We start from the raw sequence: 105,477 nt of genomic DNA, 5'->3' as shown, positions 1-105,477 counted from the left end.
CATCAGTAAGTATTTTGGTTTTCCAATATATTAGCAACTGTCAGTGACATTTATATTAATCAGGCTGAACTTTAATCATACTTTAGATCAGCCTGTTTTACTTATTGTTTTATTTGTGCTTTGGTTTGGGGAAGTTGTTTCTTCACTGATCTTTTCCTGTCTTCTGTTATTAGACTTGAGATATGACTGCACTGTGCTGTTGCTGGTGACCACAGTTAATTCTACAAGACATGCTGTGTAAGTAAACAAACAACAACAGTTTGGTCTGCATTTGTTGAAAGATCACATCCCCCAAACTTAGTTTAGAGGGTCTACACTGTATGTAGTGAAGTCTGCAAGTTTTCTAACAGCAAAATCTGTTTTGTGCCCAAAATCATTTTGCACATCATTAGAATGAAAGTTATTGGCCATGTTTGCATAGCCCTTTTTAAAATGATGCTTTCATGAGACTGACAATTTGGGACATTGAATGTCACCTCTCCGGTGGGGAGGGAGCCTGAGATCGTCTAAATTGGAGTCTGTTCTATACCAAGTGCAGAAAAAAATGTTTTAAGAAAGCAATTAAGTTCATGTTCCAAAAAATATGATTGTTTGCTTGCAGGACAACAGGAGAGATGAGTCCTCCGTCACAGATGGTGTGGTCAGTGAAGATGGTCGCCTGCAGGTTCAAGCTCATTGCATCTCCAACCCACATCCACTGCTACTGTACTTAAGGGAAGTTAAAGACTTTCTTCTGCACTTACATTTGGATCACCTCGATCCATGACAGTCATTCAGGCAGTAATGCCTGGACTGGAAACAAGCCATCCTTAAAATAATACAACATTCCAGCTCCTGTGTTGGAATGAAAAACAAATGTGTTGTTAAATTAGAGACTGCACTTGTGACAGAACAATAAATATTTTATTTTGATTATATAAGTAATGTAAGTACAAATCAAACTTGTGGTAGACCTAAACTTATTTTCAGAATAATTACATCTGAGACTTTGTTTCATTGTAAGATTATAACAGTGATGGCAATATAATTGTTTGTTGTTCAGCAGAACAGTGTCCAGTATGTTGGCTGTTATACTTTGTTGTGTTTGAAAATAAAAGTTGGGCTGATTTTAACATCATTACAAAAAGTGTTGTTAATTATTTTTAATCATATTCAGGTTACCACAAATTGTTTTTTCATTTAGTTGAACTTGAAATGTTTGTCAGTAGGTAAACAATTAGTATTGTACAGTCAGAATTATCAAGTTATTCTTAATACTGCAGACTTGCAATGAATAAGTTGTCCTAACAGTCATCTTAAGTAAGCTTTACTTAGTTTTTTTGAGGCAATGAGTTTCCATAATTTTTTTGAGTTCTGGGAACTAACAAGGCTGTACAGTGTACTCAAAATGAGTAAGTTGCCCTAACTTGGTCATCTTACATAAACTTGATCCAATTTTTTTGAGTTCTGGGAACAAATGAGCTTGTACAGAGTACTCAAAGTAAATAAGTTGTCCTAACTTAGTCATTTTTAGCTAAGCTTTACTCAATTTTTTTGAGGCAACGAGTTTCCATAATTTTTTTGAGTTCTGGGAACTAATTAGATTTTACAGTGTAATGAGGGAAGTGGAAACACCTCGGGAAACACAGCTGACACAAATGAACATGACGCCACAGGGGAAGCAAAATTAAACGCGGTGAACATAAATAAAATCTATAAAACAGAAAACATGGAGAGACATGAACTGGGACACGCAAGCTTGACACAAGAGACAGAGAGAGGGAACGAGAGAGGCGCAGGGACAGAGGAGAGAGACACAAGGGGAACCTACATAGACGAGGAGATAATACGTGATAAACAGAAAACAAGGAGACATGGACGATAACACAAACTAGACTAAACTTCAACTAAGATGAACTAATAATAACCCCAGGACTCAACATTAACTCATAAGTAATCAAAAAATACAAAATAACTCAAAATGCTGGGTCACAGACCCAGCCCCCTGACAGTGACAGTATAGAAATAGAAAGCTTTCTGAAAGATCACAAGTTGTGCAAGAAGATCAGCATTTTCTTTAGGACAACTCGTCATCTAATAGGATTTTAAATCCTCTCCAACCGGTCACGGCAGATGGCTGCCCCTCCCCAATCCTGGCTCTTCTGGAGGTTTCTTCCTGTTGTAACAGGGTGTTCCCCTTCCTGCTGTTGCCAAGTGCTTGCTCATAGGGGATCACCTGATTGCTGGGGTTTTCTCCCCTTCGTTCTAGGGTCCTTACCAAAAAATATAAAGTTGCTTGAGCTAACTGTTACTGTGATTTGGCTTTATATTATAAGATAACTGAAATGTAATGGAATTAAACATCCTAACAACTTCTGAAATCATTTCCAGAAAAAAAACTTGATCATTGGACAAAGGTTATAGTTTTAAAAAAAGTCCAAATATGAATTCCACAAACAAAAACACAAACAAACAAATCCCTCCGCACGTATTTCAGCTGTTGTTTGTTTTTGCAACCTGGACACATTTGTTGTGGAAAGGAGGTCACTAAACAAATTGTTATCTATCACAGATAATCCTGATTACCTTCTGCACCACTTACTGGACAGATAGTGCAGGACTTTCTCCAACAGTTCGGCTCAGCTTCGCTGTCACACGCACAGTTTGAGGAAATCTTTCACAGCTTGTGCATTAGCTCTCTACATTGTGACACATAACAGAGAAATCTGTTCTTTCACATTAACTTTATAAATATATATTGTATGTTTAGGCTGGAGCCTATCCCACGTCTCATCATCCTATAACATGGCTAAGACATAGGGACATAACCTTACATACCTATGGCCAATTTATAATCACCAGTAGAGCTAAAATCCATGTTTTTAAGAGCCCAGAGTTTGGTGGGGGGATGGGGGTGTTTGGCATTGGCTGCTTTTTATAAGGATATAAGGATATTGTGTGCTCACAGTCAGCTTTCTTAGAGTTTGGGAAGTTCATTGATCCATTTCTTAACCTGTAAAAATGTCTCCCGTATTCGCCTCCAGCTTTGGCTCTCCGATCTAAGATAATTATTTTTATGCTTTTGTCATGTCTACATTTCTCTGTGAGTGTACTATGGATGCATGGTTGTAATTATGCATTGTGTGAGTGAGTGTAAGTGCATTTTTTAAAAATATAATATTAAAATGACGTCAGCTCCTCCTGTAGCTCCAAACAATGAAGTAACTCATTTGGATCAAATAAATAAAACAATTTAAAATAATCTTTATCCAATAAAAAATTTGCGTGGAGGTTTTAAAGTATTTACCTGGAAAAACTAGAGATCTGCCGCCACCCCCCCACCCCCACCCCGGCGCAAGAGAGAGGCAAAGCACATCCGTAGGCACTTTTCATTTAATTATAAAATGTGATCAGATCGATAATATTTTTTTTCAAAAGAAAGAAAAGACAGATTTGATATAAACATGTTCAAATGCCATGGTTACGTTTCTTCAAGGAGTTAAGAGTTATTACCAGCAGCAAACCAACTCTCCAGTAACCTGACATTTAACTGATGGGTGACATCAGAAAGGAATTAATAATATAATGAATTTAAAGTGTTATACATTTTAATGCATTTCCTGGGTGTCTTACAGCTTATCTGATATGTGAGATGGAAAAAGGAGATGCTTTAAATCCTGACACTCAAATTTGAGCTAGATTCAGAACAATTGCAGTTTAATGCTGCCTAAAATGTGCGTCCATCCCTGTCAAACGCTGCACTACAGTTTGCTGTATGTTGACAAAGTATCTTTTTGTGCATGTTCTCGAGGGCCGTGGTAATCCATCGACAGCAATTCACTGGACAAAAGTGATGGATGGACTATAACAGTGGCAGAAATAACATAATATATTATACCACTGAGAGAAACATTTTTTTATTCCCCCATTTATGATTCCCTTTTTAACATCAGTGACCCTGTGGTTAATGAGCTTGTACTCCCCTGCCTGAGCTCCATGGCTTCAATCCAGGCCTCCTGAACACTACGAATCACTCAACTAGAGGGTGAAAAAGAGCACCTACGCTGGGAGCTGGTGTGAGGTACTGACAAGCTTCTGGGACGTATGACTAGATAAAGTTATTCAGGGTATACATTCTGCATGAAACCAGCTGTATGAGCTGAATTACGCCACTGAATAAATCCACTTACAAAAGCATATCCTTTGGGTATGGAGGTTTTAAATGAATATTAAAGAGAGCAGAATGTGTGACAGAAAGATATGTTTGCTTCCACACTGCCAAAAGCCTACACGGACCAGAATGCAATGCAGGAAGGAGGTGTACAGCAATCCATTTAATAAACTAGAAAACCTCACTGAGTGAACCCATCACCACACTCACAGATTGGTACATCAAACTCAAACATGGGGGATGTGCATGAAAAAACAAAAAATAAATTTATGCTTTACACCTTGTCATTAAAATGTGCAGCCAGAAGTGACACACACCAAATGATTCGCTTGTGTGTGAAAAGGTGGATTTTTTCCTTCAAAAGCAAAATCACTTTATATTTTGACGTCTCCTGCTATAACTGAATCAAATACATCTGGCGTGAGTGGAGTGTAATTCTTCTCTTTTTCATTCAGAAAGTAGAGTGGGTCTGTTATTTCATTTGGGTTGAAGCCCTGCTCCACTACTTTCGTCTTTATTAGCTTGAACGTGCCTGTAATGTCCAGTGACCCCTGTAATAAATCACAGTACAACCAATTATTAGTGGATAAAATAAATCATGCGAGCAACAAAGAGGCTAAACCACAAATGCAAAAAAGTGTAAAATAACTGGAGTAAACATACTTGAATCCTCATAAAGCGTGGCCTGGCGTAGGACGGCAGGAAGTCCTCAACATGTTTAAAAACAGCCATGGAGTCAAACTTCAGTCCATCTCTCAAAGTAACAGCAGCCATCCCGGCTCTTCCCTCCTGACCTGAAGGCAAAAGTTAAACAGTCACAAAACAGGAGTTAACTGAAGTTCAGTACTGCTAATTAAAAGTGGAAGCTGGACAAGTGGAGGACAAAAGAAAAGGACAGGGCTAAGAAACCTACAGCAGATGAACAACATCTAAAAGTTATGTCCTTAAGAAATAGGAAAGTTGATCCATCTACTGTTCATAGAAGCCTCATCAGAAATCTCAATAGAAGTGGCTGTCAAGAAGCTATTCAAAGGATGTGAAACAGGGAGAAAAGGCTGAGGTATGCCACATTATACAAGAAGTAGACTAAAAATCTGTGGTGACAGGTGTTATGGAGTGATGAATCTACATATGAAATTTCTGGTTCATGCCATCATGAACATATACGGAGGAGGTGAGGAGAGAGGCACAGCATTAAGTGTTTACAGACATCCGTAAAACACAATGGAGGCTGGTTTGGGGCTGCATTTCAGCCATTGTTTGGAAATTAATGGAATTATGAATGCAGAATAGTATGGTCTGATTTTAATCCACAATGCAGTAGTATTTGGAAAGCATTTGATTGACAAGAGCTTCATTTTTCTGCCTCACAATGATCCCAAACACAATGCCAATGCAGTAAAAACAAAATTGGATAGAAAAACATACAATGGATCACTATCAGTCATGAATTTGCATCCTCAGATCATCTGTGGGATCATCTGGATAGAGCACAGAGCAACAAGCAGCAAACATCCCCCCCCCCCCCCCCCATATTTTGTAAAGCTATATATAAAGATTCAAAGTTTGGTGAGGTTTGTTAATGCCATCTTAGAGCTCCTTTTTATTTTTTTTTTAAAGAATTCATTTTTATGCATTGCAAAGAAAAAATGCTGGATATCATTGTTAAACAATTTGATCATTGATTCAGTAACCAAACTAAGTGCAGTGTACTTTGATTTGAACATGTGTTTCTTGGTTTTGGCACAAGCGCAGCAACAAAGCAACATGTACCTGGCACTTTAACTCCGTAAACATTGGCTTCTTTAATGCAGTCAGCCAGCGCAAGGATGTCGGCCACCTCAGCTGTGGCTACGTTCTCTCCTTTCCATCTGTTGACAGTTTTTGTATTTTTTAGTGCTCTGTGTGAGCTCACATTTTTAAGCTTATTTCAAAACATGCGCTCACCTGAATGTGTCTCCAACACGATCGTGGAAGTACATGAAATTATCCTCATCGATGCGCAGCAGGTCGCCGGTGTTGAAGTACAGATCACCTTTCTTGAAGACGTTATGCAGCTTCTTTTTCTCAGTTTGCTTCATGTCACTCACATAACCAATGAATGGAGCTTTGGCTGTTATTTTAGTCACAAGAAGGCCGGGTTCACCTGATCAAAGTACGGGAGAAGTCATATTTGGGGTGGTTATATTTAAAGTCATAATTTATGAGATTTCAATAAATACTTATTTTTAAAGATGAATGGGTGAGAACTTTAGAAATATAAAAAAAAGGACAGGAAAAAAAGAATCTTTGGTTTTGTAAGCATCCTGGAAGTAACACACCTCTCTCAACCTCCATGCAAAAACCAGAAGAATCCCTCAAAGGCTCTTCTTTGTCTATGTCATATTTGATCACAGCATATGGAAAAAACATCTGTAAGTTTAAAAAAAAAAAAAGTTAAAACACTGCTTCATGAGCGACAGGTTTTACTTCTTAATGTGAGCTGAAACATGGACTTTTACCTTGTGCAGGAAGATGTGTCGCCCAAGAGCTCCCATCTTGCTGCTATAATTTAACAGAGCAAAGTTTCCCTCAGTTGCTCCGTAAAATTCTCTGATTTGAATTTCCCCAAATCGTCTCACAAAGTCCCTCCAAACATCTGCTCTGATCCCGTTGCCTACTGCAAGTCTGACTTTGTGGTTTTTATCACTGAGTTTCTGTTTGAAGAGAAAAGAAGAGCATGCGTTTGTTAGGCTTTTTTTAAAACCTTTCTGTGTGAGACAGTAGTATTAATGTTGGTGCTGTGTTGGCACAAACCTGTGGAGTGTTGCAGAGATAACGCATAATTTCACCTATGTACTGTATGACAGTGACGTTATATTTTCTGCAGTCGTCCCAGAACTGGGAAGCAGAAAACTTACTCCTCAGAACAACAGGAATACCTGCACACAACAATAGATGACAACAGCACACTTTAAAGAGTAGCAGTGGAAGTAGTCAAAATTTGGGGGTTTTCAACAAATATGTAACATATAAATTAGGACCCCCCCCCCCCCCCCCCCGCCAACAACCAGCCCAGCTGTTTTACCTTACTTATTACCACCAGCCCAATTGCACCTCTAGAGTGGTACAGTTGCTGACCCCCACTAGTCAGGGACAGGGCTGTTTATTTGAATGATCTAGTGTCTGCTCTCTGGTTCAAAAATTAAAAATTCTAAAATTGAAGGAGGAAGCTGCTGGAGGCTCTGTGGGATATTGTTGCCACAGATACAAAGCCCAAGCTCACAGCCACCTCTCATAGGCTCACAGGTCCTCTGCCTACCACCAAGAGAATGGCACCCTCTGCTGCCAGCAGGAGCATAGCATCAGGGCCAAATTCCACGACAGTCGCCTTGGACCAAAGGTCTACATTTGGGCATCTGGAATTAAGTGATTTCCAGGAGCAAGAAGCCTCAGTCCTGGTTAGAGAGGAGAGGGGCTCCAAAGGCAGGGTGACAGTGGAGAGTCCCTCATCTTGTGCCTCCCAAGATGTGTCGTCTGAGTCCTATTCAGGCTGTTCATGACATTCCTGATGTTTAATTGACTGGTGTGTGTCATCTGATTTTTTGGACAGATAAAGGTGGGTATCATCTGCATAGCAAGGAAAATGTATGCTATGCTTTGAAGTAATACTGCTCAAGGTAAGCATGTATAATGTAAATAGAATTCATCCAAGCACAGAACCTTGTGGGACTCCATAATTAACCTTAGTATGTGAAAAGACAAATTATTCATGTAAATGGACAATTTGCTCATAAATATCATAAATATTTGTTAAAATCTTTGCAGATCTGCCTTTATTGTTAGGCACGAGGCAGTGTATTGAGAGATGAACATGTGTATTTGGGGTTTTGGTTTTTATATTACATTGGTTGACAATAAAAAAACTAAAGTCATACACCAATTATATATCTTTAAAAACACAGTAGTATATGTCCACAGAGTTCATACCCCTCTCAATGGCCCCAGTGAAGACAAGGAAGCCGGTGCTGTGGTAAAGAGGGAGGGTGTCATAAATCACATCTTTGGAGCTCACTCCTGATGAAGGCAGAAGTAAAGACATGACCCACACTCTGCTTTGAGTGATCAAAGCTGCTTTAGGGAGACCTGTTAAAGACAAGCCAGAGGCTCAGGTGGTGAATCTTCTGTTTCTTTCACTGATGCATCGTGAATCTCAGTAAGTAGTTTACCTGTTGTCCCTGAGGTGTATATGTAGGCTGCTGGACTCCGCATGGTTAAATGGGACCTTAGTTCCTTGGGTATAGGCTCAGAGGAAGCCCGATTCATTTTATCGATGAAGCTCTCCACACCTGTAATTTCACATCTGTCGGCTAAGATGAAAACAGTGATCTGCTGTTCGTGCAGATGGGGCAGCACCTCCTTCACTGCATCCAGCAACTCTAGAAAATTGTTTCATACAATTGATGAACTCAAGGCCTGTCAGATTATTTATTTATGTATTTATCTGGTTTATTGAGTGTTGAGTAAATGAGCTCTCTACTGTCTCCATCGCTTGGAAAAAGAGACAGAAATACAGGTACTACCTTCAGCTGCTACCAGAGTTGTGGCTCCGCTGCAGTTGAGGCAGTGTAGCAGAGACTTGGATCTGATGTTGGAGTTGAGCAAAGCTCCGGCGCATCCAATCTTCACCAAACCCAACCAGAGCCACAGGAACATCGGCTGGTTCCCCAGGAACAGCGCCACCGTGTCTCCTTCTTTCACGCATCCAGCCTGCAGAAACGCTCTCGCAACTTTGTTGCTCAGGACGTCTGCGTCCCGGTACGTGAATGTTTCATCTTTAAAATAAACGAAAGGCTTGTGCGGCTGCGTCTTCACCAGCTCTAAAAAGCGGTCCAGGATTGAGTAATTAGTCCGCACGCACTTTTCGATGAACCGCCTTACTTTCATTTTAGTGAGCACGAATTGGACATCCTGGAGGAAGGAAGAATGGCGGAGTAAAACGCCACATACAATCAAAGCCGCACACACTGTCCAGACCAACATGTTTGTCTCACAGCTGTCCTGCTGAAGACAAAGCAGAGGTATAAAAAGGCATGTGGAGCAGGAGGAGGAGCACTGACAAATTCCAAAGGTTGAAAAACATTTTGTACTGCTAGTGAACAACTAGATGAGCTGCATCAATGATTTACAGTATAACACACTGCTTTCACTTGTTTTATGCCTTTCACTGGCTTTATACCAAGTGACCACTTTAGATTGTGCTGGAGGACCACAATAAACCCAAACAGACGGTGAGAGGGTAGCACTTGATGACCTGAACATGAAGACAGGCTGGAGACTGTCGGATCTCAGCTAAGCTTTTGCTGGGCCGTGTTCGCTCACACAGAAGGGCAGGTGCTGTTCATAACCTTTAACTTGTAGTTTTGCCAAGAGCCACTGGTGAGTCTGTTGGGGCACAAGGCAAAAATTCAGAGGAACCCTTTAACTAGCACCAAATACTCTGACTATCAACAATAACTGTCTAGAAGGAAAGTGGAACCAGTGAAACCCTTTTCTGTGTCCACTGCATCAGCCAGCAATATAGGGGAATTAGGCAGTCTCAGCCCCAATGTTTCTGACCTCACTGTTTATAATGAGATTGCCAAGAAGACTCCTCATACTAAGACGTTTGTGCATACAAAGAGGAGTATGCACAGAGAGCCTACTCCTGGCTCTGAATGTGAGAAGGAACGGGAAATCTGGTCGAGGCCTTTGTTTTATGACTTGAGGCAGCGCCAGCAGGACAGCGGCTTTGACAGTCCCTTCTAACAACAAAACATTCTAAATGTTGTGATCCCCAGTTTATGTTTTTCCCAGTGGTCCTAAGTTTCAACTGTATAAATTCCAATTAACATGTATCTGTTGTTGAAATATTAGTAATAGTAACGACAAGTTGTGTGCCAGAAAAGCCAGACAGAAGCTGTTAATTATTGAGCTTCAAAGATGTCAGACAGAAGGATTTCGTAAGCTGCTGCTGGCTGGAGTTTACATATTTACAAAGTATGTATAGAGGAGGTTCATGATTAACTCTAGTGAATATGTATGTTTCTTACTGCTTTATTGCCTTGTGTAAACAAACGCAGGCTAAATTCCATATCAGGAGTAACACTTCAATAGCTAAATTCAGTGCAGTTTTGGACCTCTCAGTCAGTTTTGAGTAAATCTGCTTCTGTCTAAAAGCTTTTAAGTGGTCTATTACTTTAGCAATATAGTTTATTAGTGTGTGTGTGTGTGTGTGTGTGTGTGTGTGTGTGTGTGTGTGTGTGTGTGTGTGTGTGTGTGTGTGTGTGTGTGTGGTTAGATTTATAGATGTTCAAAGGAATTTTTAAACACTGACAAATCTTTAAACATGCATCAAAAGATTTGTTACTCTTTTTTTTTTTTTTTTTCTCGCCTGTCCCGTTTGGTTCTTTTGTCATCAGAATTATTGTCTAAAGGCAAAGAAAGATGCCCAACGGATTTACTTTACCAAATGGACCATCCCAGCCTTGCCGTATTGGTCTATTTGATTCACCTTTGCTTTTATTGTTTATTTTATTTTATTTTCACTTGCTACGGGACAGACTTGACAGGGGAAAAGGGAGAAAGAAAGAGGGAAAGAAAAACAGCGGGGAAGAAGAACGGTGATAAAGGGCAAAAAACAAAAACCAACAAAACAAACAGACAAAAAATACATATATCAATCACCTGGAACACCTGTTGAGAAAGAAAAACGAGAAAACAAGCAAAAAAAAGAGAGCAATATAATAAACAACATCATCGCGATGATCTATGTGAATATAACAGTCAATACTAAATATTGAATATTATTGTGCAGCACGTAAGATCGACAGCGCACAGTGTGCTTTGAGGTAGGAGCCAAAAAGGGTGTAGTTTGTGTGTGTGAGCACTCGTGTGTACACCTGTGAGCATGAGCGCGCTTGTATTTAAAAGGTTCCTTCATGTAATGATCTGTTAGGGGGTGTGGGGGGCCATAGCCCCGTCCTCCAGGGCATGAAGCAGGTATGGAGGAGATCCAGGCTCCAGACATGAACAAGTGTTTATTGTTCGATTGTGTAATTACGTGTTACGCACTGGCAATGCATGCCGGGAGGCGATAATACAGTGAGTAAAGAGTTGGTCTTACGGCACACAGTGGTCCTGCGTACTTATTCAGATTCAGAGTAAGAATCACACAGAAACTAGCAAGCTAACTCCCTGCTAACTTCTGACTCCGTTAAATTTCATAAATGTGGTTTTCGTGGATGCCTGGATGTTAAACTTAATTGTTACACCTGGTAGAGCAGCAACGCTGATCATTTTATTACAGATGAAAGGATTTAGACAGTTTTTAACTCCCAGTGATGCTGCAGTGTTCGTTTGACTTTGGGACCTGAAGAGGAGTTTGGGCCCAAGCACGGCCAATGACGTCCGACTTAAAGACTGGTTTCAGCCATCAATAAACGGCTCGCTCTTTGTTAAATCATAGATTTGATCCAAGTGTCTGCATTTGGGTCCACCTCCTCGCTCCACATGGTCTGCCAGCGAAGACCCATGACAAATGGAGACGTGGTAGATGGTGCAGTTTTCTTGAATAGCCAGAAACAAGCAAGGGGGTTCGTCATAATCTATAGCAGCATCAAATTTAAAATAAAGTGAGTTTGGACCAAAAGCATTTTAACTCCGTTTAAAAATTACGTGCTTTCAGATGTCTCATTTACTGTCACTGTCAGCTTTTATCTTCGATGTCACAATGTTGCATTCAGTCATCATGGTATGCTTTAAACTCTTTGCCTGTACACCCTTTGCCCCCTGTGATCACTGCTTCAGATAAGCTATACTGAAATAAAGGGTACAATCCTCTGACTGACAAAGAAGGATAACCCTGCTGCACTCTAGTGTCACAAAGTCTAAAGTTAATAAAACTTGCGTACTTCTAAAGTCAAATACGTACATCAGTGAAAGTTCATGCCCGCAACACTGACTTCAACTGACCTACAAAGTGCAAACACCACTGAGAAAGTAAGGCAGGTTTTATGATCGATCACATTAAAGAACAAGATGAACTTTTAAAAATTGTACTACACTTCATAATCCTCTCATTGAAATTTTTAGAATGTCTGAGAATTTCTAGATTAGAAAAAAAGAAGTGAATGTAGAGGAAGAGTCCAATTATTTTCTGTAGTGATATTTGGTGTAAAGCAAATGCAGTGCAGATACTTTCCATATTTTTAATAAATACACCAATATATAAAAGATTCAAAGTTTGGTGAGGTTTGTTAATATCATCTTGGAGCTAAAAGTTACCCATCCATTGAGAATGTGTTTTTACATTTTGCCAAGAAAATGCTGGATAACATTGTGAAACAATTTGATCATTGATTCAGTAACCAAACTAAGTGCAGTATACTTTGATTTGAACATATGTTTCTTGGTTTTGGCACAAGCGCAGCAACAAAGGAACATGTACCTGGCACTTTGACTCCATAAACATTGGCTTCTTTAACGCAGTTAGCCAGCACGAGGATGTCAGCCACTTCAGCTGTAGCTACGTTCTCTCCTTTCCATTTGTTGACATTTTTTGTTTTTGGTGCTCTGTGTGAGCTCACATTTTTAAGCTTCACTTCAAACGACGAACACACCTGAATGTGTCTCCAACACGATCGTGGAAGTACATGAAATTATTCTTATCGCAGCAGGTCGCCGGCGTTGAAGTACAGATCACCTTTCTTGAAGACGTTATGCAGCTTCTTTTTCTCAGTTTGATTCAAGTCTCTCACATAACCAATGAATGGAGCTTTGGCTGTTATTTCAGTCACCAGAAGTCCAGGTTCACCTGATCAAAGTACAGGAGAAGTCATCTGTGGCGGTCATTATATTTTAAAGGCAAGATGCATGATACATGCTGTAAAGACATTGCATTTCTGAGTCTTTTAAACGTTCATTTTGTGCATGGTGAGGTACACTGTGGCTGAGAAAATGAACTGTGTCGATTTGGATTAAGGCATATAAAATGTTTATAGCATTTGAAAAGATGCATGGGTGAGAAGAACTTGAGAAGAAAAGAGAAGAAAAAAAATCTTTTGCGTTATAACCTTCCTGGAAGTAACACACCTTTCTCAACTGCTATGCAGAAACCATATGAATCCCTCAAAGGCTCTCCTTTGTCTTTGATCACAGCATATGGAAAAAACATCTACAAATTCAAAAGAAAAAGCTAACACACTGCTTCATACTTCACAATGTGAGCTGAAACATGGATCTTTACTTGTCTCGCCCAAGATCTCCCATCTTGCTGCTATATTTCAGAGTGCTACACTGTAGGAAATGTACATAAAAATTACAGTTAATAACTGTAAAATGGCAACGGTAAATTACCATTAAATCAAAAAGAGTAATTGATTGTAATATGGACATTACATTTCTGTAAATTGAAAAACGGTGATTTGCTTTTATTTTTACACTGCTGATATGTTGAAAATATATTAATGTACTGTAATATGGCACATTGTCTTTGAAAACAACAGGAAAAATCTGTAACATTATTTACAATTAATCACCCTACAATTTACATAATAACTCTGTATGAATGACAATCTTTCCTGCTTTTTTCATTTGAATTTACAATTTACAACTGTATATTAATTACCTAAAACATACCGTACTTTTAACTTTAACAAAATGTCAAAACATTGTTAGAATTAATGTGAAAATTACAGTGAAATGTTTTTAATACCAACAACCTCAGGCTGTTTGATAAAACAGTATATGTTAACAGTACATACAAACAATTACTAATAATAAAAAAATATGTATATTTCTTAAAGTTCTAGAGTCTCACCAAGTATAACACAGCTATTTACAATGAAAAAAAAAATTTGTGGTATAGGGAGGTTTAAATCATGGATTTACCACTGTTCAGTCCGTGTTCAATCTGTTTGAGTGTGATACCACCTGCTGAAATTAAAATTAATTGATCAAAATGAAATACAAAAAAATAATGAAATAATGTTAATAAATTGGTGTAGTTTGCAAGGTCAAGAGCAGTCAACGAATGTATTATAAAAGCTGTAACAATCAGTTTCCTTAAAGTCCATGCACGTTTGGGAGACAATGCATCACGTGTCTAAACCGTCACCTATATATATATATATATATATATATATATATATATATATAGCTGACTGTGAGGTACTGCAACAGCAGAGGGCACCAATACTCCTTGGAAGCGTGTAGTCCGCCAAACCAACGAAGAAGAAGATAGCGCCACTTCTAACGGTCCAGACCTGGTCCAGACAGACTCCTGCTCAGCAAGGGAGCCCAGCAGCACCCTGCACCGAACCAACAACCTTCTCTTTCAATGTAAGTATATCATTAGACTTGAAACGTATATCAACTGTAACCATAGTTCGCTTAGTCAGTTTTCTTGTTGCATTGAAAGCGTTCCTCTGTTACAGGCTTCGCCTTCAGTCCTGTTTAGTGTTCTGGAAAGTTCATGCTAATGCAGCAGGTTGAAGATTTTAGCTAGCTTTACTGTGAAACAAACACCTGTTTAATTTACCAGGAGCAGCTAAAGACAATGTTCCTTTTTGATTTCTGTGCCAAGTCAGTGAAGTCACTGAGGGGTTATGTATTTCATTGGGACCTGCTTCTGCCATCCTGACCATTGTAGAGGAAATTTAAAAAAATATATGAGTTGGGTCAGTCATATACTCTGAATAAGCTCACTACACTTCTTAAAACTGAAACAACATTATCTGATGAGGGTATTTCCAGGGTATTTTTTTTATTTATTTATTTTTTTACCAAAATCCATTATGTTTCAAACTACTGCTATACCAAGATGCCTTTGAAGTTGTTAATCCTTTAGGTTATAGAAATAAATAGATACAATTTTAGTTAAAGGAACCTTGTTTTGCATGCTGGAGATAATTTGGGCTCACATTGCACTGGTGGCTTCTGCTTTAGTCGTACACAACATTTCTGTAGATACTGTTTAATGACGCAATCTGTTTTTCAGGGTGGTGATCCAAATCAGTGTGGAGCAGAATGCACCATAGAGATGTACAACTCTCCTGTTGAACACCTCAAGACTGAAGGTACACCACATATAGAAGGAGTAAAGTTTGAGTCAGTTTTCAACTGTTTAAAATATTTTCACATCTGTCAGCCAGGTTTGCCATTTTGATTAGGATACAAGATTTTTATGGCATTTTGTCATATGATGTTGTGGTGTTTCTTAAATTTTTTTGTGAAAAAAAGAATGGTTCACCTACTCCATTCTGAATTGGAGCATTAAACAGTTTAAATACTCTGATACTTCTTCAAAGCCGTGTGAGGTCAGTCTTCAACAAACTCTCAGGACAGTTAATACAAAACTGGAACTTTTTAAGGCTGTTGCCTCTCATAATTGATGACGTGGTGGAATGGAAGATGGAGCAGATGATTTTTACCCCACTGCATCCAGACTGCAAATGAATCGCGCATGTGCGAAGCCACTGCTGGCATGTGATGTGCAGCAGCAGAAGAAAATGACCTGTGAGGCTCAGTAACAGAGATTTTATTAGAAAACTACAGACATTTTGCGCTGAAAAATATAATTTTTTTCCCCAATGCATCATGATAACTTCATTTCAGTTTGTTTCTTTTCATCAACAAATAAAGGAGGTTACATATAAGCTACTTTTTTTATTGCTCAAAACTTGTCTGAACACAAACTGCACTTGTTGGTCCACTGTGATGTATGTGGCTGAAGAAAACAAATTGCTGTTATTTTTAGGTTGTACAGTCCTGATCAAAAGTTTTAGACCATTTGAAAAATGGCAAAAAAATCATATTTTGCATGGTTGGATCTTAACAAGGTTCCAAGTAGAGCTTCAACATGCAACAAGAAGAAATATGAGTAAGGCAAAACATTTTTTGAGCATGCAATTTATTAAAAACAACGCTTAAACTGAAACAGGCTATTTTACAGCTGATCAAAAGTTTAGGACCACACTTTCAAAAAGCATGGGTAAACCCCCAAAACAGAAAGTTCCAAACTTGAACTCAGTAATTAATTGGACTGCTGTTCTTGTTGATCACTTCGTGCAAGCGTTTCCATGAGGTGAGTGGGAACATTTCTCCAAGTGGTGAAGAGGGCCACACGAAGGGCGTCTACTGTCTGGAACTGTTGTCCATTCTCAGTTGGATTTAGATCAGGGAAAGACGCAGGATGGTCCAAAAGAGTGATGTTATTCTCCTGGAAGAAATCCTTTGTCCTGTGGGCATTGGGTACTGTAGCGTTGTCCTGTTGAAAAACCCAGTCGTTACCACACAGATGAGGGCCCTCAGTCATCAGGGATGCTCTCTGCAACATCTGGACATAGCCAGCAGCCTTTTGACACCCCTGCACCTCCTGAAGCTTCATTGTTCCACTGAAGGAAAAAGCATCTCCCCAATCATTGTGGCACCCCCTCATCTGTAGGGCGAAGAAAACATCTCAGGTGGGATCTGCTTGTCATGCCAGTAAGGTTGGAAACCGTCAGGACCATCAAGGTTGCATTTTTTTACAGGAGAAAAAAAAAATGTTATATTTTTTTCTCATCAGAGAATTGGTTTTTGAAGCCCTTCAGTCTCAGATGCCATTTGATGGTTATGGGGGTGCAGTCGGCACCACTAATGGCCTTAATTCGGGTTGAGGATTTTTTAGGTCTTCCACTTCACGTTTTTGTTGCATAACCCCCAGGATTATTTAAGAAATGACCATCTTAACTGATTAATTGTGTCAGCTCTATTAGATGTAAGATTGTATATTTGCTTTTGAAATGGTCAGTTTGCTTCATTGTGCTTTGTATTTGCTTTCAGACTGCAAGGAAAGAAGGCTAATCTACACCGAGCATCTGAAGAACAACATGCAAGTCCTCCAGCACATTGAATCCAAAACCTGTTCCAGTTCCTCAGACACCGTCAGAGACTGTTTTGAAAGCCCTCTACTATCAATCTGGATAAAAAGAAACTTTGTCAACCACTGCAAGTATCAAGTATTTTAAATTTTGTTTGACTGTTTATTATGTACTTATTTGTTTTTGGTTGTATTAAGTTTGATATTAATTAGATCAGTGCCTTTTTAGTCATTAATTTGATTATTAAATATTAACTGTTTAGGGCAGCTCGGTGGCACGGTGGTTAGCACTGTTGCTGCACAGCAAGAAGGTCCTGAGTTCAATTCCACCATCAGGGTCTTTCTGTGTGGAGTTTGCATGTTCTCCCTGTGTTTGCGTGGGTTCCCTCCGGGTACTCCAGCTTCCTCCCACCGTCCAAAGACATACAGTTTGTGGGGATAGGTTAATTGATTAATCCAAATTGCCCATAGGTGTAAATGTGAGTGCGAATGGTTGTCTGTCCTTGTGTTTTAGCCCTGTGTGTACCCTGCCTCTCGCCCTATGAAAGCTGGGATAGGCTCCAGCGCCGCGACCCTGAAAAGGATAAGCGGAAGCGAATGGATGGATGGATGTTAACTGTTTGATTTAATCATTGTCTCTACTGGTTTTTATTAATGTTTCTAGCAATTTATGACAAAAAGTCAGAGAATGTAAGTTTTATGCCAGTTAGCCCTATTATGTTTATTACCTCATTTGTTGGACCTTAATTTTTTTAGACGACCTTCTGGCTACAACAGCTGCCAATAATTTCGTGTAAATATGAACATTTGAATAAAAAGGCATGTTTTGTATTATACAGCTCTTCTGTGCTTTGTCAATAGGAGACGGTAATCAAGCTTATTAAAATGTATTTTAACTGGTTTACTTTATATTAGTTTTTTATTTCAATGTAATAATTGTACAAAAACCAAAGTGTGAAATTCAATAAGTATACCGTTATGTATTCTGCATTATCACTATATTTTCCACGGTGAAATTCTGGCAACCACAGCTGCCAGGATTTTACTGTAATATTCAACTTTTTAGGTATGAAACCGTATTATTTTATACAGTTTCACTATATTTAACAAAGTAAGACTGTAATCAGGTTAATGGAGTGTTTGTTGCTTTTACATCAGTTACCATGAACAGGTTTCTGATTCTTTATTGTGAATTTTACATTTATCAACAAAGTATACCGTTATATATTCTACATTATCACTGTATTTTCCACGGTGAAATTCTGGCAACCACAGCTGCCAGTAATTTACCGTAATATTCAACTTTTTAGGTATGATACCGTATTATTTTATACAGTTTCACTATATTTAACAAAGTAAGACTGTAATCAGGTTAACGGAATGTCTGTTGTTTTCACATGAATTTATGTTTAAATTCAGTCATTTACTGTAAAAATAATAATTATTATTTACTGTGAAATTTAAGGTTACCAAAATAGGATACCGTTTTGTGTTCTACATTTACAATTTATTTTTCACGGTGAAATTCTGGCAACCACAGCTGCCAGTAATTCACCGTAAATTCTACAATATTTTTTTACAGTGTATGCATCAACAGAGCAAATTTTCCCTCGGTTGATGCATAAAATTCTCTGATTTGAATTTCTCCAAATCGTCTCACAAAGTCCCTCCAAACATCTGCTCTGATCCCGTTGTCTACTGCAAGTCTGACTTTGTGGATTTTATTACTGAGTTTCTGTTTGAAGAGAAAAAGAAGAGATAACGGATAATTTCACCTATGTACTGCATGACTGTGACATATTTTCTGTAGTCATCCCAGAACTGGGAAGCAGGGAATTTACTGCTCAGCAGCACCTGGCTGCCAAGTCAAACGACTGTATAGGGTCCTATGGATGTGTTCTTTTTCACATGACCATATGTCCCATTTAAGATGATGTTGCCTCTCTTGACTGTTTTCAGTCTGCCTCAATATGGAAGATTCCTACAATTTATCTCAAAACACACTCAGCAGGAATAATGTTACTTTAAGATTAGGCTTAAAACTTTCCTTTTTGTTAAAGCATATAGTTAGGGCTGGATCAGGTGACCCTGAGTCCTCCATTAGTTATGGTGCAATAGATGTAGACTGCTGGGGGACTCCCATGATGCATTGAGTATTTCTTCTTTAATCACCTTTCTCACTCACTATGGGTTAATAGACCTCTCTGCACTGAATGATACTTGTTATTAATCTCTGTCTCTCTTCCACAGTATGTTTTTTATCCTGTCCTCCTTCTCTCACCCCAGCCTGTCACGGCATGGCTGCCCCTCCCTGAGCCTGGTTCTGCTGGAAGTTTCTTCCTGTTAAAAGGGAGTTTGTCCTTCCTAGTGTCGCCAAAGTCATATGATTGTTGGGTTTTTCTCTGTATGTATTATTGTAGGGTCTACCTTACAGCACCTTGAGGTAACTGTTGTTTTGATTTGGCGCTGCATAAATAAAATTGAATTGAATTGAAAATACTCTGACTTTGGCATAAACAACATGAAATCATGTATCAGCAGTTCAGGCTACTGACGGTGATTCAAAGGTATGGGGGATATTTACTTTGAGCCCTTTAGTACAAAAAGACATCACTAAAGCCCGGTTACTCACTACTTATATTAGATGATCAGTTCCTTTGCTTGCCCATATTATTATTATTATTATTATTATTGCAAATATATAGTGCACACAAAGTGCATACATAGTCTACAAACTACAGTGTCCAATGATAACAACAAATAAGGCAGTGAAAGAGACATACAATATCAGAATGTCTTTAAAAAATATGATAAAATGCATAACATATACATCTATCCATCCATTTTCTTTCACTTATCCAGGGCTGGATCGCGGGGGCAGCAGCCCAAGCAGAGAAGCCCAGACCTCCCTCTCCCTAGGCACCTCCTCCAGCTTCTCCAGGGGAACACCAAGGCGTTCCCAGGCCAGCCGAGAGATATAATCTCTCCAGCGTGTCCTGGGTCTGCCCCGGGGCCTCCTCCCGGTGGGACATGCCCGGAAAACCTCACCCAGGAGGCATCCTTGTCAGATGCCCGAACCACCTCAACTGACTCCTTTCGACGTGGAGGAGCAGCGGCTCTACTCTGAGCCCCTCCCGAATGGCCAAACTTATCACCCTATGTCTAAGGGAGAGGCCAGCCACCCTTCAGAGGAAGCCCGTTTCCACTGCTTGTATTCGTGATCTCGTTCTTTCAGTCACTACCCACAGCTCGTGACCATAGGTGAGGGTAGGGACATAGATCAACCGGTAAATTGAAAGCTTTGCTTTTACACGCAGCTCTCTGTTCACCACAGACCAGTACAGCGTCCGCATCACTGCAGTCGCTGCACCAATCCATGTGTCGATCTCCGGCTCCCTTCTCCCATCACTCGTGAACAAGACCCCGAGATACTTGAACTCCTCCACTTGGGGCAGGAACCTGTCCCTGACCCAGAGTGGGCACTCCACCCTTTTCCAGCTGAGGACCATGACCTCAGATTTGGAGGTGCTGATTCTCATTCATAAATATATATAAACTATATATTTATACCAATAAATATACATTTATTGATATATTCATATGCATATACACAACTCCACTATCCAGTAACTTGAATTTAACTTTGTGATTATTGTTGCTCCACTGTTATCCTGGGTAAAACTGGAATATTGAAACTAACAATCTTAAATCAGTTGGGCATAAAGAGGGCAAAGTAACAAATGTATGAAAAAGATGTTTGCTCCCACACTCCCTAAAACCTGCACAGACCAGAATGCATTGAAGGAAGAAGGTGCACAGCAATGCGTTTACTTAATTGAAACAATTCACTGAGTGAACTCACAGCTCAGTACATCCGTAGAAGGATAAATCATTAAGGATGTGTGCCTAGAATCACAGCTAAAATCAAATTATGAAGGCAAAGATATAATTTAAAACACCTTATAAATAAAATGTGCAGCCAGAAGTGCCACGCTGTCATCTCAATGATTTGCTTACACGTGAAAGAGGTGATTTTCTTTATATTTTGATATTTCCTGCTATAATTGAATCAAATACATCTGGCGTGAGTGGAGTATAATTCTTCTCTTTTTCATTCAGAAAGTAGAGTGGGTCTGTTATTTCATTTGGGTTGAAGCCCTGCTCCACTACTTTCGTCTTTATTAGCTTGAACGTGCCTGTAATGTCCAGTGACCTCTGTAATAAATCACAGTACAACCAATTATTAGTGGACAAAATAAATCATGCGAGCAACAAAGAGGCTAAACCTCAAATGCAAAAAAGTGTAAAATAACTGGAGTAAACATACTTGAATCCTCACAAAGCGTGGCCTGGCGTAGGACGGCAGGAAGTCCTCAACATGTTTAAAAACAGTTGTGGAGTCAAACTTCAGTCCATCTTTCAAAGTAACAGCAGCCATCCCGGCTCTTCCCTCCTGACCTGAAGACAAAAGTTAAACAATCACAAAACAGGAGTTAACAGAAGTTCAGTATTGCTAATTAAAAGTGTCAGTACTGAGCAAAAGTCTTGAGCCACCACTCATCTCTTCATATTTTGACTTTGTCAATTGTTCTTATGCAATAGTTTTCCAGGCTTCCTTAAGATCTGTCACACTCTTTCTTTAGACATTGGCTGCTTTCTCATTCATTTTTAGTCCAGTTCTTATCTCCGACCATTTTAAGAGGAATGTTTTTTTGTTTGTTAGCCATATGACTGTCATGGTCCTCCAGTCCTGTGCTGGCTCCCCATTTCTCTCTCCACTGCCTATCTTTTGTGTGTGTGTTGCGTGCGTTGTGTGTGTGCGCGCGCGCACGCTTGTGCATGAGAGAAAAAAAAAAAAAAAAAAAAAAACAAAAAAAAAAAAACACACAAACAACAACACACACCAAACAAAACCAAACCAAAACAAAAAAACAAACAAAAAAAAAAAAAAAAAAAAAACACTTTTTGATACAAGGACAGGTCATTCCTCTGCATGTCTTTTAGTCCAGCATGCCTGTGATGAAGAACTCACTTGTTGGTAATCCTGTAATCAGCTGGTCACTACTTAAGGAGAAGGAAGGCGTTCATTTGATGCCTGATTGTTAAACTGGATACAGTTTAACAGTCTCTTACCTGACAAATTGTAGGGCTGCCTTTGTAAAGCTTTAGCGTATTGTGTTCTCCTCTGTGCAGATTTTTGAACATTCACTGTAAATAAATGCACTAAGCCTCCCAAGTCCACATCTTGAATCCAGAAGTTTGCATTAGTGATGACATTAACACTGACCTATAAATCATTCAAACATTTAAAAAAAAAAAAAAAAAGGCAGAAGTTGTATTTAAGTAGCAGTTAAGTAAGCAGTTTGGTCCCATTTTATTAACCCTCATAATGTTGTCCCGATTTTCATACACCTGTGGTCCTCAGGGACAAAAGAATGACCCAAGGACAACACAATTAAAGCTTGCTTTACTTTTTCTTCAGCGGCTGCTCAAGTTGGTTACGGTCCATTCCATCACAGCCAACGGTGTTTCCTGGATTGTGTTATCTCCTGTCTGGTTCCTGTGGTGGGCTTAGGTGTCCATAACCCTGTGGAATAAACCTTTTTTGCACCTATTAACCTGGGCTTTACAGACAACTTCTACTCAGGCTCCAGCTCCAACAAGGACTGCTCTAATATATCCGCAGTCCTTAGCAAATAGAACGTACATTATAAACATTTTTTTTTTTCTTCCAATGGATTGGATCTCCTTTTTGTGACTGAGACATGGATGAGAGTTTGAGAGTCTAGTCTAGTTATTTCTGAACTGCTACCTGCTACGTCTTCCTGGGTTGCTTTGCCCACAACTTTTGTAACCTCTTCCAGGGTTGCGTAAGTAGTTCTTCATACCAGCCCCGTGCTCATTCTACCAGATCTAAATAAATAATTCATAGTGGAAGTTGACGCATCAGACACTGGAATGGGAGCTGTGATCTCTCAGTTAGAGGCGTAAGATGCATCCATGTGCTTAACAGTACACTATATTACTCTGTGTCGGGGGACCCGATCCTTGGGGTGGACCAATTTTTGGCACAGCATGTTTTGGGGTTTAAAAGCCACAGAGACGCGGTGTTTAGAAAAAAATGCGTCTCAACTGCTCAGATACTCCTGACACATACGGGATCACTGCAGGTTTTTGGTTAGGCAGCTGTTGTCCTTCTCTCCTGGATCGGCTGGAGCTTTCTTTTGGCGCCTTCCCAGTTTTGACAAAAGTCCAGCTGGGATAACCACATTTACTCAGGGCCTTCTTGATGTGATGTTCTTCTGCTTCCCTGGCCGCCGTGTCTGTGGGGATGGTGTTCGCTCTGTGTTGTAGCGTCCTGATGACACCCAGTTTATGCTCCAGTGGATGATGAGAATCAAACCTTAAATACTGATCCGCATGCGTAGGTTTACGGTACACAAGGAAGGGGTCCCACTCAGACCCATAGTCAGTAGCATAAACTCAGCCACTTATAACATTGCGAAACACCTTGCTACCATCCTTGCACCTCTCGTGGGGAACACCCCACACCACATCAAGAACTCCATCGACTTCACCGACAAAGTCCAGAAACTTACCCTGGACCCAGATGAAACCATGGTGTCCTTTGATGTAGTCTCTCTCTTCACTTGCATATCCACCACAGAGGCAATGGAGACTGTCAGAAAACGACTACAAGAAGACAGCTCCTTGGAAGAAAGGACCAACTTCACACCCGATCAGATCTGCACACTGTTAGACCTCTGCCTTACCACAACATACTTCAAATACAACAAAGGCTTCTTCAGACAAAAACATGGCTGTGCCATGGGCTCCCCCGTGTCACCTATTGTAGCCAACCTTTACATGGAGGAAGTGGAAAGGAAGGCTCTTGGCTCTTTCAAAGGAAGAGTACCCAGCCACTGGTACAGATATGTAGATGACATCTGGGTCAAAATCAAAACACAAGAAGTGGAATCCTTCACTGCGCACATTAACGCTGTGGATAAAAACATCAAGTTCACCAGGGAAGACACAAAGGACAACTGTTTGCCTTTCCTGGACTGCGCCGTGCACATTGAAGAGAATGGCAACCTCAACATCGAAGTTTACCGGAAGCCCACACACCTCCTCTTTGACTCCCATCACCCTCTGGAACACAAACTTGGAGTAATCAGGACCCTACACCACCGTGCAGAACATGTTCCCTCTAAGTCTGAGGGAAAAAAGAAGGAACACACACACACGTAAAGGAAGCACTCAAAACGTGCGGTTATCCTAACTGGGCGTTCATAAAGTCAGCAAAGAGGCACAGAAAAGAAGATCAGACACCAGCGAGGGAGGATAAGAAAGACAGACGCAACAACGTGGTTATCCCCTATGTAGCCGGTGTATCAGAGAAACTCAGGAGAGTTTTCTCCAAGCACGACATCCCAGTGTACTTCAGACCCAGCAACACACTCAGACAGAAACTGGTTCACCCGAAAGACAAAACTCCAAAACACAGACTTAACAACGTGGTGTATGCTGTACAGTGCAGCGAGGAATGCCCAGACCTCTACATTGGAGAGACCAAACAGCCACTTCACAAGCGCATGGCACAGCATAGAAGAGCCACCTCCACAGGTCAAGACTCAGCAGTCCATCTGCATCTTAAGGATAAAGGTCACTCTTTCGAGGATGCCAATGTTCACATTTTGGACAGAGAGGACAGATGGTTTGAAAGAGGAGTGAAAGAGGCCATCTATGTCCACTGTGAGCGACCATCTTTGAACAGAGGCGGTGGTTTACGACACCAACTGTCTGCCATCTATAATCCAGTTTTGAGTTCCCTCCCCAGACGCCTTAATGCCCACTCACATCCTGGGCCATCTGACCTCAGGAATTCACACGACAAGGTGGGGCCAGGTTTCACAATGAGCTCACCCGAAACCCTGGCTGATTAGGTCCCACACCCGCTTTCACACCTTGGCTCATGTGATTAGAGGATCACCAGGGGGTCCTTTGTCCCTCTTTGGGGGGGATACTCCCACTGGGTTTAAATCTGGGACTCTCGGCCATTTGACCTTAGAACTGAAGAAGCTTCTCGGATGAGAGGTGAAACGTCTTCAAGCAACTTAAAGAAGTCCAGACGCTTTTCTTTGCTAACTCCTTTGACTACGATGACCTGGATGACTGAGAACCTTCACAGACATACGGTACACATCAGCTTTTAGATGTCCCCCATTACTGAGGGAAATCTCACAGTCTAAGAAGGCTAACCTGCCACTTTTCATATCCTCCCTGGTGAATTTGATGTGTCGGTCCACCGAGTTAATGTGATTCGTGAATTGTGGTACGTCCTGAGATTTGATTTTCACCCAGGTGTCATCCACATATCTAAACCAATGGCTTGGTGGTGTTCCAGGGTAGGATGACAAAGCCCTCTTTTCCACTTCTTCCATGTACAAATTGGCCACGATGGGTGAAACTGGGGAGCTCATGGCACACCCATGTTTCTGCCTGTAGAACTGACCCTTGTATGTGAAGTAGGTGGAATGAAGACACAGTTCCAAAAGCAAACACACTTGGTCGATGCTGAGAGTGGTCCTGTTGCTGAGATTGGGGTCATCTTGTAATCTCTTACGAACTACCTCCAACGCTTCCGTGACTGGGATGCAAGTGAAGAGAGATGTAACGTCGTACGAGGCCATGGTTTCATCTGCCTCCATAATGACATCTCTCACCTTCTCAACAAAATCCAAAGTGTTCTGGATGTGGTGTTCAGACCTGCCTACCAATGGGTTGAGGATCGAAGCCAGAAACTTGGAGATGTTATAGGTGACCGAGTTGATCATACTGACAATCTGTCTTAAAGATGCACCCTGTTTATGTATCTGAGGTAAACCATACAGACTGGGTATAGCCTGTGGTATGAAGTCCAATCAATAGCGTTTTCTTTTTCTAACTGCTTCAGACAGTCTATTACCCTCTTCCTGTTACCACTTCCTGGGTCTCGTTTCAGGGGCTCATAAGTATTTTCATCACTGAGCAGTGACTAAATTTTCTCATGATAGTCTTTCTGGTTTAGCAATACTGTGCACCTACCCTTGTCTGCCGGAAGGATGATAATGTTTTCATTACTCAGTGATGTACTGTTTATAAGATTGGGGAAACCTGCAGTCGGCTGAGACTGAAGAAGTCACTTGGATAAGTGATGAAACGTTTCTCCCACTGAAAAAGCTACGTCCAGATGAACAGAATCAACTTTTGGAGATTTACTTACCTGGATGATTGAGCATGCATCAAGACATCTTGTCACTGAGTTACCGCTCTCATCAGGTAACATAGTTATTCGTACCATCATGGACCGTTTTTCCAAGGCTGTACCACTTTGTGGCCCTGCCTAAACTGCCCTCAGCTCTTGAAACAGCAGAGTTACTTGGCCAATATGTCTTCCAGCTTGACGGCTTCACATCTGACATTGTCTCCGACTGAGGACCACAATTCACCTCTTGCGTCTGGAAAGAATTTTGCACCACCCTTGAGGGCACAGGCCAGGTTGCTCTTCAATGCATATTTTCTTCCAACCAATCCACCTGGTGCTCCCAGTTGGCGTGAGTGAAGTAGTCCCATAATTCCATAAACTCTGCAGCCACTGGCCTTTTTTCTTTTAATTTCTAGCTCCGGTGAATTGACACATGGGAGTGTGTCAAAAAGGGGTGGGGGTATTTGAGGTTTAAGATGAAACAATGGTTTCTATGATTATTTATATGATTTTTTTTTTTTTTTAGGCTGAGTATCACACTGGGACAGCAGGCTAAATGAAACACATGCTTTTTGTTCACACGTTAGAACGTGTGCAAGGAGGGAAAATGTTAGGATTGATTTTTTGATTTCTTTTACTAAAATAAGCGGTTATAATCATTTTCATACACACATTGCAAATGTGCTCATGAGAGTTTGCACTCAGTCTTCTGAAGGTCATAAGCTTCGTTCGGCGTGACTGTCCAGACTGATATATTGTAGGAAATGACTTAGAGTGCAGAGGGGTAACTGCAAACACGCTACACATAGATAATAATTAGATGAATTCTCTAGGCAGAGAGGTGTTTTCCTTTTCTGTCTTTTACAGAGGAAGGAGCAGACACCAGACGAGATCACGGAGATATGAGGATTCTTCGCATCGAGACTGCCAAGACAGCAATTGGGGTCAAGGGTCATGCCGTTTGGGCTCCTGCTAGTCACCTCGAGAGGATCTCAGGACCACAGCAATAACCATGAAGGGGTTGGTGGAAATCCAGAAGCACCAGACCAAGGAGGGTCTGGCCAAGAAAGGAGGACATGGCTGTGACCCCAAAAGAAACATGGATCCCGGCCAAGGGGCAAAATAAATAAATCCCCTGATCTATGCAACGAACTGAAGGGTAGCCTAACCCCTGACGTTGAAGAAAGAAGAGCGCAGAGAATCGCCCATCCTGGAAGATTAGTTGTTTAACTGTAAAGAAGGTCAAAAACCCCTCAGACAGAGGTTCTAGTCTGAGCACAATGGTCGAAGCAGGAAACAGCCAGAATGGGAGATCTGAGAATTAGCTTTAGTAATAGTCTGTGATTTTTATGTTATGACAATTGCCCAAACACAACAGTCATCCCATATATGGTCCACCCGTTAAAGGGGGACAGAGGGCCAAAGAGGGAAAAGAAGCGGGACAACCAAGAGAACTGACACCTAGTGGGTAAAAAGTGTGTGTGTGTGTGTGTAACGTCTGGAGAGATGTGCTGCACTTTCATTCTTAAGAATACGACCTCAGATGGTTCTGTAACTAGAGCCCTGGGAAGATTCAGAACATCATTTAAGAAAGAATAAATGCATGAATATTTGGAATTGATAATCCGTTGGAGGAGTGGATGACATCTGTCCTTGTGCAATGGAAGGGGTGTATTATGTCCATTAGGGTTTCCTTATCCGTTTTTACAGCTAGTTGTGTAATTTGTGGTGGTGTGCTTTCTATCCGAGGATTTTTGGTAAGATTGGTTAACAGGGCTGTTGGGGATCTGAAGACAACATGATGATGCTTGATGACTTTTAGTAGTGTTGATCTGATCTGATCGAATGAGGGACTGTTGGGATTAAATAATTTGCAGTGCCTCAATAATGCTATGCTTTTTTATTAATATGTGTTATAAAGTTATATAGTGTAGTATTAAGTGGACACAGCCCTGAAAAATAAAGGCATTAGACCATGTATCCCTGGGGAGTAGAAAGCTGTAGACTCTCACTCGCCTGGGAAAATGCAGATAAGAGAGGACCATCTCTAGCAGAAAGTTACTGAGACACTGTCGTTTAGACTAGAATGAGAGAGCTTCTGTAATAAAACTGTCAGGGGCATGCCACTATTTTGAGATCCGCGGCAGTGTGTCATGCAGAACGCATCTCCCTTCTAGAAGTAATAAAGTGTTAAATGGTCTACTGAGCAGCGTTTTGTCTTCCATCGGATACCTCTGAGGAATCAAAAGAACTCGGTGAAGTGTTGATATTTACACTTTCTCCCTTCAAGGCATCACTTGAAGGGAAACTCTTTGACTGTATATCCTTTACCCCATGTGTTTACTGCTCTAAATAAGCTATATTGAAATAGAGGTACGATCTTCTGAAGAAAAAAAAAAAAAAAAAAAAAAAAAAAAAAAGATCTTTCTGCACTCTAGTATCAAAGTCTAAATGATCCTCACATTTAAAAAAAAAAAAAAAAAAAATCCACACAACAAGATGAATTTTTTACAGTTGTTATTTTAATACACTTAAGATTCCTCTACTATTCAAACTTTCAGACTGAGAATTTCTATCCTATTAAAGAAAGAAGTTAACGAAGCGCAAGAGCCAGATTTGTTTATGTAGTGATATCTGGTGTAAAGTAAACAAGGAAAGAGTGCTGATACTTTCCATTTGTGTGTGTGTGTGTGTGTGTGTAATGAGATATTATCTATCTATCTATATATATCTCTCTCTCTATCTCATACATATATATCTCTATCTATCTCAAAGTTTGTTAATACCATCTTAGAGCTAAAAGTTACCCATTTATTGAGAGTTTTTTTCGTCTTTTTTTTTTTTTTTTTTTTTTTTTTTTTTTAAATACTCTAATTAAAAAAAATGCTTGATTGTGGACCAATTTGATTACTGACTGAGTAAACAAACTAAGTGTGGTGTACTTTGTTCTGAACATTTTGTTCTTGATTTTGAAGCAGCAACATGTACCTGGCACTTTGACTCCGTAAATATTGGCTTCTTTAACACAGTCAGTCAGCACAAGGATGTCGGCTACCTCAGCTGTGGCTACGTTCTCTCCTTTCCATCTGTTGACAATTTTTGTATTTTTTAGTGCTCTGTGTGAGCTCACATTTTTAAGCATTATTTCAAAACATGCGCTCACCTGAATGTGTCTCCAACACGATCATGGAAGTACATGAAATTATCCTCATCGATGCGCAGCAGGTCGCCGGTGTTGAAGTACAGATCACCTTTCTTGAAGACATTATGCAGCTTCTTTTTCTCAGTTTGATTCAAGTCTCTCACATAACCAGTGAATGGAGCTTTGGCTGTTATTTTAGTCACAAGAAGTCCAGGTTCACCTGATCAAAGTACAGGAGAAGTCATATTTGGGGTTGTTATATTTTAAAGGCAAGATGCATGAGACATGCTGTAAAGACATTGCATTTCTGAGTCTTTTAAACGTTCATTTTGTGCATGGTGAGGTACACTGTGGCTGAGAAAATGAACTGTGTTGATTTAGGATTTAGGCATATAAAATGTTTATAGCATTTGAAAAGATGAATGGGTGAGAACTTGAGAAGAAAAGAGAAGAAAAAAAATCTTTTGTGTTATAACCATGCTGGAAGTAACACACCTCTCTCAACCTCCATGCAAAAACCAGAAGAATCCCTCAGAGGTTCTTCTTTGTCTATGTCATATTTGATCACAGCATATGGAAAAAACATCTGTAAGTTTAAAAAAAAAAAAAAAAAGTTAAAACACTGCTTCATGAGCGACAGGTTTTACTTCTTAATGTGAGCTGAAACATGGACTTTTACCTTGTGCAGGAAGATGTGTCGCCCAAGAGCTCCCATCTTGCTGCTATAATTTAACAGAGCAAAGTTTCCCTCAGTTGCTCCATAAAATTCTCTGATTTGAATTTCTCCAAATCGTCTCACAAAGTCCCTCCAAACATCTGCTCTGATCCCGTTGCCTACTGCAAGTCTGACTTTGTGGTTTTTATCACCGAGTTTCTGTTTGAAGAGAAAAGAAGAGCATGTGTTTGTTAGGCTTTTTTAAAACCTTTCTGTGTGAGACAGTAGTATTAATGTTGGTGCTGTGTTGGCACAAACCTGTGGAGTGTTGCAGAGATAACGCATAATTTCACCTATGTACTGTATGACAGTGACGTTATATTTTCTGCAGTCATCCCAGAACTGGGAAGCAGAAAACTTACTCCTCAGAACAACAGGAATACCTGCACACAACAATAGATGACAACAGCACACTTTAAAGAGTAGCAGTGGAAGTAGTCAAAATTTTTACTTTATTACCAAAGTCGACCTCACACTGGAGCGGTTCACAGCTGAGTGACAAACAGCAGGGTGGAGGGCCCCATCCGGGTCAGAGAATTGTTGCCCCAAGTCGAGAAGCATCTTGGGCTCTTGTTCGTGAGTGAGGAGAAAGGGGAGTGGGAGTCCTGTGGTGTGTGGCTCAGCAGCAGGGGAGGGTTGACACAGTGGGCTCAGGGAGCAGTGGAAGGCTGTTTGGAACAGCTGACAGACGTGTTGATTCTGTCTCTTTATTTTATGCAGAGGTCCAGGGTGTGCGGCAGAAGAGAAGTTGACAGCCAGGAGCTGTTGCCATATACCAGAGTTGGGCAGGCAACAGCACAAGCGTGTGTGAAATTATCAATTAAGAGTTATCCTTAATTTGAAACATTGCATCCTATGTGTATGTTGGGAAACCAGAACATGTTACAAGAAAACTGATGATTGAGGTCACAGCTGCAGTGATGCACATTGTCATCCAGCATGTCTCTAACTCTGGTTACCTGGTCGACCCGCAAGAGCTGTCATCTCTGGTTTTTGGACTTGTTTTGCTTGTTTATTTTGATCTCAATCAAATAGTGTGCGTTTTGGGTGTGGTGGAACAAATCTGCACCAACTGTGTGATGCATTCATGTCAATATCGACAAATATCTCTGAAGAATGTTTCTAGTAGCTTGTTGAATCTATGCCACAGAGAATATTGGCAGACTAAGGCATTTAACACCGTACCAGGAAGATCTGCTTTATATAGTAACAAGTGTACGTTTTGTTTTTTTAAACAGACCCAAAGAAATTCAATATTTAGTGATGTTTAAGTCAACTGTTCTCTTAGAAATCTGTTTTTAAAAAGTGGCTATTTTCTAAATGATTTAATGAGTTTTGGATAGATTGTTGGGCACAGGGCAGGGAGTGCACTAAGAGAACTTTGAATTGCATCTGGAGATTTTGATCTCAGCTTAAACACTAGTTTTCTTATCAACAAACCCAAAGGTTTACACAGTTAACAATAGTATATATCCAAAGAGTTCATACCCCTTTCAACAGCTCCAGTGAAGACAAGGAGGCCAGTACTGTGATAAAGCGGGAGGGTATCATAAATCACATCTTTGGAGTTCACTCCTGTTGTAGCCAGAAGTAAAGAAAGGTTCCACACTTTGCTGTAAGTGATCACAGCTGCCTTAGGGAGACCTGTTAAAGACATGCCAGATGCTCAGGGGGTGAATGTGCCATTTCTTTCATTGATGAATCGTGAATCTCAGCAAGTAGTTTACCTGTTGTCCCTGAGGTGTATATGTAGGCTGCTGGACTCCGCATGGTTAAATGGGACCTTAGCTCCTTGGGTATAGGCTCAGAGGAAGCCTGATTCATTTTATCGATGAAGCTCTCCACACCTGCAGTTTCACAGCTGTCAGCTAAGATGAAAACAGTGATCTGCTGTTCATGCAGATGGGGCAGCACCTCCTTCACTGCATCCAGCAACTCTAGAGAAAAACAAAACAAAACAAAACAAAACAACAACACCTTACAAAAGATGTTCCTGTATTTTAACAAAGCTCAGCTCTATCTTCCTCTGCAGCTTTATTGCTCATGAGTGATGATAAAAGATGTGCTTGAATCCTTTAGGTAAAGGGAGACAAAACAAATACTGGAGCACAAATAAAACCTGTGTATTTGAAATATTAGGTAAAAGGTCTTTGCAACAAGACCACTTTAAAAAAAAAAAGAAAAAAAAAAAAAAAAAAAAAGCTAAGCATACAATCTACGTGGATGTACATTTCCCCCCCACTTCTTCCACACAAATAAGATGCACGAGCACCTAATGAAGGTAGGTTAGGGCCGGGTTGTGTGTAGAGATTCGACTGGGCAATGCAGTGACAGTAAGGAAAAATGAACGAATGGGTTTTTGTCATGGCTTGTACAGCTGGTGGACAGCAGCCCCTCAATTGACCCACCGGGAATATGCCCGGTGTGCCAGATTACCAGTCCAGCCCTGGTCTCCCATATTGATGTGAAGGAATTTTGGCTGCCTCTGCTTTACAGGGTTTCTTCAGGTCATTGAGCTTTGCCTGCATTCATTGATGCACAGCTCTCTCAAAGGCCCATCATTGCTTTTCAGTTGGGTTGGGGTCTGGACTTTGACTGGGCCATTGCAACAGTGTGATTTTTCTTCCCCTTTTTCAGCCAGTCTGTAGTAGATGGTTAACCTTTTGGGCCAAGCTTTAGCTGTTTGACAGTTTTTGCCAATTTTACTTTTGTTTTTCTTTCAACTCCTGGTAGATTCTGTTATTGTGTTAACACATCTGAATGCTCCAGACCAGCAAACAGAGCTTCTGCTTTTACAGGTGCGCTCACACTTGTTGCTGATTAATTAATCAAGTGCATTTGATGCACCTGGCTGCCAGGTCAAAGGACTGTATAGAGAGTGGAAATTATTTTTCACATGACCATATGTCCCATTTAAGATATCCAATTTAATTTAAATCAAACAATCTCCCAATGAAACCCTAAAGCCACATATAATATATAAACTGTTCTATTAATACTGTTAATTTTTTGCGTCCTCTTCAGCCATTTAGTTACCGATTGATTTATGCTGGAGATTTTTTTTTCCTTTTATTCTTTGTTTCCCACTGTGACAGTTTAAGTCAGTAAATCTTTAGAGAGACATGTTCCTTTCTTGGAACTGCCTTGATGTTTGGTCACTAACAATATACGTGCCAAATCAAAGGGCCGTTTAAATAACTAAAAGTTAAGATGGACCACAAGTGCAACACATTATTTATTTTTGTCTGCTTTGTGAAGAAGATGATGAAGACAGCCATATGCAGTCATAAAAAGGTGTACTGCATGGTGGAAAAAGTGGTTTTCCTTCTGTTGAGTACACGTGTACTCACTTCCAAATATTAAATATTTAACTAAAGCAACAATAGGCAGTGAGGAAATGTTTAAGAAGCTTCTTATACGGTATGAAAAGTCATCCCTGTTACTGGAAAGTGACAACCATTCTTTGCATTTACTGTAAGATATTGACCCGGAAGTGAGGTAGAAGCACAATGTTAGATATGTGAATAAAGACTGATACTTTATTCTGGTGGAGTAAAAATGGAAATTCTTATATCAAAATCCATCAATAGATTACTCCATTGCAGGCAAACAGTGCATAGCCTACCTACATTGGTGTTTTTCCCATGACATGCCAAAGTACAGTTTGTTCTCAAATTATTTATGTATTTATTTGTTATTGAATGTTGAGTAAATGAGCTCTCTACTGTCTCCATCGCTTGGAAAAGCAGACAGAAACGCAGGTACTACCTTCAGCTGCTACCAGAGTTGTGGCTCCGCTGCAGTTGAGGCAGTGTAGCAGAGACTTGGATCTGATGTTGGAGTTGAGGAAAGCTCCGGGACATCCAATCTTCAGCAAACCCAACCAGAGCCACAGGATCATCGGCTGGTTCCCCAGGAACAGCGCCACCGTGGCTCCTTCTTTTACGCATCCAGCCTGCAGAAACGCTCTCGCGGCTCTGTTGCTCAGGACGTCTGCGTCCCGGTACGTGAACATTTCATCTTTAAAATAAATTAAAGTCTTTTGTGGCTGCGTCTTCACCAAGTCTAAAAAGCGGTCCAGGATTGAGTAATTAGTCTGCATGCACTTTAAGGCAAAGCGCCTTATTTTTATTTTAGTAAGCACGTACTGGACATCCTGGAAGAGATAAGGATGGCGGAGTAAAACGCCACATACAATCAAGGCTGCACACACTGTCCAGACCAACATGTTTGTCTCACAGCTGTCCTGCTGAAGACAGAGCGGAGGTATAAAAAGGTGCAAGGAGCAGGAGCGCAGACACAACTTATATGTAACTACTGAACAACCAGGTGATCTACATCAAAACAGATGAGCAAGAGGGGCAGCATCCCCTCCTGCTCAATGATTGTGTAAGCCTTATGTAAATGATTAGAAAGGACAGGAGCTGTTAACCCTCCTGTTATGTTGCAGGTCAAATTGGAGGATTAATTATTGAGCTTCAGGCACCTGCAGACGATAATGGTAATGGATAATGGCGGAGACCGTGACAGCAATGATCAAGACCAAGCTGGTTATGAAGTGTTAACAGTAGTAACTATTTGAGTGTACCGGTTGGTCACATCCGTTAGCTGATTAAACAAAACAAAGTGATGCTTGTGGAAGTTAAATTAAACAAACATCTCTTCCCCGGATAGACACAAAGTTAGTTATTTATAATCATCGTTTTTCAGGCCCCTTTGAAGGTCAGGCTTCTTCTTCTGTCATTGCAAACTCTGCACTGGTTGGACATCGTCAGCAGACTCGTCCACTTGAGCCATTTGATAATTCTACGTCAAATTTATACTCGCCAGACACTTTATTATATCTTGTGAGTACCAGGTTGGACCCTCTCTTGCCCCCTGAACTGCCCCAGTTCTTTGTCGCATAGATTCAGTAAGTTGCTAAAAAAAAAAAAAAGTCCTCAAATTTTGGCCCATATTGACATCCATGATGGGAATCTGTTCTTCCACCACATCGAGTATCATAGCAGAAATAGACCCATCAGACCTGCTATGTGTGAACTATAGCCTCACCTTTCTGTTCTTTGTTTACAGGAGTGCCACACAGTGTGATCTTCTGCTGCTTCAAGGTCCAGTGTCTTGTGTGGTCAGAGCTGCTCTTCTGCCTTCCTTGGTAACAAGTTGTTTTTGTTTTGTTTTTTTTACTTTCTGTTGCCTTCCTATTAGCTCAAAGCAGTTTGGTCATTCTCCTCTTGTATCAATAAAACATATTCATCCAGAGAACTGCTGATGACTGGATATGTTCTTTTTCAGAACTTTCTCTGCAAGACCTAAAGACAGTTGTGATGGAAATTCCCAGTAGATCTGCAGTTTCTGAAATACTCAGATCAGCACTGTCTGGTACCAACAACCACGCCACATTCAAAGACATTTAAATCATCTTTCTTCCCCATTCTGCTCAGTTTGAACTTCTTGATTGTATCTGCATGTTTAAGTGCATGTAGATGGGCACTGCTACCATATGACTGCTATTAATAGGTAGTGGAACATGTACATGTATCAAGTTGCATGATACTGGTGTGCGGAAACAGCTAAAAGTTCGTTTTTATCTGTAATCCCTGGGAACAAGCAGCTAGTTTTGGACATGAATGGATGAATGGAGTGAGCCGGTGTAGACAAATAGACAAAAGCAAAAATCAATGTAAATTTATAAGTACTGCACTCGCTGATACATCTGAAAAACAAAAAACAAAACATTGTCTAAACATGGACAATGTCTGCATTTAATATATTAATATATGTAAATAGATTCATGTTTATTAATTTTCACATATCTACCAAATAAATAAAGAGGAATAATAGATCAGCTGCTTGTTTGCTTGTAACGTTTAGCTTTCATAATAAATTAGCTTCCCAGTTTTCAGTTAAATAAGATTTATTAAAGGAAGATTTCAAGCAATATACACAAACACACTATAGAAACATTTATAATTATGCTCTGCATATCTTATAAATATAAACATTATATATAAACATTTTTTTTAAAAAAAGCAAAAAAAAACAACAACTAAAAAACACAAACTGACTGGTTTTAAAAAACCTAACCACAGACTGGGGAGATGTGACCCAGTAAGGATCCAGTATTTGACTGAGTAGACTGAGTATCTCTGATTCAGTGAACTCCTGTGTGCCAGTTACAGCCTATGACCTAAATAAATGTACAATGTGTACTAGATTATACTGTAGCACAATTCTTTTCAAATGCGTGTCAAAGGTTGTTTGTTCTTCAGCCTGTGTGCATACTCAGATTTATAAATGTGTAACAAATACTGTGTGCGCGCGATCTCTGGGTGCAGATTAATAAATGTGGATAAAAAAAAAAAAAACACATTTGCAGATCTGCAAATGTTGAAATATATTTTGCTGGAGTGCTAGAAATACAGAAAAGTTTTAAAGTTACAGCACAGACAGGCCTCTTGGGTGGCTCTCATATTTTGATGTGATTTTTGCTGTGGCAGATATTAAAACAGGTGTTGAGTTGTTTGCAACTCGTGAATTTTGACTTGAGGGCCTAGAGTAACACATTTATTTGTGCATATTTAAATACTTATTTAAATGTCCCTTTAAATATCTATATCTATAAGTGTCACTTACAAAAGGAGACTTGAAAACGTTTTAAACAGAAAAAAAAGGTCCATTGCTTCACTGGACTTTGCCATTTAAATCCTTATATGAGATGCAGCCTGCATTTGTTTACACAATGCAATAATTCAATACTAAACATACATATTCACTTTCTGCAGAGTTAATCATGAACCTCCTCCATACGTACTTTGTAAATATGAAACAGCAGGTTTCCTGCTGTAGTCAGCAGCAGGTTGCGAAATCCTTCTGTCTGATATCTCTGAAGGTCTCCTCCTGTCTGCTTTTCTGGCCCACAACTTGTCATTACTATTACTAATATTTCAACAAAAGATCACATGTTAAATGGTGAGTTTATACAGATGAGGATCAAGGCCAGATTGGAGAGGGTCATGAGTATTTTCCCCCCAGAATTTAAAAAAAAAAAAAAAAACAAGAAGAAAGAAACACACCCAAAAATAAAAATGTATGTATGTATTTTTTTTCAATGGCTAATGCCTGATCCTCTTCTGTAAGCTTCAAACATGTGAGCAGACCGATTTTGTTAAGACTTAAAGTCAAACTAACATTTCAGTTAATTTTCAGCCTTTTTGCTGAACTCAGCTAACCTGCTGCTGCTGTAGCTTCATACTTAAGTACAATCATCAGCCTTCACATCTTCCTCACCAAGCAAAGAAAAAAAGCTGCCAAACCCTGCCTAACAAATAACTCAACAAACACAAAGTTCAAGCACCTTCAGGACAAAATTTTATATAATGTAAACACTTGACACTGTAAGGCACCATTTGATGAGCTAACTGAAACTGTACCTCATGTCTGCCCTTCGCTTGTTATTTTTGTTGGTAGAAGGGACTGTCAAAGCCGCTGTCCTGTTGGCGCTGCTTTAACTCAGAAAACAGAGGCCTTGACCAGCCTTCCTGCAGCTTCTCACATTCAGAGCCAGGAGTAGGCTCTCTGTGCACACTCCTCTTTGCATGCACAAACGTCTCTGTGTCAGGAGTCTTCTTAGCAATCTCATTATAAACAGTAAGGTCAGAAGCATCAGGGCTGAGACTGCCGAATTCCCCTATGTTGCTGGCTGATGCAGCGGACACAGAAAAGGGTTTCACTGGTTCCACTTTCCTCCCTGAGTAGGACAGTCTGGGGACTTGGAAGTCTGTGTCAGAGTCACCACTAGTCATGCTCCAGTCATTCTGTTTCTCATCCCTGACAGGAGCCTCCTGGATGAGGACAGGTTTTCTCTGACGCTGTGAATCCAGATGGTTTTCGGCTTTCCTCGAGTCACCTCCCTGCATGTACATCTCCCTGCTTTTACACTTCACAGACACATTGACCAAATTCATGGGGGATGGAGAAACTGTCTGATGAGAGGATTTGTACGACGGCTGGGTGGTATAAACATTTTGGGGCTTCATCCCTTCATCCACAGAGGTCTCCTCCCTCCTTGATGCAGTAATGTCCAAGTGGCTCAAAAGTTTAGTTCTCACATCTGCGGTTGGCTTCTGTTCTGAATCAGCACAAGTCTTTTCCCTGTGGCATCTCTCCTCTGTCCTGAAGTCAGGAAGCTCAGTGAGGGTTGGCAGGTTCTTAGTGAAACCTGCGTTTCTACCTGGAGGGCAGCCAGTGGTGGATACAGCCATTGAATAACCTGTCAATGCAAAACACAGATGCAAACCACACTGGCATGGTGAAAAAAAAAATCCCAGTAAAACAGTTTAGCACATTAGCACTCACTCTGTAAACTCTGGTTCTTTGCTGATTTACTTTTGATTGGAGTCTCCAGCACTTTGGCCATGGCAGCCAGCTTGCTTGCAGCATTCATTATTTTCTTTTCAGCACTGCAGAAGACAGGAAAATCCATACAATTAACAAGAGGAGCCATGATGAACCAAGCAAACAAGTTTAGGATAAATATGGCCTCTTGCCCTGCGGTCTTTCCTCCATCTTCCAATAACTCCTGCAGACAGGTCAGATAATACCGCCTCATCTTTCTAGCAGTGTCCTGCCTCTCCCTCTGCACTTCCCTGCGGATCATCTCGGCTGCACGCTCTCGACTTTCCTGGAGGTAATGCAGCATGTCTCCTGAAAGGAAAAAAACAAAACAAAACCCAAAAACCACTGTTTTAATTAAAAACGCAACATCCAGATGAACAGAATCAACCTTTTGGGACACATGATTTAACATTTAAAAAAAAAAACAAAAAACAAAAAACCCCGACAAGATATGCATATTTAATCCCCCGGCACTAACGCCAACCTCTGATCTTTTCCACAGTCATCAGGTACTGCTGCTTCATCTCCTCCAGGCCTTGCTGAAGCTTTTGCTGCTGACCAGAACTTCTGCAAGCAAAACAGTCAACAATCCTGGTTAAATATATATTTTGTCTTTACTCTCTGTGTATTTTACTGTATACAATAAACATTTTGACACAGTGTAGCATTTTGCATAGTATTTTGGCTTTTTAGTATTGTATTTTTCTTTTCAAAATATCTATCTAATTCACCTTTTTATCCTGTCCCTTGTGCTGCTGTAACAAGTGAATTTCCCCAGTGGGGGATTAATGAAGTCATGTCTAATTATGCAGTTCAGAAATTATCAGAGTGTTAACATACAAAAGAGTCCTTGTTTCTTTTTTTTTCTTTTTTTTTAGTTTTCTTAATATAAATCAGTTAAAGCAGTCCCACAGTAAGAAGCCTTTAACAGTCCCATGAAGTAGCTTTGAAATCTCTTATTTTCTTTATGGTTTTTTAAAATCTAATTGTCTTGACAGATTATGATGTCAAGATAATTTAGATGCTCCAAGTTTAAAATAAATGTCCTGCTCAAGCGACTTGTCTCAAGAAATTAAACTTGTAAATTAAAAGATCAAACTGAAGAAACTTGTTGAGAGGTCTAACTGAATACGTAGGTCTGAAATGCATTAGATTTATGAAACAACTTGTTTTGACATAACTGAAGTGCAGCAAGGCAATAGCAATTTGCACTGTACCATTAAATTAAAAGCAAAAATAAAAAACACAAACCCTGATGATTCTGTTGCTCTCTTCACTTCCTCTAACTGTTGCAGATGTTCCTCCTTTGCCCTCTGTAAGACGCTTTCATGCTCATCTACAACAGATAGCACTGAACCCATCAGCACACATGCAGTTCCAGCTCATAAAAAAAAAAAATCTTATAAATGAATCTTAATAAGGTCTTTTAAATGCACTACCTTTGAGATGCTGTATGGCAGTTTTGTGCTCTCTAACGCTGTGCTGGAGTTGCCGACAGGTTTTCTCTAAATGTCTTTGGAGCTCCTGATTCTTCTTCTGCAGCTTACTTACACTTTCACTGCACTCCTTCCTGCAATGACACTGCTCCCTTTGCTGGGATAAGACCGCTAAAAAAGAAAAGAAAAAAAAAAAAAGAGAGAAAACCTTGCCATATAATATTGATAACAACCATTTCATGAAATGAACAGAGTATGTCATGTTAATATACAAGCAGAACATTTTCATGTCCTGCTAGAGAGGAGCTCATTGCATACTTTGCATTTTCTTGATTTCTCTTTCGTGCTGTTTTTGCGTTTCCTTCAAAGCACGGCTCAAATTCTCTTCACTCATCTGTGGGATCAAAAATAAAAGCTTCAGATGAAAAACTTTCTAAATAAAAGACAAATCTGTAAAAAAAAAATATTACGTGCTGTCCAATTTATTCATAGCAGTACTTGTAATAAAAATGATGACATTTCTTACTCATCTCTCTGTCTACTCTAATCTTTTCCTTTTGCACACCAACTTAATTTATACATTTATCATTTATATATTCTTTAGAAATATAACTCACTGTTTTCCATTCCTTCTTAGCCTGGGCTACTGCTCTTTGGACTATGTCTCTGCATGAAGTTTGGATGATGTGTGTTATTGTAGCCTCTGATGTAGCCCTGCTGGTCCTCCGAGTGTCTTCAGTACCCTGATGATCCGTTTTGGTATTCCTGAGAAGTTGTGCCTGGACCTCTGCCAGTGCAGTCTGAAGCTCTGCTTGTAGTTCATCTCTTATCTGCTTTCCTTGGATCATTTCCTTTTCTGCATGCTGGCATCGCCACTCCTCCTCACGAGCACTCACAGTTTGCTGAAGCTTGGCCTCCATCTGTAGGAGCAGTTCATTCTTTTGGAGATCAGCATCTTCTCTGGCTTGGAGTACAGCCTGCTCCAGCTTATTGAACTGCTCTTGCAGCTTGGCTTGATATACCTGCTCGCTGCGGGCCCGGATGATGGCGATCTCCTGCTGTTTGTCTCTGTTCCAGGCTGCTCTCGCTCCAGCCAGCTCAGCTTTCAATAAGGCAGCTTGCTCTCTGGTCACTTGCTCCAGCTGGCTCTGGAGGGCTGCCAGTTCCTCTTGCAGCTCCTCCATCCTTTGTGGCCCAGAGCCGTTCTCCTCCTGCTGGTTCTTGTGCTTCCTGCGCCACTGCTCTTCCGCCTCCTTCAGGGCTTGGGACACCTAAAACATTTAAAAAAATATATAAACCCAGACAACAGCAGTGACACTTTCAAATAAAAGACAAAAACTCTTTCATACCTTCTGTTGGGTGTGTTTTTCTTGCAGTTGTTCCCATTTCTCCTTCTCAATTTGTAGAGCAGCTTGATATTCTGGCAGTGAAGTGAGATCTTCAATCCAGCGATTATAGGCTCTGGTTACTGCCCCTTCAACCTGAAACAAACACAAACGCATTTTTATGTCCATTAACTGAACCAAATAATCGTGTCAAAGAGGAAAAGAAATATCATTATGATATAAACATTTTTATATAATGGTGGAAAATAACTTAACCAAGTCTTGTGAGTAATATACACTAAAATCGATAGTTTAAATCTCTGTACCTAAAATAGATGAAGGTGACTTTAAGGGTCTGAAATGTCATATTCCACACTCTGGTGATTTTTTTTTATGCGTCGATATCTGGTGAAATGTTTAACTATTAGATGCTAGTTCAAATCAGTCTATCAGACCGTGATCATAGCACAAAAACAAAGCCAAAGACCTCAAACTGCGTTGCTGGTGGGGTTTTTGTTTGTTTGTTTGGTTACAGCCCAATCACTTGGCAGTCATGGAGGTTTTTTTAAATTAAAGTAGGTCTACTTTAATCATTCAAAACACATGCACATGTATTTGATGACCATTAAAATATGTTTAATATTTCTCTTGAAATACAATAATAAAACAGAAATGCACTGACTTGTTTAGCCATGTCATCCAGGTGTTTCTCCTGCAACTCTCTCTGAACTTGTTTCCTGGCTTCCTCCACAGCTTTCCTTCTGACATTTTCAGATTCCAGTTGCAGCTGCTGTCTCTGGGCACTGAGCCTGGAGTCCAACTCTTCAGCAGAAATTGTCCGACTGACCTCATTCTCCTCCGTCTGACAGCTCGTCTCAGCAACCTCTTGATGTTCCTCTCTTGTAGCCTCCTCCAACCTCTGGGCCCAGGTCTTCTCCATCTGTATAAAAAGTAGAACAGAAGAAAATAAGTCTTGTATGAAACCAATATTAATCAAATGAGGGAGATAGGAATACATTTTTAATAGTCATACCTTTTGCAACTCCTCCTTCCATGCAGCCTCAGCGGATGCTAAATGAGAAGTCAGTGTTTGCTGGAACTCAGCCTCTTTCTCTTTGGACCAGACAGCTTTGAGCTCCATAACTGAGGCCTGATGCTGAGCCTCAAGCTCACTTCTCAGCTTCTGCATAGCTGTGCCACTCTCCTCTCTGATCAACTTCTCCTCCTTCTCTCTGCTGCGGATGCTTTCTTCAAGCAAGTCCTTCTCCTTGCAGACAGATATGTAACATTCTTGTACCGCCAGCATCTTATCATTAGCTTCAGAGAGCTGGCTTCTGTGGAAAAAATAAAAAAATACCCACAAAAGTCTGAAAACAACTATATTTTTAGCATGAGGTGCAGGAGACTTACTGTAACTGCTGAAGCTGCTGCTGGTGCTGTGTCGTCAGCCGCTCTACCTGAGCATTGTGTTCCAGCATGAGTTCTGTTCTGATCCTGTTAACCACATCATTCCTGTACTGCTGATGAATCCGCTCAGATCTAAGCAAAAGAAGCACATATACTTATAAATACACATAACAGGAAAATACACGTACCCCAAGAAAGAGGAGGAAGAGAAAGAGTCAATTTTACCTCTCAGCAGCTTCTTGCTTTTCTTGATCGAGCTCCTGGATCATCTCCCTCATTTTGGTGCACAACTCAGAATTGGCAGACTTCAGTTTTTCCTCGTTTTCTTTCAGCTCCTGATTCTTCTTTTCTAGCAGCTGCAGTTTGGAGAAGACAACAGTCTTTTGTGACTTAGCCAAAAAACTAAGAACATGGTTAGTCTGGCAACAAACATCAACCCACCTCCACTTGTTCCTGCAAGTGTGTTTTGTCCTCCTGTAACCTCATCAACTCTTTTTGAGAGTCTCCAGTCATGTCTTGATGTTTCTTCTGGCTGGTTTCTTTCATCTGGGTAAATCAAAAATGTCTGCATCAGTCACCTAATCCCACCCACTTTTAGTCCTTTTATAAAATTAACCAAAGTTTAGAAAAGTAACAATTTTCAGGAGTCAGCGCTCACCTCAGAGTTAAGTTTTGTTTCATCTAATTCAATCTGCATTTCATTCACTCGACGCTGACACTGCTGGAGCTCCTCCTGCAGCTGGTTGATCTTCTGCCGCTTCCCCTTTAAACTACCCAGGCAGCGCTGCATCTCTACTCGTAGCAACCTTAAAGCCTCATCCTTGGGCAGCTTGGAGTCTGACAGGTGAGCCAAAGCAGTACTGACAAAACAACAGAAAAATGTGTTTCCAAATGTTACTCTGGAGAGTTCAGCCCAAGAGGGGAAGAGTTACAGATCACAATGACTGGTCTGTATTCACACTGTTACCTATTAAGCGTGCCATTTTTCCTGTTTGTTTTCTTCAACCCCAAATCCACACATGATTCAGACAGCTGGTTCTCCCAGTTGCTGCTTAGGTCTATCGCAATGACACCGTGCTTCACTGCAGATTCATACAGAGCGATCTGCTCTTTCAGATCAGCCATATCCTCCTTTAGGGTGAAAATGAAAAAAACACAAAACATTTGTGCAGCTTGTTCATCAGAAGTCACAGGAGTAGTTGTGCTTTAGAAAAATCTGAGGACAAACCTGTAAAACTTTGTTCATGTTCTCACTCAGGGCCTTGGCTGACAGTGCCTGCTGTAGTTTGATTTGCATTTGACTCATCTCTTGCACTGAATCTGAAAATAAAAAACAGATAATTAGATCAATTAAATGTGAGCAAGAATAAGGTAATGTGGGTGTCAGCTGCTCAGTAATGTTCATGTGGAATTCACACACTTGTCTGCAGCAGCTTGGCACATTGTTGTTGACTCTCTTCCAGACGCTGAGTGAGTGCATTCACCACTCTGGCTCTCTCCAGTTGCTCTTCTTCTCTCTGGCGCTCCAACAGCTTCACATGCTCCCGTAACTTCTGACCAATATCAAGCTGGAAGCCACAAAACAAAAAACACACTCTGACTTAACAATAATAATAATATAATCAAAATTTGTCTGATGACAAACAATGGACTTATGGTTAACTTGTTCCATTTTCTAATACTATGTCAATAAAACTCCAGACCTGTTCATTCAAAGCCTGAGAGGTAGAGTCCAGCTTCTGTTGCAGGGCTAACAGAGCAGCCTCATGCTGCTCCTTTATGACGGCAAGGTCTCTGTCATGCTGTTCCCGCGCTCTGGACAGCGTGTCAGAACGGCGAAGCTCCAACATCTGTTGCTTCATGCTGTCTACCGCAGCATCTGCCACCCTCTGTTTCTTCATGTTCTGCAAACAAAAGAAAACCTTTGCTATATACACTAAAAAGAAGCATTCTCATACAAAGGTTTCAGCCATGCATCATGTTTCAGTAAGCAGAGCTGGTTTAGACACATTTGTATACAAAATTTCATATTAAAAATTTTTTTTAAATCTATAAAGCTGACAAAGCTTTTGAATTCCTTAAGTGCATGTTTCTTCAATAGTTACAGTTAACTATTATTACCGTCTTAAATTTAGCATTAAATAACTAAGAAAATAGAATGAAAACAGTGTTTGTCAGCACAGAACGTACCTCGTGGTCTCTCTCAGTGAGGATCTGTACTTGCTGCTCCATTGCCTTCAGCTTGTTTTGCATTTGGACCTCTCTTTCCTTGGCTTCTTCAATCAATCGACTCGCTTCCTTTAAACTTACTGCTAGGCCGTCCTTTTCATCTATGGACAATTTTTTTTAAAAAGGACCATCAGCACATCTAGCAAGAAGTGCTACATCACTAACAGCCACAAGGGGGCAGATGTTTTAACCAACTAAAGACAAACTTACATTTCCTTCTACTAATCTCAGTTATATAAACTGACAATCCCTCTCAAGTCATAAGTGCCCAAGGTTTTGAGTGGATTTCTATTATTACACTATACTATTATTATTATGGTTGTAAAAAATAAAATAAAAATAAAACAAACCCTCCATAATTATATCATTGTTCAAGTACTGCAACAAAGTGAGATGTCCCTCATTTTAAGTTGAACATACCTTTGACGATTACAAACTGATGCTCGAGGTATCTCATGTTACGCCGTGAATCCTCAAGTTTTCGCTCCAAGTCTTCAATTTGCCTCTGTTGAGCTTTGTTCAAAATCTGCAGTTGGGCAAGCTGCTCCCGGTCAGCATTTTCTGAAAGAAAGATAATTTTGTGTTTAATTTTAGTCATTTGTGAAGACATTTTCAATTTAAGCAATGTCATTTTTTTTTAAACCACTGGCGATACAAATTACACCTTTCTGCAGTACAGCTAGACTATGCATACAACTAGAAGAAAAAAATGCCTTGTAACAGATTAAGCTACTTGACAATCTCCATCTGCAGACCCGAAACAGGCACACATCTCATTAAATAGTTTATATTTACATGTCAGTGTACTCAGTTATATTATTTAGTCAATGAAAGTAAGACTTACGTTGTGTCGAGTCAAGGAAATCTCTCTGCAGATGGTCAAACTGACCTTGCGGAGCAGCCTGTGGCTTAAACATGTTTGGCTGCTGGGCAGGATGATGAGGATTGTAGCTCACCTTGTACTGATTTGCACCTCTGTCACATACTTCAGACTTTAAACATAGAAACATAGTATGATAGTAGTGAAAATGTTGCTGTATTTAAAAAACACAAACAAACAAAACATACAAACATAAAAAAAATTAAAAATGCACAAACTACAAATTGCCAGATAACAAGATGTTAACTTAAAATGACATTTGAGGAAATTTCATACACACAAGTAATGTATGATTCTTTTGGAATAAAATGCTGCTTTTTTAAAAAAAAAATATTAGAAACCCTTTCATGTTACTATTTATTCAATTGATTCTGGGGCATTAAGACCTAAAACCTTAAAGGAAAGAACAGCACAATAACAGCTACGACCTTCTGGATGCTTCTGAAATGAAATGGTCCACTCACTTGAAATTGGTGGTTTTGCTTGTCCATGTATCCTCTTTCTCCATTATATTGCACATGATTACTAGCACCCTGAGGGTATGGTTTAGACTCAAACTCAGTGGAAAAATCACTGGTCTCTGTCATTTTGTCTGTGCCCATGCTTGTGCATGTATAATCTGCTTGTGTGAACTGATGATCCTGGTTCCAGGTGTGAGGCAAAGGTTGACTTTGAGGGGGACTCCGATGTCCATTAATATGAGCAGCTCCTTCCTTATATGCATACGCATTGTTCAACCCTTCATCATAGTGATCTTCATAGTTCTTTAGAGAGACAATAACAGAGAGTGATTCTTTCCCTTTTGAACTTTTTTTGTATGCACCATTTATGAGTTGTTGTATTTTTTTAAATGGCAAAAATATTCTAGGCCCCTAAATCTACTACTGAACATAAACTAACACTCTACCTGTGTATGAGGGGCTGGCCTTGGATGATCAGACCACTGCCGAGTCCAGCTGGACTGTGGGCTAAGTAGAGAAAGCACAACAAATGATAACTAATGTTGCAGTGACAACAAATCTGCTTGTCTTGAACCACACCCAGAGTTCTCGAAATGTGACATTACCAATAGTGTCATCAGCAGCAACATGTGTTACCTGTTGCCAGTGTTTTTATTACTGCAGGCAGTGTAATCCAGCTCTGGGGAGGAAGAGTCAATGCTGTCCTCAAGCATGTCATCAGGCAGGTCTGTGAGCAGCTTGTGCAGCTGCGAGAAAGGAAAAAAAAAAGAAAGAGAGAAAATAGCACATGGAAGTGAGTCACCATGGTTGCTTCGCAACTGAGTTATAAAGTAACAAAGATAGAGGAAAAAAAACACCAGAGCTAAGCAATCACTGACAGCTTAAAAGGCTGTAAAAGTCTTATGCAGTGTGTTTGTATTATTTAGCTGCAGTTTTGAGAAACACTTGTTACATTAAATATCATTACATTATGCTGTGCAGATTTACTAAATCAAAATTACTCAGGCTATACCTAAAAACACTTTCAGAAGCTTTTTGTGTTTGCATGTGAGATTTAAGGATAAACTTCGATTAAATGATTAATCATGGAAGTCTTCTATGAAGCAAAAACTCCAAATATGCTGTAAATAAACACTGAGTATTTGCACTCTCTGACTGTATTTTGCACAGCACTGCACAGTGTAGCCCAATCTTTACATGGCAAAAAACCTTCTACAATTTAAATATTTGCATATTGTGCAGTATTTGTATTTTGTGACCTAAATGGGTGAATTTACTCCTATGTTAATCACTGGTTTAGAACCCATATGTGTAAATGTACTCTGAAATAAAACTGATTCTCATGTACCCTTGTTTAATATTTTGACACTTACAAATAAAATGACACAAAAAACCCAAACTCTTCAGTAACAGACTAACCAAAGTTACATAACAAACAGCCATGTGTGTTGAAACAAGCAGAGCCAGCTGGACTTACTTCCCATAAGGACCGCTGAATACTCCTCAGATCCTCCACTGTGTCCACAACCGAAGGACCCATATTATCCCACTTACACAGTCAACAAAATTTAAAAAGGCATTTCTACTTTAGCTGTGAAACCACGAGATATCCCCCAGCCTAATCTGCCTGTAGAGAAGGCCTTCTGTGTAAAACATCCAAAACGTGCCTGGCATGTTGTCGGCTCCCTGTGGTATTGTCTTGTTTGCCTCCCAAAGACCTCCATTGTTTAGACAAAACATATAGCAAAGTTAACTGGAGCAGAAACATTCCAGTTACTGCTGGCAGACATTATCCATAATGAGCTAGTGTATTATAAGTAGGTTATAGCCTAAAAAAAGAAAAAAAAGAATAAATAAAAATAAATGAAATGAAAATCTATTTAATTAATACTATTTAAAGCCCATTATGCTGAGCTCTATAAGATCAGGAAATGCTTCTTCGCTCTCTCTCCTGAAGCCAAGTAACCCAAATAGAAAGTGGGGAAGCCAAAGGGCTGAGCTGGTTTCAGTGTGACACACCTGGAAGGAGGCCTTTTCCTTGAGCCAATAATAGCTCAAGCTCACAGCACAACAGATTGTAGATGTGAGTAATAACAGTGAGTAACTGTGAAGCAGGCAGTGCTTGTGAAATTCAAACAATGCACTTGTCAATGATTCCCCAGACAGCACTACAAACTCACAAAGAGAAATGTAAGATCAACAGTAGTAGTGCAATCTGGTAAACATACAATCACTGTACACAGTGATAGTAAATGTAAAGTAAGCTGAGATAAATAATGGCTTCTTATCATTTTGTAATTTTAGCATTAGCTGGACATGTTGTCGCGTTCTTGCATGTTGAATAACATGCACAGGCTTTCTACTGTGTTGACTGATATCAGCAACTATGATGGCTGTAGCCAATGCGCGATGAAACAAGCAGAGTCAGCTGGCTAAATATGTTTAAAGACAATCAGATGAAGAGCCGAAAGACAAATCGTGTTTTCACAATAGGCTTTCTCAGTTAGCTAAGTGGGCACTAAATAACAAAGTAAATAAAAAATATCCATCAAATTGTTATTGTAAATATCCTAAGAAATTCAAGGTGCATACCGAATGTGAACTCAGTCCAACAACTGGATGCACAACTATCAGACAGATGTTATCTGAATAATTCTGAAAAGCTGTAGATCTGAGTGTTGCACCTCTTGCTCTCTCGCGTAGTCCTCTTGGTCGTATTCCTCTTCATCGTGTTGTGTTTGAAGAGCAGCACTGTCAAAATCAATAGACATCATGCACACCCTCCTGGTCGTTTAGGGGATCCTAGGAAAACAGGGACAACAAAATTTATCTTTGACAGCAGTTAAAAACTCAAGTTAACTAAAATTACGCATTGATATCAGCTAGAAATATATATCAAAGCTTACCCTTTAGTTAAAAGACGCCAGATGTCTCCTTTGCTGAGCTGCGTATCCCTTTATTGAGTATTAGCTTTAACTGTTAGCCATGCTGCACTTTACATTACAAAACAGTGAGGCTTATTAGCCAGCGGTAAACCCGGACATGCCAAACAAACGATCCAGCAGAGCTCTGGAAACATATACCCAACACGTTTAACAAGACACGCAGGTTTAATGCCAAATTATAGACCAGTTTGCGAACATTTAAGATGGAAGCTAACTTTGTAGCGAACAAAGCTAACTCCTGCTAGCTGTACCTTGTTAGACTCGCCCACTTTGAAAACTCGCGCGCGTTAACAGCGCCAAACCACTGCGGCACTTTGAGACAGAGCGGATTTCAGAAACTAATTGCACACAGACTTACTCATTATCACCACAACTGACGCTAATTCACCGACACGAAAATATTAATTTAGATGCTTTTTGGCGTAACAAAACATACCAGGTGAAGCTATTTACAAGATTTCTTTTCTTGCTGAGAACCCCGGAGCTAGTTAACCCCGTGTCCATGGTAACAAAGTCGTTAGAATTATGGGTAGTGTAGTTATGGAGAATATTTGGAAACGATATATAAAATGTTATGTTTGTTGTTGTTCTTTCAGGTTATTTTTTGTTTTTCTTTCCTCCTTTTTTATTCCTGATCAACATGTATTAATTTTTAAGCGCAAACAAAGCCACACTTTTATGAAAAACTTCGTCATCGCTGGCATTTTTACAAAGCAATCTGACGTTCCCATCGTGTGGTTAAACAGTGTCATAGCAGCTAATTTCAAGATAACCGTAAACAGGGTTACTAAATAGATATTATAATCAGGTTAGTCAAACCTGGGAATTTAATCACAAAAATATGGCATTACATTTCTGTTATTTTAATTACCTTTTTTGTTTTTGTTTATTTTTTTTACTGAAGTTCATTGACGTTAACATTAAAGCTAATTAATTTAAAGTAGGCTACTGTAAAAAAAATGAAACTTTGTGCATTAAATTCATGAATGACCGTTCTCATCAGTATTTGGAGTTACTCCATTCAGATTTGTGGACGTCGACTCATAAGACCCGCCCCCTTTCCGTCTATTAACTTCCGCATTTTGCCTCTGCTGCCTCAGCTGCTTCAGAGTCAGCTCTTCCTTTGTAGTCAGACGCTAAACTCAGCTGAGCTCCGACCAGAGTTCAGCATTTTGGTATCCGGGAGCCTCTTGTGACAGTCAGCTGATCTAAACCCGGATATGTGAAAGCTCTGAGCTCTCCTGTCTGACAACAAGTGGACTCACAATTACTTTAAAACGGGTAGAAATGGCCACAAACCCGCCCAAGTTAAAGACAAAGATAGCTGCTAACGAGAGGTGAGAAGCAACGAGGTTACGCAGTGATTCTCAGAGTATGATATTATGATACTTAATTGCTTTTCTTGTATTTTTGCAGGATGAAAAACTTAAAAGAAACCTTTGAGTCAAAGTATGGGGAATCTCCTCTCTTCTATGCATTTGCACCTGGAAGGGTAAACCTAATAGGTAATTTAATACTTTATGTGGCATGTGTTGTAGACTGATTGCATTATTGTATATGCTCCATCTATTTTGTATCTGTTGAATAAATACAGTGTATACCCATATAAATATCCTCTGGAGATAATAGTAGTTCTGGCAGTGGGTGTTCTTAATATTTTGACCTTGTTTCAAAGTAAAACATTTGTGGTAATATTAAGATTTTGTTTGCAGCTTTTATCCAGGAATTTTTTTAGTGGTACCAGTCAAACACGGTCTCTCACGTACATCTTTTTCATATTTGTCACATAAACAGGTGAACATATTGATTACTGTGGCTATTCTGTGCTTCCAATGGCCATCGAGCAGAATATCCTCGCAGCTGTGTCAGTGAACAATTCAGGGAAGATCCAGCTGGCCAACGCAAATCCTAAATACAAGTGAGATGTGAACACTTATAGTAACGGCCCCAAATATATATTTTTTGTTTGTTTGTTTATGGCCTGTGTAATTTATTCAGTGGTAGCTGTACATTATGAGTGTGTGTTCTCAGAAAGCTTGTTGTTTGTCATTATACAGGGATTTCAGTGTGTCGTGTTCAGAGGAAATTGCCATAGATAGAGATGATCCACAGTGGTATTATTATTTTCTCTGTGGGGTTAAAGGTATTCAGGTAAGCTTTGTGATGAGTTCTATACTCTTAAATTATGGAATGGCAAAAAATGAATACTATGACATGTACTAAATGCATCATAAATGGTAACATGATACATTTAGATTTTTTTTTTCTTTCAGGAGAAGTTTGGGCTAAACCATTTAGCAGGGATGTCCTGTGTCATAGATGGAACGATCCCTCCGAGCTCCGGCCTGTCCAGTTCTAGTGCCTTAGTTTGTTGTTCTGGCCTCGTAACAATGGAGGCAAACCAAAAGTCCCTCTCCAAGGTGAAGCTTCTTTGTAACCAAACCAAAAACATGTATTAATTTCTTTTCAGTCAAAAATGATGCTTTCAACAGGTAATGAACAATTAATCACAAAGAATATGACTCCTAATCCATATTGTCTTTAATTTGTTATAATGTGAAACCTTATGAGTTAGACATTCTCCTGGATTTGTTAATTAAAGAGGAAAACCTTGTATTTCACCAGGTGGCTCTTGCGGAGATTTGTGCCAAAAGTGAGCGATACATTGGCACAGAGGGAGGAGGCATGGACCAGTCAATTTCATTCCTGGCAGAGGCAGGAACTGTATGTAGCCCGACCGCCTTTGACCTGTGTTTGACGAATATGGCACATCTAAAATACACCAAATAAACAAATAATAACTTCAATATTGCTGGCTAAACTTTTTGAATTGTCTGCCAGGCAAAGCTGATAGAGTTCCAGCCCCTGCGTGCTACCGATGTCAAACTCCCCGATGGTGCCGTGTTTGTGATTTCCAACTGCTGCGTGGAGATGAACAAAGCTGCTTCCTCTCACTACAACATCCGTGTGGTGGAGTGTCGGATCGCCACGAAGGTGCTCTTTGTTGCCATGATGCATTCCTGAAATATCTGTTATATATGTTGTTTTATTTCTTGAGGTTCAATTTTATATTGAATTTAGTTTGACTCGTGTGCTCTTTCAAAGGCAACGGAGCACAACATTTAACCCAAGAACACAGCGATGAACAGCCTCACGCTTCGCTGTAAACTTTAAACATGTGTGATAAGTTTGTAATATTCAAAGTTAACATCACGGGTGGATGTGTACTCAGATGCTGGCCCAGGCGCGGGGTGTGGACTCTAGCAGGCTGTTGAAGCTGGCTCATGTTCAGATGGAGCTGAAGGCCTCCCTGGAGGAGATGCTGGCTCTGGTGGAAGAGGTGCTGCATCCTGAGCCTTACAGCCGAGAGGAGATATGCAAGGTGCTGGGCATCACCTCGGAGCAGTTTTCAATAGAGCTGCTCAGCGCTAATACTCAGGACAGTAAGTAAAACCTTTGTGGGTGCTGATAAAGCAGGAGCTCCATGTGAAGTACTCCATTAATGGAGCGCAAAAAAACGTGTTGCTAGTTTAATTCCCCACCCCATCTTTGTAAATCTGATATATTTTGACATTGACAGATTATTGTAGTACATTCGCACTAAAATGCATCATATTTTATTTAGGTGAACTAAATTTCCAACCAACCAAATTCTTCTACCTGAGTGAAATGAGCTACATTTCTTTCTTTCAGAACATTTTTCTTAGTTGTAAATATATTCTGTGCAACCCTTAATATATTATTTTCTGCTGATAGTCAAGTATTTGGTTATTCCACCACATTAGATTTTTTTTTTCATTTCCAGTCTCATGAAAACAGGTTTAAGATTAAGGTTTTTGCTGGAACACTTTTCCTGTTATTTCTCTCAGTGACGCAGTTCAAGCTTCACCAACGAGCCAAACATGTGTACGGGGAAGCTGCACGAGTCTTGCAGTTCAAGAGCGTGTGCGACTTTGAACCCGCCGATGCCACGCGGCTACTGGGAGAGCTGATGAACCAGAGCCACGCAAGCTGCAGGGACCTCTACGAGTGCAGCTGCCCTGAACTGGACCAATTAGTTGATATCTGCCTGTGAGTACTGCAAACTAAACCACTACTGCACAGCCTGGGAGAGAAACTTGGATGTTATCCAATGAATGTTTAGAGATATTTAGGTTCATTTACCAAAAAAAAAAGATCTCAATTAATAAAAATCCACAATGCAAACTATAATATAATAACTATAACTATAATCCAGTTTGCATACAGTCTCTCATGTGTCCCAGTTCTAATTATAAAAGACAATCAATTAATCAAGTGCATCAGAATAGCAGAACCAGGCTGCTACTTGCCCTCTCAGTTCCTTTGGAAGCAGTAAGGATGGACTTAGTCATTCAAAGGCTGTATGATTTCTACTCGTGTTAGCATTAGCTCTTTGCTGAATGCTTACAGTAAGTAGAACCACTAGCATGACTGTAGATGTACATGCAACCCCTTCCTCACATCTTTCCTAGAGGAATAATAGTATTAAAGTGTCATACTTAGCACTATACTGAAATATGTTCTCTTTTTTTTTTTCTCATGGTTGCAGGAAGTCAGGGGCTGTGGGTTCCCGCCTGACAGGAGCAGGGTGGGGAGGCTGTGCCGTTTCCATGGTTCCCAGTGAGAAGGTGGAGTCTTTCTTACAAGCTGTTAGAGAAGAATACTACCTCCCTGATCCACGCAGGGCAGCGATGGAAAAACAAAGTCTGTTTGTATCAAAGCCAGGTGGTGGAGCTGCAATTTTCCTCGAGGAGTGATCTTCATAATCCATTTCAGTTTTTATACCGGTTTTTATACCGCAGTCATTCAGTTTCAGTTAAATGGGTTTCAGATGGGTTTCAGTTTCAGAAATAAATGAGATTTTCTTACACTTGTGACTAATGATATGATGACTGATAAATTTACCTTTTTCTCTATGCTGGAAAATAAGGGCCAAAGATTTGCTTCAGTGGTGCATTCAAACATGTTCTTTTTTTATTATGTTCTGATGTAAGATTTTTCTTGAGAAGTCATTGTCTGTCTGAACATTTTTCTCATAAACAAAAAGAAAGCAAATTTAAGAAAAACAACAACAACAAAAACAAACTTGTGCTGTATAAAATTCATCTATATTAAAATTTCAGACACTAACATTAAAAGGCAAAAAAACCCTCTCTCCATGTGCATTAATGGAACCGTAGACTGTTGGGGTTGGAGTGTACTAAAGACATTAAAAGGCTCAAATGCTGGATGTTAACTTCTGCACAGTAACATTTTTTACTTCATAAAAGAGCAGTGATTGTTGGAGGCTTAGAGGTCTATGCATCATATGCAAAAGAAATGGGGAGTTTCGTAGGAGATAAAAGTGGCCCCTTTTATGTTATTCATGTAAAATGATAATAAAAATTAAGTATGAATCAAGTAAATGGTTAAAATGCAAATCCAAGAGTTTGTGAGAGAGGCAAGAGATGGTTTGGAGATGTGGAGGAGAGAGTGGTTATTTTATAATATGAAGCTGCCAGGCAGGAGGAAAAGAGGAAGGAGGTTCATGGATGTGGTGGAGGAGGACATGCAGAGAGGTTGGTGTGACAGAGGAAGATATTATGGATAGGCTGAGATGGAGGCAGATAATCTGTGGTGATCCCTAATGAAAGCAGCCGAAAGAAGAAGAACATTGAGGGTTTTCAGCTAGGGGTATATTTCATTCTTTCCTTATGAATCCATCAATGGCAAAATGCTCAAAAACCTTTATTATATCATATTTTACCTGGCCTGTGTTTTGCATCTCTTTTATAAACAATTATCTACTTCAAAAAACTGATGGTTTAAGTAATTTTTAAATTTAAAACTTCTCCACTTCTTCGATGTTTCTTTGATGTATGATCAAACCTCACTTATTTTCTTATGTCTTACTCAAGCCATGCATTCCAGTTTTACTTTGTCCTTAAATATACTCAGGCCAAATCACAGATGAAATATTAAATAGAAAAGAGCCGTCTTTAACAGAAACTATTAAAGGCACAGCACAGGGCAATGGATCTCAGAGCAGTGTGTCATTGTGGCATGCTGTATGCCACAAACTGTAAAATGTATTAAAAGTTTAAAATCTGTAATTAATTGTGCTTACCATCCTATTCAGCAGCATTACTTCAGTATTTACAATACTTATTTTTTAGCACTTTGGATGTATGTTAAGAAGAAAGTGTGTTTCAGTGCATAGTTTTTAAAGATTATGCTTTTTGTACTTGTGGCCAGGGCGATCTTCCCTTTTGTAATTTACAAGCCCAGCCCTAAAAGAGTTGGGGCACTGTGTAAGATGTAAATAAAAACAGAATGCGATGATCTGCAAATCTCACAAACCCACACGATAAAACCTAGAAAGCATGTCAAATGATTAAACTGAGACATTTTACTGTTTGATGAAAAATATTATTTCAATTTCAATTTGATGACAGCAACATATTTCAGAAAAGTTGGGGCAACAAAAGTGCGGCTAATTAGGTTGAGTAAGATGATTGGATATGAAAAAAACTGTATACAAATTGTGGAAAATTTTCAGGATAATGTTCCTTGATGCAATATCGCAAAGACTTTGAATGTCTCATCATCTACATTACATTATATCATCAAAAGATTCAGAGAATCTGGAGAAATCTCTGTGCGCAGGGGGTGAGGCCAAAAATTCTGCCACAGAAATCACTGCACAGTTTCAGAAATCATTGTGTGAGAACACAGTTCACTGTGCCATCGATAAATGTGAACATGATCTAGAAACGCTGCCATCTCCTCTGGGATATATTAAACTAGAGTGGGACAATATCCCAAAAGTTCAGCAGCTGGTCAGTTCCCAGATGTTTAAGGACAGATGCTACATTGTGATAAACATGGCCATTGCAAGTGATTGCCATTCTACCGTTGTTTACATTTTATACCTCGTTCTGACTTTTTTGGAACTGGGTTTGTTTTTATTGCACAAAGGTTTGTTTGGTAACAGCTAAAAGTACTGAAAGGTCTTTATTAATCAGAAGAGGCCATGCCATTATAATGGTACAAAACTAAGGTCAAACTGGATTATTTCTGAGCAACTATAAATGTTTCTTTAACTTTTGCAATTCATGCAAATATTGTCATGAGTGTCAGAGTGAGAGTTTGCCAATTTCTTTGTTCGTTTGGGAGTGGTTCCCTCGTTTAATTATGTTTTGGCTGGCATTTATAACATTCAGTGTCTGCACAACTCACACTTTAAAAAAACAAAAATAACTGAGGTACATTTGTGTAGCTGATTTGAGCAAAGATTCACCCAAAATTGTGCTTGGTCTGTAGGATCCATGCATACGGTACCCTTTACTCTATGCAGTGTCTTAAATGTTGAGTTCAGTTTGCGTGCTTTTTTTGCTTCGAGTCTGTATTGCTCTGTTGCCGCTTTCTGGTGCTCAACCTTCACTTTCAGGTGAGGCACAGGAAACTTCATTCTTCCTCTTTAACATGTTTTCTATCCAGCTGGAGCTGTGGCTTTGTGCTGTTCTTTCGGGGGAGCAAAGTGAAGAGACTGTGCTCCTCCTCATGTTTTTGCCTGAGGTAATCAGCTCGCCGAAGCCTTGTTGGTGGGAGAAGGCGTAGGCAGAGCGGCGGGAGCTTGTCCTGCGTACTCGCCTCAGGTTCTGTTCCTGAGGTCCTTGTTTCTTCCTGGACTGTTGGAGACGACGAACCTGCGGAAATACATCATGGAAAAGTATGTAAATACACAACACATGGGTATTAAATATAAAAAGTCCCCAATGTATAAAGCAAAGACCTAAATCTAATTTAGAAAGTACAAAGTATTATTACCAAAGTATACACTATATTGCCAAAAGGAGGGATTAATGGTAAATGGCCTGCATTTGTATAGCGCTTTACTCAGTCCCTAAGGACCCCAAAGCGCTTTACACTGCATTCAGTCATTCACCCATTCACACACACTGGCAATGGCAAGCTACATTGTAGCCACAGCTGCCCTGGGGCGCACTGACAGAGGCGAGGCTGCCGGACACTGGCGCCACCGGGCCCTCTGACCACCACCAGTAGGCAAACATGGGGTTAGTATCTTGCCCAAGGATATTTGGCATGCAGCCTGGAGCAGCCTGGGATCGAACCACCAACCTCCTGATTAGTGGCTGACCTGCTCTGCCACCTGAGCTACAGCCACCTCACCCTTAATATGATGTCACCTCACCCTTTTCAGCTATAACAGCTTAAACTATCTGGGAAGACTTTCCACAAGGTTTAGCGGTGTTTATGGGAATTTTTGGCCATTCTTCCAGATGCACATTTGTGAGGTCAGACATTGATGTTTGAGAAGAAAGCCTGGCTCACAGTCTCCGCTCTAATTCATCCCAAACATGTTATGTCAGGTTGAGGTGCAGACCAGTCAAGTTATTCCACACCAAACTGGCTCATTCATGTCTTCATAAAACTGCTTTGTGCACCGGCATGCAGTCATGTTGTAACAGGAAGAGGCCGTCTCCAAACGGTTCCCACAAAGTTGGGAGCATGAAATTGCCCAAAATGTCATCATGTGTCGAAGCATTAAGAGTTCCTTTAACTGGAACTAAAGGGCTTAGCCCAACACCCGAAAACCCAACACCAAACTTTATACTTAAATTTATACCCTCAGGCAAGTGCTGTTCTCCTGGCAACGGCATCAAGCATCACCCCAGTGTGCGTTACACCACTGCATTTCACAAGGGTCTACAAACTGTCCTTAAGCAAATCTGAAGGCAACATGAAGTTTGGAGGTGTGTAGCGATTGATTCTGCAGAAAGTTGGCAACGTCTGCGCAGTATGTGACTCTGCATCCGCTGACCCTGCTCTGTTTTATGTGGCGTACCACTTTGTGGCTGAGTTGCTGTTTCCAATCACTTCCACTTTGTTATAACGTGTATTAATATTATGTGTATAACATTGTAACATTTGTTATTTATAACTTTGCTATAACTAACAGATGGAAGTACTGTGAAATATTTAGTATCGGCGAAATTTCATGACTGAACATATCACAGTACCATGTTGGACTTCACTGAGCTCCTGAGAGCGACCCATTCTTTCCCAAATATTTGTAGAAGCAGTCTGCATGCCTAGGTGCTTGATTTTATACACCTGTGGCTGTGGAAGTGATTGCACACTTGAATTCAATGATTTGGTTGGGTGAGTAAATATTTTTGGCAATATATTGTATGTAAAAGTGTTAATTCTGCAGAAACTCATATGATAAGTATTAGGTAACCAATACTGCAAACAGCATTTCACTGCTGCAGTTGGTTTGATTCTTAAGTCTAGTTGTTTTAGTCGTAGAGGCTGATTTACAGATGAATTTGAGGAGTCTGGAGAGGATATAGGGAGGATCTGCTTCACTGATTTCTATTTATTATTTGGAATTTTCCTTAGTTATTACTTTTTATGAGAAATTGGATAATTCTCAGTAGTTTTTTTGTAAAAATCTTAATCCGGAGAGTTACTATTAACTACTGCTGTCAGATAAATATAGTGAAGTACTATTTGCCTATTAAATTTAGTTGAAGTATGAAACTTCATACTTTACTATACTGACATAGTTACTTCCACCAGGTGTTCATTGTTTTGCTCAAACTTGCAGTTGCTGTAACTTCAGCTCCCTTTGAAGGCCTTAAATCCACATGGGGAGAAGAGTTGGGTGTATCTATGTCAGATGACATTTGGGATTGAGTCCTCACTCTGGTAAATTCCACATCACTCTGCGTTCGCCAAACCCTATTACAATTTAAAGTAGTTCATAGGGCCCACTTATCTAAATCCAAATTATCTAAGATTTATCCTGGCTTAGACCCTGGCTGCAATAAGTGCGGGTCTGATGTTGCCAATCTTACCCACATGTTTTGGACCTGCCCTGCCTTCGCATATTTTTGGGAGGTTTTTTTGTACTCTGAACAAGGCTACTGACCTGAAACTGGTTCTTCACCCCCTACTTGCTCTCTTTGCTACAGTGGGTGAGCATGATAAGCATATTATCGGGGCAAAACGTCATTTGCTGTCCTCTGGTTCCTTCCTGGTTAGACGTGCCATTTTGGTGAGGTGGAAGGCTGTTGCCCCGCCCACTCATGTTCAGTGGCTTGCTGATCTCATGTTGTGTCTTAGTCTTAAAAAGATCCACTGCTCCATCCAGAATCATGGTGGCAAATTTGATCAAATCTGGGGTCTTTTTCTGACAAACTTCTCTTGTGTTTACCTTTTTTTTGTAAACTATCTACAATGTCTCAATAAAGTATTTTGAATAAAATTGCAGTTGCTGTACCTTGTCTGTCAACGTCGGGAAAAGATCCACTCTGAGGAACCTGACGACTAAGCCAGGCATAACACACACCACAGTGGTGAGCAGAACAACCAACCACACACTCTTCTCTGACAGACAGTTACGAGCCGTGCCTGAGGAGGAATAAAAGGAAATGCAATTTTCTCGTATCAACGTAATTTTCTTGCATGGGCCACACTGAACCAGACTCACCAATAAATGGGAAGCTGCTCAGAAAAATGCCAAATAAGCCGTCGCTCTGCATTGCAAATAATATGGCAAAGTACACCATCAGGCTCCCCCATATGAAGAGGTGATTGACTGCAGTCCAGTAGTGCGTGTCGAGTCCGATCTAGGAGCAGACGTGCATCAAACCATAATAATAAAAATAAGACCCTCTTTTCATTTAGCAGTCCTGTTTTGGCAGTATCTTGTGATATTTACAGTCTCACCTGAACACTTACAACAATGACCAAGGACGTTGCTATGGTGACGGCAAACGCCTGTTGGTCTGAAAAGGGGGAGCCGTCTTCTTTCACCATGAGAGGGAAAGCCCCGTAGGGAATGAAGAAAAGCAGGAATGACGTGGCCATCCCCTGCAGTGTGCACAGGAAAAACTGACGCTTGTTGAAGAGAAGGTTTTGCTGGCCGGGTTTGTACAGACTTGGGTAGCAAAGGCTGTTCTGGTCATTGACGTCCTTTAGAAAACAGACAAAGCATGAGTATGATATTATAGACTCTTTTTTTTTTAATTTTAATAAGAAATAAATTAAATGATGGGAGGATACTGAGGAAAATGTTCTGCAGCAGTTTTATGACAAATGGTCAGTTAAAGGGGATGAGTGTAGAGTATAAATTGGGATTAGGAACACTAATCGCATGGGTTAAATTTAAGCTACAACCTACTGTAGGGTTAGACTTTTAGGTACGTCTGATGGGTTTATCAATCATGACACAGTGAAAGAGGTCAACAGTAATAAAATATTCACCTGAATGACTTGACAGTATCTTGAAAAGAAGAAACAAAATTAAACTATGAGACGGCTCAGGAGCTTACCATTAGAGAGAGATTACTGAAATAAAAAAAGTTAGCTTTTTGTGCAAATTTTTTAAATATGCATAGCACCATTGAAATAAAACTTAAGTATGCTTTAACTTTGTACAAGAGCTATTATTACCTGATCAAAAAGTCCCATTGCTAGTACTGGCAGCGATGTATAGACAATGTTGAAGAGGGTGATGAACCACTGGTCATACACAGTCTATGGAAAGTGGACATTTTATTAGAGCAGGGTTTTTTCCAACCATACAGGACAAACATTCAGAAGATCGAGAGGTCTCATGCATGAAAATTTCTTCCAGCTCAGTATCGGAGAGAACAAAGGAAAGATCAGAGCAGAGAGGAGGACAGATGCATCAAGGAAAACAAGACTGAACACAAGCTGGAAGAACATGGACAAAAGTCAATGACATGCAATAGTTCACTAGTTTCACCTTATTTGGAGTCTATGGTACAATAAGTATAAAAGTACATAACATTAACTTTTTATTCTAAACAAAGGCAGTCTGAATCATTCACAATGCAAATGTAATGAATCATGTAAATTCACTTAAACCACGGAAAATTATAAATCTATTGAAATTCCAAACAGCACAAATTTTGTTCAGAGCAATAAAACTTCAACTACCAGAAAATATTCAAACCATGTGTTCTGTAAATAGATGAAGTTATAATTTAAGGAGTTTTTGCAAATTCAAAACTGAATGTGTGTACTATTGGGAAAGGTTTTTGTGTTTCTGTGACATTGTCACTGGTGTGGAGTGAACTGGGGAACAGTTTGAGAGGAGTCTTAAAGCAATGTCCAAACATAAAGCACTTCAAAATGAGACCTAACAATGCTGTTTTCACAAGATAAAAAGAAAAGGAAGATTTTGAGTTTCTCTTCATTTATCAAGTTATGCTTACAACTTCTGCTTATCCATATTTTTACAGTTAGCCTTCCTAAACTGGAGGTATTTGACTTTGATGTGTGGAGGTAAAGTTATGGAGCCGTAAAAACAACCATTCTAAATTATAATTGTATAAATATGTATATAGCTTTTTTCTAAATTACTTTCTGTATGTTGTTTACATGATCACAATAAAATGGAAAAAGCAAAACAAGTACAGTAGCAGTCTGAGCTTATACATTCATGACTACAGGATGTTTCAGGATCACCTGAAACAGCCCTAATTTTAAGAGCTATGTAAAAGTTTTAAAAGAAACCTTAAAAGCGGAGAGGGTGTCTGCCTGACAAAGTGCAGAGTTGTGCCTGATAGCTGAAGGCTCTGCCTCTTCTACTTTTGAAAACTCTACACAAGTAAGCCTATCTGTGCTGGTGTACCAGGAGAAGGTTTGACAGACTGTATTGTCCCCGGTTGCGAAGACTGTCCTCCAACAGGGAACACTTAGATTATTTCTTCTGCTGACTACTCTTCTTTCCAGACAAAGTGAACACATCTCCTTCACCTTTAGGAACAAAAGGGACTAGGTCTGTTCCTAAATTAGATAAAAGACACTCCTGACAGGCCTTGTGGCTTCTACAGACTCAGAAGGAGACACATTTATTCCAGTGGTCCTGGGTCCTGGGCCTCCGTGACCTCACCACAAAACCAGACATGACAGTTGGCATGCATAATTGATTCAACACACACATAAAAAAAGCTTCAAATATACTTCATTACAGTTTTCTCACCTGAGCTGAGAAGCCGCAGAAGAAACCGTACCAGAAGTGCACCAGGGTGAAGGCGAAGTTCTTGTAGAAGAAATATCCAAGAAAATTACACATGCGGAAGTAAGACCAGCGTCCGTGAACCAGCAAGAGCCTCTGGAGGTACCGGAACTGGGCAAAGGAGTAATCTGAGGCCAGAACAGCCTGCATACCCTCCTGTCCGCTGATCCCAACACCGATGTGAGCAGCTGAGTAAGAAACACAGTGTGTGAAGCAATGCCCTTCATAACTGAAATATTCTTCATTACAAACAGCTTTTACTAGTGACTGAAATGACAAGATTCTGGAAATATATTCATAAACATCGTTAAATAACAGTCTGGACTGGGTTTTTTATAAATGAAGAAATGTTTTTACAACCAGCCACTTACGCAGTGTGTGGCTGGTTGTAAGGTGTTGGGGTAAGGGAGGTAATTTCACTATTGTATCGTATACCAAAAAAAATCCGTTATGCAGAAAATATGAACAAACCGAGTTTTGACACATTCATCCAAGAATCATCCCAGTAAGTACTGAGCAGTTTGACTGCATAATTCATATAATATGATTCACATAGTTTATAAAAATCTTTCATTGATCCTTGTGCCCTGTGGATGTGGGCATTCTCATCCTGCAAGAGAGTGCTCCCTGTGATCTTTAACCACGCCAGCAAAATTTCCCTTCGAAGCATAACAGAATTACCAGCTTCCCTCAAGTTTTTCCTTTAATTTGTCACCCAGTGCCTTACCTCTGGCAAGGCTGAAAATTCCCTCTACATACACATGAACGGAGTCCTTGGATGCAGAAGAGTGTGCATCCACATCAGTTTGTGATATTTTTTTTGAGAATTCCTGATATTTCTTTTCACATGTTTATTTGTAAATGTTATACTTCACTTTGTAATAGTAATACATACTACATGCACGCCACACGTGGATGATCTGAAACTTACTCTTGATCATGCTGACATCATTGGCTCCGTCTCCTATGGCCAAGGTGACAGCTCTCTTGTGCCTCTTCACCAGCTCCACCACCTGAGCTTTCTGCATTGGCGTGACCCGGCAGCAGATCACCGTTTTACATAGACAGGCCAAATCCAACAGGATGCGCTCCAGCTGGGGCTCCAGAGCGTGGGCCTGAAGGGCAAAATACCCACACCACACCTATTAAATCTATCATTACCGTGGTGTAACATCAACCCCCTGCGGAGGGGACACTAAGCAACATCCCTGTGTGCATCATGCACTCTGCCCTGGGCACAGCAAGAGAGCAGCTCGCGTGCAAAATGATGTTAATAAAATCCTGTAATAGAGCCGAGGGCAGAGCTTATTGTAGACGTTGTTCAGTCGGCAACAGGCACAGATGCAGCAGACTCAACAAAGAACATCGGAGCCATTTAGCAAACAGCGTGAAACCAGCGGGCATCAGTAACAAAACAAAAACAAGCGCAGAAGTAGAAATGAGCATTTAATTAAAGGCAGTGTCCATGAAACCACTTTTTATTGTTATCTTACCAGACTGTGTCCATTGATAACTAAGGCATACTCTGCAATTATAGCTTCTTCAAACACAGAATCATCTGCAAACGCATCCGTCTTCTCAACATGTCCTGCACTGCTCACGCGACTCAGGCCGAGGATGTGCTCCTTGGCGCTCCTGAGGAAAGATGAAAGGCAGTAAAAGTGAATCACACCAAAATTCTCTTCAAGAAGGTTTTTTTTAGCATTTTAAATCCACAGATTTTCTATAAATGGGACATTTAATATTCAGAGAATACCACCCTGAATGTGAATTAAATGCAAAAAATATATAATGTGTCACCTGAGCTGCTGCTGCACATCCTGCAGGGTGTGGCCAGAGATAACAAACACCTCATTCATGTCATCTCGCAGCATGTTGCAGGAGTAGCCAATGTTCATTGCTGTCTCTAATGAAATTAAACAGTTTACAGTCGTGTATCTTTCCACAGACAATCCAGCCAATATTAAAGTCATCATTCACAGGTACCTAGTTTATCTCCTGTAAGGACCCAGATTTTAATGTCAGCTAGATTTAGGCAGGCGATGGTCTCTGGAACTCCCTCCTGAAGTTTGTCTTCAATCGCCGTGGCTCCTAGAAGCTTCAACAAAGTCAGCAGTGAGTCAGCAGGACTAAATGGGATCGATTGCTTTAGGAGTGTAAACAAAAGCATGTCAATTTTACCTTCATGCCCAGTTCGATCTCGTCGTAAAGGACAGCAAGCTGATCTTCGCGATTCTCTATTACAGTGCTGGCAAAGAGAAGTCTCTTCATCCAAACTTTAAAATAATCTTCATCGAGGTCTTTGTAGGCCAGAGCTAATGTTCGAAGCCCTTCCCCTGCAAATTCCTGCATGAAAAACGATGGAAAAATAAACATCTGACTAAGAGAACAAATCATTAAATCTGCAATCCACAGCGCAATTATTTACAAAGGAGACATTATGTTATCCACTGTGATAACACCTACACTGAGGTGTTCTGAGGTAGTGTACATAAGGTTTTCACAGGATGGATCCAGACGTTCAAAAATAATCGTGTCAGCGCCTTTGGAGTAGAGTTTAATCTGGCCTTCTGGGCTTCTCACTACATAACAAGACAAAACACAGCAATAGGAAAAATAAAACATGGATTATTTGGCTGTCAACTAAATTGTCAGTAGATACAAAATAATCAGACATGTTGCCTCGTGTTGCTATTTCGTAATTATTGTCCACAGAGTTTCATGATGACTACTTGTGTGTTGCTATTATAAGTGAAGACCTAACCAATGACACTCATTCTCTTGCGCACGTTGTTGAAGTCCAGTATGGCCAGAAGCTGGTAGGTGACCGTTCGTCCCATCTCACACAGCGTGACGGTTTCTGGGGTTCGCGCCCGGAAGACAAACCCAAAGTTTCGCGCCGCAGTGACCAGCGCTCCCTCATCAGGTGACTGTGCCTGGTACACCAAATGTCCTTCATTTGAACATAAACACATCAGTAAATCAGAGTTATTTGAATTATTACAGCTACAGTTTCTGGATCATGTATGTTTACCTTCACTCTTCTCCTCTGGCATGACAGTGTGACACAAAGCCAGCAGCCTGAAAAACTCCTGCACTGCAGGATCCTCCATTTTGATGGCTTCAACCAAGCTGCTGTCGTAAAACTTGAACCTTCTGTCGCAGAGAGGGTTGAAAGAAAAATCCACGCAGGCTGTTTTCTGAGGGCACATTAAAGCACCAGCGCAGTGATTGTGTCACATCTGTTTCACTAGAAAGAGAAAGAATTTCTGCTTTTTTTCAATCTGCTCACCTCTGTAATTTCCACCTTCTGGTCAAATTCATCGTAGACATCACCTAAAAACATAAAAGTAACAATGGCAGTTTTATTTATATAGCACATTTGATTATAAGTGAACAGAGTGTGCTTAACACAGAAGAGAAAAACAGAAAAACCTCTGCAGGTTTACAATTCCCCCTAACCCCTTAAAGCCTGAACCATGAAACAATTGCCAGAAAATTCAAGTTTTTTAAAAATGTTGTTATTTATTGCTGAAAAACATATCATGCAATCTATTTCTTTTCAAGGGAGGGGAGGGAAGATCTCACTCACTAATGATGTAGAAGTCTCAAAAACCCATGTTTCAAATATGATAGGCCTTAAGGGGTTAAAGCACAAGCACCCAGCTATTGACTGAAGGCCTGTGTGGACAAAAAGGCTTTGAGCCTGTTTTTGAATGTCGCCGCAGATGTGATTGATCACTGATCAGCAGGTAGCTGGTTCCAAAGAACAGGAGCGCGGTAACCGAAAGCAGCCTCAGTGCACTTGGATCTGATTCTAGGAACACTTAAAGAAAAGGAGATAGCTCTAACTGGGCAATAAACACCGAACAAGTCGGAGATGTGGTGGGAAAGGCGAACAATCAAGAGCTTTATCATTAATTATTTTGTCAAAGATTGAGAAGTAATTGCCTCTGTAGTTGGACCTGGCTCCCAGCATTACCCCTGAAGTCTGCTACAATAAATTTGACCAAACAATTTTAACATTTTAGGGTGAACAAACTAAAAAAACAAAAAAAACATTTAGACTTATTGATCACACAGGTCCCATGCTTAACTGTTCAGCAGTTTCTGTTGAAGAGTAGCCCAATTTAACAGAGAGGCTAATTAGCCCAGTGTTTTAACCCGATGTAGTACTAAAGCTCCATACCATACATCTGTCCATTAATGGAGCACTTGCTGAAGACCATGATGTTCTGCGTGAGGGTGCCTGTCTTGTCAGAGAAGATGAACTCCACTTGGCCCAGCTCCTCATTCAGGGTGGTGGTGCGAGCTTGGGCTGCAGTGCCCATCGGGCTGTGGTACATCTTCCGGTCCCAGTTAATGAAGTAACTGTGACCAAGTCGCAGGACTTCCACACTGATGAAAGTTTATTGAGCAATACAACTATTTACCAACTTCCTAGTAAGTGTGACTGGCTTAATTTGAAAATGACTTGTACGACGACTGCATAGGTGCTTACCTGACATACAGCGAGATGGGCACAACAGTGTTGAGGATGATGATGTAGGACCAGAAGGTGAGGAATCCAGAGAACACAGCGCTAATCTGAAACGTGTCCCACGGCAAAAACACTCTGAAGTTTGTGCCGACATACGTTTCCCAAATAGTGTGTCCAATTGCCAAAATAACTCCCATACAAATAAGGAAGGCGAAAATCTGAAAAAAAGAGAAGAGTACATATTTTTGTTCCCAAAGATGCATCAAACAAAGTGGTATGTTGTATATGCTTATATGAGCATATCTGTAGTAAAAGGTGCAAAATGTGACATTTAAAACTAGTGAATGTAACTCTGGACTGCCAGCTTTGAAAGAGAAATTTATAATTTATGCAATTTATTTACAACTAGAACGGCTGCCTATAAAATAGCCATCCAAGCCACAATCATCAGCCCATGCTAGCATCGTAAAATGCATAGCAGAGTTACAGAAATCAGCCTACCCACAAAACCAGAGTGTTCATGAGTTTGTCAATACTGGTCCTTTTCAGTTTCGTCCTTCCACAGTTCTGCATCAGTTTGGTTTGTGAGCCTGTTGGGCAGATGTACAAACAACCGTCAGTGTTGAAAGAATATTAATAAAACTGTCCGTGACCTCTCCATCAAGGCAAAGAAGAAAAATATAGACGCAGCTAATGGATGTGGAGAATAAAACCATTAAAAACCAATTATTACCAGCAAATATGACCATTCCAAAGCACCACTCAGTGTTTCTGAGTACACAGCCCCGCAGAAGCATTTTTTCATTATCCAGAGGATATTTATTGCCTTTCCAGTATAATGTTCCAGTAAACCTATCCAGCTTGTTGTTTGGAGGCTCACAAATGACTTCCCCTGAGGAACAAAGGAAGAAAAAGATCAGCCATGACTGATCAAACCATCACAAATAATTAGATATAAGTAGACAAAATGAGAGAAAATGTGAAAATAAAAACTTTGGCATCATCTCACCATCAAAGTCCATCAGTTTAGAAATGTCTCCCAAATCTGAGGTAACGGTTAAAGCCTGACGGACTTTTAGATTGGTCTCTCTGGGGGAAAAAAAGGAAGACAAAGAAAAGTTGGCTATTTTTGCTAAACGTCAAATTAAATATCCGCATGCACTTTTTGTGCTCATATGAATGTCTTGTGCAATTGCTCCCGTCTTACTTTTCATACCTTGTGCAGAACTTACCCATCTAGCTCTGCAGTCTCAACATAGCACAGACCGTAAGGCTCACTGCTACAGAGAAGGAGGATGTCTGCCTGTGTGTGAATCCAATACAAAATTACTCAGCAGTGGAAAAAAAGGCAATAAATCAATTTCTGCATCACTGAACCTGCAACAGCACTCAGCTGGCCCCATTTCTCCCAAAAGAACCTATTTTCTTTACTACATGTTAATCTAAAAGGCTGATATTACAGTCTAGCATGTAGTGTGACAGTGTCGTAGCAATGCTTTACTCACAGCAACAAACTGATTGTTCTCTAGCTTGATGATATCCCCTACTCGAACGTTCATCCATTTTTCATTCTGCAAACTTGAAAAACAGGAAACACAAAAGGTTAGGAATAGCTGTAAATGTAGCCTCTGCAGGAAAGCATCTACAAATCCAATTCCAGAGTTGAGTTGGGACGCTGCTTAAAATGTAAATGATCACAGAATGCAATGATTCCAAAATGGGAAGTGCACATGGTAAAATCTAAGCAGACCTGATTTTTTTCTGTCCATGTTAAGACAGCAGTCCATTTTTAATGTCTCATATTACCATGATACACCAAATCCCCCCATAAAGCATGTCTTCTCTTCATTCTGAAACAGTTTGACTTTTGTCTCCAGCAGAAACAGTAACAGAGTTACAGTTATTTAAAAAGTGCTCAAAGGTGCCCATGGTAAATAAAGGATTGACTGAAACATTTTTGTATTTCATGAAAAATATTAGCTTCTTTGGAATTCAGTGTCAGCAACACGTCTTTAAAAAACTTAAGATGTGATCAACAAAGGCCAGAGAGGTAAGTGGTGCTAAACTGAAATAGCTGGAAGAAGATTTTGATCTGGCAGCAAGTCAGTAACATGAATGGGAATAAAAGACATCTTAGAGAGTCAGAGTTTCTCAGAAGTAAAGACAGGCGGAGGTTCACCAAAGTGCAAAAAACCAAAAATAACAAAAAAAACGTAAAAATAATGTTCCTCCACGTAAAGTTGTGAAGACTTTAACATCATCTACACACATAATATCATCAAAAGATTCAGAGTATCTGGAGAAATCTCCAGGCCAAAGATCAATACTGTATGTCTGTGATCTTCAAGCCTTCAGATGCCACTGCATTACAAACAGGTTTGATTCTCTCATGGAGATCACTGTGTGGGCTCAGAAATACTTCCAGAAATCACTGTCTATGAACACAGTTCACCGTATCACCCACAAATGCAGGTTAAAGCTTGATCACACAAAGCAGACACGCCTCTGTCTTTTGGAGGCAAATCTCATTCAAAATGGACTGAAGCAAAGTGGAAAACTATTCTTTGGTCAAATTAATCAAAAATGGAAATTCTTTTTGGAAAACACGGACGCCACGTCCTTTGGTCTAAAGAGCAGAGGGACCATCCGGCTTGTTATCACTGAGTTCAAAAGCATGCATCTCTGATGATATGGCAGCGCATCAGTGCCTATAGAACTGGCAGCTTTCACATCTGTAAAGGCAACAGGAGGACTGAAAAGTACATAAAGGTCTGCTGCAACAGCATGACATCATAATAGAAGAGTCTGGGTTGCTGATCTGGCATGCCGGTAGTCCAGACCTTTCACTAATTTCACATATTTGGCGCATTATGAATTGAAAAATACAACAAAGCTGACAAGAATGGGATATTCCTCTCCCAAAAGACCATCAGCTGGACTCCTCACTTCCCAGACATTTATGAACTGTTGTTAACAGAAGAGTGGATGCTACACAGTTGTAAACACGGCCCCGTCACAACCTTTTTATCCTTGTTGATGTCATCAAATTCGACACCGTCTTGTTTTGTTTTCTTAAAGTTTCTTCTTAAATATTTTCTCAGCTGAAACATTTGATCGGTTTTTATTGCATTCTGTTTATTTACATTTTACATACACGTCCCAACTTTTTCAGAACTGGGTGTGTAAATGAGAACGTCATAGAGTACCTTCCTCTGATGAGAACCTGTGACTGCCGGTTGTTGACTTGTTGGTCGCTCTTGTATCGGAACTGAAATTTTTAAAAAGGGGTTACAAATTTGAAGAAGAGATGTAAAAAGAATAGCATTCAAACAAATTGTAAGAGATAAACAATGAAACTAACATAGTCATCTGTGGCGTCCTTAACAGCCGTGATCACGAGCACAAAAACCAAAGGCACGATGGTTGTGAACCAGGACAGGGAGGATATTTCTGGAATTAACTGTGAACAAAGTTTGCATTAGTCCTCTTTGTTTCCTACATCAATCAAATTATAGTTTAAGGACACAATCAGTAGCACTTTTTCCTACCTGCAGTATTAAGAGCACTGAGAAGTAAGCGTTTGCCACCCTCTGGAACTGCTCAAACAAGTTGATGGGCAGGAAGGTGAAGATATTGTACTTTGAGGTTTTGATGCGATTATCCTGAAGATTCACATCATTAGAAACAGCGCCGATGAAACCCCACAGCCAACACTTAAAGCAAATTTAATGCAGGTAACTTACGGCATAAGAGAACCTGTCGTTGTAGTCCCACGCGTTGGCTTTCACGCGGCGCTCTTTCTCTACAGAGAAGACAACACAGAGGAAAGGAGAACTTGAAGAGCTCCTCATTCTAAAGTCTGCCTCTCACACACATTGAAGAACAAATTTAACATCAATATGAGATTTTGGCCGTTTACCTATATTTCTTTCCGTTTAAATCCTAAAATACTTTTTTTCCTTTCAGACTGCCCTAACATTTATTTTCCTTCCAAATCACCTCTTGAAATGAGAGCCAAATCCTAAAGAAAGCTTAGTTAGCTTAGGGTAAAGTTTCATAACTGTGTATTTTATCTTTTTTTTATTCTCAAGATGAACACAGTAATTTGTCTTAGATTGATTTTTTTTTTCTTTTGCTCTTTATTTATTGTAAGAGAAGGGACACCGAGGTCTCGGTTCACTTATCTGCAAATAAATGGATGATTTATTTATGAAGAAACAAAGTAAAAGACTGTTTCAAGCGCCAACATGTTCCTCTGGTGTGGTGATTATTGAAGATAAGGATGATGAAACCTTTACCTACATTGCAGTATTTCACAAGAGTAGTATTACATGATCAAGCCAGCAAACCCAGTGATGTTGCAATGTCCCACTTTTAGTTCTGTAAGCTTCACTGTGGTTGATAAAACTTCCTTTAAAAAAAAAGTTTGACTATATTTACAATGGAGAGCTCACTCGCAGTTTATCTGGTACAAGAAGAGGTAATTCTTTGATTAGCACATGTTTTTTAATTATTTCTCCATTAAATTTTTAGCAACTTCTTTGATTACTATATCTACATAAGTTTCTAAGTCTTATTTCCTAAACTTTGAATAAGAGTTTCATTGAGGGATAAAGGTGGAGACAGATCTTTAATTCATATCTTTATATGTATTAAAACAGACATCCTTATTTTTAGCTCTAAATAAATCTTGTACTTGTAAGAAATTTTATAGGCTGAGTGAAGCACCCCCACCAAATTGTGGGTAAATTTGTGTTTGGTTGATTCAAACACACCTTCTTTGTTGAAAAAAATATTATTTGCTCTGGGAAATTGATTTTATATTATTGGAAAGGCTGTTTATTCCCCTTTAAATAGTGCCACATTTGTAAAGAACAAGCTGGGTTGAGCAGCAGAGTTGAGTATGTGGGTTGTGCCCATTAAAAACTTGCCAGTTCTTCTTTGCCGATGCCAAACAGCTTATTCTGCTATTGATTCTCAGCAGCCTCAGTAGCATGATGTGGAAGGACACAGCCACAACAACCTGGCACCTTCTCCTCACACTGTAGGATCGAAGTCTATTCTTCAACCAACATTTTTCACAATTTAGCCAGTGTGGTTGTGTTGGTCACTCTGGGATGAAGCGCACACCCAAGCTGATCCCACAATGGAGTTGAAGTCAGGACTGCACACAGGTAATTTCATCCTCTCCACTCACAAATTCTGGAGGTAGTCTCTGTTAAACCCCAATCTGTGGGAGACCCATTATCATCTTGAAGGACAGACTTCAGTCCCAGACTGTGGAGATATGAGATTGCCACTAGTTGCGTGATTTCAACTTGATATCTCTCTGCATTGAGAATGCCTCCAAGGATGGCAAGCCTTGTTTTTCTAGTGAGGAAAATGCCATCACACACCTCCACACTGCCTCGACCAAAAGCTGTTACCTATCAGTTCACCAATGAGCATAGTGTTCTCTGCATCTTCTCCACACTAGAATCTGGACTTATTGCTGGATATGACATTCCTCCACATGTTCATGTTCAAGTGCACATGTTGCTGACACCAGCAGAAACAAGCCTGATGGTGAAATGCAGTCATGGCAGGCCTCCTGGCAGTCCTAGGAGACCGGACTTTGTGGGGTCTTTTCCAGATTGTCCGAGTAGAGACCTATAACCATATAGTCCTGAAAACCTTGATTGCAAATCTGTGGAAGACTGCCTACAGGGTGCTGGCAGGGTGAGGAAACAGTCTTCTTATGTTCTTGGGAAGCCCACTTCCAGCTTGTCACATTCTCTATTATATAGAACTGGGCCATAAATTTGAAGGGCTCACTCCAAATAATGGTGCAACTTGTTTTTGTGGAACACCGGCTTGAAATTGCCCAGTGGCACGGGCACTATGCACATCAGTCAAACATGGCATGCTTGCAGCAGACACCAACTGACCCCTGTAGCAGGATCCATGCTCCTGTACCAGAAGCTCAAAACAAGAGTCAATAGCAGAATAAGCTGTTTGGCATAGGCAGAGAAGATGTGGCAAGTTTTTCGTGGGCACAACCCACACATTCAACTCTGCTGCTCAACCCACAAATACAAATCTGGCAATAAACAGGCTTCCCAATGATATAAGATTTATTGACAAGAAGCAGAATTGTAACAACAAAGAAATAATTGACCAAACACAAATTTCCCTACTTTTTGTGCAAAGTCTAGTTCAAAAACTCCTTTGCAAAAATTCAGCTACTCCAACACACTTGGAAACTGTAAAGTGAGAAGACTAGAAAGGCTCTTGTAAGTTGATCTAAAACTCGCCATCAGTTCACTTAGCTTCACACTGATGGTGGAAACGGGAAAAGGGAAGCCTTTACTTTGACTAAATGAAATAAAATCCTACCAGCCCCTCAAGAGCTCATCAGTCAACATGATACAACATGTTTAACTAATCTATCAAATTAAAGTGCACACCCTTTTTTTCTCAGAAGCTCAAAAAACCCTTCTCTACCACTTCTTAGTGAAATTGTCATGCAGTTTCACTCATCTTTTCATCCTGTGTTCCATGCTTCTCATGAGCAAGACTTTGTGTATGTGACATCTATAGAGGGATAAACGGATTAACCATGGCATATTAAAAAAGGCTGACTTGGTAAAAGCTACTTTCAGTTGCTCCCTTATTCACAAGGGGTCACAGCAGCAGGTAGCTCTGCATATTTGATTTGGCAGCATTTTAATGTCTGATGTCCTTCCTGACCCACCCCAAAGGGATTTGCGTCTCCGCCCAGGATCGAGCACTTGCCAAGTGAAACTACAAACCTCTAAACTTGGTAAAGTTTCAGATTATGTCTTTTTGCGTGCGTCTACTTCAAACACACCTTGTCTTGGCCTGCCCGTCTTACCCAACAGCTGAAGACTTCATCTCCCAACTTTGACATTCTTCTCATGGCTCATACATAAACACAACGCATTAAGGGTCATTAATATGTCTGGCCACCCTTTCCAATCAGTCTCGATGTGAAAAATGTTGACTCTCAAACAAGAGCCGGTGTATTTCCCGCAAATGCGGAGATCATTTATCAGAGCATTTTAACTTTTCACACAAAGCAGCTCCCGAAAAGAGCATGTGCACTGACAGATCTGCTGTTTCCAAACAAGGTTAAAACATTGTTGAATTATGCATAACGCACTGCATAGAGCTGCAAAAGGATAGAGCATCTAACACGACAGCTGGGATCATCATGCTATCACTTACTATGATACTTAATTATTAAGGGAGGCCACTATTGTTCAAACCATTTGGTCTGCTTAAGCATATAATTAGGGAAATATTTCAATTTTTTTCAGGGAATTTCAGTGAACTTAAAAAGAGATGCAAGTCTGAACAGCTTACAGTGAAGTGATTCAGGAAATATTTCAGGTAGTCAGTCACTCTGAGGACTCTAACAGTAACACGGGAAGCATTAAGGTGAGCTGTCTCGCTAGCAATGCCACATCTTTCTTCCTAAAAGGATAATTACACCTATTGTTGAGGAATTGAAATCCCATCCAAAGTGCAAGGAAATACACACGCCTTCACTCAGCATAAGGTCACCTTGCGTTATGTATGTAATGTTGCATATGTTGCATAGTTACAAGGATGCCGCAGATGACAAACATGCAATCTGCATATACAAAGCACATGAAGAGCACAGATAGCGCAGGCGCACACCATCACAGAGAAAGAGAAGTTATATTAAAGCGCACACCCTTTTTTTCTCAGATTTCATCTTTCCAAAGCAGTACACTGCACCATAGAGAACATCTGCGAAGTGAGGAAGGCACAAGCTCCGCCTTCTGCTTTTAAAAGTTACCAAAAATAAAAACTTATGTGAAAAAAAAAATTATGTGCAACTCGCCTGCCTGAAACCTCACAGTTTAACTGCATTTTTGTCCTACTTTTAAGACATCCTCACTGTGGAATGTATTGTAATGTTGTTATAAAGAAATCAATTACAACTACAAATCAGTCTTACCAACATGAGGTTTTCTTCTCCAGAATGCCTCCATCTTCTCCTGGGACCTCCCGAGGGTTTCCCTGAAAGGCAGATGGAGGACCCAGGCTTAACAAACAATAAACCCCGCACTGGCAGAGGTGTAGGAAAGAGCAATAAGTGCACCATAATGGCATTACATGTGACTGTTTATCAAGGCGCTTTTAAACTGCTGGTGCAAGCAGCAGAAGGCAAATCCCCAGTGGACTGTGTCTCCTTGGGGTTTCCATTTGAGGTGTAACCCCTGGCTGAAGTGCACATCTAGGCTCTTTGTTTTCAAAAGAAGGGGCCTGTCTTTATGGAAGTTTTCTATATCTGTGCGTAGAATAAAACACAAACGGTGAAGCGTGGCCGCATTTATCCACTTCTTACCTTGCACAGGTTTCTCACAGGCGCAGACTTGTGTTATCTCCATGTATCCCGTCATTTACCGGCGCCCATTTATTTCAAGTAGCGCCTTCCGCTGATTTTTTCGAAGCAGACCCTATCGACTCTTCCTGAACAGAAATCATCAGAGATAAAAACACACCAAAAAGCAGTTCAGCTGTGGTGATGCTGCTGATGTCGCTGTTGCTTGCTAATAATAATAAAGAAACCAGGACTGCGGGCGGCGTGGGCTGTGAGGATGTTGCAGGCAGGCAACAATCAGCAGCCCAGCGATTCTGAAACAAATGAGCGGAGAAATAACGAGGCAGCAGAAATCAACCGACGATCACTCACCAAGAACCGCGACGTGGTGATGAAGCTGCAGCCCTCTTCTTCTGGGAGAAGTGGAAGTGAGTGAGTGTGTGCTGCAATGAACACCTCTTTCTCTCCCCCTCTCTCTCACTCTCTCTTACTCAGCCCGGTCTCTTGGCAAAACACGAAACAGGAAAAAAAAAAAAAGAGAAGTGTTTACTGTGTGGCGCAGGTACGCTTTTCAGACGTGCCACCTTGGCAACCAAGTGAAAAAGAGCTAAACAGGAAGGTAACGACCTTTCTCCAAACTTCGCCAACAATAATAAGTGCTATTGTTGTTTAACACTAGCCTAGTTTTAATTATCTAAATCTAATCTAAGTTGTCTTGATGCATGCTCAAGGGCTAATCTAAGTTGCTTTTATTGCCTTTACAACCTTTGCATTTTTTCCAGTACTTAGTAGTACGAAGGACAGCACTTACATAGAACACTTTAAGAAACAACATAGTTGACAAAAGTGCTTTCCAGTTAAAGGACAGTAATAACATACAGAAAATACACGTTAAACGAAAAGAAATAACAGTTTTTAAAAGGTCGGTAAAACACATAAAAAGATGAATAAAATGGACAATAAATAAACCTAACAATAAATAAATAAAAAAAGATTAAAAGTGACTGTTTAAAAAAAATCTCAAGTGATACTTCATTACATTTTTAGTTTATTGTCCAACTTCATCTCATTTTTTTAATACCTAATTATTTTTCAGACCTAAACATTACTTAGTTGGATTTTTTAAAAATCTGTTTCTTTCTTCTTCTTTTTTATTGTAATATTGATGAGCAGGTTTTAGTAAACAGGCTTTGTGTCAGGTTTATTTCCTGTTTTGTAAGTATCTTTATGACTCTGTGTTATTGTATCTTCTCTGGGATCTACACTGCCGTTTTTCTCAATAACTTTGATGCAATCCTCACAGCAGAAAAGTCATTCTCACCACTCTTTATGCAGTTCTCAGCACAGCATTTCCCCACCTACGTTAGCCGTTCTCATTGTTTTTTAAAACACGCTGTTTTCAATAAAAATAGCTCAAACATTTTTCATATATGTAAGAACAATACACTGTAATGCACTGTCAGAGGCACCTGTGAAACTGTCCTTCAGCTGAAATATAGCAAATATAGATATGTTCTCAGATGAGGGTTAGTTGCAACAAACAGAGTTCAGTGCTCCCAGTCTTGTGTCACAGGTGCATGTCACGGCATGTCATGCTAGTACAAGGTTGAATCCCCTATTGCCTTCAGAGTTGCCTTAGATTCAACAAGATGCTGGAAACATTCCCCAGACATCACACGGTTGCTGCAGATTTGTAAGCTCTGCTGAGATCTGTTGACTGTGGAGGCCATTGATGCTCTTCTGCATACCTTGTTTGTAACGAGTGCTTGACTGAGTTACTTTTGTCTTCCTTCAGCTTAAAATAGGTTGGCCATTGTCATCTGACCTCTGACATCAAGAGGCAGAGATAATTGTGCTGGAAATTTCCCCCAAAGGTCAACAGTTTCTAAAATACTCAAACCAGTTTGTCTTGCATCAAAACGATGCCACGCTGAGTCACCTTTCTTCCCCATTCTGACGCTCTGTCTTTACCGTATTATATAAAGCGTCTTGAGGCGACTTTTGTTGTGATTTGGCGCTATATAAATAAAATTGAATTGAATTGAATTGAATTGAATACCGTATCCGTGTGCCTAAACTCCAACCCTAACCTTTTTTTGAGTTGCTGACATGTGTGCATAACTGAGCAGTTGAACAGGTGTACCTAATAAAGTGGCCACTGAAAGTTTGTCGTTGGATTTTACTGGACTGTCCTCAGATTGTATATATATATTTTTTTGTCAGTTTTCTGATGCGTATACATTCATATACACATTTTTGCTTTTCTTCATTTCAGCAGTTTTGTAAAGTTTCAATAAATCCTTCACATTTTATTTTTTGTGTCTGAACACTTTTTACTTCAACTGGGAGAAAGTAATGTTGTGATAAAAGTGAAATGGTTGTGAAAGTTTTATTCATTGCTCACAGAGATGAAGTGACTGACTGACTTTTTGTGTTCTGACAAAAGTCAGAAGCTCTGTATGCTGATAGAACTGTTATCTTATATTTGTCTCAATTTCTGTTGCTGTCTTTGCCAGATCTCAGTTGGAAAAAGACTTTTTAATCTCAGAGAGACTTTTTAACTGGTAAAATAAAAGATATGTAAAAGTGAATTTGCCAAAACTGATTTCAGCTTCTACCTCATGACAGGAATGTTCTGACTCACATGACTTCAATTTCTTCTACATGAACGAGTCATTAAATATGAAATGTTGTGTGCAGGAATACGAAGGAATTTGTAACCAGAATCACGAATCAATAGTTTAAAAGTTGTGACTTTTTTAAGACAGTCTTTCAATTATTCATACATTCATCATGGGTGAATGAACTTTACAGATGAAAACCTAAAAATATATATATTTATGTTAAATAGAAAATATGGAGGACTAAGTGAAATTGATGCTTTAGTTAAGCTTTTAGTAATATCAGTTTAATCCAGACTTTAGTTTGCTGGAGAGGTTGCAGTTGTTTACAGAGTGTATTCTCTTTGTTGGCGTGCCCCTCTCTGGTGTGTTGGTAAAAGCTCCTGCACTAAGCTGATGTCATTTCTTATTGTCAGGGTTTCTGTGAGTCAGCTTTGACACTGGTTGGTGCTGTTGGGCTGATTGTGCTGCGGCTGCCATCTGGAGCAAAGAAAGCGAAATTCAAGCTCAAAACAAACAGGACATAAAAAATTTATTATACAGAGAGGTGGCACTATTGCACCTGCTTCATCCTCTAAATGGCATCTAGTAGTCCATTATGTTTGCCATACTGACGGTTATCTTATCTGAAAGATAAAATAACTGTTAGACATCTTTCAATTTGTCTGCTAATGTAACACATACATGTTATGTTTGCACTGTTACCACAAATCTCAAATTACTGTAAAAGAGATAATTTAATACAAAGCTCAAAGGACATTGTCACAGTCTGGGGTTGCAGACCGTGGGGATATGGGAAAGTAGAACCCAAAAAGCAGGACTTGTGCGATGAAAAGGTGTCTTTATTTACAGTTAAGTAAAAAATAAAAGGCAAACAATAAATCCCCGTGTGCTCCGACTCCCGTTTCGTGTCTTCTCCCTGCGCCCGTGCTCCGTGTCTCAGTTCCCTGTGTACAATCCGTTCGCTGCTTCCTCCTTTCCGATAATCCTCCTGGGAAACGCACACAAAGGCACCCGTGAGTACCGGTGTTCTGGGAATCCATTCTACCTGACAAATCATCCTACCCCTTGTTTTCTACGCATACAACACGAAATTCATTGGCGAACCGTCATACCTTTGTGAATATAAGCTACAAACATACTCTGACGTGTAAAATTAAGTGCCAAACCATCCTACCTTTGTAAATGTGACGTACAAGCATACTTTAACAGCTATAATTAAGTGGCAAATCGTCCTACCTTTGTGAATATGAGCTAGAAGCATAATTTTACAGCGAGAATTCAGTGGCAAATCAGCTTACCTTTGTTAATAAGAGCTAGAAACATACTCTGATGGGTAAAATTACGTCCCAAACCATGCTACCTTTGTGAATGTGAGCTACAAGCATACTCTGATGGGCAAAGTTACGTGGCAAACCGTCATACCTACTTACATTTGTGCTGGAATTACTCTGTGACAGCAGAAATTTGCATAAACTACTTACGGTAGGACGTTTTGCCAAAGTAGGAAGTTTTGTCAGAACACCGTCACACAGCGGCAGACTGCAGCACTTACTTCACACAGTAGCTGAGAAACTGACGGGAAGTCACGCAACAATCCAGTGTCGAGCTCTCAGCCACACTGCTATGTAGCGCCCCGACGATCCAGATCAGCTGCAGGTGTGTCATCCTCCTCCTTGGGTGTGTCCAGCCTTCCAACGGGAACAACCCTCCAGGCCTGGCGTGCCAGGAAAACCAGGACACCCCCAACACACACACACAAACACACACACACCAGTACACAGGGAAACAAGGGACAGCAGCACCAAACACACACCATCAAACATTAACAAGTCCATAGACTGCTCACGAACCCTGGGTTTGACAGGCATAAATTCAATGAAAACACATTAATAATAGAAAATTAATAAATTTGAGCTTTTCACCTTTCGGTTTCTAAGTAAAATATTAGCTGACAAAATAATTATATCTAAATACTGATTGTTTTTAAGTATTTGGTATAGGCCACGAAAATGCCATATGCACTTGGCACTCAGCTAAAGCAATTATTTTGATCATCATGAAAACAAATAGGGTGGCCAAAATATTAGGAAAACCTCTCAACATTACAGACTGCAGCCATTTCAAAACAATTAAACATGGCAAATTTATAATACTGTATTAATTTAGCAATGCCTACATATGATCAGTAAGTGACTACTGATAAACTATCGAGTGTCTGATGTCTGTGAGCAATGTTTTTAAAACAGAATAACAGCCAAATCCACCAATAAACACTGAAAAAATGTGTCTTCATAATGAAATGCCAAGGTAACTATATGGGAAAGTATGTTTTTATAGGATAAAGTTCCAGCGGCAGGAAACATTATACAATGCATTCAAAAGTACTTTTAAAAAGTAATGTTAATGCAACTGTAATCCTTTTTTTCTTCACACATTACACAGAAAGATTTGAAATTGGGCATGCGTGCTGTTGTGGATATAAACTTTGTAAGCTGATCCCTCACAACCACGTAGTTAATCTCATATGAAGATGGATGGGGAAGAGGACAGAGGTCACAACGTCTTTTTTAAGAGCACAGTCCAGATGAACTGCAGGAAATAAAAAAATAAATGCCCTTTACATTCACAAGCCTGAGATGCAGTCTCATTACAGTTAACACAGACAACTGGGAGGACAGTAGTGTTTGCTAATCATGTGGGTTAATGCTGAGTTGTGTAGGTCAGGTGACAACTCAGCATTGTCTGTCCTGGCACACCAGCAACTGTCTGTTGGACTGTTAGTTTAGGCAGACCAACTATAATCACTCTAGATTAAACATTTATGACACTGCTGATTAGGAAATAATGGTTTGTTTGGTTTTTTTGTCATTTAGAGAACAGGGTTGGACAGTTTAAGAGTTGCACCATTATCACAACATTAGACTTTCTGCACTAAAGCAAGCCGTGAGCTTCCAGACACCACTCCTGTTTTGATCAAGCAATATTCCTATAAGCTGTAAACTGAAGTGCCACTGGGCACCTTGCCCAAATGCTGTCTCATTTACTGAGGACTTCTTTATTAGAACATGAAACGATATCACACTATATGTGCACTGCTTAAAACACAGTGTTCCTGTACTGCATAACACATAAACAGGTGTGCAGAAGGCGAGGTCAAGCCTACGGGGACTCTAAAAGCACCTGATGCTCTCATTAGAAAGGGATCAAGGAGCTCCGAGGGACATAACCAAGGTTATTACAGTGGCAAACTTTGCTCAGTGCAGGTTGAATGTATATCAGTCACGTAAATGTCCAGATTCTATTAAATGTATATTTCTTTTATATTGTACTTATGTAACAAAATTACTTGTAATAAAATTACTTAAAGTCAGCATTTGGGTCATAAATATTTGTTTGAGTGAAGGGTGACACATTGGTGTGGTGGTTAGCACTCACAGCAAGATGTTCCTGGGTTAGAATCCAGGCTGGGGCCTTTCTGTGTTTAGTTTGCATGTTCTCCCCGTGTCTGCGTGGGTTCAAGTTCTCTGGCTTCCTACCACAGTTCAAAGGGAGTGCATGGGAGTTAGGTTAATTGGGGATTCTAAAAATTGACTGTAGGTATGAACGCCAGCGCGAATGGTTGTCTGTCTATGTGTTGGCACTGCACCAGACAAGCGACCTGTCCAGGGTGTACTCTGTCTCTCACACTATAACAGTCGGGATAGGCTCCAGCCTGTGAGGTGACTATGGGGTGCCGTTTGTAAACTGAAACAGGTTTCAGTTTACAAACGGCGCCCCATAAGACTGCTTTAAAAAGGTCCTTTATGTATTGTAATACCAGTGCTGACATGCAAGAGTAAAACTGAAACTGAAATTAATAAAAAATTCAACTAAAGCTAAACATTTTCGGACAACTAAAGAGTTTTAGTCAAGTAGAATACAAATGAAAACTAAAGTTTTGAAAAAATATATTATATTATGTAATATACAGTATGTTTCAAACTAAGCAGCTCAATCTCTTCCTCTTGATAACATTTTCTTTAAAGATATAACAAATTTGGGGTCAACTTTAAAGAAAGGCAGGTGTGAAACATAAAAGTGAGGTCAGAGGTCAAATGTTACGTGATATTTAGAATCTCTATATATCATTTCTTATATGTTTGTTGTCAATACAAACAATGGCAGTAAGAAAATTAAATTTAAGTTGCTCTATAGCATTATTATCACTTTGACCTTCAGACCAGTCGACTGACCTTGAAGGAGAGGTCAGAGGTAAAATGTGGCATGATCATTTAAATCTTTATATGGTACTCTCTAGGTTAGATTCATTGTTGATTCTAAAAACTGACTATAGGTGTGAATGCCAGCGCGTCTCTCTGTTTGTGTTGGCCCTGTACCAGACTGGTCACCTGTCCAGGGTGTACTCTGTCTCCCTCGCCCTATGACAGCTGAGATTGGCTCCAGCCCCATACCCCACCCTGAATTGGAGAATGGATGGATGAAAAACCTTAGTTATAGCATTTATTAATTGTGTGAAAATCTATTGTTCTTGCCTGAAGAGGCTTTGATGGATGTGTTTACTGAGACTCCGGATGTCTGCTAAGACTATGTGTCAACTGCTTTCAAAAAGTTTGTTTTTATTGTAATACAGTGGAACCCTGACTTACGAAATTAATTCGTTCCAGAGGGTCTTTCGTAAGTCAAAATTTTCGTAAGCACCTTTTTCCATCGCCTTTTGAGTGAGGCGATGCTGGCTGAAGACGAAGTTCTTGGTGGAGGAGGAGGTGGCGGAGGTTGAAGAAAGCATATATGCATGCATACATACGTACGTGTACACGTACATAACATTATGGAATTTCATTTTTTTTAATGTTCTATTTTATCTATTTCGTTAGGCGGGCATTTTGCCGTACCACGGGCAGAAATATTGCCGTTAAGTGCCTTCGTAACTTGAATTTTTCGTTAAATGGGGTCTTTGTAAGCCACTGTATCTGTACTGACACGTCTAAATCCCACCTGTAGCATATGCACTCCATACAACAGTCCTTAAAAGAGTGAAGCGAACAATGAAAATTACAAGTGAACTTTCATCATTTAAACTTTGGACTGGTTTATAGACACATGGTCCAAAAGCAGATGGTACATGGGGGTGACATCTGAAGCAGTAAAACCAGTTTGACGAATACAAAACAAGCACAGTCATGATGATAACGATGAAAACTTTTCGTTGTAGGCTTTTTGCACCAAATTTAACCTTTATATAAACATAACCCTCCAGCTTATACGTTTTATCTGCTGAGCAGTTTACGTGATAAGAATCTGCGGGCGTGTACACAGGAAAATGACCAGCCATAAACAACAAACCTACAGCATGTTGATGGTTTAAAGGGCAAACTCGTATAGTACTACTAGAAGCCTACAGTAACAGAGATGTCACAGATGACTTTATTAATAATAAAAGCTTTCTCGCACATCACGTAACAAATACATTGCTGGTCCATCACCGGCTCAGCGGGTAGCACGTACAAGTCACAGTTTGTACCGTAAACAGTGCTTTCCAGGCCGACTACGTGCAGGCGGGGCGGGCATGTTCCCAACCCGCCCACTCTGAGGTGAACATCCGGCCACATTCAAAGTTATTTAAGTAGAGTGTCAGATTTCGACAGCACAGGAAGACAATGTAACACTTAAAAAAAGTATAAGCTTTTGGGATATACGTCACCCCGTTTGCCAAAACACCCACAATAAACTCCTCTGATGCCTTTAGTTTAATTAGGCTACAGTGGCTGTAGAGGCTAACACTAGAGTTTTAAACTGACGGTTAAAAAAGTCGATTGTGATTGGTAACTCGCCTGGAGGGGGCGGGACCGGAGGTGCCAACTGCGATTTGGCAGCGGGTAGGGCTTGAAAGCGGCACTGGTACCTTCTTCACTGAGAGGAAATTAGAAATTAGGTCAGACGGACTTGTTCCCAGCCTAAGAGCATTCCGCCTAAACGGACATTAACACGGGAGGTTGACAGCGCTCCTGCTGAGGTAGGCCTGTGCTTATTGACGTACTTGTGTACCCGAGCACCACGTTATCAGCTCTCTGCCTGTGCTGGAATGATTGTGCGGGTGCCAGCTTGTTACGCAGCATGCAGCAGCAGCAGCAGCACTGCCTTTGGCTCAGACTGGGCTTGACTGGACCCGGATAGATGAGACCTGTGTTCACGTTTGTTTTGCGGTAACAGCTCTGAGGTGGAGGTGGAGTATACAACTCCTTAGGACCTGTTACTTTAAAGCACTGTTAAATGTTAAGGAATCGTACACACTGTGTGTGTGTTTTTTTGTTTGTTTGTTTTTTGTTTGTGTGTGTGTGTGTGTGTGTGTGTGTGTGTCAGGCTTGGTGGGCGCCTGTGTTACAATACCTGTGGGTAGAACCACAGATAAAAACCACAAAATCAAAATCATGACCTCACTGCCCCCCTCCATTATTAGAGCATGTCAGCACACTAGATATTTGGCCTGATTTGCAAATAACGAATAATGCTCAGACATGTGATGAGAGTTTGAAATCCTGCTTGTTTTATTTCCACCAGCCATTCCTGTATCAGGCTAAGCTCTTTACTTTCTAGCTAATGGGAAACAGCAAAGCAGGAAGTAGAGATTGTTGTCATGTTTTTGCACTAACCCCAGACAGCGTAGCTGAGGCTGATCTAAAACGACTTGTGCTTATGGTTCAGACACAGGATGGCTGCACTGCGTCATCTCAAGCAGTGCCACCCGAGGGGCATTGCTATCTCTCAGTTTCACACAAGCAGCCCTGCCTCTGCCAAACAGCATTACAAAATGCTTGTGCTGGGAGGAGGAACTGGCGGTATCACAATGAGCTCCCGGATGAAGAGGCTGGTGGGAGCAGAGAATGTAGCTGTGGTGGAGCCCAGCGAGGTAAGGACACACTAGAGGATCACAGTAACCCAGCACCCACTGCAGATTTAGGCTTTCATTCATTTCATCCGTGACTTCATGTTTACATTTCTGTGCTTCAAACCTTGAAAGGAAACTTGCACACAAGCTTGTGTCAACAACGTGTTTTAATTAAAAAAAGTGTTTTTCAGATCCACTACTATCAGCCAATATGGACCCTGGTTGGTGCTGGTGCAAAGACTGTAGCGTCCTCAAGCCGTCCCACTGCGAGTCTAATGCCATCTGGAGTGAAATGGGTGAAATCTAAGGTTCAGGAAATTAACCCAGAGACAAATACTGTCTGCACGGACGATGGGACTGAAGTAAGTTTACAACAGGAAACTGTGAAGTTATAAAATGGCTTAAAAACACGTGATCTGTCTCTGTGTGCGTGTGTGTGTGAGAGAGAAGCTGAATATTATTTTAAAGACCTGACATAAACTCGTTTTCTCCCTACAGATCTCGTATGAATATTTGATTGTGGCGCTTGGTTTAGAGCTCCATTATGAGAAGGTGAAATCACAGTTTTGTTTTGTTTTTCCATTTGTTTAATCAGCCTCTGCCAATTTACATCTTAAGAGATTTATACTCATACTTTTTTTTGCTGTTGTTTTTACTTGTAGATCAAAGGACTCCCAGAGGGGTTTGAGCACCCAAAAATTGGCTCTAACTACTCTGTCCAAACTGTGGAGAAAACGTGGAAAGCATTGCAGGATTTCAAAGAGGGCAATGCTGTGTTCACTTTCCCAAATACTCCTGTGAAATGTGCTGGAGCGCCACAAAAGATCATGTACCTGTCAGACGCCTACCTCAGGAAGGTACTTGAATCTTTGAGATCCATTCAAGAGACAATGTTGAAAAATCAAATGTGATTTTTTTTCTTCCAAATTTGATGAGTGGTTTTTGTTTTTGTTTTGTTTTTTCTGCTTCAACTGAAGACGGGCAAAAGAGCAAAAGCCAATGTGATCTATAACACATCATTGCCTGTGATCTTTGGGGTAAAGAAATACGCTGACTCACTGTGGGAGATTGTGAAAAAGCGTGACCTACAGATTAACCTGAGGCACAACCTGATTGAAGTGCGCGCAGATAAGCAAGAAGCTGTGTTTGAAAATCTTGACAAACCAGGGGAAACCAAAGTGTTCGAGGTAACTGTAACAGCAACTTTCACTTTTGTTTCATGTGTAAATGTCCTTTTTAAGTACTGATAAAAAGGGTGTTTGTTTGGGGGGGTTTGCAACCTGTTAGGCTACACATTTTCTCTTTTTGCACCTTAATATATAAAATATTTGAAAAAGAAACCCCAGAATAACCAGAATTTTTTTTATTTATTTATTTATTTTAAGTATGAAATGCTTCATGTTACACCGCCAATGGGACCCAGCTCGGTGATTAAAGGCAGTCCGTTGGCCGACGAGATCGGCTGGTTGGATCTGAACAAAGAAACCCTCCAACATACCAAATATCCAAACGTGTTTGGGATCGGAGACTGCACCAACCTTCCCACATCCAAAACCGGAGCAGCTGTCGGTAAGTGTGTTGTGCACTTAGGTTGAGCGTTGTGCCGAGAAAAGTCTGGAAAACTCTGCTCATTCATTCCACAGCTTCCTCTTGTGTGACCTGCTTGGACTTTTGGTTGGGTTTTTTTATTTTTATTTTTTTTAAAGCTACTATCTGCTGTATTACACAATCATTTGTTGGAACAAGACTATAAAAACACCATCACACCCAGTGAATTTGTTTCTGTGGGGACATTGCTTGTTTTAGTAGGTTGGTCAGTGTGTCAGGTATCGTTTTGTGAGTTTGATTGGATCCTTACATTTCACAAAGAAGGTTTTCTTTTTCTTCTTTTTGTTTTTTTTGGTTGTATTTGGCATGAACAGATGGTACAAAGCTTTAATCCTGCACACTTGGCTAATTTTGGATTTCCTGTGTCATTGCAGCCAGTGCAATCTCTGTTAATAATAAACTACATTTCAAGCAATTCAGCGCAGACTTTAGATTTAACATATCGTGTCTCATCACTTAAGGAAAATATCCACACCCATTTATTCACACTTTATTGTGCAGTAGTTTCATTTTTCAGTGTGGAGACAGATTGCCAGGTTAGCTATTCTTCCTGGATCATCCTGCCACAGTTTGTCACACGCGATGAAAGGATTACGTGAACAGATGTTCTCAGGTGTTTTAAGCCCAGGTTTGGACTGGACTAATCAGGCAGAGTCAGACATATCCTAAAGCCACTCCAGATTTGTCTTGTTTGTATAATTCAGGCCATTGTCGTGCAGACTCTTCATCGTAGTGTTTGGTTTCTGTGCTCTGGAACTGGTTTTGGCTGCTTTCCTTCCTTCAGCTCCAACCAGGCTGAGACGTGCTGGCATTAAGGCTGATATGAGTTGGTGATGAGCAGCGGCCGAGTGTTAAATACATGGTCTGTTCACTTCTGACTGGATAGTTCAGTTTGGAGTTCTTTAAAAGCTCTATGGCATACTTTACAAAGCTGTCTAATGGCTTTTTACTGAGAGTCACTTCTGTGTAGCTGGGGTACTATACTGTTGTCCTTCTGGAAGGTTTCCTGTGAAGAGCATTTCTGTTAAAGTGATGTTTGAATCCATAACCGAGGAGTGTCCTGCTTTGTTGCTCAGCCAACTTTACCAAAAGAGTCCTCTGTCTTTCATAATTACTTTTCAGTTCTACAAAGAGTTCCTCTGTTTTTTGTCCTGAATTGCAGTTTGAATTGGTGGATCTTTCATACACGCATGTGTGTATATAAAACATGTTTTTGCTTAGTCATGGTGGGGTATGCAGTCTGAAGCGACTGTATACCTTTGTAAATGTATTGCTCACCTCTTTTCTTTTTTCAGTCTAGAGGATGTGGCTGTTTTTAGCCCCTCTAACAGCTGTAGTGTTGACATTATCTGTCGGTCAGTCCTTCAGTCTGTCCTTGGGTGAAGTTTGATCTGGAGGGAAGTGTGTCGGTAAAATTCTACACAAGGTGAACAAGTTTCATATTTTAGAGATGTTAAAAGCACATGAACATACACCGAATCCTACAGGAGCCGGGGGGGTGGAAGTGAAAGCGCTGTTACCTCATAGTTAAATCTTAGGTTCAGAGCCACTGTGTTTCTGGGAAGGTGATCTAGTGAATATGGATCTACTCTATGCTGTCTTCTGGGTGTACAGGTCGAAGGCATACACAATGGACGCGCTTGAACAACAGATCACTAACTATAAATGCTTTAGATTTCGCTGTAGTCTTCTTTAGGATAAAAGCTCAAAAGTTTCATCGCTGTGTGCTTAATTTGGAACAGTAACTGCTGTAAGCATCTCTGGCTTCTGATTGGTTCAGTTGTTTTAACAAGCTACCTGAACTTGTTAAATTTAGTTGAGGCTAATGAAGTCAGAGAGCACAGTAGCCTTACATGCTGCTTGCTATGTTTGAAGTCTTTTATTCTTCTGCCACATTTCTTATTTTGTAACAAAGACCTCCGAGCGCCTCAGAGTTGAGACTTTGACTCGTGGCCTGCCCACTTTGCATCGCCACAGGTCATTATGCCTTGAAGTCAACTAAATGTTCTTGACTCTCTGATGTAATCACTTCCTGTGTGTACTCCACTTCAGGCTTTAATTCCCATTTAAGAAATGAACCCACCCTCAAGTTGCTTAATAGCTGAATAGTCCCCGTATATCGTTCCCTATAAGCTTCTATGGCAGTAAGAAACGTAGTTTTAAATGGTTCTTTGTAGTATTATCACTTTGACCTTCAGATCAAACTATTAACATTGAAGGAGAGGTCAAAAGTGACATATTTTAAGTCTTTATACAGTAGGTTCTGTATATCGACAATGCACACCAAACTGTAAGAATCATAGATTCTAGATTTTAAGGCATTTTGTCAATTTTCAACCAATAAATCATTGAGTTGGCCTTAGTGGATGGAAGCAAAATTTTAATGGTTTGTTAACATGACCCCACTCTACACCCCTACAAAGTTTTACCAGAATACATTCAAAACCTTTTTGAGCTAATGTGTTTACAGACAGACTGATAACACACAAAAGCTCTACCGAGAAAAATAACCTCATTGGTGACGGTAAAAACCAACAGTAAAACTCACAGCTATGTTTAAGAGTCGGGGTAAAAGCATTTCCACATACAAAGTGTAAGGCAAAATCAAGCGATTCTGACTAAATGGCTGTGTAGCTTTAAGAAAACCACGTATGACTGGGGGACCTTCAGTTTGCAAATGAGAATAGAGGTTGGACTCTGGAGCAATGGGCAAGACCATGTGGTCCGAACTGGATTTGCCTTGTTCCAGAGCAACGGGTACGACCGGGTAAGAAGATAGGTGGGTGAAGTGATTCACTTATCTTGTTTGGTGCCTGCTGTAAAAGTCCGTGGGGGCAGTGTGGTGATCTGGGATTGCTTCAGTTGGTCAGTTTCAGCAACATTGTGTGTCCAAAAGTAAAGACTGAATGACCAGGCTTTTCCATCAATTTTCTTCTACATACTTACAAATGGAAACAATTTATTTGGCTCAAATTGTAGAACAGTGGTTGAGGGAGCATGGGACATTGTTTGCCCTGGATTGGCCACAACAGAGTCCAGACTTTCAGGATGTGCTGGAGAAGACTTTAATCCCATCATCAATGGAAGCTCTTTACAAAAAAAGGAATGTAACTCTGGATGGAAATAAATGTTGTGGTGTTGCACAAGCTTATCAGAGCTAAAGATAGTCCAACAAAACGCGACTTTTGTTTTTGGTTGAGCTTTGTAATTGTCAGTAAGTGCAGGTCACCTCAATGATGGTGTACATTTTAGGACCTACAACAGCTTCCAGCAAACTTGACCAAGATAAACATGCTGGTGTAATTCAGTTTATCGAATAAGGACTCGTTGGATATAAGCAGAATTTAAACTCTTTTTGTTTGTTTGTTTTTAGCCGCACAGTCTGCCGTCTTGAACCGAACTATCAGCAAAATATTGAAAAAAGAAAAACCAGATAAGAAGGTAAGTGTGACAGCTATGATTCATGTGTTTAATTTTCTATAAAGCTGCTTCTTAGAAATACATCTACTGAAAAACACACAAACTGATAATCTGTCCTTTTCTTGTTTATTTAGTACGATGGGTACACTTCATGTCCTTTGGTCACAAGCTACAACACAGTAATCCTGGCAGAGTTCGACTACAATGGACAACCGCTGGAAACGTTCCCCTTCAACCAAGCCAAGGAGAGGCAATTAATGTACCACATGAAAGCGGATGTGATGCCTCACCTCTATTGGCATGGCCTTCTTAGGTATGTTTACAGTTAATTAACAACAGTTAATTAGCAGCAGTTAAGCCGCTACAACAACAGCTTTGTCTTTATTTGTCTCACGACAGGGGGCTGTGGGGCGGACCGGGACCTTACAGGAAAATCATGCATCTTGGGATGAAATGAAACCTCATCTTCAGTTTGAATCTGAAAGGAAATTCATTGTGTAATCATCTACCCAAGGGTGGACACGCATATGGATAAAGGAGTAATGTGAATGTTTTGAACATCATGATTAATCGGTCTCACAGAAAAGCTCATTTAAGTAGCGTTTTTGATATTACTGTGGAATTAAACGACTGGAATGACGGAGTGGGTCTAAACTGCTCATAGATCAGCTGTTTTTTGGTTTATTGATACTTTTGACAGGCCAATGAATGGCCGGTCGAGATGCTCTCATAAGCCAGAGATGGGGCTTTTATAGGGACCGAGAACAAAAGTTTGTAGAACACTCTTACTCCACACCTCTGGTGTGGAAGAATATAAAATTAAAACCTCACGTGCAAATGTAAGTTGGATCATTTCAGTTGTGTGCTTTTTTTTTTTTTTTTTTTTCCAGTTATAGTTGGTCGGCATTGGCAAAATTTATATAGTGACATTAAAAAACCAACTCTAAATTCAGGTTATTTCAGGGTAGCCTTTAAGCACAGCATATAAATATTACTCTTTCCCAGATTGCTACATTGAAAACCGTGCACATGTGTGCAGTTTAGTCATTGTGCGTGAGATGTGTTCAAGTCTTTGGCTTTATTTAGAGTTTTAAACTAATCATGCTACCACACATTGTGTAGGATTTGCCATTTGGGGTGTTTGAACATTAATACGCAGGCTACAACAAGTGCTTTTTCTTACGTTTAGACATCAGTGTCTGAAGTAGAGTTTTGTACATGATGATTATTTTTTTTATTAGTTCTCAACTGAGGCAGAAACATCTTGGTGGCTATACAGTCAACGCTAGCTTCATTGTATTAAAACATAAAAAGATTATCCTATAATCATTAAAATGACTGAAGCTTATGAAAGCTCACGTCAGACTGTTATTGCAGGATAATATTAAACAACAAATGAATTGTTTTGTTATTGCATTAATTATTACTAACGTAAAATTACAATATTGGACTTTAATGAGCAGCTTTGATTTGAAATGGTTAAATGTGTTGACGTCTTGGATTAATGTTATGACTTTAGGGTTCTTCTGTGCAACTGTCATGCTCCAATTTAGATGTGTGGATCATTATCTAGACTCTATTGCACCTTTTACACAAGCGGTTTTCAGACACGGGAGGGAGGCCAAAATTTAATGGCACACTTGTGTAAAATTGCCAGTATGTCCTCTGAAATAAGAATATGATAGGCTCTCAGATGAAGACACTTTTGATAGCACTTTTGCATAATCTGAATCATCTGTTTTACCTGATCACTATCAATAGACTTTGATGTGTACTTGTATAAAAATTGGATTTAATTTGCAAAATCCAGAGACCTGGGTCACTGGATTCACACAGACTACTCTTTATTCTTCTCTCTGCATGTTAAAGGTCATCAGCAGGACTGCGCTTCATATTACAAACTGGCAGAATATGTCTTCAGTTCATGATCACCTTTCCAGCAGCAGTTTAATGTCAACGTTAAAAACATCAATGTCGGAAACTTGCAGGGATATTTAAATGACTGTGTCGGATTTCATGGATGTCCAGAGTTTGGTTAAATGCCAAGTTTAATTCACTTTCATTTTTGCTCCTTTCCCACTTATTTGATTTTTTTTTTCCCAACAAGAGATAATCTAAATTTGACTAAAAGCTGACCCTGCTTTTAGTCAAATTATACAGTATAATGTGGAGAAACTGCTTTTGTTTGGGGGTTTTGTTTTGTTGTTTTTCTTTTGGTTTTTTTGCTTGTAAGATTTTTGAAAGTATTAAAACGTCTGAACCATCCTGGCCAATGTCCTACAAAAAAATGCCAATTTCCAGTCCAACCCTTCAGATTCGGCTGAACTAATACAGGATTCTTGCAGTCACACAACAGCACCAGCAGGGATAAAGTGTGACAGAGAGCCCGGGTCCAGCTGCGCACATACTAAAGCCATTTTCCTCTTGACTGCGCTCGCCACGTTGGTTCACCTACGTGTGTGTCACATTCTTCTGCGCACCGCAACGTTATGTTTGTGATGAGGCGGGAAATGGCGTCCGCAGACATGGTCGATCTGTGACTAGCTACTGAGCGACGGACACAGCTGGCGGCAACAACCACGGCCCGATCTTTGTCCGTGGCCGCCACGGTCGCGGCCGAGAGCTGACAACGCTGCGGCACGTTTTGAAGAGCTTCCTAGATCATCGGTAAGCATCGAACAACGTCAACATGTAAACAAAAAGGCTTGTCCCGTGAAAGCCTGACTCCTGCTAGCTAGCGGCTAACGTTGGCTACCGAAGGGGGCGTAGTCTCAATTGCTAAAGATGGTTACGGGAGCGAACAAAATGACTTGTTAGCCACAGCGAAGTTTGCTTTAATTACCTTTATTTCACTGAAGAATTAAAGAGTAATTTCCATATTACGTATAGATATGCTGTCGGAGGACACACTGGAGGAGTTTTTGGAAGCGGAGGGAGTAATGTCACGAAATGGCTTTTGCTGCCTTTGGCGTTTTGTTAGCTTGCAAGCTAACTATAGTTTGGTTAACGTTAGCCACAGAACCCACTGACAGACAGCGCCTGTTTTATGCTAGCATTAACAGCAGTTCTGTTAAGCCTACAGGTGTCAGTTCTGACTACGTAAAGTCGGCGGTGGGCCAAATAATGCGGGGCATCGGCGTCAGAGCGGTGTTGTCTGTGTAGTATTGATGCTAAATGTCAGCGGTTGGCTAACGTTAGCGGTAGCTGACGTCGTTGGCGTTAAGACAGCCCGTCTGATGTTACATAACGACAGACAGCGGTGCTGTTTGCTGTCAGATCTCATTCAGCAACAACTGAGCAAACATATATAAACACAAAGCCTATCCTCTAAGCAGCAGCTGACCTCGGATAACCCGAAAGCTTCATATTTTTGCTAACTTCTGGTGTTTACCACCCACACCGCTGACCGGTCCGGCTTACACGAATTTTTGCTTTCATAACTTTTCTTTCATTTATACCGGAGTCGAGTGGCCGTGACAGCTTAAAAAAAAGGGCAAAGGTATGCGTTTCATCTGAACTGATTTGTTGAGCTTCCTAAACACAGTTACTCAATTGTCTGCACACATTTTGACTAGATTGGTGGTGAAGTGTCCATAAATCGTGGGTTTTCGTTGCACAGCTTTAGCACGCAAATAAAAACGCATTTGACTGTATCTGCGAAGGGAGGCAGAATGAGGATGTGGAAACTGTAAACATAAATAAATACAACTTTAGGAACTTGCTTCTTTGCTATAGTAAACTAGAACCACACACTGTCATACCAACGTATGTGACCTGTATTTACACGTATTTCATAAAACAAGAATTTGTGTTAGAAACCGAGGGAATTTAGAAGCTGCATCAGTGTTTTTCGTGCATTTAAAAAAACAAAAACTGAAACACATTAAAGAGGTTTTTGGGTAGAGCATAAAAAAGATGGTTAGCTTTGTGGTGTATTTTTATTTTTTAACTGGGGTTTTTTTTAGTATTATTTTGTTTGTAAAATAAGCAAGAAAGTACATAGATGAGGTATCCCAGAGTCTTAGCCCTTGCTGTACTTGCATAGTAACGCCCAAAGGCCTTTTTTTTTTTTTTTTTTTTTTTTTTTTTTTTAAGCCAGGAAAAACCCTGACACAGTTTGTCTGCCGAAGAGAGAAGTTGCTATATCCTGCTCAGCACAAGTCCTTGTCAGGATAAGAAATGTTTGCTTTGTGTTTATGTAAAAATGTCAGTCTTGTTTGATATTGGCTGCCCAGCAGATCTGAAAACCTATCAGGATTTTTAGGCACATGGTTGGAGAGGAACTTGTGCAATTTCCTGCTGTTTCTGACCTTTTGGTAAACAAAAGCCTTTTTGATACTCAAGTAAATGAAAACACTTTTTTTTTTTTTTAAACAAAGTACAAATCAAAAAAACAATTAAAATAGTGATAATTGTTACGTTTTTATCACAGTCTAGATTTCTTGAGGGGGGACGTGAGAGTTTCATGTACTTAAGTGTAACTTGCATTTTTGGTCATAAGTAATGGGGAAATGCACGATTCCTGTCAGAGCGGTAAAGCACACTTTTTTCTTTCTTTTTTTTTTACCATTTATGGATGGATTGTGTTTACTGTTATCTGCGAATCCTGATGTCTTGTAGTAGTAGACCTCTTGCAGGAGGTATTGAAATGCACACATTCTTTAGAATTTTTATTATTCTGATTTTTTTTATTATCCACTCCTTTACACTCAACAGTGAAAAACTGTTCCTGTAAATATGTTATTTACATTTAAAAAATGTGAAATGTTCAGAGAAAATCTGATAATATAACACAAAGGATTGTCTAGCCTTTGTGTTTGAAGTGCAGTGTCAAAAACGCTCAGTCGACTTAACTCCATGTTTTCCTTCCTTGTCAGATTTTTCTATGTGACGTTGGTACATGATGAAGCTGAGAGTGCGTAAAGCTCCTCAGCAGCCGAGCGTAGGCCATCAAACCCACCCGTCCCAGGCCAAAAGGAAACACTGTGAAGTGGAGCCATCGCCGGTGAGAGGTCGAGGCAAAATGCAGAAGAATGAGACAGGCCTGTTCTCCACTATCAAGAAATTCATTCGCGGAAATGCAGTCAAGGTAGGCACAGCTTTTTTTTTTTTGTTTTATGTGCTTCATTCTAATAGTACGCCACAAGAACACACGCAGTTACTTAAGGAAACAAACTAAAAAGCTGATAAAGGGAAGCTGTGTCTCGCATGTAACTGTTAGTAGTGTTTTTAGAGATCGAAACAGCAGGTTTACAATTATTTTAAGTCTGACTCAAATTACGGATGGCCACACATAAAGTTAGATATTTTTGTCTTAGACTGCCGAAACCTCCTATAGGCTTCAGTGGGTTCGTTTATTTTTTTCCACGTTGTTTAGTTTTACATAGTTTCCACATAGTGCTAGTTTGCTTGGTTTTTATTTGTTTTTGTTTTTTTAGTTTTCATTGTAAATTTTTGTTAATATAACACAGGTGATGAATGTCAGAGGCAAGATCTAAAAAGTTCAGAATAGGGATTATAATACAAGCACAGCGTTCATGCTATGCAGGCATGTCAGCCTTAATAAACACATACACTAATGCATCCTAAGGTGTATATTAGTTCAACACAGCCAGGTTTTCTGTGTCTGCTGGCTTAACAATACCTTAAACCCCAATCAGAGATATACTTAAGCTTTCTGCTTGCACGCTCATGTAAAAGGGGCGGCGTTTGCCCACATCGTTTGACTCTTCTGCACAAAAATGGTTCGATTTAGCACCACTCGTTCCAATCAGAGACATTTTACTCTGTAAAAAACATGAAAATATCACAGTAAAATGCAACACTGCCGCTTACAGGAATACAAGAAAATGTAATGCTGTAGAAAATCCCCAGATCTACTGAGTTCATGATCATTATTAGCATACTGAGGAATAAAGTAAACATGTTAATATGTGTGCTGCTTTTTATTTCCAACCAAGCAGCCACACATTAGAGCTTGAAACCTTTAAAATGCATCTAGAGGTTACTCTGTGTGTTTGACTCTGACTCTGTCTCACAACCTAATAAATTAGACATGGAAATCAGTTTAGTTTGCCACCAGATTAAAGTGAAATCAATTTTATTGATTGAATAGATATCCTGTTTGATTATGGTTACATTATTAGGCCGTTTATCAGTTTTCTGGTCTGTGTTCTAGTAACTGAAGTTCCAGCAGTGTAAAACAGGTAGAACAGAATGTAAAAAAAACATGTAGACATTTTCTGCATCACCAGCTGCATGCAAATGCAGTGACAATGTCACACATTCATTTCAAAGGAGGGCTTCATTTAGTGGTGTTGGGACAGTTTGACTTAACAAGTTACATTGAGTTGAGTGTTGAGTGTTCTCCTTTTGCCTCTCAGTCAAAGCACTTTGCACACTCTGTTTTTACCCCTCAGCCATAAAAGGTCCATGGGGTTTTGTTGTCTCCCTACCTTGCAGACAAACCTGTGTGTGTGTGGCATGCGCACACACGGGTTTGTGAAAGTGATAACTTGATAATGTGCCATTCATACCATAGGTGCATCTACTATGTTTGAATTTCAGTGACCTCGACCACAAGGTCAGAGGTCACTGGGAGTTTGATTCATAAGTGCATCTACTAGGAGGCTGAGGGGTAGCACTGGCAGCTGCCAGTATTGTTATCGTTGTTATGTCCTTAGAGGCGTACTACAAAGCAAGTTTAGTGGGTTAGCGAGGTATGTCAGTGCACTGACTTTTAACAGATGATCCTTCAGTTTTCTTCCACTTATTTGATTCATAGTGGTGAGACGGACTTGAGGCTATCCTAGAGGTCATGGGGTAGAGATGGAGTGTACCCTCGACAGGTTGCCTGTCTATCGCAGGGTTGACCCACACAACCATTGACAGTCACACTCAAACCTGCAGCCAATTTAGAATCACCATTTAACCTAACATGAATGTGTTTGGATTGTGGGAGGAGGCTAGAGTACCCTGAGAGAGCCCACGCAGACACAGAAAAGGCCCCGGGCGGCCAGTGGATTCAAACTTAGAACCTTCTTGCTACGAGGTGGCAGTACTGAGCACGGTTCAGCCCCTTTTAACAGAAGTCACATTTTTAAACAAATGTCATCACATGCTTGTAAAACATCCACAGTGAGAAATTAAACATGCGCTTTCTGTGGTGATGTCATGGCAACTGCTTTCAGTGCTGCTAAATATATTTTGCATTGCAACGTGTTAGCGATTTCCACACTGAAGAAGATAAAGCTGTGGAAAAATTGAAATTATGTACATTTGTAACTGTGTGTCGTTTCTTTTTAGGTGGATCAGGATATTCCTGCCAAGCGAAGTCGTATTGATTGTAATCCCGACGGTGATCTCATTACTTCAACACCACAGACTAGAGGTCTCTCTAACAAATCCGTATCCAGAGTTTGCCGGAAAAGTCCAAATAAAGGTATGACAGACCAGTCTGTAGAAGCTGACCATAACATAACTGCATTTTTATAGCTCTCAGTCTTAAGAACCCTAAAAATTTTACAATAGTATCAGCAAATTAAAACCATGTCCTTGTTTTTTCCTCCTTCTTCTTCAAAAGACAACATGACCTGCCATAGTAAACCAATTAAACCAAACGGTAAACTGGAGGCCCCCGTCGACTCAACGAGCAGCCCACCACGCACCACCCTCCTTGGAACCATCTTCTCCCCAGTCTTCAACTTTTTCTCACCAGCAACTAAAACTGGTAAGAAAGTCCACAAGTATTCTGTAGCCGATCCACAGGTAATGTAGGCTGAATTAAAAAATAATAAATAAATGATAACAAAGCAGTCATGCTGAAATATCATAAACTGAATGGTTTTAGGGGTTTTTTCTGAAGAACCTGCGATATATGACTGAAAGCCACATCTCTTATTTGTATTCTCTCTGTTAGCCACTCCTGGCTCTGATTCTCCCGGCCAAGCCATGGAGGCAGAGGAAATCATGAAACAGCTGGACATCGAGCAGGCTGAAGAGATGCCGAGCAGCACTCTCACATCCACCGAGGGCATCACTCCGTGTCACACTGCTCCGATTTTACCACAGAGGCTCCACATTACCTCCGATACAACCATAGAAGAAGGAGAGATCGTCACTGAAACTGACATGCCCCCGTTAACAGGTACGACCACTCACGTTAGGCCTAATCCTCTTTGAATTTAAAACTTGATTCACATAAACAAGGACAACTTCACAGTAGAGGCTTGTTATTTCTCAGAATCATTGCATTTGAATTTCTCTTAAATCTTATGTGTCTCTGTCAGCTCCTGGGTGTATGCCAGATGGCAGCTACCCACACTCATTACCTGCAGTTCCAGCAGAACCCTCATATGATGAGGACTGGGAAGTTTTCGACCCGTAAGTTAATCTAATTTGCCCCCCCCCCCCCCCCCCCCTTTTTTTTTTCCTGTCTGTTTTTTTGTTTTTTTTTTAAACAAACTCTAAATTTAATATAATTCCTTTCAGTATTAATTAAGTAAACATTAATAGACTTAAATGAATAAGTGCTGCATTATTGTTAAATTTGAGCTTGCATTTTGGGCAGCAAACCCTGTCTTTGTTGAGTTTTGTGGTGTGATTCCACTTGAAATCACATTCAAGGTGACTTTGTATGCTGGTGTTGAGCTTGTTGTGAAACTTTCAGCCACCAGGTGGCAGCAAAACTACACTTTTAAGTCTGTGCGATCGCTCTGCGTTTACTTCACTGCAGGATACTGTTTCCTCATCCCCGATTCCCCCAGTGAAGATTAAATATTCTCTTTGTTTTACTTTATTTTTTTATCCAACATCTATAAAAGAAACAGTGAATGAGTTATATTACTATCAAAGGTTCAACTGGGACATTTAAATACTTGTGATTTTTGACTGATATATTTCCTTTTGGTTTCTCTAAATTCAAGGTACTTCTTCATCAAGCACGTGCCTCCGCTGACAGAAGAGCAGTTAACACGCAAACCGGCGCTGCCTTTAAAAACACGCAGCACACCAGAGTTTTCTCTTGTCCTTGATCTGGTAAGCAGCGAAATGTCCCTTATGCTTTCATCTCAAAATTAAAAAAAAAAAGACTCAAATTAAAGACGAATTATTTTCATTTTATTTTATTGTTGTTTTTTTCTTCTCTTGCTTCCAGGATGAAACTCTGGTTCATTGTAGTTTGAATGAGCTCGAAGATGCAGCTCTGACATTCCCCGTGCTTTTTCAAGATGTAATATACCAGGTACAGGTTCAGCATCATTCCCCAGTTTAAGAGACTCACTTTTTATGGCTGTTCCTAAACCTTCTGTCTCTTGATCTATTTTTTTTTTTTCTTTTTTTTTTAAACCTGCAGGTGTATGTTCGGTTGAGGCCCTTTTTCAGAGAGTTTCTCGAGCGCATGTCTCAGTTGTACGAGGTAAGAGGCATCTTTTGTTAGAGTGCAAACGACGTTTGTTTAGTCTGGCCTCCTCTCAGATTAAATATTAGTCATTTATTGCTGTCCATTAAAATTTCAGATTATTCTCTTCACTGCTTCAAAGAAGGTCTATGCTGACAAGTTGCTCAACATCCTGGATCCGAAAAAACAGTTAGTAAGGTCAGTGGGAACGTGCATCCAAAGATGAACTCTGCCTGCTTTGTAAGATGTCTGTTAGCTGTAGAGTAAGAGAGGAAATGTAACAGGATACAAACCTGTATTCATTCCATCAGAGTTCACCAGCTTTATTTTGTAGTCATCCTTGGGAGAAGACCCAAGATGAACATTTAAAATATCGCTCTTGATACAGAAAAAAAGGAACTTCCTTGCTTTTTATACCAGGTGTACTATCCAATATTCAAGTTCTTCGTGTTTCCTTTTCCAGTAAAACTAACAGCAGGTTTTCTTTACTGGAAAAGCCATAAAGCTCCTCCCCCTTCCTGATTGTGTTGATTTTGAAAACAAATCCTTTGAAGATTCATGTTCCGACTTCTCAGCAAGCTGCGTTGTTGTTGTTTAGGCTCTCTGTTAGAAGAGGTTCAGTCAGGCGACCAGCTTGGTTGTGTGTCGCGCCTAAGCAGAGCCTATGCACAACTCTGGAGAGTCATGAGGGGAAAAAATCAGTATTCCCCAACTAGTAAGGCTTCCGGCTGTTTCGTGTATCTGAACGGCAGCAAAACTTTGAGCTCCGATCTTTACATCCTCTAATTGCACCTACACCGCAGCTAAAGCCACCCTTTTATTAGCACTTGCTCTGACCCAGCCAGTCAGGATGCTGATTAAACATAGACCTAAACCTAAAAAAGCCAGAAAGGATGTATCAGATGACAATGTTAGCAACGAACTCGAAACCGAGAAGATGGAAGAAGCTAGCGCCCAACAGACCAAGACTAGTGTTCTGGCCGCAATTGAGTTGCAAGTGATTATTGGGGTTGCTGGCAGTCGCTGGAAACACAGTTGCTTAAGGTCCAGTCACACAGGTTTGCAGAGTGGTTAGTAAGCCCCTGGCAACAACCTGTTGCTAGCATAAATGTGCATTCCCCAACTGATTGGCAAAACCCTCTTTGTGATTGCTTTGGCAGCTGCAGTTGTAGTTTGCATGGAAGTCATGGACCTCTCTACAAATGCTGTTCAGCAGCTCTGCTGGCTGTAGTGAAGCTGTGAAAAGTGTAACGCAAGCCAGAAATTGAGATCATTTGCCTTCAAAATAAAAGTTTGAAGGCAATGTTGCCTGTAGCACTGAGCCACAAATCATATTTTAAAGACTTTCTCCAATTCTAGTTAGTGTTGCACTTTTCACCATTTTGCTATTGCTGGACTTGCTTGTACTAAGTCTCTTTTTTGCAAATATTATGTATCAAAATAGTGTCTTGTCAAACACGAGTTGTTAGCCAGTAAGCATGCAGTTTCAAAGTCATACCCACCTTGCATTGGTATTTTGGCAAACTGATGGTGGGTGTCAATCATTTATTTATTTATGATTTAATATTTGAAGGTCATCACTTGCACATAAACATGCAGCTTATATCATTTTTCTCACTCATTCAAGCACAACCAGCATTACTGATTTGGTCCTCTCAGCATGTCCAGAGTTTCATGAATATATTATTCTGAAAGCACCATTCACTCCCTTTTCATTGTTTCAAACAAACAGATCTGAAATACCTGTCGGGCCACTTGCATTTGTTTTGTTTTTTTATTTTTTCTTGAAACATTTACTAATTTCTTTTCCTTCAGTCACCTTACCGCCAACCTCGGGACAAATGCACAGTGTAAATCGTTTGTGTATTTTTTGCTTTGACCCTTTGAATTTTTCTGTAAGCATCATTAACTTCACCAGAGCTCTTCTTCCTTTGGTGTTATTTGCTCAGAATAAATCTGTCATGCTGCATTTTTCTTTTTTGCTTTCTTTCTTTTAGACATAGACTATTTCGTGAGCACTGTGTGTGCGTTCAAGGAAATTACATTAAAGACCTAAACATTCTCGGGCGGGATCTTTCCAAAACTGTAATAATCGACAACTCACCCCAAGCCTTTGCTTATCAGGTAAAGTTCTTACACCAGAAATTATTTTATTATTGTTTTTTTTTGTTTTTTGTTTTTTTTAAATGAATGAATTCATTTTAAACTGCACTTTTATCCATGATTTTGTGTCACATTGATCTAAACACGGATTTTTTGTTTCTTTCAGCTTTCCAATGGAATCCCCATTGAGAGCTGGTTTGTGGATAGAAATGACAACGAGCTTCTAAAGCTTATTCCTTTCCTCGAGAAACTTGTGGAGCTGGTACGTACTTGGACTTGTAAATATTTACATCTGTGCATTCACACCAGGGGAAAATAACCACAGCTGGCAGTCTGCTGTCACTGTTCCACCCACTCTTCACCACACACAGAGTTAGCTGTGTAATAAACTTACCAGTTTTATATTTAGTGTTGCTAATAGAGCACTTATAAACAAATATGTGTAAATTATTTAAACAAACCAGTTAAGTTTCTTACTTTGCTACTGATTCATTTAACTGAGTTTCAGTCTGTATATCTGCAGTGGTTCCTGCTCCACATGGTTTGAAAACCACTGCACTGTACCAACAAAATGCTGCGTATGGCTGCTGAAACCACAAATTTTGATTGGCTAGAAAGCTGTAGTCTAAGTCTTGGTTAGATAACAGCTGTCAGTCAGCTGTCGCTGGCTTAATTTGGTGCCAGGTTTAGTTTTATAACCAACGCATTTAACCACAAAAAAGGGAAGTGTCAACTCAGTCAACAACGCTCACATTTTAATATTAGATTTTTTTTTTCATAGCTTTAAGTGTAGAAACCCAATCAGCAAAGAGAAGGTGGTCTGAGAGGAAGTGCAGCCAAAAAAGAGCAGAAAATAAAATGGTGCAGAGAAGTTTTAGGTAATGTGAGTAAAGCAGAGGAAGACGGACGTGAGAGGCGAACATGTTATTAACACAACACTGTGTAACATTAACTCTGCTGGATTGACATGCTCAGTAATATCATGATTAGAGCTGGGCAATAAAACGATAACATTATCATGCAAAAGGTTTACTCAATAGTGATATCAAACATGGTCGGTATAAAACCGATAGAGCTCACTCCATCCATGTTTTGACGGACAACACAAAAGGCCATTGACAATAAGTAGTGCCAACACAGTCATGTGGGTGGAATAATGTGCTGCAGCCGGCAGCAGCACATGAGCTTATGTTTGGGCTGCTACACGCATTGCGCTAAAAGACGACATGGCAACAGAAAATGAAAACTCAGAGCAGCATGCACTCCAACACTGCAAACTGTGTTGAAAGCAGGTTTCCACAAAGGCAGGTGACAAGGCATGATGCCAGTAAGCAGAGTCGAAAATGTCTGCTTTAAGAAGCTGATTAAAGAAACTGAGCCTGTTACCAACTCCGTGGCCATAAATGTTTCTCTCAGACGACTTTATCCTGCTACATGTGAAGAGAAGAGGGAGAGCTGAACAGCTTTTTACTACCACAGCGGATTAGTGGTGGAACGAATCACACATCTGATCCATGACTGAGGTCTAAGGAGCTTGGAAAGAAAAAAGCGTCTGGACTTCTTTAAGTTGCTTGAAGACGTTTCACCTAGCCCCACCTTATCCTGTGATTTAATGCGGTCAGATGGCCCAGGCTGTGAGTGGGCGTTAAGGCGTCTGATTTTGGGGTCCATTGTCCCTCTTCGGGGGGACACTCCCACAGGGCTTAAATTTGGGACTCTCCACGATTTGACCCTAGAACTGAAGAAGCTTCTCGGATGAGAGGTGAAACGTCTTCAAGCAACTTCTTTAAGAACTCCAGACGCTTTTTTCTTTCCAAGCTCCTTAGACTACGATGACCTGGATGACTGAGAACCTTCAGACATCCATGACTGAGACTCCCATTGATACAAAAGTAGAACACAATTGAGTGTTAGTTTTGCTTATGTTCTCCTTTTATGTATATTTGAAAGTTTTTAAAAATTTGTACTGATATGTTTAGTATTTTCTGTTTGTGGAGTTAAAATGCTTTACCTCTATACTGTATTTATTAAATTTTTTGTTGTAATAGCTGCTTTATTTTTTTGGACCTGACCAAAGAATTTAGTGTTGCAGTTCGTTTTTGTTCTTCTGTAACACTTGAAGGTTTTTGCTTGTCAGTAAACCCATGTTACATATTTAAAATACAGTTGCACAATGTTGCAGCGCATTTATCATGTTCAACAGCTCAACCGTAAATTTTAACATCTCATTTAGGTGTAAAAGGGAACCTTTGAGCTTTACGGAAGTAGGGATTTTAATTTCAACGTGATATCAGTATCGACTGATTTGAAAAGAAAATATTGTAGATTTTTTCTTAATTTTTTCCCCCCCTCCCATAGCAGCCCAGCTCTAAACAGTGCATTTAGTGAAAGTTTGTCTTTACTTGCCCACTTGCCCACTCACATCTTGGGCCATCTGACCTCAGGAATTCACATGACAAGGTGGGGCCAGGTTTCACAATGAGCACACCCGAAACCCTGGCTGATTAGGTCCCACACCCGCTTTCACACCTTGGCTCATGTGATTAGAGGATCACCAGGGGGTCCTTTGTCCCTCTTTGGGGGGATACTCTCACTTGGTTTAAATCTGGGACTCTCGGCCATTTGACCTTAGAACTGAAGAAGCTTCTCGGATGAGAGGTGAAACGTCTTCAAGCAACTTTAAGAAGTCCAGACGCTTTTCTTTGCAAACTCCTTTGACTACGATGACCTGGATGACTGAGAACCTTCACAGACATTTTGTCTTTACTTGTTTCTCATGCAGAGAAGAAGACATCCTGAATGTGTGATCAAAATGAAATTTTAATAATTTACAGTTTTTAAATCCGTCTCACCTTTTCTGTCTCGTCCCAGAATGAAGACGTCAGACCGCACATCCGAGAGCGGTTTCGTTTGCACGACCTCCTCCCTCCAGACTGAGGTGCTAATGTTCATTTACAAGATCGCAGTGGAAGAAGGAAAAAAAACAAACGGACTCATAGAAGGATGTATTCAGTGGAGTTATCTTTGCATACACAACATTGCCATTATTATAATTTTTTTAAGTCATGCAAAAAAAAAAAGAAAAAAGAAAAAAAATGAAAATTATGTTCGAGTCCACAAAAAAAAGTCCTGGATGTTTTTACACACACACACACACACACACACACACACACACACACACACACACACACACACACACACACACACACACACACAGTGTGAAGGCAGACTCAGAGCAGACTCACTTGTTTTCAGTGCGACCTCGCAGACGGCCTCCTGGAAGGTATTTTGTCATTTGACAAAACTGAATGTCACACAGTGTTGGATTATAAGGACCTTGTTGGTTTCCTCCTGACCTCCAGTGGCCAGTCAAACCTGTAAAATATTCACTCTATTTGCCTGTAAATATATGTACATAATTGTTTTGTTTGTTTGTTTTTCTCTGAGGTTTTTAAGTCATTTTAGTTTCACTTCAGATTTTAGTATGTACTCTGACTCGGTTGCTTTTTTTCTTTTTTTAACTGATAAAATGTTGTTTTGTTTGAACTTGTTGATAAGCAGCTGCTTTTCTGTTGTATGCCTGCATAATTCCTGTGATGCTTTACTCCATTACATGCAGTCGTCTCTTATAAGGTGCAGTTTAAAAAAAGAAGAAAAGAAATGAGTATCTTTGGGAGGAAAATGTTTCTGAAATAATATTTTAAAGCTATGAAATGTAAGATAGACTAGGGTCTCAAATGAATACAAACCCATAATGGCAGAATCTCAATTTTGGAGATTCTTATTTTAAGAGTCCGCTTCTGGTTGCGACATTTTGATCGTCCTCTTTGACAGGAGGGGTGGGTGGGTGGGGTTCAGGCATCTTGCACTTTGACATCCAGCCCTTTGTAAGTTGATGTAAACTCTTGTCACTTTTCTACACAGGTGTGTATCACCTAAATTTGTTATGTGGGGGAAAAATGAAATTGTAGCACCAGCAAATTGCCAACATGTTTGCTTTGAAACTTCTTTTCCAAGACGTCTTGTATGTGGGATCTTTGATGTAGGAGTCACGAGTTTTATTGACTTATTGAATGATCACTCCTGGTGTATTCAGTGTTACTCAATGGTTTCCTTGAAAATAAATACATTTTTATACAACACAAGGCTTCCTAGCAGTAACTGAGATTTTAGTTTGTTCAGCAATACTTTTTTTAAGCTTTATTTTTAAAGTGAAGACAGCATGCAGGATTATGCAAATTGATACAGAGATGGACGAGTGAATGTGGAGATGCTCCTCTGGGATCAGTGCAACAGGAACGATGAGTAGGAGCTCTT

At 40.1% G+C, this 105,477-nt stretch overlaps 7 protein-coding genes and 3 long non-coding RNA genes across 15 annotated transcripts in view; 5 read left to right on the top strand and 5 right to left on the bottom strand.

Annotated features, from left to right (window-relative positions):
* Window positions 1–809, top strand: part of LOC134630380 (uncharacterized) — a 945-nt gene extending 136 nt beyond the window's left edge. The window contains exons 1-3 of the long non-coding RNA XR_010094289.1: window positions 1–5; window positions 174–237; window positions 602–809. The exon at window positions 1–5 is cut by the window's left edge and continues 136 nt beyond it. This is a non-coding gene — a long non-coding RNA (uncharacterized LOC134630380). The remainder of the gene's footprint in view (window positions 6–173; window positions 238–601) is intronic.
* A 3,715-nt stretch (window positions 810–4,524) lies between these two features.
* Window positions 4,525–9,172, bottom strand: LOC134632367 (long-chain fatty acid transport protein 2-like). The gene is made up of 10 exons (XM_063481053.1): window positions 8,713–9,172; window positions 8,359–8,568; window positions 8,120–8,275; window positions 6,947–7,071; window positions 6,652–6,846; window positions 6,472–6,562; window positions 6,098–6,296; window positions 5,924–6,021; window positions 4,814–4,944; window positions 4,525–4,701 (listed from the first exon to the last, which is right to left on the bottom strand). Exons 1-10 carry the CDS (start codon window positions 9,170–9,172, stop codon window positions 4,525–4,527), a joined length of 1,842 nt encoding a protein of 613 aa, XP_063337123.1.
* A 5,244-nt stretch (window positions 9,173–14,416) lies between these two features.
* LOC134631494 (uncharacterized) lies at window positions 14,417–17,111 on the top strand. Its single transcript, XR_010094403.1, has 3 exons — window positions 14,417–14,509; window positions 15,168–15,246; window positions 16,994–17,111. It is a non-coding gene; the product is annotated as an uncharacterized LOC134631494 (long non-coding RNA).
* A 3,957-nt stretch (window positions 17,112–21,068) lies between these two features.
* Window positions 21,069–37,062, bottom strand: LOC134631805 (long-chain fatty acid transport protein 2-like). Its single transcript, XM_063480361.1, has 11 exons — window positions 36,946–37,062; window positions 33,903–34,290; window positions 31,862–32,071; window positions 31,623–31,778; window positions 30,393–30,517; window positions 30,099–30,293; window positions 29,915–30,005; window positions 29,441–29,639; window positions 29,266–29,363; window positions 21,358–21,488; window positions 21,069–21,245 (listed from the first exon to the last, which is right to left on the bottom strand). The coding sequence occupies exons 1-11, from the start codon at window positions 37,060–37,062 to the stop codon at window positions 21,069–21,071; spliced, it is 1,887 nt and encodes a 628-aa protein (XP_063336431.1).
* cep152 (centrosomal protein 152) lies at window positions 36,115–49,375 on the bottom strand. 3 transcript variants are annotated; one of them, XM_065471343.1, is made up of 28 exons: window positions 49,173–49,375; window positions 48,951–49,068; window positions 46,903–47,012; window positions 46,713–46,773; window positions 46,270–46,569; window positions 45,770–45,917; window positions 45,346–45,486; window positions 44,887–45,026; window positions 44,400–44,600; window positions 44,117–44,264; window positions 43,925–44,016; window positions 43,664–43,827; window positions 43,355–43,556; window positions 43,138–43,242; window positions 42,922–43,052; window positions 42,700–42,828; window positions 42,323–42,623; window positions 41,972–42,229; window positions 41,314–41,445; window positions 40,987–41,235; window positions 40,582–40,884; window positions 40,283–40,358; window positions 39,968–40,135; window positions 39,780–39,864; window positions 39,013–39,095; window positions 38,681–38,837; window positions 38,490–38,593; window positions 36,115–38,403 (listed from the first exon to the last, which is right to left on the bottom strand). In XM_065471343.1, exons 2-28 carry the CDS (start codon window positions 49,038–49,040, stop codon window positions 37,586–37,588), a joined length of 4,896 nt encoding a protein of 1,631 aa, XP_065327415.1. In that variant the 5' UTR covers window positions 49,041–49,068; window positions 49,173–49,375; the 3' UTR covers window positions 36,115–37,585. The 3 variants fall into 3 exon arrangements, with proteins under 3 accessions (XP_065327415.1, XP_063335544.1, XP_063335545.1); XM_063479474.1 differs by having other exon boundaries at window positions 40,582–41,235; XM_063479475.1 differs by lacking the exons at window positions 48,951–49,068; window positions 49,173–49,375 and adding an exon at window positions 47,744–47,993 and having other exon boundaries at window positions 40,582–41,235.
* A 961-nt stretch (window positions 49,376–50,336) lies between these two features.
* galk2 (galactokinase 2) lies at window positions 50,337–55,348 on the top strand. The gene is made up of 10 exons (XM_063479472.1): window positions 50,337–50,548; window positions 50,628–50,716; window positions 51,006–51,129; window positions 51,269–51,362; window positions 51,485–51,631; window positions 51,837–51,935; window positions 52,053–52,205; window positions 52,444–52,654; window positions 53,081–53,282; window positions 53,782–55,348. The coding sequence occupies exons 1-10, from the start codon at window positions 50,499–50,501 to the stop codon at window positions 53,987–53,989; spliced, it is 1,377 nt and encodes a 458-aa protein (XP_063335542.1). The 5' UTR covers window positions 50,337–50,498; the 3' UTR covers window positions 53,990–55,348.
* Window positions 55,348–75,524, bottom strand: atp8b4 (ATPase phospholipid transporting 8B4). Its single transcript, XM_063479473.1, has 29 exons — window positions 75,495–75,524; window positions 75,147–75,271; window positions 74,757–74,818; window positions 70,513–70,571; window positions 70,318–70,431; window positions 70,131–70,229; window positions 69,976–70,037; window positions 68,275–68,347; window positions 68,002–68,072; window positions 67,779–67,858; window positions 67,503–67,661; window positions 67,271–67,359; window positions 66,791–66,987; window positions 66,479–66,687; window positions 65,582–65,625; window positions 65,324–65,489; window positions 65,054–65,242; window positions 64,756–64,871; window positions 64,471–64,635; window positions 64,276–64,387; window positions 64,090–64,195; window positions 63,783–63,924; window positions 63,221–63,404; window positions 62,254–62,477; window positions 60,696–60,779; window positions 59,970–60,215; window positions 59,731–59,869; window positions 59,521–59,651; window positions 55,348–56,920 (listed from the first exon to the last, which is right to left on the bottom strand). The coding sequence occupies exons 3-29, from the start codon at window positions 74,788–74,790 to the stop codon at window positions 56,645–56,647; spliced, it is 3,570 nt and encodes a 1,189-aa protein (XP_063335543.1). The 5' UTR covers window positions 74,791–74,818; window positions 75,147–75,271; window positions 75,495–75,524; the 3' UTR covers window positions 55,348–56,644.
* Window positions 75,525–78,258: 2,734 nt separating this feature from the next.
* Window positions 78,259–79,575, bottom strand: LOC134632366 (uncharacterized). The gene is made up of 2 exons (XR_010094500.2): window positions 79,228–79,575; window positions 78,259–78,734 (listed from the first exon to the last, which is right to left on the bottom strand). It is a non-coding gene; the product is annotated as an uncharacterized LOC134632366 (long non-coding RNA).
* A 4,024-nt stretch (window positions 79,576–83,599) lies between these two features.
* On the top strand, window positions 83,600–91,883 carry sqor (sulfide quinone oxidoreductase). Of its 3 annotated transcripts, none has more exons than XM_063479469.1 (10): window positions 83,600–83,759; window positions 84,449–84,653; window positions 84,824–84,994; window positions 85,131–85,184; window positions 85,295–85,489; window positions 85,610–85,819; window positions 86,018–86,201; window positions 89,614–89,681; window positions 89,795–89,973; window positions 90,060–91,882. In XM_063479469.1, the coding sequence occupies exons 2-10, from the start codon at window positions 84,456–84,458 to the stop codon at window positions 90,115–90,117; spliced, it is 1,317 nt and encodes a 438-aa protein (XP_063335539.1). In that variant the 5' UTR covers window positions 83,600–83,759; window positions 84,449–84,455; the 3' UTR covers window positions 90,118–91,882. The 3 variants fall into 3 exon arrangements, with proteins under 3 accessions (XP_063335539.1, XP_063335538.1, XP_063335541.1); XM_063479468.1 differs by lacking the exon at window positions 83,600–83,759 and adding an exon at window positions 83,797–83,949 and having other exon boundaries at window positions 90,060–91,883; XM_063479471.1 differs by lacking the exon at window positions 83,600–83,759 and adding an exon at window positions 83,800–83,969.
* A 128-nt stretch (window positions 91,884–92,011) lies between these two features.
* ctdspl2a (CTD (carboxy-terminal domain, RNA polymerase II, polypeptide A) small phosphatase like 2a) lies at window positions 92,012–104,998 on the top strand. Of its 2 annotated transcripts, none has more exons than XM_063479466.1 (13): window positions 92,012–92,327; window positions 94,538–94,749; window positions 96,966–97,101; window positions 97,243–97,389; window positions 97,579–97,806; window positions 97,949–98,042; window positions 98,585–98,696; window positions 98,815–98,901; window positions 99,013–99,075; window positions 99,176–99,255; window positions 101,055–101,181; window positions 101,327–101,422; window positions 104,032–104,998. In XM_063479466.1, exons 2-13 carry the CDS (start codon window positions 94,561–94,563, stop codon window positions 104,095–104,097), a joined length of 1,425 nt encoding a protein of 474 aa, XP_063335536.1. In that variant the 5' UTR covers window positions 92,012–92,327; window positions 94,538–94,560; the 3' UTR covers window positions 104,098–104,998. The 2 variants fall into 2 exon arrangements, with proteins under 2 accessions (XP_063335536.1, XP_063335537.1); XM_063479467.1 differs by lacking the exon at window positions 92,012–92,327 and adding an exon at window positions 92,472–93,159.
* The last annotated feature ends 479 nt before the right edge of the window (window positions 104,999–105,477 follow it).

The sequence above is a fragment of the Pelmatolapia mariae genome, linkage group LG7 (assembly GCF_036321145.2).
Source record: "Pelmatolapia mariae isolate MD_Pm_ZW linkage group LG7, Pm_UMD_F_2, whole genome shotgun sequence".
Lineage (NCBI taxonomy): Eukaryota > Metazoa > Chordata > Actinopteri > Cichliformes > Cichlidae > Pelmatolapia > Pelmatolapia mariae.
Note: the sequence above shows the minus strand (reverse complement) of the source record. Positions and strands in the feature narration are given on the sequence as shown.

Bases quoted from the DNA above. Each gene is read 5' to 3' on its own strand.
- LOC134632367 (XM_063481053.1), bottom strand. From the start codon at position 9,172: ATGTTGGTCTGGACAGTGTGTGCGGCTTTGATTGTATGTGGCGTTTTA. The intron at 6,297-6,471 runs GTGTGTTACTTC...TACTTTGATCAG, and splicing joins TTGCATGGAGGTTGAGAGAG to GTGAACCCGGCCTTCTTGTG. The intron at 4,945-5,923 runs GTACATGTTGCT...TTTTGCCTTCAG, and splicing joins TTACGGAGTTAAAGTGCCAG to GTCAGGAGGGAAGAGCCGGG.
- LOC134631805 (XM_063480361.1), bottom strand. From the start codon at position 37,062: ATGACAAGTTGTGGGCCAGAAAAGCAGACAGGAGGAGACCTTCAGAGA. The intron at 30,518-31,622 runs GTATGAACTCTT...TGTTGTGTGCAG, and splicing joins CACTGGAGCTGTTGAAAGGG to GTATTCCTGTTGTTCTGAGG. The intron at 21,246-21,357 runs GTATGTTTACTC...GATTTATTACAG, and splicing joins CACGCTTTGTGAGGATTCAA to AGGTCACTGGACATTACAGG.
- cep152 (XM_063479474.1), bottom strand. From the start codon at position 49,040: ATGATGTCTATTGATTTTGACAGTGCTGCTCTTCAAACACAACACGAT. The intron at 45,027-45,345 runs GTATGTTCAACT...AATTGTCCATAG, and splicing joins TCAGTTTGTAATCGTCAAAG to ATGAAAAGGACGGCCTAGCA. The intron at 42,230-42,322 runs GTATGACTATTA...CTTTTTATACAG, and splicing joins GGAAGGAGGAGTTGCAAAAG to ATGGAGAAGACCTGGGCCCA.
- galk2 (XM_063479472.1), top strand. From the start codon at position 50,499: ATGGCCACAAACCCGCCCAAGTTAAAGACAAAGATAGCTGCTAACGAG. The intron at 50,549-50,627 runs GTGAGAAGCAAC...GTATTTTTGCAG, and splicing joins AAGATAGCTGCTAACGAGAG to GATGAAAAACTTAAAAGAAA. The intron at 51,363-51,484 runs GTAAGCTTTGTG...TTTTTCTTTCAG, and splicing joins GTGGGGTTAAAGGTATTCAG to GAGAAGTTTGGGCTAAACCA.
- atp8b4 (XM_063479473.1), bottom strand. From the start codon at position 74,790: ATGGAGGCATTCTGGAGAAGAAAACCTCATGTTG. The intron at 70,230-70,317 runs GTAGGAAAAAGT...CTTTGTTCACAG, and splicing joins CAGTGCTCTTAATACTGCAG to TTAATTCCAGAAATATCCTC. The intron at 68,348-69,975 runs GTACTCTATGAC...CTGTTTTTCAAG, and splicing joins CAGGTTCTCATCAGAGGAAG to TTTGCAGAATGAAAAATGGA.
- sqor (XM_063479468.1), top strand. From the start codon at position 83,921: ATGAGACCTGTGTTCACGTTTGTTTTGCG. The intron at 84,654-84,823 runs GTAAGGACACAC...AGTGTTTTTCAG, and splicing joins CTGTGGTGGAGCCCAGCGAG to ATCCACTACTATCAGCCAAT. The intron at 85,820-86,017 runs GTAACTGTAACA...ATTTATTTTAAG, and splicing joins GGGAAACCAAAGTGTTCGAG to TATGAAATGCTTCATGTTAC.
- ctdspl2a (XM_063479466.1), top strand. From the start codon at position 94,561: ATGATGAAGCTGAGAGTGCGTAAAGCTCCTCAGCAGCCGAGCGTAGGC. The intron at 94,750-96,965 runs GTAGGCACAGCT...GTTTCTTTTTAG, and splicing joins TTCGCGGAAATGCAGTCAAG to GTGGATCAGGATATTCCTGC. The intron at 98,043-98,584 runs GTAAGTTAATCT...TCTAAATTCAAG, and splicing joins GACTGGGAAGTTTTCGACCC to GTACTTCTTCATCAAGCACG.